Source organism: Galleria mellonella, unplaced genomic scaffold (genome assembly GCF_026898425.1).
Source record: "Galleria mellonella isolate WM207_F2 unplaced genomic scaffold, CSIRO_AGI_GalMel_v1 utg33, whole genome shotgun sequence".
Taxonomy (NCBI): Eukaryota; Metazoa; Arthropoda; class Insecta; order Lepidoptera; family Pyralidae; genus Galleria; species Galleria mellonella.
In genome coordinates this window covers 7,368,888-7,483,485 of record NW_026442079.1, presented here as the reverse complement: position 1 = coordinate 7,483,485, position 114,598 = coordinate 7,368,888, and the positions used below count along the sequence as shown (strand labels likewise).

Sequence of the window (114,598 nt, the reverse complement as noted above, 5' to 3'; positions counted from 1 at the left end):
ACGGCCTATGTTCAGCGGTGGACAGATAATGGCAGGTTGATGATGATAAAAATTGATACAATATTTCTTCAGGTGGATACTTGTTTGTAATCTATAGAAGTGTGTGGAGGGCGGCGAGCTACTTGTACGTCTTTATACAATAAAGTATCTGAGAGCTTCTTCCACACTTTTGTTACAATTAATTTGAACGAGATAATTATATTACACTATCCTATCAAATTCTAGTAACTAATATAACATAATTATGTGAAAGATTGTAAAGATATATTTAGTTCACGCTCAATCAGTTATACAGATTTGGATCCTAGATTTACACATAGAATATTTTTTTATATTTCTATTACAATTCAGACAAGCAAAGCCGCGGAACATATTTAGTTAATTCTATAAAATAAATGATAGGTATAGTACCTGAAAACAAAAACTAATCTCATCTCATTAAGAACAAAAACTTCTTTCGGAGAATTTTCCCATGAATCTATTTTTATATCGAACTAGTTATTTGCTCATTACTTCGTACTCCTGAATGACAGAAGTAGAAAAATCAATAAAATTGATCAATACATACACCAATTTTTAAGTTAGACGTTTAAAAAACCAGTAGTGAGTTCCGTCTCTAATGTGGTGCAGCAGTTTTGCGCGATGTCGGAATAAACATTTTTTTTTATACAACTTAAAATGGCAAACAAGCTGACGGCCCACCTGATGGTAAGTGTAACCGACGCCTATAGACATGAGCAGTACCATGGACATAACAGAGTATACTGTTTCGCCCATGATACACCCCATGCGTTGCTATTCCTGAGGACTCAGGTGTTATTCCTCTGTACCCTGTAAATTCACGCCATACCCCACCTTAAAACCGAAACATAGCCTTGCAAACACAGCTGCTTTACGGTTGAAACACGAAAAGGACAGAGGTAGCCAAGCAAACGGCTTTTGTACAAAGTCTCCCTCTGGTATATAACATACAAACAAATAATCTTTCTAATATTGTTTTGCCATTGGTCTTATTAAAACTCCTCGCTATTTTTGTTTTTAATACATATATCCCATATAAGAACATCGTCTAAGTAAAATTTTATTATATTAGTAAGATTCACTGTGTATTAGAAATGTTAGAGAAGGAAAGAACTTGGATTATTTTCTATTTAAATCAATGGATGCTAATTATGCGGATTAAGTCACGGACCACAGGTACGAGTAGATAGTAGGTAAGTAATACGTAGCTTGTCAAATATCAATGATAGATTACCTGACACGTAGTAATTTTTTTTTAATGTTCTTAGATAATATATCTACGGTACAAGTTAATAAACAAAAACATTTCAAAACATTTAATTACACATTTATAAATTATATGAAATTAAAATAGGTACTTAAAGGTCAATAAGTAATATTCTAGTCTTAAGAAATTAATAATACGTATCACAACATGAAACACATACACAGATATTTGAATTTGTAATATTATAGGCGAAGAGTTAAACATTTTTATTATATATTTTTTATTCATTTTCATCGATAATACCTCCGATAATAATATCAAAAATAACCAAACCAATATCTCTTCATTTGTAAAGTAAATTGTCATAAGAAACTGATTTAATTGGTATAAGTCAATATATATAAATAAAACTCGGATATATTACTTGTACCTAATTAAGGTTTAAATTACTTCGAAATCATTAAAGTTTTAGATCGTTTTAGATTTCAATAATGTAGTCAGACGATAGCCGTATTTATGTTTTGTTTTACTTTGTAAAGCTTTTAGTTGGTATTAAATTACTACAGTATTTGTGTCATGACAAAATAACAATTCATCTTTAAATATCTTACTAAAATCAGTATCTAGATAAGTCCACCCTAGATATGTCAAAGATAAGTTCACCCTTGCTCACAACATTTATAAATACATTATTTTATATGTAATATACAAGTGCAATAAATAATATATATATAAAATCCGGCATTTAGAGGAACAAAGCACAAACCAAGACTACCAAGTCATAGGTACTGGCTTAGGTAGTAAATAAGGTAAATTCGTGGCTATTACAAAGAAACCATTTATTAACTATGGAGCCTAGTTAGTACTAAGATACTTCTTATAGATTCTCTGGATAGAATGGTGAATGGTCATGCTGAATAATCAGTAAATTCATCAGGATGGAATTTAACAAACCATTTTTTTTAAATAATGTTTTTTTGGGTTCTAGAGACGCGAATGGGGAAATACATCGCACTCGGGTGTACGTGTCGTTATTACTTAGAATTGAATTTGCTTGGGTTTCATCATCATCATCATCATTTCAGCCATTATCTTTCCACATCTGGACATAGGCCTCCCCCATAGATTGCCATAAGAAACGGTCTTAAGCCACCGTTGCTTTTGCTTGGGTTTACCGTTGATTTTTTTTGGTACGTATTAATAATATGTGTAATAAAAGTAATAGTAATAGCAGTGATATAAATAATCTGTAGTGTCTTCATCAGTCCTTGGCTAATGTGGTAACTCTTGGCTCGCTGGTACTAGGCGTAGCTAATTGAACGTAGGCTCTAGCGGGCCAAGCCGCAGGTCTGGCGCGCTCCATCAGCCCAAGACATGACGCTGCACTGTGACCGGTGCTACTGAAGGTCCTAGTGCTGGACGTAGATAACGAGTGTACTGATATTAGCTGAAACATAAAACAGTAACCATAAAGATAAAGATAAAAATAGGCCTTTATTCTACGCTTAATATTATACAAAATTTGCTTTGTGATTATAATTAATATTGCATGCATACAACATTTTTTGCCCTAAAAATAAACTATATATTATAATTACATTACATTTTTTAGAATTAATTAATAAAGTCGTAAAATCATATTATTAAAATTATATGTTATATATATATATATATATATATATATATATATATATATATATATATATATATATATATATATATATATATATATATATATATATAATTTCCTTCAAATTAAATCTCGTAGTACAGAGGCAAAGGCCTCCTCCAACTCCTGCCGATAATTTCTGTCCCTTGCTGCTCTACTCCAGTATGGACCTGCTGTTTGTTTTATATCATCCTCCCATCGTCTCTGTGGACGGCCTCGTTTCTTTTAGTTCCCCGTAGATACCAAACTGTGATCCGTGAGCTCCATTTGTCCATGCTGTTGCGCAATATATGGCCTATCCATCGCCATTTCTGCTGGTCTTCACATTATATATACATACATATCTGTCACGCCTGTCTCCCATTAGGGTAGGCAGAAACAATGGAACGCCAAATGCTTCGATATATATATATATATCTTATAAATATATTATTATTATTATCTACAAGAATATATTGGTCCTATAGACATTTTATAAGATAATAATATTCTCCAAAATATAATAGTTTCCAAATTTATATATATTTCGATAATTTATTTAGATAATTTTCCAAATCGGTTTATAACTGACGGAGTTATAAGGTACAAACTTAAAAAAATACATCCAATTTAAGAATCTCCTCTTTTTTAAGTCGGTTAAAAATAAAACGATTGCAATTCAATATCGTATATAACCGATATTTCTCATTCTTATTTTAATTGACTAATTTTATATTCCTAACGATTTGCTCCGTGTTGCTCCCAATCTAATTTTATCAAAATAGAAGTTCGTTGCTTTATGGAACATTTTCTTAATATTAATGTTGAATATCCATTTAAATAAAAGCTAACTCATGTAGTACAATTATGTAAATAGTACATACAATGTCGAAATACAGTTATTAATGAAACTGAACAATTTACTCCAAAAAGTATAGTAAAAATTTAAAAATATTTTCTCTATCTCTCGTTATAAATCGATTACGCAACTGGACTATATAGAAATAACTTACTTGAAAATTTCAAAAAATATTTTAATTAATCAAATTTGGGGATTTCTGTTCTGTTTTATGAATACTATTACTGGGTTTCGGCTTGGTATATCCTTTATCACTAATCATATATTTAGATAATACGTATTTTGTTTCTACGTTCAATGTATTTGCCGCGCAGTTGGCTAATAATATCAAAAAACTCAATTCCATCAGTAAAATGTTTAAAAGTTTTGTTTTTATTTGTTTAACTTTGCTTGGGTAAAAACCAATTTATTTCCACAAAATGAAAGCTTTTAGAGTATATTTCATAGATATGTACTATCGATTTTAACTAGATATGTTCAATCAAATACTGACCAAGATGAATGAGATATTCGTGTTCATATAGCTTTCATTCAAAAGCAAAAGTTTCCCCTTGCCTACTGCTTATTCACGATATTTCTAATTAAAAAAATAACTATCATCGGGAAAACTTCGGATACAAAGGAAAGAAAATCACACAAATAATGGATACTTTAGTTTAAAAAATAAAAACTAATTGAATGATTAACAGACACTTAATACAGCTGAATATATAAATAAGAAATAAATAATAATAAATATCACTGATTACATTATTCAGCACCATCTAGCTCCAAATAAAGCTAAACTTATGCGTACTAGCTCATGAGCACTAGACGAATGATAGACATACTTAAATTCCTAAATAAAAATACATAGAAAATACCCAGACAATACAAGCAGAGATACTCATGAATACATCTTGTCCTATACGAGAATTAAACACGAGACCATCGGTATGTCAAGCAGTATGTTGAACCGCTGTTAGTCCTCCAAGGACTAGTATGTTCAATTGAACTAATTTACTTAAAGATAGGATTTTTCGAAAATTTCCATGGTAACGAAACATTCGGAATTACGTATATTTACTTATTGTATTTTCAATTTTCAATCATTGTTTATGCAAATCATCAGTATCATATCAGCCTTTAACTGTCCACTGTTGAACATTAACCTCCTTCTTTTGGGGTTTTGCTGATAGTTTCCACGCTTGAGAGGTGGAATGGCAACAGCAGTTGGGCCTTGGAGATGTTTTAAGAAGGACGCTGCTGCCCACCTCGTGCCCTTCCATAGTCACCTCTTACAACATTCACGGGAAAGGAAGGGGTGGCCTATTCTATGCCGGAAACAAACGGCAAAGTTTCAAATTTATAAAATTAAATAAGATCTATTACTGAATATAATAATTATTAAAATAAATAATTTCTTATAGATGTTCGAAGAAGTACACATGGAGTTTCTTTAGCATTTATCTAGCAGGTTACGGGGGTAACGGAGTCTATTTGGTATGATTGGATTCCAAGATTGATATGTGCCCTTATCCTTTCAGTAGCTGAGAGTAATAGGAACCATCATACACAATACGTTCCTCTTATCACTTAAATTAACTCAATGTGATTGCTCTTATGATCTATAACAATCCAAATTACTTTGATTTTATTTTTTATTAAATAATATGCAGTTTTATTCTATAAAAATACACTTCAATTGTGATAAAATTTGCCTGAGAGAGACAGTAATAGAAATTGTGAAATTCGGATCATAATTGCGACGTAATCGTATAAGAAAAGAAAACAGATGAAATGAGAATCTTATTTTTTCAAAAGGTTTTTTATGAAATTTAGAACGGCAAACAAGCTAAGACCTACTTGACGGAAAGTATAAACCGTCGCCAGTTACTTAACGCTTACTTAACCGATGTTTCGTAAATAATATGAATATACATATATATTGTTGAAATCCGTGTAGACGATTTTTTATCTAACAGAATTGAACCCATTTAAAATTACATCACGTAAAATAGAGAAACAAAAAGCGTCAATTGCAGAATGCAATTATCTACAGTAAAACAAAAAATAGTGAAAAATATATCAGTTAACATATTATATCTCTGATGTATTAACCACTTTCATGTTAGCTTGTATTATACATACACACTAGTTCCATAGATGTTTCGCTTATCTACTACTCTATTATGCTGAATTTATAACTTTAGATAGTTAGATGACAATGTTATTTAAAAAAAATACGTTAATTTTATATGAGTAACGGCAATTCTATTTTGTCGTTTTCGATAATTATTTCGACTTCATTTAGAAGTATTCTACATGGTGATTACGCTGCTTTACATCGCAACGTCTTGGTTCGCATAGCGGGCTGCATAAGTAAATTCGTAAAATCCCCATTATACATATAAGTAAACATATTTAGACGACATTATATAATAACAAATACTCACATTTACGAGTATCATATATAAAACATCTATTCTTTTACAAAAACACATTTTTAAATGAATAGGTATTTTGTAAAATAACATATTTTTTATTCAAGTAATATTTAAATAGAATATCACAAAAGTCACTCATTTCGTTATGACACTACGTCGCTTAATCATTGCTAATTATAATTAATTACAATTAATATTTTATATAACGTACGCGTAAAAATAATAAATCAATATGTAATTTAATGTGCTTATGTTTGAGAGGGAAATTGTTTCTAGCGAACCAGAACAGATTCAACAAAATTTATTAATTATACTTAATTAAAATACTGAAGGTTTGTGAAATTTACGTCAGGCATTTGATGGAAGAAATTTCATAATCGTGATGAACCTCCTCCTTTTTGAAGAAAGTGACGGATTGATTAACGGACAGCCGAAACTGCTGGATTTACCAAACAACTTCAATTACTACGTAGGTAAGTGTCTATTACGTAGTTCCGTTTTAACCGACTTGAAAAAGGAGGACTATATTTTTACGCGTTAAACATGTATTTAAATATGTATATGCTATATTTTCGCTGATTCTGATTAATTATTAATTCTTTTATGAATGCTCTCATGTTAATCTCATTTTTACTAATATTGACAAATAATAATAAATCAGTCAGACGAATAATCTAAAACCAAGCAATATCTAACACACATAAAAAAAATTGTAATTTTTTTTTAAATTAATGACGAATCGCGTAACATAGTCACAGAATGCAAACGAATTGAGATTTTTTTATTTATTTATTACATAGTTATAACATGCTTACACATAACACAGATACAACAGAAAAAAGGGTATACTACCTATGAATATACTTTAATAATTTCCATATCGATTAAATCGGTCACCAAAATTTACGATAATATCGAGTAAACACACAAAAACACTATCAAATTGATAAACTGCCCTTTTTAATGACCCTTGAATTAGGTATCTTAACCGATGTATTCGAAAGTGTAGTTAATTGTTAGGATATAGGTAATGTAACACTTAACTGCACTTTCGATTATTTGTTAGCTATGCAAGTTTAATAGAAAAACAAAATAAAAACTAAAAAGAAATTGTCTCACCTTAGATCTGTGATGCAATAAAGGTCGACTCTCAGATGATGAAGCGTCCGCTTCTATACTCCTGGATTGGAATCCTTTACCCATTTGAAGGAACACTAACATAGCGACAGCTAATACCATGGCATAGATGAAGAATTCGGTAGCCTATAAATAAATTAAATATCAGGAAAGGGGAGGAGTTGATTGTTTGTAGTAGGGATTAGCGGCCCCATTGTTAGCGATATACACATGACCCTCGCTAGAAACCATCGCGGTTAATTCTTAATGAATTTCTCACAATAGGCCAATTAACCTGATTTTCTCCAGATCTATCCTTCACCGGTAGCCCGGAAGCACAAATCAATAACGCAGATTACGACAGCGGTATAATCTATTAAAAGAAATTTAGAGGTAATTACATATGAAGACAAAGAATCTATGAATAGATACGTTTTCGTTATCGTCCCCGATATTGATAGATATTCTTTTGTTGCTTAAAAAATGTTACATTAGTTAGTTACATTGTGTACACATCCAGTTTTGTGCTTTCAAACAGAGATTCCCGTTGGAATCCATTCAGTACTTTTTATAGGATCTAAACATAAATTTTTTGTGCAATAAAGTTTAAAATGCTTCGGTAGCAGAGCACACTTTGTTTACTAGAGTCAACACCCTCGCACTATAAATAGAGAAAAGATCTCTAATTTGTTACGAAAAATGGTATAACTACTTAGTTGCAATACGGAGTGAAATTGAAATCGTTAGCGATACGTAAAACTAAGAAACTACTCATACTTTGTATAAAACATATAACCATCGTGAATCAAAAATTCAAAAATGGCAAATAATCAAGTAGTAATTATATAGTAGTATAGTGTGTAATAGTCTCTGATATTAGTTCGACAGCTGTACCCGCGATATTACTATGGAGGCTTAGAATTTCACGTCATTTTTCAATCCATGTTTTTTTTATTATATCAGCCGATAACTGTCCGTTACTGAACATAGACCTTCCCCATTTTGACAGCAGTTGCCACGCTTGGCAGACGGGTTGGCAATAGCAGTAAGGTTTTTACTGATAATTTAAGAGGGATGCTGCTGCCCATCCTTCAACCATTAACTTTTGACGTAAATATTCAGTTTCATGACTGACTTTGATTTCACTTCGTATAGATTTCTTAATTGGGAAGTTATTACACTTATTTGCAGTTAGTTATTACACTTACCTGCAGATTGAAATTAAAGTCGTTAGCTATACGTAAAATTAAGACTCATACTATACCCATACTGTGAATCAAACTGTGAACCATATTGTGAATCAAAATTCAAAAACGACAAGACTCGAGGAACCTGTTATATTAAATTTTATAACAAATATAGACCCAATTTCCTTTGTTATCGTTTATTTTCACTAGTAGAGAACTCCCTTAAAGGATGCTAATGATTCTAATTTCAACCTGTATCACTTACTCAATACCTATGGTAACTACTGCATAAGCAAAGGCAAATATTTGGCAAATATTACATTTTTAAATAAAAATAATATATTCTCACCCGTGACTCAAAAACTTTTATCTGCGCTACAAGAATCACAATAAGGTTGCCAAACGCCACGGAAACGTACCACACAGCTATTGTGATAGTTTTCATAGTTTTCGGGGCCTAAAAATTTTATATTACAGTGTATTTATTTCTTTTTTGACTGTTACATGTTGTGTTTATCTGTAAAAAAGACTGTTTATTGCTATAATAAAAAAAATTCTACGTAACCTCATTTTCACAGCAAAGCGTAATCCTGAACTTTCACGGGAATTTAAAAAGCGTCTCCATACAATCACATTATTTTGCTTCCTTGTTAAATAGTAATGGTAAAACTGTCCCATACTACTATAAATTATAAAAGTCTGTTTAAAAACATTTTTAAATACAAGCTTTTATAATGCAATCCGCCATCTTATTTAGCGGCAGCGGCTATTTTAAAATGTGATTATATATTTTAGCGTTAAATACATTTAAAACACTATTATCCATCATCTGCCGTTTCGTGGCAGCGGCCATTTGTGTTAATTTATTTATATTGTAAAATATTACATTATTGACTATTGCATATTGTACCTATTGCCACCAAAACAAAAGTTATTGGTATGTAAAAAATCAACCTAACCTGGTTTTAAATTATGTTAGTTTAACATAAATTCAAATTAAAAGCTTGTAAAATGCACATGACGGCATTTAAATTTTATTGTCGTCTTAGTTTTAAAGTTAAAATTATGTACATTAGAAGCGAAAGTTCAATACGCAAATAACTAAAATTTTGTTTCTGAATAGGCAATGTTATCGTAACAAAATTGATACGAGAGAAATTGATCAAAAAGAATTATTAAAATCAGTAAAGTATTGGCGTAGACATCGTAAAATATACACGTAAAAATGCCGATGAAATGAGAACATCTCTTACTGGAATTCGCTTAATTAAAAACAAAGTGAAATAGAATAAATAGAGACTAACGCGAACACTGCAGAAAAGTCCGGGGAATAAAGCTAGATATCTGCATTCGTATGTAAATATAAAAAATGAGAGCGATTTAATTTTAATTAAGTATCAGTACAAAAATAAGAAAAGTCTTTCTACGATGGTTTGAACATGTACCTAAGACAAACACGACAAAACAAATGGACAATGTTAGAATAAGAGGGTGTAAGTAGCATGATGTGTTAGAGATGTAATTTTGTGTTATTGTAGCACACACGCATTTGTCCTTTCTTTTTTTGTGAATGTTATCACAAAATTATGTATGCCAAATAATTATGTGCTACATAAACAAACAAAAGATATATATAAAATTATTTTATCAAAAACAGATATCCATTGTCGTAATAAAAATACTTTACTTATTCAAATTGTGGCAACGCTAGTACTCATAATAACATCTATCACAGAAAAAAATCCAAATTGTAACAAAAATTTTACCCATGTACCAATTTGAAATGATACCTAATAATTATTATAATAATACCAAGAGAAATATAATAACACCGACATAATTTTAACTACTATACTATATATATATATATATATAACTATCTACTATAGTAGACTTTAAGTTGATGTTATATTGTATGACCAATATACATCTTAATATGCCCTGAAGCTTATAACTAATAATAATAATTTAATTACGGAGTTAATTTCGTACACATAATATTACCTGTATAAACTCGGCAAAATTTATTAATATTAATATACCTAAAGTTTCTGATATTTCACACAAATACAATATAATGCAAATAACATCAATCACTTCAGCTAGGTACTCAGTTCCAAGAATATTATTATATAGTCTGATTCAACACAACATAATGAAAATTTTATCTAATAAATAACTGACCTGAACATAGGACAGTTTGCTGACGTTCAATATAAATACTATAAAATCGATTAATTGATTAATTGTTTCGATTGATTACTTACTTCAGGATTAGAGAGTATTTCTGTGTGTAAAATATTTTAACAAAACTTTTAAATAAATATGTCACCGTTTTTAATTCAATAGGTAAGAAAATTTAGTTTTCTCGGAATGACATATACGTATATAGGTATGTTTTTTTTTAATTTTTTTTTATTACTTATTTACTATATTTATGCAAAATTATCTTGAAAACTCAACTAGGATCTCGCAATACGCCCTTCAGTCGTCAGAGACAGTGATGGTTTGATGCTCCTTTGAATTAAAAACAATCTTTATGGCATGTTTCCCTACAAAGAATAAACAAGGAACCTTTTAATATAATTTTACTTTAGACAAGCCAGTAAATTATATTAAAAACATTCCTTAATCCCTCACATCAATCCTGGCCCAGTATTTTACAAGTAAATACTCTCAGCTTTACTTATATTTTATTGTCTAGAAGGATGTATATCATTCTTGCTTTATTTTTTTTTTTAATTTTACTAACTGTACTGGCTACTTTGTTTTCGTAACCGTAACCATAAAATTTAAATGATTTTCTTTTCCACCCAAATACCGGTTATGCTAATTTTTATAACAATTAGTTCAACTGTTCTATAATAATTTTTAGGAACAAAAATCAGCTTCTGAACCTTTACTATACAAACATGAAAACTTAAACAATCCAAAGCACTAAAATATATAGACTATAACATAAAAAATGAAAACATGAAAATGTCAAAATAATTTTTATACTGGCTAAATGGTAACGGACGCACGTTACATCTATAATATTAATAGTATACTTTCATCATGGTATGTAATACCTACTGTAAGTATTAATTTGTAAGGACGTAAGAAATAAAACTGCACCAGTTAGCAAATATATAATAAGTGGACATCTTACTCATAAACAGCTACGCTTTCTACGTATGTGGTCTGTGGACCACATATGTGCAATGCAGAGTGGTACCAAGCTACTATTATTCATTCTCAGGATCTCAATAACTCAGGAAGATGAAACATATCTCATTTATTAAATATTGATTTTACGATAGTAGTTATTGGTTTCAACGAAATCCGTATTCGCATAATAACAAACACCTACCTATAGCACAAACATATGTGTATTTTTTAATATTTTGTATCAGTCCGTTCAGTTCCGCCATATTCGACAGCTTGATTGAGTTTTAAAAAGTTATCTGCCAGTTTCCAGATTTTATCCATAATATTAAAAAATACAAATACCTTTATACAATATTTGCTTTGAGTAGATATAATTTTCATAAATAATTGTGTATTTTAATAGTAAATTTATGAGCCATTCCATTTATTTGTTTTAAACCTTACGTACTTTATATTTAAAGATGGTATCCTATCATTTGTCAACAGCAGTAATTATGATGATGTTTTATCTATCACCTAGATAGTTAATAATGGAGATTAGCAAACATATTGCTAGCAGTATACCGTTTTTAGGTCGACCTTCGGGTCGCTGATCCCTTTGGCAACCACTGTGTTTCTTGATGAAATCGTCACGATGAGTCTACTGACCCGATTTCATTTATGTATTACTATTTGAAGTAAAAGGCATTTACATAGATATAATTATCATCATCAAGTCAGTCTTAAACTGTCTACTGCTGAACATAGATCTTCCCCTATTGCGGAGCTTTGCCAGTAGTTGCCACGCTTGGCAGGTGGATTGGCAAACGCAGTTCGGCTTTGGTGATGTTTTAAGAGGGACGCTGCTGTCCATCACTCGACCATTAAGTTCCCTTAGTCGCCTCTTAAGACATCCACGGGAAAGGAAGGGGTGGCCCATTATATACCAGGACCACAGGACAATGTAACTATACTAAATTAATAATATTCTGTTAGTAATCGATAGGGTTTATTCTCTTGCTGCTGCCATTAAAAGTATACATATTATTATATTATATAGATAATCTTAGATAATATATAATTTATTTTACCTGTGTAAATGAAAATTCTAAGCCTGACACCGCGAACATAATCTCCGCAATAGACACGAGGAGGTATTGTGGAATTATCCACGCAAGATGAAGTTCATTGGGAGGATTGGGTGCGTGCAACACTGCTGCATCGAGCCTGCCAAGCCTCTCGCGAAGACATAGTACATAAACTCCTCCGGCCCTGAGAAACCCTTCTCCAGAACCAGATAATTCTCCGCCAATGCTTTCAGCGTGCCATTTAAACCTAATAGATATAATTTATAGTGAAATAATGAATAAAGTTCGTATATACTAATAACACACCTTAAACTAAATTGTGACAAGCTCAAAATATTTTTCAGGAAAACAATGAATGGAGGTGAAAATAGGATCGATCCTTATATTGTCAAAGCTCAAATTCAAAACGCCAACGTCATCTAATCTCAAACTAAGTAAGGCTCGTTTATAAATACTAAAAATAATATACGAGTAATAGAAAACTGATATCTATCACTCTATCTTAACTTTAAAATTTTTAACAGTATGCGAAAAAATTACCTATATATACTGTTTTTGTCAACTGTAACGCATATATAAACGCGCATACCGTTTATATTTACTTTATAAAACTCGTAAATAAATAAATATACTAAATGTATACACCTACTTTACGAAGCTCAATCCTACTATCATTAGATTATGAGTGGAACCGAAACTATTAATTATAAAATACTAGTCATTACCCGCGACTTTGTCTGCGTAATTAATATACAAACCAAAAATGATTCACCGGGATAAAAAAGACTATGTCTTTCTGCATTCCAATATCTCATAACATAGGGAAAAGTATTTTGGTAGCAATAAGTGGAGGTTGACCTGACAGGGTATGTCAGGTCGACCTCCACGCGGTTCCCCCTGGAAAATATTGTAGTAAATTCTTGTTGTATTTCTCACGATAACTGGTCTATGTTCATTTTTTTATTTATTTATTTATTTTGTTTTTTGTTGTAAACTTAACTCTTATTTGAAAAAAGCAACAACTGTGTTTCTTGCCCATTCTTCTCACCTGAAATTGCATTCCAAACTGGGCGGTTGATTCATAAAAAAAACTATTGAAAAATGTTTATTATAAACTTTACTTCAATAATTTTTTTTTAACTTCACCTATCATCTCATAGTGGTATGATAGCGCAGTAGAGGATACCATTAAAAATATCTAATAACAGATCTAATATCGAACTATACCAGAATATACTTATTCTGATATATATATACACATACAATATAGATATTAATCAACATGCCAAGCTGTCACCCGCACGGTGAGGTCTAAAAAAATATGAAAAGAAGTCAGTCTCATTTCAAATACAACGTTAATAAAGACTAGAGGTGATTATTTTGTCGTCTCTCAAATAAGAATATATTAAAACACATTTATGAATCTTCAGCGGTTTGACTGAACTGTCGTAGATTTCAATTTCCTGTACCCGTTTCGTTGCCTGCGGCAAATTAAAGGCTTTACGGATTTGCTTTATACATAATTTTATTAATTATGTGGTCGAGATCAAGGCATGTTATTGGTTTATCTGTAAGTTATGCAAACATACGTAAATAATTTCACTTTAGAATGTTAAATGCCACGAATAAGTAAGTATAATTTATTCATAAACGGTCAGCTAATCTCTGAGCTGGCATTATTTGTTAGAGTTAACTAATTTTATAGCTTTGTGTTTTTAGGATCCTCTAACTCAAAAGATAAAAATAGAACGCTCACTCCCATGAGATTATTAATTGATCATCATTACTGTTTATCCGCAATAAAATTCTTTATTTTTCTAAATTAATTATCTAATCTTTTGGATAAAAACTATTGAAATACCCAGTAAGTACAGACATGCAACGATTACATACATTTATTTATCTTGCAGTGACTGTGCAACATAAATGCGACTTTTTGCTTTCAAAAATGTATGCAGCGCCGGTCCTGAGATAGAGAAAGAGAGGCGATTGTTTTAGATGCCAGAAGGCAAGGAGTGCCAAAAAGCCAAATGCGAAAAATAATTTCCAGCGTCAAATAAAAATTTAATGGCGCTTTTTGAAAGGCGCAAGAGTAAAGTTGACAGTTGCAATAAAAGTTAGTTTTAGAAAATTTTCATTTAAGGAATTGTTTATTATTTATTAAACATAAAATCGAAGTATTTATGTGAAGTAAAAGCGTTGACCAAAAAGCACCGAAAGACAATCTCCCTCTATCCTGTTCAAAGAGTAGAAAATTTACCTAGTCATATTTAGATCTTAGTATTTCAATAGTAAAGTACGTAATGAACTAACGTCGTATATAAGCAAATGGCAAAACGTCCTTTTTGTAACTAAAGACATTTAAATAATTCACGTAGGCTCAGCCTCTAAAAAAATTAAAATTTAAAAGCGAAATACCGCTTAGTAATCACAAAATCTCCTAATTCTGCACAAACTTTGAATTGTGCACAAAGTATTCTCGTATTACGTAGGCATTCACTACGGATAAGTTTTTAAATAGTCCTATGAAATGAGAGAAAAAGAATTTCCCGCTCACAAAAATCCGCATAGTCTCCTAGTTATTAACACAATTAAGGACTTACTAGACACGATGCTTTTAGCATCGGCAACAGGCGATCTTATTGCTTTTCAAACTTAGGATTCCGTGTTCGCACACTTTAACACAAAAACACGCCGACATTTAAAACATCGAAATTATGACTAAAACGCACGATTTAGAAATAGTAACCCATTCGTTAAAACTGTAAAATTACTGATCAATGCTAAAAGTATTATATTATTATATTAGAGCTTTAATTTCTTACCCTCCAGGTTGTAAGCACATGTACGCAGATTCACCAACGTGGTCTACTGGTGCATCAGAAACATAATAAATATCGCTGAGCCTTTGGCCCATTTCTATTTCTATCGTCACATTTTTATTAGGTCCAGTATCACCGAGGTATACCACTCTAAAAACAATAAATATTAACTCACATCACTAAAAATCACTTATACCTATCTTTTTTTTTTAGTTTTATATTACTTTTTGGAAGCTAAGTTTTTTAATTCTTTTGTAAAATATTAGGTACATCTAAGGTAAGGTAGGTAAGGTATATATGTATATAATATAAAAGGTAACAAAAGGGGCGTTTATTTAAGTCATCTTTGTATATATATATCAATAATATCAAATTTATCTAGATATTACTATTATTACATGAAAGTGAATTGAATGAAACTCAAGCTGTTAGTGTCAATTTACACACCACGTAATACAATAAATAAAGAAGTAAAATAAATAAGGATTCCTGGAAGAAAACCAATCAACGCAACGTTAGAACAGAAATTCAGACGCGTGAAACACATAGCTCTATTTTCTTTACAAGCTATGGACATAAATCTAGTAATTAAATAGTTATGTGGTTTCTATAAATCTTTTATTTTCAGGTATATACTCATAGTTAACAGTTATTATGGTTAAAAATTTAAAGTAAAGGTTATTTCCTTTTAATTCATTACAATTTTACATTATTAATTATAACTACAAACTATTATTATATTTTTAAACTATATATACTGGATGCTAGAAATGAACAACGCGAAATAAACCACTTTTTTGCCAACAAAAATTACAGTATCTAGAATTAAAAAATACAAACAGATCAAAGTCATGACTGCCTTTTATAACACATTTTTAGAATCCACCCTATTTTAGTCAGATGACCAAATAAATCCTATTTGTAAGTGCAAACCCAGAACTCAGTAGTGAATTCTGCAATGCAATTTTGTGAATATTAAAATTAAAATTTTAACTTCCTACTGTATATAATAAAATATTTAACCTAATGACTACTTTATGATTTATTTACAATAATGATAAATTTTAGTGAAACTAACTGTTTAATTCTTAATTGTGCATACAATAATAGGCTGATACTATTTTAGAGAACGGCTCTTCAGACTCGAACTTCACCTCTCTTAGTTAGATTTGGAAACTGATAATATATTAATGCTACTGTAATAAACTTAAATATTTAGTATATTATTATGAAACTTACTTCAACTTTGGCTTCCCCGTCAGAGACTTAGAAAACGGATTGGGGTCCATAAAGTAAAATGATATCTGATCATTCGAGTCCTGCCCTATGACGATTGTTATAAACTGAAAATAAACTCATACTATTAAACAAAAAACTACACTCTTTATTTGGAATATATTTAGTCAAGTCCTATCAAAATTGTGTATCTCTACTGCAATGTAAGAACACAAGCCAATAGTTATACCTATAACATTGATAAATGGGCCTACGTTAGGAGTAATGAAAAAAGTGATTGAAAATTTACCATCTAACAGGAAGCAATAGCTTCCGTGGTGTAACTGGAAATATACTCAGCCCGAATAACAGAAAAACGGGTCCAATCCTATCGAATCGAGTTATCGGTAAGTAAATTTTTCAACCTATTTAGGATACCCAAAAGTAGGGTTATTACGCATTTAGAATATTTTCAAATAAACATTACTTCGGTATTAATTATCCAATTTATTATTATTCCAAACTAGCGAAAGTATTTGTGAATAATATTATATGCTCAGATCAAAAGTCTCAGGAGCATAATCGGAAACACAGCGGGATGTGATATTATTTTCAAACCATTCTATATATATATATATATATATATATATATATATATATATATATATATATATTTATTAACAAATCAAAGGTAGAATTATGATTACTGCTTAATTATTATTTTATTAAGAATATTAAAAACATAACTGTAACACAGGCAAAGCCATAACTGACTACGGGGATTCAAATACAATAAATCTTATAATTATACCTATAACCCCAAGATACGACCAACTTTCATTCAATTCTGGTGAATTAGAAAAAAAATACCTGATATGTTAATCTATGAATTATGTCCGATACAAACAACTTTGTACAGCCGGTTATGCCCTGTGTATCGAGAGATTCAACGCCTTCCGAAGTCCCCAAAAGATATGACAATTCGGAATGCATTGCTATATAAGTGTCCATTGAATTAAACGAAATTGAGTAGCAAATATATAACGGAGTTCTTCAAAGAGAGCATATTAAAGTTTCTCAAGGATCGGCAACGCGCGCGTGAGATATCTGATGTTACAGTCGTCCATAGGCTATGGTAACCCCGTTTACTATCAGACAGGCTGTATGCTTATTTGCTACCATAGTAATATAAAAAAATATAAATCATTTAAACATAAAGATTCTTTACAAACTATCACATTTATTACATTAGTAACTGCATACCATGCCAGCGACAGTCCTCAGAGTCTCTCGAACTGCATGTCTCTTCATCACTCTGCCAGCACAGTTAATTGGACAGCTAGCTATCACATTTAGAATGCCATGTGGCAAAGGAGTCATCAACGCAGTGCCATGCTCCTCCACAGGAGCTATGCCCTCACCGAGGACTGCTATCTCTACAGGGCAGCCCAAAGTGTTCAACAATACTAACCCGCTCTGATGATGTGCTGGCACTTGTAGAGTTGAACGCTGAAAATGGATATCTTTAAATAGTAACTGATATCTCTAATAAGATAATAGGTTTTAAACTAATATTACAAATATAAAACCGAGATTCTTTATTAGCACTTGGCGTCTAGACAAAGTATAAAATAAATAATAATTCCTACATTACCTAAACGTTTTAGGTATTATATTTATTGTTATTATGTTGCTAACTGTCCACTGCTGAAAGAACGCCTCCTCTTCGGGGTGTTTAGCCAATAGTTGCCCTACTTGTAAAGCGGGTTGTCTACTGCAGTTAGGCTTTGGTGATGTTTAAAGAGAGGCACTGCTGCCCATCTCTGAACCATTACTTAGGTATTTAACACATTAATTGCTGACAACATATGTACGTAATATACATTTTTACGAATATAAATTGATAAGTTTAGAATAAATCTACTGCAAACCATTTAACTATATTTTGTCTTAGGTATATAAATTAATGTTTAAAAGATATAAAGACGATGTATTATCGTAAACAAAGATTTCTGAAAATATCTACAAAATCGTTTGTCCAGAATATCTATCTTAAATGCTGAAATTTGAAACATAAGTTTATTTAAATAAGTAAAGTATTCAGTACAAAAGAATTTTTAAAAATTTCCACTTAAAGGGGAAACGCGCCACCACACGAATGTGAAACAACGGGAAACAACGAGTTACTTATAAAATTTAATCAGTATATAAAAATGGGATCAATGTTTCCTATTTCTTTTTTAGCACTTCTCTAGATAATCATGATTTTGCAAACAATTATAAAAACGTACTTAATTGTAGATTATTGTCTATAACCGGCTTTTTGTTGGTATATTTCTATATTTCTTTTATTTTCCTCATTTATTATCTGACTTCTTATCTTACTAGTAAAATAAAATTGTAACTAGCCGATGTCTGTATATGGGAGATATTTAAGAAAAATTGATGAGTGACTTTAATAACAGCAATAGGAGCCTAAATTATTTTTAGAAATTTTGTCTATTTATCTGTCTGTATGTTTGTTTCGACATAACGCAAAAGCTACTTCACTAAATTAAATGACATTTCACAGATGTACTCCAAATGGTCTAACTTGAAATCTGATGTATGTTTTATATTGATACCTATGTTATTTAGAGATATATTTCATTTATTTTCCTACTTCTGACCACCGCTGTACCACGCGTTCGAAGTAGCGTACAGAAAGCTAGTCGTTAATAAAATTGAGAGCACTTATTTGCACTTATGTACGGGTAGACACATTACTGTATATGCATTATTTCGTTCGCACCAATTTAGGAGACGAATTATTTTACTTAAGTAATTTATGTAGTTAAATTACTTAAGTGGTTCGGGTCCGGGTGTTCTGGGCTATGACCCCCACATATTACCCTGCGTTTCCATACTATATTATATAGTATATACTATATTTATTCTAACTTGAAAGTCGGATATAAAACACCTTAACATAGGCAAAAGATGCGGGTGTTTTTTAATACGAACCCACCTTTTCCATTTAAATCACCTAGATATGTAATATCCATTCCTTCTTACATGATATTTTTTCGTGTCATTTAAATTAATTAGTTTTGTATATTGTTGCTTTAAGTAATAAATAGAGAATACAATGTTAACGTGATATTTTCATTAACTCCTTTAACCCTGTAGATGAAGTTTCATGAGATTTTGTCAACCTTACTGTATTGTTCTTACTTTGTGGTAAAGGCATGACTATCCCACAATTTTATTATTATTTAAAATCACAGTGTATACATAAATTGTTGTTGTAATATTTAACGTATTTTATGAATATCTCAGTATTTATTTCCACGCGTGTGTAAAAATCTACTATACCATAAGACTTTTTTGTGAGTAACAGTATCACCCACTAAAATATTATATCGGTTCTTAGAAGTGGGAGCGTTATGCGTGTTTATACGAATATACATATATAAAGTACATAACGAATATCATAAATAGAAAAGAAATTTCTGTTTACAATTTTTAACCTCCTATCCAAATCGAGAGATGTTCTAATATTAAAATCTAGTCTGCGTAACAGGCACGTATCATTTGTATTAACAATTATATTACGTACAAATTATGTCAAAATATGTAATAGGTGTTATTATGTCATATGACATAATAACACCTAGGGGAGAGTCGGGTAGCCCCGGCCGGCGGGTACCCTCGGTCAGTGCTAGTTACAGGAAAGTTCGCACACATACATGCACAAGTGTCACATCCACACGACCGCAGCACCATTTAGCCGTATATTCATATCAAACGCGCTGCGACTGATGTGCGAACAACACGTGACATTCGTTTGTTTAACAGTACCTATACTTTTGTGTGCGCCGTTTACTTTTTGAGTGCGGTTATTGGTTATACAATGTAAGTACTTCACCATAGTATATTACTAATTCTGTAAGTTAGTCATTATAGTTAACAAATTAGGTAAATACTTGACGTTGTTTTTATTGATATTTCCTATATGAATAAAAACATAGGATCGAGGCGGTCGGGTACAATCGGACACTTTTTTGTCGGGTACCCCCGGACATTTCTTTTATGACGAAATGTTTAGTTTCTTGGATTGCATAGTGAAATTAAGAAACGTGGTAGTTTCACCATGTCTGTTTGTCTATGCATCTCTATGTTACAGTCTTTTTTTATTACAATGTTGAGACAAGTGTATAAAATCTTGTGTCTTTTGCAGATAATGCCAAAATTCAAAGGAAGGATTACGCCTAGAGGAAATTGGGACGAAAATAAAATGAAACAGGCTATAAGATGTGTACTGGAAAAAAAGATATCGGTGAGAGAAGCAGCTGAGAGATATGATGTGCCGAGAAGCACCCTTCAGGATCGGATAAAAGCTGTCGGTAGTGGACAAGAAGCACAGTTCAAGCCAACACTAGGGAGATATGAACATACCTTCTCAGAAAATCAATCACTGCAATTATATAACCATGTCAAAGACCTCGATAATCGCCTGATGCCGCTGACCAAAGTAGAGTTTTTGAAATTGGCATTTCAATTTGCAGAACGTTTAAAAATACCTCATAGGTTCAATAAAGAAAAGAAAATGGCCGGCAAAGATTTTTATTATAGCTTCATAAAGAAATACCCAGATATTGCTCTCAGAAGTCCAGAGTCAACCAGCATTGCAAGAGCCGTTGGGTTTAATAAACCACAAGTCTATCGGTTTTATGATCAGCTCCACCAACTACAAGATAAATACAAATTCCCTGCCTCCAGAATATACAATGCTGATGAAACGGGGGTCTCCACTGTACACAAGAATGAGAAAGTTATTTCTACTAAGGGAAAAAAGCAAGTTGGCAAGTTGACTTCTGGTGAAAGAGGACGAAACATTACATTGATGTTTGCTATGAGCGTGTGCGGCCATTTTATACCTCCACTTTTTATTTTCCCGAGGAAAAGGATGGATAAAAATGGTCGTTTGATGATTGGAGCTCCACCAGATAGCATTGCTATTCCACACGAAAGTGGTTGGATGAATGGTGAGATATTTTTAATGTGGCTCCAGCATTTCAAACAGCACGTACAGCCTTCGAAGGAGAACCCTGTCCTTCTGATTCTCGATGGACATGGAAGCCATAAAGAGTTGGCAGTGATAGAATTTGCTCGAGCTAATCACATCCATATGATTAGCACTCCACCACACACAACACACAAGGTGAAACCTCTGGACAGGGTATTTTTCAAGCCGTTTAAGTCTGCATTTGGTTCAGCAAGCGCAATGTGGATGAGACAAAATCCAGGGGCTAGGATCACTGATTATGACATCGCTGCTTTAGTCAATTCAGCTTTCGTTAAGGCAGCGAGACTAGAAATAGCACAGAATGGGTTCAAATGCACAGGGATTTATCCATTCAATAGGGAAATTTTCAGTGATTTGGATTTTTTGCCATCATTGATGACCAATATTGAACAGGAACCAGCTTTTTCTGAAGAGACAGTCGTGGGATCACAGTTATCAACTAGTTGCAATCAGCAGAAATCCAGATGCTGCAATCAACAGTCATCCTCTAGTGGTACCCAGCAGCCATCCACAAGCTGCACCCAGCAGCCATCCACTAGTTGCACCCAGCAGCCATCCACTAGTTGCACCCAGCAGCCATCCACTAGTAGTAACCAGCAACCATCTACCAGTCTTATATCACACCCATCAGCCAGTGGCAATACGCAGCCATCATTTATGCCCGCATCAACGTCAGAAATTACAGAATCAACTGCACCTGCTACTGTAAATGAATTGCTTAAGCAGTTGTCCCCTCTTCCCGATGCATCCAAGAGGCGTCTTGCAGCGCGTTCACGAAAAACACAAAAAAGTGAGATTCTGACATCTTCGCCCTTCAAAAATGCGTTGGTAGAGAAAAAGGCTGCGACCAACACAACCAAGGCTGCAACCAATAAAACTACAACGAATAAAAGAAAGGCGGCAACTAATAAAATGAAAACAAAGAAGAATATTCAAAGTTTGACTCAGCTAGAAAGAGACCACGATACAGAATGCATCATTTGTGGAGAAACGTTCGAGGAAGATTGGATCCAGTGTCATAGATGCAAAGACTGGGCGCACGAAGCGTGTGTGGATATTGATCCATCGCTGGCTTACTACTATTGTGACGTATGCAAGGCTAAAGAACGATTTGGTCATCAGTAATTCTATGTCCGGGGCTACCCTCCAAAAATTATTTTAACAAATATTGAAGACTGCTTTTGAGACTTGATTTAAGCTAATATAATAAAACTATCAGTTTCTAACTTAATTAATATTATAAGATATATGTTTAGTTTAAGTTAAAGTTTAAAAATAAATGTTTATTTCGGTTGATTTTCAAGATATCATGAGTTTTATTTATGTGGCCGAGGCTACCCGACTCTCCCCTATAAGAAATTAGTTCATTTATTAATTTGAAAGCTTAGTACTACCACACGCAGCAATGGCAACTTTTATTGAATATAAACTCAAACGGTTTATAAGATGACCATCGAAATTTAATATTTGAGTATTGACATTGTAGGGAGTTTGGCTGATTAGTTTGGTCTCAATAAAAACTCGAGAAGTAGTTGATAGGCAAATAATGATCCGGTTCAACACTTGATGATAAAATAGATGGATAACGAGAGTCTTGCGATAGAACAGTAAAAGACAAAAATATGTGTGTGTATGGGAGGAAGGGATTCTATTATCAGTGAAAAGTTTCTGTATTTTTTATCCAATTTTATCCACCTTTAAAGTCATATATTTTAAAGGTGGATAAATTAAATTTTTAAATAAAGAACTATACATGACGTATACAAATCAATAAAGTTTAAAATAAAATCTCCTTATAGTACTATTTTAATATGAACGAACATATTTGAAAAATTAAAATGATAAAAAGTCCTTAGTCCATTATTCAAACTTACACGGACTGTTCTAGATAAAACTACCTAAGTGCAATGTGAATTTGAGGGTAATAAAACCGTTAAGCACAGCCGTAACTATAGGTACAACTACTTCTACATTATAATGTCAACGTTAGTTAATTAAAGTCCTTAATAATTCCACTGCTATTAGAAAGTTACCTCCTTGCAAACTACTTTTATCACAGTGAACTAATGAGTTGTTTAATAATTCCTACCTCTATTCCAATTTGTAGAATTCCAGCGGAAACAAATGCCAATGCAGCCAACATGCCTCCGACGAACATCTTATGTAATGGCGGTAACTCAGGTAGGAGAGGCCATGCACCTCCTGGACACACCGGTAGCATAAGGAGCACCATTGCGGGGTTCATTACTTGGAGCTGATCAGGCATTAATGTGATACCAAATACTTCACTGCGCAGTCTGGACGCTTGGAAGGTCCACCGAGAACCCTTAACAAACGAACCAGATATTAATTAAATCTATTCAAACAACCTCTTACAATGATGTGTAAAGGAAACAATCATATCTACTTTATTTAAAATTAACTTTAATTATTTTTCTTCCTAATATTAATAGTAACTTGTCTCTTTGTTTCCGAAAATGTTTACTAGTGTCTTGTATATACCAGTATTTTCCCTATTTAATTTAATTTAGTTAAATTGAAGATAAGAGTCAATCAGAAACTCGACGGGAAAGAAAGGGGTGGCCTATTCTATACCGGGACCACACGGCAAAAACATATTGTAGTAAGTATATATAACATATTACTTAATAGATATAACAATTATAGAAACTAAAAGGTAGTCAAACACTTTATATATCCAATATATAGGTTATTAGTATTGGATATATATAAAGTTATTTTTATTAGAATAAAAACTAACCTGTTGATCAAACAGTGACCAAAATATTGGAACTGGAAGGTATAAATACAATATCGAGAAGACGACTTTCATGTCAGCTATTAGTTTCTCTCCATACTTATCAGCACCATAATCTAACCAGTGTTCCTTTGGGAGTTCGTTTCTGGAGTCATATCGCAACCGTTTCGTAAATGCATACTGCAAATAACGTATGAGATTTATATACAGTATAAAAAATAATTGGCATTTTTTTTTAATCTTTTCAATTTTTAATTCTTCAACCCGAAAAAGATAATAAAGTTTTTAATCATTCCGTACTTACACAGTGTCCAGCTACCATGTTAGTATGAAAGATCAACTGCGAAGAGAATCCGCAGAGAGAAAAGGCACGGATGAAATCGTATTATTTAAAGCCATCTAATTATTTTCTGATTTTCCAATATTACAAGTACTATTGAAACCTATTTTAGTACTATGATAAATTTATTTGAATATTTTGAGAAACTTATCTCTCTAGTCTAAACATCTCAATCGTTTACTAGGCGTCAAAAATGTACGACAATGCTGTGGGGTCACTAAGCGACATCAATCATGAGCAACTATCTCTTACACCGTTAGTAATTCAACAAATCCTCCCAATAACGTGTTACCATGAGGTGATTGATAATGTCCTACCTACGTGTGTATCGACGACCTATTGAAATGATTGATGCTACTATCCTTTAGTATTATGAAGTACTTCTACGTCATAAATAAAAATATGCTTCCCTAGTATCCAAGCTCGGTCCTCTTCTATTCAACAATATCTAATCCCTTTTACGACCTTTAGTATAAGTTTTACCCCGTGAAAACGAATGTGTCAGCATAGGCGATTATTCGGATTATTTATGTACCGTATATCTGTGTGTATAAATACCTAAATATAATTATATATATAAATTTATAAATTCGGATATATAAATTCGGATATATAAAATATCTTTCAAAAAAACTAGATCAAAAAACTAAGTACTGAAAACTAGGTAAACAAAACAAAAAAAAAATACTAGAAAAACTAAAAACAAACTAAATAATAAATGTTAATGAAAATAAATCATCATCATCACCATTCCAGCCATTATCCATCTACTGCTGGACATAAGGCTCCCCCATAGACTGCCAAAAAGAACGGTCCTGAGCCACCTGCATCCACTGATTCCCTGCAATGCATTTCAGGTCGTCACTCCATCTAGTGCGGGGTCGTCCTACACTGCGTTTACCCGTACGTGATCGCCACTCAAGAACCTTTCTTCCCCATCGGTTGTGGGTTCTTCGAGCTATGTGACCAGCCGATTGCCACTTCAGCTTGCTTATCCTTCGGGCAATGTCGGTTATTTTGGTAAAATAAATACGTCGTTTTTATTCTCTATGATAACGTTAAAATAAAATCTTTTTATTTTAGGTATATACCTATAGTTTACATTACTCGTACATTTATTTCATATATAATATTATTTATGCCTAATCTCTATAAATAAAATACGAGTCAAAATCATTTAATTATAAATTCCTTTACACCGTTAATTACGCTTGCGTTTATTTGTTATTTTAGATGATGATTAAATATTTTAATCATACAAAAAACAAAGAATTTGCAGGTATGACAGCCATCATAAAAGGAAACTCTTTCGCTACGATATCCAGTAACATGAACATAACAAATTTAGCGAATGCGTATACTTCTTACTTTTTTAAGTCGTTTGAAAATCCTTATACAATTTACGCGACGCAGGCCTAAGTATTATACTATTCGTAAAATTTTAATTATATACTCACCCACGCACAAGAAATGAATTTCAGTGTGACATTGTCACGGGGTTTCTTTATCCGATACCATGGTTTTCCGGCAACAAATATCACTAAAATTTAATAATATTGTTTTAGTACCTACGTCACTTCATGTGAGAGTTAAATATTAATAACTCTAAATACTCCCTCTCTCACACAAACATACACAATATACACAAAAGACATATTTAAATATATTATTTCACTGCTTTGCGAATTTTAATATAATTTATAATAAAAATATAGAATTTTAATATAAATTAATATGAAAAATAAGAGACTTTCAATTTGTCAATTTTTTTTGTAATTAACATTTGACGACGTTTGAACCAATTTACATAATTCTTTTGGCAATCCATAGAGTTTACTCTTGTTTTAATTTTGAGATAATTGTCAATTTTCAAATAACTGCTTATTGCCAAATATATCTATTTGTAAATTCGCATTCCAATTCTGCATTCGAAATTGTAATATTTTTTAATGTAATGTTTACAAAATATCGTATGTATTCACGTTTAAAATCACTTTTTTCACAAAGCAAAATGTACTCTATGGATGTTTTAACAACTATGTAGGTATATAATATTTATACCCTGATTCTGTATTTAAATTTAATTCGATGGAAAACACTAACCAATGGAGACAAGTACAAGTACTGCTGGGAAACCAAAACCCAGTGCATAACAGGCATCATCGCCAAAACACATGACACTCCTCCTTAAAGCCGGTGTGATGATCATACCAAGGAAGCCGCCTAAATTCACCATGCAATAGAAAGTAGAAAAAAAGCGCTGAAGCCGCTGGTTCTCTTCGGGCAAGCGAAACTAACAAAAACAGGTAATGAATTAAAAGAAAGAACATCATATCCTTACTGTAAGTATATATTTTTAAAGGTCTTTATTAACACCCTTAAATACAATGATATATGCAAAATTATCTCATTTTTGGAATAACCTTTCAATAAAATAAAAAAATAATAATACATCTGCGCTTTTGCATTTATAATAGGTACCACTATGATTTTAATATAGAATTATATAATAAGGTATAAGGTATAAATGTATGTTAATCATTCGCTGAATAAATTAAACTGTCTATATCCTAGATTATCATTAAAATATTTTTGTATCCTAACTCATATGGCTTAAATCGCGGATTACAGCTAATGTAAAAATAAATGGATATGCTATACCTGGTCGCCTCCAAAGGCAGCCACACAAGGCTTAATTCCACCAGTGCCTGTCGCGATCAGTGCCAGGCCAATCATAGAGGTATACCTGTGGTGAAAATATTAAACTAGAACATTATTTCCAAATTTACTCTAACATATAACAGACATTATGGGAAAAATCAGTAGGATGGTAAAATTTTAATAAGCCTAAGATCTCGCGTAACATCTGTAGAACGAATAATCCCGAAACCTCGGTCACATATTTCACAACACGTTAAGATTCATGGTTAACTTTGAATGAATTCAATAAGATGGGCCAACTGAGTTGGATTAATCTTTTACTGGTGCCCCGTAACTATATACCAATAGCACAAAGGGTGATACCATTCATTTTAATTTTAAAATAAAAACAAACAAGTTTTTCAACTACACAATAAATTGAGACAATTGGAATATAATATTAACCAAAACACACAACATTTCTGTTGTTTGTATTGGTTTTTAATTCAAACATTAACGTTTTGGTTGCTAGTATAACAGAACCTCTCTCTCTTTTAATAAAAACTACCTTAAATGATTTCATGAAGGACTTCACACCTATTAGGTAAACTTTAAAATTCTAGAACTTACGTAGATGGCAACATGAGAGGCGGTATAGCAGAACAGCAGGTCAACACGGTCCCCAATAAATATATCACAGAGAAATATAAAATAACTCTGAAAAAAATTACTTATAAAAAAAACAAAATGGTGGTAATATTGTATTCTATACAATTTATACGATACAAATTACTGGAAATGAAAAATTTGCCAATTACAATAATCAGCTTGAAACACACTGGTCGTCTATTAATAGGCAATTACATCCATTCCATGCTTAGATTATACGTTATACTGAGTCTATGATTCGTCGAGAGAACTTTCTATGATATAATATTAAAATTACAAAATGATGTATAATACATCAATAAAAAAAATGTTCAAAATAGATAATGTAGAACTGTTATGGAAGATAAAAATGACTGGCTTAATATTATCCATATCTATTGTAACATTTGAGTTTAATAAGAGTAAGCCAATTTAAAGTAATTATTACTGAACCGACTTAAATCAATAAAAAAAAAAATATCATGAATATTTTATACTCCTACTAAATAGTAATGCGCTACTTTACTAATACGACTACTAATTATGTGACTGAGCAACACATTCGGATGATTTGAATGATTTCTCGGAATGTCTTTTTTTATTAATGATCAAGAGAGTTGCCAATTTAGTGTATTTAGTAAAAAGTAGTAACTTTTGATATTTTTCAAAGTTTTAGTAATTAATTATGGTATACCTCATAATTTAAATGACAATTATTTCATTTAAGTATAAGGAAATTTAAATTTTAAATGAAATGAGTTGACCGTTGGAATTATAAGATATTACTTTTATTCTGTTCATCAGTTGTTCATTCACCCATTATCACATATACGTAACGTAGTGGATACAGGGTATGTTTTCATTATTAGTGGATTAAATCGAATGACTAATTAGAAAAATAATTTAAATACAAAAATATAGTGTAAATATAGTGATAACTTTTGCCATACATAATCTAGCAGCCCAGGTACGTATGGTTTTTATTTTTGAATAAACTACAACCTATGTTACTCGCTAATAATTTAGCGCAGCTTTTATTTTGACACTTAACAAATAGATATAAAATTAGTTTAAGTAACATCATTAACGTTACAAAATACACTGTGATGCCCATCGTATATACCTCTTATACCTCATTATTCCTAAGGTCTAAAATGTCATGCCTGCATACATCATAAACATAAAAACACAACCATGCAGCCTTAGCTTTTAACGGTGGAAACATATATAAGTCCATACAGGGACTTTTGTACAAATTCTCCTGTACTTAGATATAATATTATTCAAAATATTTACAGATACTTTGTTCCTTTACTTGTAATTATTAATTAATATTAGTAATTAGTTGCAATTGTTAAATAATATAAGAATATATGGAGTTCCATCAAGAAGTCACAACACAAACAATGTACTATATATCACTTAATACGTTCATACTTTATAGATATTTACCTGTATCTTCCTATAAAGTTATCAGCCAATATTGCCCCTACTAGGGGCATGGTGTAGCACATCATAATAAAAATATGATAAACAACAGTTGCTGCATTTTCGTGCAGACACAGAACATTCCTTAAATAAAGCGACAATATTGCTGCAAAATAACGTAAACTAGGATTAAAGTTAACTGTTCACATAAAGACAAACGCGCTACTACCAAGTGCCTTAGAAATAAGGAGGCAACCCACCTAGACAAGTCATAAACGACTCTATCGATAGATATAGTGCACGCATAAGAAAGAACAAGATGCAAAGTTAATATAGATACATCGGTAACTGTTTATCTACAACAATTTTTTTTTTGTTCCAGCATTTTCTATTACATTTCTGTTTTGCCAAAGGTTGACTGGAAGAGAATGCTTTTAGTTTAGTTGCAAGTTGCAGCTTTAAGTGCGCCTTATGTACTAAACATTTTTTTGTAATACGGTCAATAAAGAATAAATAAATAAAAAATAAAATGCTGTTACAGGCGTATTTAGGGGGGGGGGGACAGATCCAGATTTCTTAGTTGCCCACTCCAAAATAAGAAACACAGCTTTCAACTATAAACAGAAATGTCTGATGGTACATATGAGCCTTTTTAAATGACCTCCCATCAATAGAAAAATAATCTTATATATGCCAATTGACGCTGGACTTTTTAATGAATATAAGCAATGGTAATGGGGTTGATTCTAGGACAACATTTCACTAAACTATCAAATTATAACAGTAGGTTAAGAGTTAACGTAAGTACTTTGATAATTTCGCAAAAATACTATTTTATTGGCCATTATAAGCTAAATTTATAATAATTTTGAATCAAATCTATTAGTAATTTAGTTTTTATTGATTTTTAAAATATAGATTTTACTATGATATCAAATTAAAGTTTTAAATTTAAAGAGAGGTTCAAAGAATAGCCTCTCAGAATTGACCCTATTGTCCGCTACGCTAATACATTAGCAAATTATTAGTGTATAATTATTCATGCGAATAAAGTCAAATCAATGAGTCGATTGCGGCGATTTCACCAGTAATTAACGTCGATGGTATCCAGGACGACCGCCTGCAGATTAACCTAACAGGATATATTACTATCATTGGGGCCGCTACTCCTCATCTCTAACAATCCCTTCCTCCCGAAATCCTAGTTAGGCAGTAAAACGACAGCCACACGTGGTACCATACAAACTTAAGTACAATTGCAGCATAAACGAAATTCAAATATACGAAACTGAATAAGAAACTTACTTCGCAGCCCACAAAAAGAAAATCTTTCACAAAATTCAGTTGCAATTATACAAAAAATAGACATTGGATGACTGAAAAACATTATTGAATCGGGATTTAGGTAAATACTTATAAAATTAATAAAAATTAAAGATCTTTGATAAACGTTGAATTGAATACTATTGTTAAGTTCTTATATTTTATGACAGTGATTGATGGAAGTAAGAAGGTAAAATAATAACGTAGGTAAGGCTATAACCTATCCTAGTAAATCCGCATACGTTACACTTAGTCTATGTATTATTATTATTATTCTATTCTATTCTATATTATTATTTTATATATGAATGTGGTATAACGCCTTAACATACTGTTGCACCTTCCAATGGTCATGGGATTCCTGACCTCATTGTAAGCAATGTAACTACTAAAAATAGTTCTCTTATATATATATATATATATATATTTATTTATTTATTTATTATATTTATATATATTTTTAATACTGTATGTTTCAGTGCAATAAAAAATGTCTGTGTTCTCATGTTTGGGCTATGCGGATTTCAGATTGTGAACATAGTATGTTATACTATGATGATGCGCTTTGAGTTGCCGATCAAAATTATATTATTATTATATACAATATTAACGTACAAATGTATTAATTTCATTATTAAGTATTATTTATGCAAAAGTTATGTTGTTCATAAAAGAAAAATTGATAATGATTTGTAAAAGATCTGTTCTATTAAGATTTACTTAGGTATTTATTTGATTGAAAATAAAAAAAAATATATAATGCAATTTTAATTCAGGAAATAATTCCCAAGTTTTAGTAATTACTATACCAACTTTATATTAGTTTATTAATTAAAAACAACCCTAGACTTCTACGTGCTAGCGTTTTTTTAGTAAACGGCTTTTAAAATTAGAAAGAATACACAATAATCAGCAAAGCAAAAATTTAAAATCACTCTTTAATATCAAAAATCTATAAAATTTTACTCATTAGATCAAGTTATATATGAATTCATATATATACAAGATATGTATGTATCAAATCCTTAATTGTTTAGAACCACAGGCATATAGGAAATTTGCAACTTTGCACTTCTTTCCTTCTTCCATTTTCCGTAACAACAAACTTAGAATATAATTATTAATTTTATAATTAATTTTAGTTTCTGAATTGTTCTGTAGAGGCAGCACGAAATATAAAAAAAAATACGCTTGACAGCTAATGTCAAATTATTAAGAGTGACAATCTCAATAGGGCTACCATAAATATAATTATGAAGTTTCGAGTTGAGTTTATTGCAATTCGTACAATAAAACACATTTTATTCCGAAATCGAACTCGAAGACAGGGCATAGTTGTTAAATACTATGAAATATTTTTACAAATAGGTATGTAGGTACTTGCAAATAACCCTATACATAGGTAACCCTATACATATAAGTAGGTTTTGTGTATTTTTTCAATCTCAATCCATTAATCAAAAAACCTAATAATACGTAATGAAAATAATTACTTTTTTATTATTAAATACACTAACATATATTTATGATTTGTGCTTAATAAGAAAACGAAATCTTATTTTTTGTTAAAAAATATGATCATATATTCACTTATCATATTTATATGAGATAAATATGATAAGTGAATATATGATCATATGATTTTTTTTTAAGATAAATGTTCCTTTTTTCTGTATTTTGTATGCAATTATTTATTTATTTTATTTTTTTCCATCTTTATAATCTATTTGTCTCACTAGTATCATCAAATTATATACAAAATTGGCCTTTGGCGCAATAACTTTAATACTTTTTCTAAAACTTTTAATATCGATCTATTTTCGAAAAATATAATATCAGTGAAAGACCAACTGAGTAAGGAATTTTTTTGTTCATAGTCAGTTTGAATAACTATTGTATGGATAAAAAGGCCATATTTTAATCAAATATTCACATTTAATTTTTACTTTGTATTTTATTCATCTTTTTTTTATTTTCATTCCTGTTGTTGGTTCGTATTTTTTTTTTTGTTAACTCCAATGTTTTTGCTTTGTGTACAAAGCCTTCTATTTATATTGTTAATGCTTGTGAAAACCTATTAGTAGCTTGATTTGTGCTCCTAAACTCTGTTTATTTGCTCTCTATTTCCTGAGTTTCCTGTGAATAAATAAATAAAAAAAAAATCGTACTGCACGTAGTATCTATGTTCATTATAAATGAATTTAGAAATTACTGTAAAACTAGGTGTATTCTTTATTTCAAAACATTTTCGGGAAAAATTTTCTAAACAGAATAACCAGATATTGGTAAGAAAAATAATTAAATATATAATGTATTTTAAATGCAAATATATTTTTATAATCCTTTTAAGACTGATTTATTATGGGGTCCGTTAAATATTTCAAAAATACATTTGATAGCCATTTGACTAAATTTAAGCCTCTCAAAACTTCAATTATATCTAATAGCCAATATATAATTTGAGTAAGAGAGAATTATTTTTAATTAAGAATTGATTCTGAAACTCGCATAATGTAAAACCAGGTACATTTGTGAAATGTTTCAGCAAGACAACTGAAATTTGTAAATATGTAAATTTTTAGATTAATTAAAAATAAATAGAAATGGAAAAAAGGGCATAAAAACAAAGTATAAGGCAAAAGGATACATAATATAGAACTATTAGAAACGGAAAAGTTAGAATAGAAATCAGTAAGAGGTCAATAATAAATTGTAGCTAGAGTTGTCAGATTCTACTGTTATTATTTTTATGTTGGTAAATAGAAAATTTCCGAAGAAAAAATAAAATAAGTGTATTAAAACATTAGTGTCACCAGGTGAAAAAAACTCATAAATTAATATAACCACAGCTCCAATTAGAGAATTTAATGATATTTGACAAATCATATTTGTACTCGACACTCCCGAAATTAAATTGTTAACAATATTGCTTTAATTTAATTTAGTTAAGTTTCTTGTAGTCTTAGTCAAATTAAAATTGACAAATTATTTAACAAAAAATATGGGTATTTGCGATTTACTGTTCAATTTTCCTTTAATGATTTCTACTCAGTAACAATTTTGTAAAAAAAGGTCAATATTTATTTATATACTTACTTAAATTTACCTACACAAAAGGCAAAAAATACGTCAGTCATTTCAAGCAGTTACACAAAAATTGTGTATATTTAATTGTCTCATGTTAATTCAGAAGTAATATGAAAAATCTATGTAAAATATCAAAAATATATGCTATTCACTCCTTCTTACGGTATATTTGGAAATACTGAGGATTAAGAACTATAAAGCACCATAGAATATTTCATATTAACTAAAACCAGCCTACATATATATTAATTTTATAAAAGTTTATAATTTTTATACACTTTAAAACAAATGACTGCACATTTCATATAATTGGTTTATATAACTTTAATTTTTATAAATACATAAGGACATATTTTATTATGACCCTCATTTTTTATTGTTCCCGAAAATACTTCTGTCGGAAATAATGGGATCTGAATAAACTTTATGATCTCTTTACGTTAATTATTTCGAAAACTACGGAAAATGGGCTATTTTGTGGTAGATCCTCATCGCAATAAAACCACAGATACTATCCTTAATCTATGACAGAGATATTGGAGTCAATTCTGAAACATTATATCTCGAAACAAATCTTTAAAATTAAAATTTCAATTGAATGTAACAGCTGAATCTCTATTCTAAGAACCGATACGAATTCAATTTCTAATAGGTTTAAGTCAAAATCATTATAAATTACATTATAGTGGTACATAAGACAATATTTCGTGAAACTATAAACATAAAAAATATTAGATTAAAAGATAACTTTAAAGAAATGGCAGCTCGGATTAGATCCCTTTAATCTTGACTTTGACGTTAACATTGACGTAAACCTACTTTTATAAAAGTTGTTGTCCGTGATTGACTTACGAATTTCGCTATTTTACTAAAAATTTATTTTGATTGTATGATCAAAACAAGCACCCCAAAAGAAACCAAAATATCCACTCAAACACTGATTAGGTTCAGTTCAGAGTATGCATTTAACAATCGCTATGTAGTGACGTTTTCAACATTCAATTTATGACGGATACAGAGAATTATGTTGATTGATTAAGTTTCAAATTATAGTGTTAGTTTGAAGCCGTTGTCGTTACTCCCGGTCGTGTGTTCTCTCCGCAAGAAAGAAGCTATTTTTCTGTGATTTTGATTAATGAAATAAAATTCTAAAACCAATAATGTACAACTGGTATTTTGTGGTAACTATTATCATTTCATTGTCTCTAGTGGATTGTGCAGTTATAGCAAAGGAAGACGATGTTGAAGAACAAGGGTTGTACAGTAAGTCAGATAAAGTAGTAATATTGACTCAGCGCAATTTCGAAAGAAAAGTTTACAATCAAAGACATGCTGTAGTGGTACAATTTTATAACAGTTACTGTGGTCATTGTAGAGCATTTTCTCCAAAATTCAAAGCGATGGCTAAAGATTTCGCTGCGTGGAAGCCCATTATTCAATTAGCAGTCATGGACTGTGCAAATGAGGAAAACAATGAAATATGCAGGCAATTTGAAGTAATGGCCTATCCTTCTCTGCGATATATACATGAGCAATATATTAAAGGGAATGGTAATGTGGGTGACAGGATACAGATGGCAGAAACTGCTGAAAAACTTAAAGCACAAGTAATAACAAAAATGCAAAATGAACAATCTAAGGGGCATTTGGCATTTGCACCTAACTTTAGTATTGCATCTTATGCATCCTATGCCTCTGCACTTAATGACATACCAAATGATGTGACATATACATTCCTAGTGTTTGAAAATGAAAATTCTACTGTTGGTTCTGAGATTGCATTAGATCTTAATGATTATCAACATATAAAGGTGAAAAGAATACGTGAAAATAGTGAATTGGGTTATATAGCTGGAGTGTACCATTTCCCTGGACTTGTTGCAGTTAGATCCACATTAGAACCCACAAATATTACCCCTAAAAATCCAAGTCAACAAAATTTACTGAAAGCTATAAATATGTTTTTAAAATCTAAAAACTATGTATTCCCATCTCGGGATATAAATCATAAAGATACAATTTTCATTGAGCATTCTGATGAAAAATCACTTGTTTCAAGCTCTGATATTGTATATTATGCTGACTTAGAAAAAACTTTAAAAACAAGTTTTACAACTGAAATTACAAGACATAAATCTTTAACTGGAGAAGCCTTAAGATCATTATTAGACTACTTAGAAGTTCTTAGAAGCTTTTTCCCTGCCAGAGGAAATCTTAGGGACTATATTATTGATTTACATACAACACTTGGTTCCAAACAAGAGTGGAGTGGTAGTGAAATTTATGAAACAGTAAAAAGACTAGAAATTACCCATGCACCAGTGTACACATCAGAACTAGAATATATAGGATGCAAAGGAAGCCAACCACAATACCGTGGATATACTTGTGGTCTTTGGACTTTATTCCATACCTTAACAGCCAATGCAGCTCAGAGCCCTGGAACAGAAGGTCCTAAAGTCCTGAAAGCTATGCATGGTTATGTTAAACATTTCTTTGGCTGTACCACCTGTTCTGAGCATTTCCAAGCAATGGCAACAAGAAACCGAATATTTGACATAAAAGAAAATGACAAAGCCGTACTTTGGCTCTGGATTGCTCACAATGAAGTGAATTTAAGATTAGCTGGGGATGTTACTGAAGACCCTGAACATCCGAAAATCCAATTTCCAAGTGTGTCAAAATGTCCAGAGTGTAGATCTGCCCGTGGTGCTTGGAATCTACCATCTGTGTACCAATACTTATTAAATATGTACAAGAAAGAAAACATTTGGGATCTTAGAAGAGCAAGATCCATAGCAGCAAGATCGAGCCCATTCTCAAACCTGGATATTGGAATGCTAAGCCTCCTGTACATATTCTGTTTATTTATTCTTATTCTAGTCATAAAATTTTTCCTAACCAAAAGGTTTTACAGAAAGCGTCATTACAAACATGGAAGGGGTAAAGTATAACATTGAATTTCATTATAACAGGACTTGGTTTAAGTAGTAACATCATAATTGTGTGTAAGTAGTTATGGGTGCTCCTTTTTCATGATTTTCCCTGTTTGGTAATAAAAATATAACTTTATCTTCCAGTTTCCAACTTCCATATGTGGAGTCAATTGTTGCATTCCAAATATTTGCACCTGTGAATTAGAAATATGTAGATATTATTAATGATATAATTTAATTTCACACTTTCAAACATGTAATACTGCATGCTTGAGACCACATGATTCACATTATATTATCATAATTTATGGCCTCCATGGCACTATGAGATTGAATTTTATAATTGAGGCCTCATATAATTACCATACCAATCTTAGAAGCTCCTTTAATTTTGTCCACATTTTTAAGTAACAGCATGATTACAGCCAATTATTATTTATAAAATAACAAATCATGAAGTATTAAGATACTAACTATTGCTAAGATCAACAATTGTTACTACATACTGTATATAATTGCTAGTGATAATTGATTCCACAGTTTATAATATGTAACTTGCTACACCACTATTTATCTATTCAAACAAAATATTAACTAGAAACTAATAGAAATTTTGTCACTAATCAATATTTACAACTTTAGTGCCAACAAATATTTATATTTTCTTTATTTCTGTAATTTATATTTATTAATTAAAATTCTATTCATTCTTTTTACATCCTTTCTTTGGGATATAAGTTTAGAATATTTGTTGTTTAGATTTAATTAGATTAAATCATGTTTTTAGTCTATGAGTAATATTAAGTTTATTAAACACATAACAGACAAAAATAGAAATAAATTAGAAGTATCTATCTCCAGACCAAGATCTTAACAAGGCAGGCAAACAGAACCAATCGCTAAATGCCTCTATTCCTAAACACATCTCTTAGAAATCTAACAAATTTATACTTCTAAATATAAATTTATTATATTTCGGACATTATATCCCATTATATAATCTATAAATATTGTAATGCTCAAACTTCACTTTTTTTTAAAGTGCATGTTTTATAAAATTGCAATTTATTTAATAATGTGAGAATTCATTTTAATTATAATTAGGTATGAAGCAAACACTCCAATTGTGTAAGTACTAATAAAGACTGCAAATTATCTAAGATAAATGTATTGTAACAAATGTATGTAGGTAATCCATAAATAGTATTTAAAAAAAGTCTAGAAGCCAAAACATGAACATGCATAAAAATAGTCTATAATCTCTATCAAATTCCATGTCAGTTAAAAGTAAATAAGTGCAAATTTAATATTAAAATTGTTATAAAGTCCTATTAATATAATAAATGCAAAAGTTTGTAAGGATGGATGAATGGATGTTTGTTAATCTTTCACACAAAAATTACTGAACAGATTTGAATGAAATTTTGTACATGGGTATGTTACATAACACATAGGATACTTTACATATTGATTTAGGTAGATGAAGCCGCGATATACAGCTAGTATTAAATAAATTATCTAAGATTTTTTAAGTGTATTTTTATTATTTGATGTGACGCGTATAGACTACGTTGGCGTATATTAAGTACATACAATACAACATTCAGGTGGTCGCAAATCAAATAAATTAATGTGCTATTGTTTAAGATTCCACACAATAAAATGTAGATTTTATTTATAATAACAAATGGGTTATATACATATGAATCAGCATTAAGAAATGCATGCGATTTAACAGGAGAAAAAGGAAATATAGCGAACATGCATTCATGGGAATAATGTTCTGTAATTTCTATATATTTTCTATTAGGAAATGTGTAAGAGGATAACTGTTAAGTAACTAAATTTAATGTATGGTATTAAGGATAGATCAGATAGTTTTTATTAATGATAACCATGAAATGGGTAAATAGATTATGTAAATAGGCGGATACAAACATATTTATGAGTATACCTGTTTGTGTAGGTGTGGGTATTTTCTATGTATATGTATTTATAAAAAGTGTTTGTGTGTTAGTTGTTTAGTCCCGAGGTATAAGCTATATTTGGTTTGAGACTAGATAGCAATGGGTAATTACCCTTTTTTAGTGATATTTATTTATTATTTATATATAGATACGTATTTAGACGTTACCATGTTGACGTAATAATTATATTAAAATGCCTAATGCTTCTATTTTTCTGATAAGCCTAGAATTACAAGAGTAATAAAATCGAATCTAATATTAATAAATATAATTTCCTAAGAATTTACTATAATTGTTGTCTAATAATGGAATTCATTAAAAATAATTATCTACTTAAGTATATAATTAAAAAAATATTTTTCTAGTTGCACATAGTAAAAAAATAGTACTGATTCAATATTTGTTTTTATAATTCAGTTTGAGTTGCAGCTCTGTTTGCAATTTCTTACTATTATGCAACAATGAATCCAATTTAATTTTATTGTGATTGACATGATCATTTTTATCTTATATATTGAATAAGTATATAAAATATACAAGTGCGTCCTCAGAGGCTGTGTTTACTGTTCAGGACAATTTTTTTTTTCTATAAATATCAACAACTCTGTAAAATTTTTTACAAGTACTAAAATGTTGATTTACTTGATGTCTCTCTAGTATCACCGTATATTTCCACTATTATTAAGCGCTACAGACATTGTTTTGTCCATTAAATGAGTTAAATGCATTAAGTAATCTATCAGTACTATATTTTAATTTTTTTTTATTTGATTAAACAGAGATTGATTGACAAAGCTCACTTAATTAAGGTTGAAGCATACAATATTATTTTACTTAGAACTGAAATAATATTTTTTTTTAAGCAAACTGATGACTATAAGTTTCATCCGATCCATATTGAAGAACACATAAAGAATAAACGCGATATTAAAATATACGAATATTAAAATTAAAACAAAATTGATTATGAAGGAATTGACATGATTTTAGCGCTTCATCTAATATGTGCCTTAAACCTAATTTAACTTTACCGCGTAAATACTTTTTATGAAAATAAGTGCAAATTATCTAATCGTTTATAATATCTTATTTAAATAAGTATCTTATCGCGCTCATTGCATAGACAAGTACCTACGTACGTAACATCAACGAAGTTATTGTTACATTTATATACCTACTTATAATAGATCATAGATAATATTAGCGTTTTATGCCTATGTAGGTCTATGTCATTTATAAATATAAAGCGTGATCGTTTTACATGATGACAATCATATTTTGTAAATATTTAATGAAATTATCAAAAGTTAATTTTTCAACTGAATTGTACTGATAATTTAAATTTCAAATGAATAGTTAAGTACTCAAACATCTCCTGATTATATTTATATTGATTGATTGATGATAAAGATGATGATTGTCACATACATACTCATAAATTTAATATTTTTTATTAAGATTTAATTATACCCTGAAAAATATCAATTTAAAATTTAATCATCTAATTTATTTAAATGCTATTTATTCCATTTGATGAATTTGTTGTTTTATAGAAATAATGTCATTCTTACATATCAATGAAAACTGCCTAGATATAAGAATATAATTTTAATATTATACAATATATATAATTTGTTTTGCTTTAGTAACTTACTATATTAACGATAGTTGCCTGTTATTAAGTTTTTTTTTTATCTAATCTTTACAAATTTTATCTTAAAGTGTACTGTTGAGATCTGTTAGTACAAGTGAAAGAACAAACGTTATTCGTTTAAAATTCAAATAGTCATATTTATATTTAATATTAAAAAGTATCTATAAAGCAGTTGTTTCAATCAAATTGATTCCAATTGTTTGTTATATTCGTTAATATATTTTTTCTTTTATGTTCGCACAGTTTTGGCTACAAGTTATTGAATCTGGTTGGAAAGTGAACTCTATGTAGGATAAGGTCAGTCGAGGTTATCTCGATTTTATTTATTACAGTGGTGGTGGGTAGCATAATATAGACTGACTCCTGCCATTTACACATACATTTTAGATACGAAGTAATATTCCTTATATCATTTGTCTCATAACTTTCAAAACACTTTCTTTAGTGCTTACTTACAGTATATAAAAATACACAGGCTATAAGTTGATCTGTCGTTTAGTTCCTACCTTTGTAATATATAAGTAGTAACACCTAGTATCAAATGTAAATTCCATATGCATTTAAAACCAAGATATATATTAAACAAAAATCGAATAATAATAGTAGTATCTAGTGTAAATCAATACAAGTGGTATATAGGATACCGGATAAACCAGCCGTCATTGCGATCAACCATATTTTAGAAAACTCAGTTAACTAACTTATATGTATGAAGCACTCGCTAATCACATTCAAGATGGTCATTTAGCGAATTAAGACAGTAAAAAGTAGATGTGTATAAATTGTAGATACCTAAATGTCCGCAATGGCATACCACTAAAATGATATTAAATATATAACTTATAACACTAACTAGATAACCTTTAACTTTGTTATTGCTATTGCGAAAATCGTCGATATCTCTATATATTTGAATTTATAACCAAAATAGAAAATTAGTTATGTCATAATTACAAAATATAAAAAAGAGAACATATTTCCCATATTTACTTTTTTATGTTGCGGAATCTTTTTCCCAATTTTGATAAATATTTTTGCAAAACGTAGGACTTACTTTCATGTTGGTCACGTATTAATTTATAACGTTGAGTTTTTCGCCGCAAAATCATAATCTTGGTAAATAATTAGTAACGTGAGTAAAGCCGACATAAAAAAATTACAAAATAGATTTCTTGATTTATATTTATAATTTCAAAATATTTTTTTAAGTGATGTACCTTCATAATAATAACTACTTATACCTAATATTATATTTTTAGTAGATATTTACTTATAAAAACCTATAATATTTATTGTATCTAATAATAAATATTTTATTGTAGTTCAATGTCAAGTAACAGATTGTTTAAAACGTCACGGCTTTTTAAAACATAACCCTAATAACCTAAAGTTATTGTTAATACACCTACTAACTCATGTAACAAATGTTTTCGAGTCATTTTTTGTGAAAATAACTCTAAAAAGTACTCCATCTGAGGTCTGTAAGTATAGCTAACTATTTATACATTGAATAAATATTCGATAACAAATTTTACTTTGGTCTATGTGCCTACAAATTTAAAATGCTCACTCAAAAAATTTTAGACCGAGTGGATATAAGAATTTACACGTAAATTTATGTGCGTAATTTTTTTCCGTGAAGTCTTCAATCATTAAATTTATTTCATATCTTTACTATTTTAGTACTTGTTCTAAGAAATTTTGTGATCTAATTGTAACAAAAGCTGCCGCCTAGAAAATATTAACAGATTAGTTCATTTTCATCAGTATTATATGGATTCAATCTCAATATGATTCATTTAAAATTGGGTTTTAATCTCCTCGTTATTAAAAAAAAATCACACTTATCTACTCACTTAGGGTATTTACAAAGGCGCCATCTATATAATTCGTGAATTTTAAGGTGGTTTTGTACATTAGTTTTAGAAAATACTAACACAAAACTAACTTGAGCATCCACATAAATTTAACCTTTAATATTAGTCGTACTTAAATCGATCACATAACCGCACGAACTTTCTTTGAAGTCAGCATTATTACGCTATAGAATTCACAAAACTGAACACTATATTGTGAATATATCTGCATTTTGAGTATCATGTGCAATTATCTATGAGAATCTATCTCAAACACTACCATACAACCATGTTATGTCTCACCACATCATATATTTGCTTATAATACTATATTAATTTTAAAGGTATCTCGTAGACTTGATTTTAGACTGAACTTTAACAAAGGGAAAATTCTGCTAATGGCGTCTATTTTTTATAGTACTTGGTGGCAAACAAGCATACGATGGAAAACGGAGTATGGACACCTGTAGGGTTGTCACATCGCCGGGCTTGTCTCGTATTTAAATGCTCTAAAAAACGATTGTGAAAACTTTAAAAAATGTATTATCACATAATAACATTAAATATTAATTTCCCTTTTTATCAATGGTTCAGTAGTCCACTGTTGGTTCTTGTTAGTCGATAAGTGCCTAAGTAAATCAATTTTTATTATTCTGTCAGCGCTAACTAGATCACTAGTAAAAAGTCCCATTACACTTTTAAATGTCTAAATTCCGGCACACAATATACTCATAGATTATCTCGGTGATCCGATGTAAAGATACAACTACCTATGTCATTTGTCATAAAATTTAATGTAATTAAATGTAATGTTCGCTAAGAAATATAAATCGCGGTCAGTATAGGAAAATTCATGTGCTGACGAACTTATTATGTTTTTAGTACTGAAATTAGATTTCTTGATATTGTACTTCGGTCATACCTGCAGATCATTTGCATGACGTAATCTTTTAATATTTTTCCTCAGTTTTGTGAATTAAAAAAAATAAACTAATAACAAATAAGTATAATATAAGCTATAGTCTCTATAATGTTTAATTCTATTGCAGGTACATGTCGGCTTAGATTTGCAATAAAGAGGTTACAGAACAAGAATATTTTCCACAACCTGATATCACCGTGGGATGAAATTGTAAAAAGGTTAAGAATTGTACATTTATATAGTTGGCATGTTTATTTATCTTAAATTATTATTTAATTACCGTTATTTTTAAACGACTTTTAATTGATTTAAAAATGTGAAATATAAACTTTATCCAAACCCAGTTTCACGTATACTCACCCTGTATATAAAATCATCAATAATGAAATATTGAGACATTCTGATGTCACTCAGTGGAGATGTCAGAACGTTTAATTAGTGAGACAACTTTGTAGCATAAAATGGCTGGGTATATTTTGTATTCATAAAAATGTTGATTTATCTACCAAAAATTCAATTGTAATCAAAGAAATCACTATGTTATATTTTTGATCGTCATGAGTATCCTCACTGCTTTCCATGCCTCTGTGCTATAGATTGGACATATTTGCATGTAGAACTATTCCAAGTCATATTTGTGCAATTGTAATTTTTAAACTCATTTAGTCCTAAGTAAAGTTTATATTTTTGATATATAACTAATATATTAATGTAAATATTGGGTATTATATTTTCTTTTTATTTATTCTTTTTTTTTGGTATACAAAAGTGTCTTCCAAGACGAATAGATATTTGCCTATTATTTTCAGAAACTTATGTTTAAGAATTAATTATTTCAAAATGTAATCATTAAAATTTTATAGCTACAGCTTTAGGTACATAATCTGATAAGTAATAATAGACAAAAAAAAAAAATATTCATACAATTCGGCGAATATAATCAAGATTTCCTTATTGAGAATCGATTTATAAAAATATGTTTCTAATATTCGTAGTTAACTTTGATGCACAATAGTAGATATAAATATTAGACTGTACAAAATGTTAATATATATTCAAAGATTTTTAATATCTTATAAAACCATGACAATACAATAATAACTTGCATAGTTTTATGATGACATTTACCACTAACAATAGCTCATTAGCATTTAAGCAACAAGCATTTTTGATAGGATTTAAGAAATTGCCGAATAATCATAAGATTTTAGTAAAATAAAATACCTACACATAAGTTACAAATAAGTTTAAAAAAACTATCATTCGCGTATTTTTAATGTAATTTAATTCGCAATGTTTGTATTTATTGAACATCTAGTTCCAATGTCGCAATCTCATATATGTGATTTAAATTAAATTTGTGATATCATCTAAATGTTGAGATTACTACTGATCGTATATTGTAATTATTTATCTAATAGGCCACACAGCCAAATTAGTATGTAGGCACAGTTATGTACGCAATTATGTAAACACTGTTACTCCTCAAATTCAAGGATTTTTTTGCAATAATATACAACTGTTTACATATTATTACGCATGACTATGTTGCGTTGAATTTGCAATTTTATAGTTCGCTAAGAAATATGAATTAGATAATAGATAAATACAGTAATAGAAAAGACGTGTATTGATAAGATTGTCATTGAATAACTTTTCCTCTAGAAGATTCAAAGTGCAGGTCACCACGTATAATTTCCTAATTATGAATAATGTGTTATGATTAAACTGTATTAGTATGCAATTAATTTCATATATGTAAGACGTCGCATTTATGTTTATTTAATAAATTACTTTGTTTATAATTTATTAGTTTTAATTTAAATATTAGTGATGCCTGTTCACCAAATAGCAATAAATATCCTTATGGAAGCCGATATACGTAAACGTATTTAGTCACACACGTATAATCGATTAAAATATACAATTCTCTTAAAGAGATTGTAGAAAAGTAACCATAGTATAACAAATGAAGTTCAATATTACACACTTAGCACATTAAATATATGAATTAGAAAACTTTAAAGGCAAGTGTGTATACGACATGGAGAAATACTATTACTTAAACCAAAACTATTGATTAATGACAGTTTCTGCAATCTAATTATTTTTAGCGGGGATATAAGCGTTTAACTACGCTATAAATCGAAATTCATGAATAAATATGATAAAATGTGATAAAAATCAAATAAATCAGTTATAACCAATAAAGCATTTTAATTCCATAGAGGTACTACTGTTTTCCTTTTTCTTATATGTATTTACATAGTTATTTAAAATAATAAACCTACAAACACTGCTACACTACTGTGCGGAAATGTAATTGTTGCTAAATCTAATCATTATTTTACTAGAGTTCTTTGCCCAAAACACGCTTAGTATTCACATACTACACTTTATAACCTAAAACCAAAATGTGAATTCCAAACTGGGTTCGATTGTACTCGTACCTTTTCTTTTTTCATATTTTATTACTTTTTGTTTCATATAGATTAAATCCTTTAAAATAATTATGTTATATGTAATAAGGATCCAAAAATAAAACAACATATTAATCTGCAAGTTTTACTGAATATACATGAATAAAAACCACGTCAATACACTTACATACATGTTGAAAATTGTGATACACACAAAAAGTAAATAAATAATTGTGCCACTCTCAGTGCATCAACTTCTTATCAGATAATGACACTTAAAATATACAGTGGGTAGGCGTTACTGTACCGGCCCGGTTATTTTGACATTTCCGGAAACCGCTGGAGCCTTAAGCAGCTGGTAGTGATACAGACATAACAACTTATATGATGCTGTTCCTATTTAGTTAGATCTTACTATAAATATAATATGTGTAAAACCGAGTAAGAAATTATCATCATGTTCGGCTAGTTGAATATTGATCGAACGGTTTTTATGTATTTTTTTTTCATCCAACTATATATATATATATATAAACATGTCTTAGTTTAGGTCACAAAACCAACCAGGCCAGCACATTGAGAACGGAGCCTAACATACGAACATACATACTCGTAAACGTTACAGATATAAACTAAATTTGTTGGAATAATAGTGACATTGAACGTTTTAAGATCACATACTTATTCATTAATATTTTGATCGATCCAAACAATTAATATTATTTTAGCCTTGTATATAATGCAAAAACCACACTATCATGCTCTTAACTTTAGATAAAATATAACATGTCGAATCGGTTAAGTTGAATACTTAGTATACCTATCTTATTTGGTGAAAACCTTTTACATTACCCAATCAATCATCTAGGCTACTTTTAGACAGTAGGAAACGAAATACCGATTGAAACGTGATCATTTCTAATATCAAAAAGCAACAAGAATTATAGGTTAAAATTAGTAGTGACATAATAGGTATGGTACTTTGTGCTCATTTTGTTTAGGTTACATTAAGAAAACCATGTATGAACGACCGCTCTCGCCAATTTGATTACATTCCACTTAAACCTAATTAGAACTATCAAAACTCTAACCTATTTAAATAATAATTAATGTAAAGTAATCTAGAACTGGGTATAATACTTATGGCACTGAAGCCAACAAATGCTCGAGGTAAATAAACATATTTCTCTAAAAATAATGTTTAAAGTGTCATTCATACAGTTCCGCGTCCGAGCCCCGTCCGCGATCAACAAAGAGAAGTAAAATTATATTATCTTTTTGTGCGTTACTTCGTACGCGTAGATTTCAGAAATATGAAAACTAATTGAATAGACCGCTTCTAAATGGCGTATCAAGAAATATAAACCAGATTTTAGATTACACCTTCAGGCCACAACTTTAAAGACCGCGTCTAAATTAATGCAATAGTTAAGATAAACAAAATTTCCAAAAATTATTGTTTTAACATGTATTAGTCTTTATAAAACCCCTCATACCAAGTTTTGTTCTCTCATATTAATTTTTAAATATTTCCCAGGTATAGATGTCATTTAGTTACAATTTTATTATATTAATAAGATTTTATTATATAAATAAACTTTTCCGCAACCAGAAGTAATTCAACTATTTTCTATAAGTATGTGTTAAGTAAGTATATGTTACTTAATATGAACATTTCAAGTTCATATTAAGTAACATATATATATATAGAACTGTCTGTTATCCGATTACTCAAATGATTGAATCAACATTTTGTCATAACTACATGTACTTGTGCTTTTGTGTATACAATGAACAGAAAAATACTGTAAAACATTTGCAATAATTACAAATTTTCCTATATTCGATAAAGACGTAATGTGCGCTCTCTAAAATATTTGAATACACTGATATAAATTTTTTCGATAAGTTCATATGTGAATGTGGAGAATGGGTGACATCTCACTGACGGAATTCTAAGAACAGATGGCTACCAGAGGGCCCGGGGCTCGTAAATGGGACTATGTGAATTACACTTAAAAGAATAATTTAACATAATATTTAAATAATGATGTTCTTTTTTACTACATTTGTATAATTTCTCATTAAAATAATCACGTCTGCTACGAGATTCATACAGTTTTTAATTGACCATATAATCTCTTCAGCCGTAATTCAAAATAATGTATCCATTTATATCTTTTAAAAATAATTAAGAATGTAATCCATTTTTGTCTTATATCTAATTGAATACCGATTGCCCGATTTAAACTACGACTTATGCGTGGATACACACTGAAGTTATACATTTTAAATAGAACCACAATCACATTATGGTTCCACTAAAATAAACCAAACCATAAAAATAGATTACTATATAATGAACATAATTAACTTGTATATGAATAAATATAACAATAAATTAATATTTAATAAAAAAAAATGACTAGGTGAGGCTGATATAATATAAAATTGCTATTTTGACACGTTGACGTTCACCTTATGAAAAACTACGATCGTAGTATAATTAGCTAACATTCTTTTTTTAGAAAAGGACATCAATAATGTCTACGAACGCACTAAATTACAATTATTATTAGAATTTCTAAACTGCACTTTTTGAACACCAAATATTTTCGTTTACCCTAACGACAGTTAGCTAAATAAAAAAATATAGGTATCATTTTTATTTGTTTGTATAACAGTCATTAAACTTGTAACCATCTACAATGGGAAAAAATTTAGGCGATTGGTCGAAATTGTATTAGTACTCATTAAGTGGTACGCTAGATAACTCTTGTACATTTTACGACGACGCTTGCACTCAGAATTTTCGCTAAGATTTACTTGTTAAAAACCATGTATTACAGTACTTTTGAACTGCGACAAATCTGGACTTTTGTGATATCAACTCCAAATCCACAACAACACTATTCATAGCATAGCATAAAATATCCACTGAATCAATACAACTACGGTTCTATGTATGTTTAAATGAAGACCAGTAGGTTCTGTCAACATTTAAATTTTTTACCAAATTCGTATAATAAGTCTCTAGTTTATTTACTTTAATTGATTTGGCACAATATGTATTTAAAAATTCAGTTGTGAGGCAGTTCAATAGTTATCGCGTTGGATTTTAACAAAGTATGTACCGATCCGTAATTAAATGCATGTCAGCAACACATCAACGTTTCAGATAAGCTCACTAGCCAGTCTAACCGTCTTGAACTCACAACTACAAAACACCGCTTGCTAATAATCTCCGGCAGCTACTCGTCGTTACTAAATAAGTTAAATAACAGTATATAAGCTGTCAAAGGTCTGGCTGTCCAGCTCCTTATTGCGGACTATAACAATTTCATTTTATTTTAAGAAAATATTTATATTGAAAAATATTTTATTTTATAAATATATTACTGTATGTATTTTTCGTCGTTGAGATGCATGACAATCTTACAGATAACTTCGACGTGATAAGTATTACTAAATCATAATATGGAACAATGTTGCTCAGAGCTCATCTGTTACACAAGACACAAGCGATAAGAAAATATTTAAATAGTAAACATTTCTCCATTTTAATCGTTACTTTTTTACTAATAAATTTCTCTTATCGTTTCATAGAATCCTTAGAATTGAATTTTATTCTCAAACATATCAATTGGTAAATAATTAAACATTTGAAGAGATTTTTTTTTCACTTAGATACAAACAATTCAAACGTAAAAATTTAGTACAAAACAGCTTAGCTCCGGGCAACATCCATTTGCTTTGGTTTATTTCAACAAAATAATCTAAAAGTGGCACTCTGAACAAATTTCTTACCTATCTAATGAAAGCATAGCACAAAAGGTAGGCAGGTATATTAAAAAAAACATTAACACATCTGATGGTCTTGTTCTGTTGCGACGAACAACGCTGTCTTGGGTACAATGTGGCATGTAACTTTACATTGCGCGAGCATTCTGAAAAAAAAATTAACATAAAAATGTTGAAAATTAATTTTTCTCCTATTACATAATATACACTTTATTATCCGAGTTTTTTTAAAAATATTTCTCTTTGTTGTTCTAACATAACTACTGTGACAACAGATGTGTTAATAAATCAAAATATGACAAATTTTCATACAATTTTCAATCCTATTATAGAGCGAATTTCCAGAAAAATTCATCAAAGAATCGACTGTGCTTAACTTCAGTAGTCTTAGCTCAGCTTAATGATAATTCTAGTCAATACATTTTAAAAAAATTAGGCTTATTTATATACAATACAATACCAGAAATGGACATTTTTTAAATTATATTATAATAAAACTTTATTTAATTACAATTTTATCATAATATAATTCAAAAAATTAAAAAATGACGAATGAGAATGCGGTGTTACGTGATCACAATCGGTTCACCACATTACAATAACCGTATATTGTTATATATTTACCACGGTTATCAACTACAAATCATTTCTATATTAATACAATATTTTAATAGTGATCAGGATAACATTCTTTCTTTTCTTTTATATTCTATTTTTTCTTTTATATTAACACTGCGATAAATTTTAAGAATATAAAAATCACAAAGCAAAACACGTGATATAAGGTGGGGTAAAAATTTTGCATTTTGCTTTGTTAATTCGCCACATCGTTTTATGTATGACGGTGTTTTAATGTCAATCAATATTAAATTTTACACGCATCGTATTGTTGCTAGTTACTTATTGAAGTTAAAATATTACACTATGTATATATGCATTTTTAACATCCTCATAACCTACTCTTTGGCATTGGTATCTACTTTTATAAAAAGGATTTTAGTATAATTCTCGGTATGATTTAATTTTACTCTTATTCCGTCACCGTAGGCAATAATTTAGTTGTTTTATAAAAATCCTTTATCGTTTGGGGTAATATCACAAATCGTAGCTTGATCTATTTACAAATAACTTTAAATACTATACGATTATGAGTCTATTTTAAATTCTAGCTTGAAACCTAAAGAACCTGTTAGACGAATTAAAGGGTTATAAGATATTCCCATAATAGACAATAGTTTTCCATTTAAATAAATAAATAATTATCTTCACAATACTTATAATTAAAATTTTGAATATTTATTTATTCAAAACTTTATGGTCACATGCATTATGTGAACACTAGTAGATAGTTCGCACAGAGATATTTTTGGTGACTTGGAACAATAAATGTATGTAATGTATTGATATCGCGTTCATTCAAATACGAATACGAGTATTCACTATCTAGCCTTCTGTCAAAGGATTGCTTAATATTGTAATTACCGTCGCGGATGCTGGGAATTGATTCACATTTACTCCAAGATACTTATGAAATTGATTGTGACATCTCACTGTAGGTATTGTGTTCAGTTGTTTGTCACTGTCGCGATAAAAATAGATAACAAACGTCAAGGCCGTTTATAAATCCAGATGCCTAGAGTTTGCTAAGTTCTAAACAATTCTAGAACTTATCTCCTGTGTCGATGTGTTTGTTACTAGTTGGTATACATGAGAAAATTCGTAAAAATATATAGACGTTTGTTAAATTTGCTAATGATATATAATAAAATTTGAACGGAGAAACTGTTTTTGAAATCTGTTAAATGTATACAAATGTAGTTTATATTAGTAAGCAACGTATATTTTGTGCATATATTGAAATAAGAGTATATGGAAACCATATTACTATTGCAAGATTAAACTAAAGAGGTTGAGGTGACTTAATTGATAATATGAAACATTTTAGATTAGGAATAATTAGTCAGATTTAGTAATTAGCGAAACAGTGATAAGCAGATTAATAGGCAATATTTTTAGGCGTTGTATTTAGTATAAGATGTAATAACAGTTACTTAAAATTGCCAAGGAGATGTTCTATATTAAAATCACAAAATTGTGAATATACCAATATTACATGAATTGAATAAAAGCGTTCAAGGAAAATCTCGTTTAGCAAATTCATTGTACTTTGAAGTAAAAAAATTACCTTGAATTTTGTTGATACTGTTTACGGGCATAAAATATCCATAAATAATATTACTACGCCACTCATGCAACTGAAAGTCGCTAATGCAAATGGCAGCTCAGACGCTTTTATATTTAGTAAAAACGTGCGAGTTAAAAACATTTTAGTATCTTAATACAGATGATTGCTGCCATATTTAATGAAACTTTCTTGGAGAAATTCTTACTACAATTATGAATTGCAAAGAAAGAAATAGAAATGTAAATAAAATCTTTCATAAGTCCTTCCTACTTGGTATTGAAATATGAGATTAAAAAAAGATATTTGATTTATGCATAAATACAGTAGACATATTTTTTATTTTTAAGACTAGATGAAAATCTTAATGACTTTATCCTTCGTATGAATATTCATATTCGGAAGAATTTAAAAGCTAAACATGGGGTCAATTCTGAGGCGCCGTTTCCCTAACCTCTTGACCTAATTTTTTAATTTAATAGTTTCGCGAAATTACTGTTTTATGAACCATCATAAATTCAATCTATACTAATATTTTAAAGAGGAAAGATTTGATTGTTTGTTTATAATGGATTAATTCAAAAACTTCTCCACCAATTATGAAAAAAAAAATTTCACCTATAGAAAATTATATTGTCAGGGTAACATCCTTACTAATATTATAAATATGAAAGTGAGTTCGTTTGTTTGTTTATTACCTCATAACGCCTTAACGGCTTAACCAATTACTATAAAATTTGTTGTACACGTACTACATGGGATAGAGAAGGATATAGGCTTTTTATAATGGTCAATGAACATATTCCCATCACGCGGACGAAGGCGCGGGTAAGTTATATATATGAAGATTATATCTACCCGTACGAAACCGGACAGGGTTGCTAGTTCATAATAATTTTCAAAGTTTGTTACAAATTTAGTTACAAATTTTGTCCTCTAAACATGTTACTATGATATAAAATTGAAATATTAAATTAAAAGACATGTTTAAAAAAATTGCTCCTTGGAATTGACCTCATTATTTTCTTTAGTAATTGGATAATGTTCCACATCCTTGACGATTTCAATATGACAGTTAGGGCATTCTGGAACATTCAACACAAGACACGGCATTCGTATGTATGTATTTCTCTTTTCTTAATTTAAATTCTTTACTACTAATAGGTACTATTAAAATGCAAAGCTATTAACCGATACATTTCAATTGAGGAAAAAATAAGAAATAACGAGAAGTGCTGTCTCGTTCCATCCGAATGCTGTTTTCAATAGGTCTAGAAAACAAATTACTCGGTGTCACTGATAATACAAATATAGCACCATTTAGATAAAACAGCAAAAAGTTTTGCTTATCCTATGTTGAATGCTCTAAGAGCTTGTTAATATGTAATATTAATAAGTAAGAGTTCGTATCGAAACTTTATATAGAAGTGTGACAACAGCGATATAATGTCAAGTTTCTAAAACAAAAAAATTCCATTATTCCAGAATAATAATTTATTTTAATGCACTATCATAATAGCTTATAAAAAAATAATCAGAAATATTAAAGTTTTCTCAATTGTTATTGAAAATTGGCATATAATTTCAACGTTGACACACTTTGATATGGATAATGTTACTTACCTTATGAGCATTGAGTAGTTGCCTAGACTTCTGTGTCAGTTATCGTGCCTTTCTCCCGGAGTCACCGCGGGTTGTCGGCGTCGGCAGCGTGGGCGGTTCCGCCACAGCCTGCTACCATCACCCCGTGTAAAGTTAAGGAAGCCAAGCGACAAAAATTGTGTTAAAATGAAAATAACAGAATCGCCTTTTAAGTTTTCTCTTTGTCAGTAACTAGAAAATTAAGTTCTTAAAGCTTAAAACCTCTAAAGCGAAGAATCCGATAATCAAAATCTTACCATTCTAAAATTTATTTTTGTACTTTCAATAGTTAATAAAAAAAACTGCCTTCAATATCAAATTTATATGTACATCAAATTCACAGTAGACTGTATAGTTTTGGTCAATCAGCGATTCTATTACATTCAGTTCCATGTTAGATGCGGACAGACAATGAAACATATGAAAATATACAATTATTTACATCTACACCTCCATTCATGACGGTGAACAATAATTACCTAAACAATATATAATACATAAAAGTGTAACAGGAACATCCATAAAAAACTATTATATATACAATAGTTATCTCTAAGAAAAAGAAAGAAGAAGTGAAGAAGAATCATGTGTGAATAATGTTTGGAAAAAATGTATAAAAATAATTTTAATTTTTACTTAGGAAAATTTATCGTGTTTCAAGAATACTATAGAGGGGTTTAAATATATCCGTTGATACATTCTGTTACAATCTATATACTGTTATTCGTATAACGGTGTCACATAATAAACAGCACAAGATCACAATTCCAAGTTCCATTTGGATTGTATAGTGTTGTACATATATCAAATAAGTTTAACAAGAAAATCTGATACATATATACATATAATTGTTTAATCAAATGTGCAATAATTAAAATAAGTTTCATAAGTCATTTTATATAAATCGTAATACGTGTTCGTAAAATACGGCCAATGAAAAAAAAACTACTATATTAATACTACTTGGCATAATGCTTATTTACTTGGCTGGGTATACATAATGAAGCATATGATTCATGTAATTTCTATATTTTAACCCCCTAGTATATTTTTACGTGAATAGGTATTGTTTGATAAGTGTGTGTTGTGCTTTGTACAGTCACGTACAATAATATATAGACATTTAAGTGCCTTATCACAGTACACATTGATAACTAATAACCATTAATTGACATATATTTAATGCTATATTGCTACAAGGACAAGGTACATAATTGTTTGCACATTAATTATTGCTCTGCACTCTAATAGCCCAATACGTGCTCATCATTGCGTATCGTGCTTACTTTATCCAACATATCATTTTGGTTAACCACATAAGAATTGAAATAGTATAAAAAAATACTTATTAGATTACAAGCAAATTAGGAAAACATAATTTAAAAGAATACTGTTAAAATTATTATTGTTTGGACGATTAAATGTAAGATTCTATTGATTTAAATCAACAAATGCTAGTTCCATTAATATTACACTAATAGTATTTAAACATATATCTACTTATAAAATACTGGTAAGTTATTTTCTGGGTATAACAATCATCTGAGTTGCATCAAGCCGTTTTGTCGTTTCCGGAACATAATAAACAATAAAATAATAATATAAAATGTAGTAAAAAAAACCCCATTGAACATATAAAAAACACAACAACATAAATATTATATGTATTATAATATATCACATAATACAATATATGGATAATGAAACAACTAAAAGAATCAGCGGACGTGACACGATCTTAGCAATTAAAGAATGCTATAGAATTATTAAATCCGGTACTCAGGCACTGATGGAAAGGTTTTGAGACCACTTCCACTTCGATTCCTTTTAAACAAAAAAAAAAAGCAAAGAATTGGTTTTTACGCAATATTCAAATAGGAACACTCGTAAATTTTTGTAATTTGAGAAAAAGCAAAATAAATTACACCTACTTGTAACTACAACATTTCCTAAATTAGGTATTTTATATAATAAAAACTAAAAACAGGAAGTGTCAATTTTCACGTTAAGATTTTCATTGAGCATTCCCTATGAGTAACTTGCCGAATAGTCTCTGTATAGAATAAGCCACCCCTTTGTGTCCCGTGGGTGTCGCAACAAACAAGTAAAGGAACTGAATGGCCGAAGAATGGCTAACTGCGGTTGCCAACTCGCCTACATTTGTGGCAACCACTGGCAAAAGCCCCCTTATGTGAGAGCCTTACATTCAGCAGAGGATAGTTAATGAATGACGCTTATACGTTTAATGCTTATATGTTTAATGTCCTTCCTAAGTCTGCAAGGGAATGTTAGTAATGAGGACTACCAATCCTATCGCTAGCAATGTACCGTGTCAGGTCGACCTCCACGAGGTCCCCCTGGAACCTATTGTGCTGAATTCCAGGTGTATTCATCACGATGGGCTAACTGACCTACTTTTTCATTGACATCTATCATCTTTCCCTAGTATCCCGCCAGCGATAACGCTATGCTATTAGCACAGATAGGATTACTAATTCACTATAATCCTTAAAAAAATCGTGCCTACCGAAATCCCTTCCAAACTTCCTGTCCTATTTTAAACTTCACATAATTAAAATATATTCCCTAATTAACTATTACAATTTTTATTCATTATAGCATATATCCATTATAAGCGTATATATTGCACATTCATCTCAGGCTTGCGTATCTAATGTGATTAATCGGTTAGTTACTATTCATTAATGGGTACCTTATTCAATTAACCTAATTAATAATATTAATACTATTTACAGTTAGTTAATTTTATAATGACGTTTATATTTTTATTTCACGTTAAACACATGCTGTGTTGATAAGTGACAAAAATAGCTATCAAATTTAAATACAATTATATATATGATTTGCTTAGTTTGTCACTAGATGGTACTATGATTCAGCTGTGCTGTGTTCAGGAGTTTTAACCACAATGCCCAACATACACAAAACAATTCATTGTTACAATAAATCTAACTGATAATCGTGACGATCCTACTCTTTAAGTTGAAGACGATATCGTCAAACACGAAGATCTGCCATTCGTTTTCAGTTTAACTATGGATTACTCTTAGATTATATACCGGGTCAAACTTTTCATACAATTGTGTACGACACAAGTGTTACCAAATTATAAATTAGATATTAAAAAAAATAGATGAAGGTCATAACTTAAAATATTATTAGGATTAAATAATCCTTTATAATATTTAACATTATTGATATATTTAAATGTATTATTTATTTATTAAGAATAATATGTAGGTAAAAAATAAATAATGTGGTTAATAGAACTTCATGATTCTTACATATTGCTTTAAAAATAAGTAAAATTTTGAAGTAAAGGTTAAGAATTGGTATTTGTGGACTCATGTATATTTTAAATATGGACGGATAATGTCACTAAAAGTGGCGACCATTTCGAATTTTATTTATTTAACCAATTTCTTTGATTATGAATACCTCAGAATTTTTACAGATTTAAAACATGTATTAGCGTTAGAATTAATTAAAACGGGAGGTATTTTATGCGGGGATTTGAAAATATCTATGTATGGCAATGGAAAATATGAGTGAATTGTAGCTAAGTTGGTTAAATGTAAAAAAAAATGAATTGTATTTTAAGTTCAAATTCTTAATGCTATTTTGTTAATCCTTATCCAAATAAATATTTTTATCACTTTAAATAAAAATGGCAGCCATTTCGATTACATCTGACACCGGACACCTATATTTAAAGTGTACACCAATCTTTGATTTTGAAAACAGTCGGTCAAAGATAATTTAATGCATACATACAATTATAAATATTTACAATTTATTAAAACAATTCGCGCCCTTTTTTTATGTTTCAAGTATCCGAAAAATATCCCTACAATTGAATTTAAATTTCAGGAATGGCGTGCATTATTTCAGTAAAAATTGAATAATTTTTAATTATTATTTGTATTTTGTGCTATTTTTGTACGTAATACAAATATAATATTTATGTAGGTATGTACATAGAGATATTATTGAGTATTATGCAGACCATTTAATATTATTCATATTAAATTAAAGTACACTGTCACAACACAATTTCTTAAATTATTACTAAAACAGCCATCATTCTCGTGTGATTACAAAAAGGAGATTTTAAATTCGACTATATATATTTTACTCAAAGAATTTTATACTTGACCGCTTTGCTTTCAAAATCAAAATCTGAAGATCTGTGTACACTTTAAATATGGATTCGGTGTCAAGATTAATCGGTCAAAATAATTCGGTGTCAGTTTGATTAGTTCTAACATCAATACATGTTTTAAATCTACAAAGATTTTGAGATATTCATTGTCAAAGAAATTGGTTAATTAAAAAGCATTTAAAATGGCCGTTACTTTTAGTGATGGATTATTATCCATTTATATTTATAGTATACATAGATCACAAATGCTGATTATGAACGTTCACTACAAAATTTTATTAATTTTTAAAGCAATATTTAAAGCTATTTTACAAAGCAGGTAAAACTTACTAAATAAATAAATAATTAAATATATAAATAAAGTTAAATATTATAAAGGAATATTTATTCCTAATAATATTTTAAATTATGAATTTCATCTATTTACCTTAATCTAAAGTAATAATTTCTAATTTGGTAACACAATTGTACAGAAAAGTTGACACACTTTTTTGAAACATTTCTATGGAGATTCTCTATTTAATCTAAGCTGTAAGTATATGGAACACTAATAAAAAAAACGAGTCAACTAATTTGACAATTAGTTAACAAAAAGTTGACCCATTTTTGAGACTTGAGGTTCTATCTATATAATCTAAGGGATTACTTCAATAATCATTCCTTATACATGAAGTTACACTTACTTATTAAGTAACAAACTGCTATATATATATATATATATATATATATATATATATATATATATATATATATATATCATTATTATTTGTTACTTGTTTTAAAATAATATTTTACTATGTTTTTTTTTTAATATGACAAATACCTTGTCATTGTATTCTTTCAATGATGATTGTCTCATTGTATCCAAATGCATTAAATTTTATAATATTTATAACTATTATTTATGGAGCACGTAAGTAGATATAAAATATAAATATTGCCATTTATTACAATACCATATAAATAGTTCATTGTCTTAATTATTATTTACGTCTATAAAAAATATTGAATCTCAGCACTCACCTTAGAAATGTCGACTCCCGTAACACCTTTCACCAGTTCTGGGAGACATTGAACGATGCTGAGCACCTCGCCTGTGAGCTTCGCGGCTCCTACCTCACCTCCACCACACGATACCATGGTGACCTTTCGTGCTTGCGACAATGGAGCTGCTACCTCTGCTGCCACCTGATAATATTATGTATATTAAATATAACACATTTGCAATTAATTCTCGACAAAATTTTCTATGATAGAAAACACTGCTAACAAACTAAGCTAATCTAAGTACGGTATGCTCGTCACTTACCACGATAAACTCTAATATATCCAAGCATATAGCAGTTCACCAATAAAATATAGTCATTTCGAGGGTTACGTCCATCACAACAGCGAAAGTTAACTAATGCCTTTAACACTATCCTATTAAAAATTATAATCGTGCGCATATTTTTTTGCCTAATATAAACAAAATGTAAAACGCATCCCATTGCTAGTAATATATCCCGTCAGGTCGACTTCGATTTAGTTCCCCCTACTACCATGGTGATTTATTCTTGAATTCACGATAATGAGCTAATTCACCTGCTTTCATCCTCGTCTATCATCTCTTACTGGTGTCCCGCTAGCGTATCATACCACAAGTAGGGCTACAATTACATTGTCTTCCATTAAAAAAATTAATTTTATGTTACAATTTAATTTTTGCTTTGATTATTGTTATGTTTCAAACTATTTGGAAGACATGATAATTTCGAAAGCATTACTCCGCCTGGACGAATCTGTTGGACCATGGGTGGGAATTATTTAGATTATGATATATATGTAAGCACAGGTGTAATTAATATATAGCGTAATTACTGATTAGTTTTTGTGTTATTATATAGATTAGATATTAAAAACTAAAATAGACAAATATACCTTTGGTAACGTCTCGAGCATCATATCGACCATCGCCGCCGACCCATATTCTTTCCACGCTTCCGCTTTCTTTGACATTTGTTCCGCGTCCGCCACTGCCTTTGCTTTAATCGCGAATGCCTCGGCCTGTTAAATATAATTTTTATTTATAGAAAATCGTTAATTTCATTATTTATACAAAATGAAAATGACGAAGTTAAGCTTACAGTTCCACTGATTACTGTCTAAGTAAGACAGTATTAACTGTCTTCCGTAGACAAGAACAGCAACATAGATATCCCAGAATACACATTAATCACATTTGAACATCATATCTGAGAACTAATAGGAAAGAAAAAAAGAAGTTCCCATGCGGATATCACTATACAAAGTCTCCTGCAAATATTTTATGATGTTTTTAATTTAATTTCCTACTAAATAGTTAACAATTACTGAACTCAATTACAAAATAAATATGTTTAAAAACATTTTAAAATGCAATCTTTGCCTTTTGTAAACCTTAAAAATAAGTATCAAACGAATCTATCGCTTGAATTATGAGAAGTAGATCCAATAGAGGGACAATTAATCTTTTGCCACGATGACATTTGAAACAATTGTAAATAAAATACATTCTTTAAAAATTTATTAAAGACCCAAATACAATATACGCACTCACGTATCACACATGAGTGCGTATGATTGTACAATATTATACTATTACTGGTTTTGCTCCTTACCTCTCCGCGTACTTTGACCGCTTCAGCTTCAGCTTCGGCCTCAAGAACAGTCTTTAGTTTGTGAGCTTCTGCTAACTTCTCCAATTTGAATTTCTCTGCTTCTGCTGGCCTGTGAAATTTATTTTCTTATTAAAAACTTAACAATTTCCCAAAATAATAATAAATTACTGAAATAAAGTGCAGTCATAATACATAGGCACGTAAACTAACATAATAATTAACAAAATTTATTATTCCGAGAGATGATGAAGGGCAATTCAAATAAGCAAACAAGAACATAGCTATGTCATCATCATAGTGTCACATAAGCCACTATTATTCCACCGCTGACCACAGGCGTCCCTCTGTTGGAGGATTTTGCCAGTAGTCATCACACTTGACAGACGGATTGGCTACTGCAATTAGACTTTTGATGATGTTTTTAGTAGGACGCTTCTGTCCATCCCTCGACCAATCCGTTCCCTTAGTCGTCTGTTACAACAACCATAGAAAGGGAAGAAGTGGCCTATACCGGGACTATACGACAATTTTATTTGTATTTAAGTTATAATCAGCGCTTTAGTTGTATTTAAGTCATAAACTTACTAAAACTTGTTAAACAGAAAAACTGAAGTGAGTTCTTAGTGTTTCCATATTTCTATGACATTGTATTGAGGTGATAAAGTTCATATCTTTAACATACCTGCGCACTGTGGCCTCTAACTCTCTCTCCCGTCGTTGCACCTCCCATTTCTGAACGGCGATCTCTTGCGTACGTTCCACTACGGCAATTTGCATTTGTTCCTCTTTGATACGCTGTTTTGTTTTCGCTGCTTGCAATTCATACGCCATTTCAGCTTCGGCCTAGTAAACAAATATTATTATATTATTTTTCTTATGAAGGAAAATGGAATAAACTTATTTGCGCTATTGGTATACGCTCGCGGGACATCAGTGAAGGATGACAGGTGATGATTATCATAACGTGTCCATATATTTTGTTTTCTCAGTTGTGTCTAAATTAATTATTAAATTATTATTATTAAAAAAAATGTTTAAGTATGTTTAATTTTAAATATTTATGAATGGTATTTACCACTTTATAATTCTTTACCAATTTATAATTCTACCACTGAATTCGTTACGCAATTTCAAATGAGAAGAATGTACAAGAAACTCAGCTGTTGCATTATTAAAATAGGTAATAAAAAATTTATTGTAATAATTTGCCTGTAGGGGTATTTAAGGGAGGGACCGATAGGCCGTGCCTACACCGGAATCATCTGATGCCTACCCCAGATAGTAAACGAAGGTTTCAACTGTTCGCTAAGATATATCTCAGAGTACATTATGCACCTTTTATAAGGGGGATCAGCCTGAAAAATAATTTTAAATACTGCTAATCATTTTTCTAAAAACAAGTATAAATAAATAAAGAAGTCACCTTCTTTGTCTGCACTTCAACATCATAAGCAGCCTTCTTTAGTTCAAAATCTCGTTGAGCCTTAGCGATTTCTGTGTCGTTTAGGAACCTTGCAGCCATTCGCTGTTCCTCTGCCATTGCTTCTTTTATTCTGGCTTCTGCATGGGCTTCGGCTTCACCAATACGTGCATCGCGTTTTACTTCCGCTGTGCGCGCCATACCGAGCGCTTTCAAGTAGCCCTGTTCGTAAGAATAGACAATTGTACTTCAAGAGAGTATATTGGAAAATTAGTAATAACAATGTCTGTATTATGTATCAAAATTCAAACATAAATGTTTTAAAATGACCATTTAAAAGTAGTCTAATAACGAAGTAAAATTGTAATCACGCAATAATAATATTATTAATCTATGTATAATTTTTAAAACTGAATAGCAGAAAAATACTAAGAAATTTAGATTTTTTTGTGCACATAATATACATTTAAAATTTAGTATTGTTTTACTTAAGTTTGTTTTATTTTAAGACATTACAAATATATTTGAATTTGATAGCCTTTGATACATAAAAAAACACAAGATGTAAAATGTAAAAAACGACACTGAAAATTGAGAAAATTCAACGTAATCTTACAGTAAGTCAATGTGACTTTTTTGTGTATAATTGGCTAACACAGACATTGTTTTTCATCCTATATGAACACCATTAAACATGCATGCTACAGTATGCATAAACATTAACGTTACAATTACAGAATGACATAAAATTTTAAACATGTTGCATACTGTAACATAACTCAATAAATTATTATATGGTTGTTGCTGCACAATTACCATTTCATTACCTTTATGGATTAGCTTATCAATTTGTTAAAAGCATAATCAGTAATGGTAATGAATAGGTATAATTATTATCATTAATAATACTAAAAAGCTATATAAATACTGTGTTTCTAAATAGCGGATACTTTATTTAAATATCAAGAAGTCTGTTTTTAGACAACTTCGTGTCGGTAATACGATATATTCGTTAAATCTCTATAAATAATGATATTTTTTACAATCTATATTAATTTTGTAAAAATTAGACTCAATTTATTTTGCAATGATAAATTTTAAATGAGTTAATAATATAACAGTATTCTACAGTAAAAAGACGTTTATGTTAATCGTTTATATACTACTGTAGATTTCCTATTCCCCTTTTTATTTTGATGAAAATATAATAGATGAAAATTTTATTATAATAGTAAGAATTGATAGTTATCTATCCATACTTGAATTTACTATAATACGATTTTCAATTAAAATACTTGTCAAGTTGTTTACAAAGGATTCCTAGTGAATATACATTTTAGCACTTTGATATTTTATTTTTATTTTGAAGCTAATGGTCATGAAGAAAATATTTTAATGTAGTTAGCAACAGAGTACAAATATGCTAGCAAAAATAGGTAACATCAGCAGCAACAGCAGTTATATAGCACTTATGAGGCAGTTTAATAAAGCTTATATGTCTTATGATTTATATAATATTATGATTTAATTTTGAGGTAGTTATAAATACTTCAATATATAACTGCGATTTTATTGTATAAATAAGCCTTTGCTTAATTTCTACATATTTATCTCATCAGTTAGTATACCTTTGTGTAATTAATATATTTTTTTTTTAAATAATAAAATTTATGTTGCTAGCACTAGTCAAAGTCAGTCAAGTCAAAGTTTATAATTAATTTTTATATTTCTATTCCTTAGGGCCTGCACAGATCATGAACGTTTTGCCTGTGGGTAAAATTTCTATTTGTATAAGCTGTATATTTGAACTTTTACTAAGAATGGCTAGTAGATAATGTACGCCGAAGATTGTGTCCCTTTGGACTTAAAAGCCAGGCCACTGACAAAACATTTGTCATCTGTGCAGGCTATTATATAAAGTTGTTCAGTTCAATGAATACTACTTGATGTCGAATCGATATAGATATATTTAATGAATGTAACACTGTGCATATAAGTGATAATTATATACATAATAAAAAACCAACACTTTTATATATAAATATATAAATAGGTGTTACACAATCACACCGATTGCCTAGTCCCCAAGCTAGAATAGCCTGCGTTATGAAAAATAAAATAATATAAATCTGAGGGCAAAATTCAGAACAATCAGACCCGAACCACTTTAAATTGACCCGACCGAGAATTGAACCCGGGACCTCATTTGCACCAAACAAAACGCTCACAGAGGCCGTCTGATTGTCCTGTGTACTTATACAAATAAAAACAAAAACAACAATTCAAAGCATTTCACACCCATTTCCCACATACCTTCGCTCCCTGTCGCCATGGTAGAAGAAAAACATATTCTACACTATGTGTGGTGTGTATTAAGTTAATAATAAATTACCATAGTCAATATTAAAGATATCAAATTATCGCTTTTTCTAGAATACATTAATGCGAATCATAGTATCGTGTATAGAAAATTGCACTGCGGATAAATATTAAGTTACGCACACAAGCATAAAATGCGAGAAATAGCCTGTATTAAATATCTAATATTGACTAAAGATATTAATTTCATATTATTTACATTAAACTCACTTATACATTATAATTAAATAATTAGCGAAATTGTTGATGAAGCAATATTTTTGGTAATAATGTTGTTAATAAAAATCTATATTTACCTCTTCGTCTCTAATATCTTTTAGTGTGTAGGAGACAACAGTTATGCCCATGTTAATGAGGTCGCTCGACGCCACCTCGAACACCTACAATTAAACAATATTTTTTTTTAAATAGACAGCACTGACAGCCCAATTAGACATTTTATTGTGGTCTAGCAATCGCCATTAGATTGTTCTTGAATGATAAATGATATTTAGATAGTGATGAAATCATTTAAAAAATATTAATAATAATAAACTCTTTATTACGAACAAAATAAATGTATACAAGTTTTATTTACTATTAATAAATAATGTACATATACAAAAGGCCCTTATCGCAATCTCTTACAGTCAACATTATATAAATAACAAGCATTAAAAATGATTATCATTTGTTTCATGTTTCGGAAAGCACGACAAACCGAAACAGTTTACAAACACAACTGCTTAGTGACAGAAAAACAATTGTGAGTGTTCAGAACCAAGCAGATACTTATATATACAAAATCTCCCTCTGGTAACTTATTTCTATTATTGATTATGGCGCTAGTGATCTCTCAATTCTTTATTTTGTTGCTTTTCTGAGTGTACTAAAATAAAGAAATGTTTTAACCTTTTTGGAAAATATTTTTCGGTCCTTATAAATTTCTTCCACCGTCATCGAACCCATAATAGCACGCTGGTGACCTTCGAGGGTTACTAGGGCTATGTGCTGGATCTCGTGTTCGGATTTGCCGAGGAACTGCTCACACGCGGAGAGCAGCATTTCAGCATTCTGACCTTGTATCTTTACCTGTAATGGTATAACATTTTCATTAAAAAAACTGTTGAACCGTACATAGTAGATATTATTTAATTGTAACTTATGTAATAGGGACTTTGTTTAGATCGTTCATATTTATAGACGTCACGAAAATTAATGTCAACAGTGAACTAGCTAAACATAATAAATGAGATCTGGGCATTACATCAGGTGTGCTGTACACATGTTCAGCATTTTCAGTGAATTATAAAAAATAAAATTGGAGAAAGATTTTGCATGAAACTTAGAATGGCAGACAAGTTGATAATCATGATAAAGAGATAACTGTTGTCTACAGACTTGAAAAGCATCATGGTTAACACAAATATTCGATGTCGCCCATGGTACACTTCATGCGCTGCTACTCCCGAAAACTTTAATGTTTTTTCTCTAAACCATTTTCATTGCCATATCTAAACACCGCCATGCAAGCAAAGCTACATCATAGCAAAAACAGTAGTGGTTGTGATTTTAATCATTAGGCTAATTTTTTAAATATATTTATAATTATTACCTGTGCAATGCCTGTCACTGAAATGGGTACACCTTGACTAGTGTAAACTGTTGGTGATTCCACTTGTAACGTCATGGTGTTGAGGGATATCCGTTGGACGCTCTGGATGGCCGGCCAAACAAATGCCCGGCCGCCAGGCACCAGCAGGGGTTTTGAGTAGCAGCATCCTATTATAACAAAATATTATTTTGTACTATTATCACGTAATAAAGATTAGTGTACAATTGCTAGTGTTGGTGATTTGTTGGTTGGGGGCATGCGATCATTTCAGCGATTATTATCCACAATTAAATCGTTAGTATCCAATCCTCTCTCACACACTCCTCTTACATTATTTAATTCTTATTCTATTCATAATTTGCTATCTAAATAATTAACAATCCTTGCTAAGGGAGGGGGTTGGTGATTAATTCCATACAAAGAAGCATATTTCCATTATTTTTTTCTAATAACATAATTCATTTAAATGTATTTCTATAATAGGTATTACATAATAAAATAATATTTATAGAACACTTATGAAATTTTGATTAATTAAAATTTCAATTATTGAGCCATTAGCCATTGACGATGAATTCCCGTAGTCGTATCTAAAAAAGTTTAATTGCGATGCTACCCATAACACATTACTGGACCATCTGAAATAAAAAAAAAACGAAATGATTTTATAAGTTTTTCGAAGTCACCCAGTTGTACTTTTTTATGTACATTTTTCAGTTTTTGATGTCACTTAATTAAAATAAAAAAAAGAAACTCGACAGCTTTATCTTACCATTTACATATATAAAAAAAGTGTAAAATTTCGAAGAGATTGATTGCAGGTTTCGAGCCAGAGGGTACCGACTAAAACTGAAAAAGCTAAATATGAGAAAAATACATTTAAGTTTTAAAGATTGTTACATCATAAAACTATTTTTTTTATACTAAATCATCAATGCCAGCTTCATAAAAGGAAGGGCTTTCAACTAATCTTTTTCTGCTGTCTACATCGAACTTCTTACTGCTTTCTTTGCTTTCTTTAGCAATTTCTTGTCCCACTCGACTTATTCGAATGCTGTCCGCGTTCATTCATGAGAACTCGTCACTGTTTTGATATTTATCTCTAGTACAAATACAAGCTGCTACATTTGCTACGATGTCAACATTTGAGTAACTATTCATAATTTTTTCCTTATTTTCCGTTCATTATTTTTTTTTTTTTGAGTGAAACCTACAATACATACATCGCTCCAGAAGGGTGTTCTTGCCTCAATTCCTCATTAACAGGCATCGTAGTTTCAAAAACCTTACTTACAAATACAGTACAACATGTTTGCATGACTTCAGGTCTTATTCAGCTGTAGCTTTCTGTCATTTACGTAAAGAGGGATTTTGTCTAATTAGACAAAAAGAACAAAGCAAACTGCTCAAAATTTTCTATTATTTAGCGAGGCGAATACTTATTCTGTTATTCCGACTCCATATCTTCGTTAGATTTACTCTAATCGACTTCAAATTTTTACTCAACAATTTTAATACATCTCTCTATACTTATAATAAATCAGTAGAGAGGTCAATTCTGTACATGAAATATATTTCCAAAATAACTATCAGGGGTGATTAGTACTGATGCCAAAAATGCAATCAGTAAAATTTTTGTCTGTCTGTCTGTATGTTCGTTATAGAAACAAAAACTACTCGACGGATTATAACGAAACTTAGTACAATTATTCTTCATACTTCTGGGCAGGTTTTAGTATTTTCATCAGCACTTTTCAGTAGTACTTTTCATCACGCTACGATCAATAGGAGCAGAGCCGTGAAGGAAAATGTTGGAAAAACGGGAGAAGATACTCCATTTTTAAGCTTCCGTCGCGTGAGCCTTATATAATAGCCACTTTTTAAAATGTAAAAATGTCCATCCGTGCGACGCCGGGACAGACCGTTAGTTATACATTAATTTAAAAAAAAATTAAAAAATATCTCATAACATTAAATTATTATTAAAACAATCTTCTACTCCATCTTATAGATAGATAGATACTCTTTATTGTTTTTTTTCCAATAGATTACATTAGTAAACCTATTATAAATACAAAAAATTACAAGAAAAGATTACACTTAAAAAACAATGCACGGCCTTACGCTAAAAGCGATCTCTTCAAAACAACCTTTGGATGGAGAAGAGTACGAGTATAAATAGTTTAATAAAATAAGTTTTATAATACTTATAATGAAGAAATACTGGACAACAAACGTCAGCCATAGTGTTATATAATTAAACTTGTGCCTAACCCGTATGAGACCTGATTTAAAAATATAGGCAAATAGGATTTAGACATTATTTAGCTTTGAGTAAGTCATTGCAGCGAGCTGCCGCCTGATTCAATGAATGCGATAATAGACATATTAGATAGGCGCATACACACAACTAGAGGTTAATTGGTAGATTGTATGACTCAAGATAAAGAAAATGTACATGTTATAATAAATATCTATAACAAAGTCTTGCAAAAAGAACAGGTTAGTGAGTAATAAATAAGGAAAATCAGAAAATAAATGTATATCGCTATATACTTTGTGCAATAGAGGAAAAAGGTTTATCTAGTTAATGCGTTATAGTGGAATATAACTTGTTTATATGAGCCCAATGGTCCATCTGGTCGATTATCGACGATATTCTGATGCAAAATGTATAGCATTTCCACTTGGCCAAGGTTATCAGATCTGATGTTGAAGTTCAGCTCCACATAAATCGGTTCATTGCATTTGTCCATGACATTAACAATTATCAGAGAATTAATTAAAAATGGCTTTAGAATTCAATATTGATGTGGTTGGCGTTTAATTCAATCTTTGGCATTTCGAAAAACTGCGCTCTATGTGCGTCTAAAAAGAACCATGAACACACATTACTATGAATACATATTTCTCCTGTGAATTCTCTAACAAGATAGGCATAGATAAATTAGTATTAACATGGTTTCTACCAATAGATATATTTGCTACTTATTAAGTGGGCCAGTATTAATATTTACGAATTTCAATTTATTATAATAAGCTTGTTCAATTTATAATAACAAGGCTTGTGCGATCGACCTTTGACCACAAATTCCTAACATAGGTGCGTATTACGACCCAACTACTAGTAATTAATGAGGAGAAACTTAATTCGGCAGTATCTTTTTCGATATCTACACGAACTCTAAACCGTCTTTAAATATTTTATTTTTAAACAATGAATAAGATTCATTCCCCTGTTGGTTCCATAGAAATATTTTTCACGATTGAAGCCACCTTCTTTGGAGAATAAATTTCTGCTTGTAAATCTTTGTTTAAAAATCTGTGAAACCTAAAAAGTGGGTGAAGAAAAAACAATAAATATTTATATAAATAAATATTTTATTGTTTAAGCAGCAGTCTCTGGCAATCGGTTCTTTCTACCCACTCCATAGCATATAATAACCGAGTCTGGCATAGAAATAAATATGATTAATATACGCCAATATTAGATTTAATAAGTAGGACAAAGTAATAATAATTGGTTCACATTGTTTGTATTTAATTGAAGGCATCACAATTATTCATTCTAACTGAAAATATTAGAGTTTAAATTTTTTTATACAACAGGCAAACAAACACACAGCATGATTAATGGTAAACGGGGTTACCGTCGCCAATGGACTCCTGTAACGCAAGAAATGTCACGCGCACGTTACCAACCCTTAAAAAACCTTATTACACCTTTCTTGAAGAACTCCAAGCTGTATGCTCTAGGGAAAATCTTGGCAGCATTCCACAATCTGAGCGTTCACAGGAGAAAGCTCTTTTTGAAACCTCACTGTGCATGACCATTTTGTTTGTAGAGTGTGAGAATGAATTCTCTGCCAATGGGGAGAGGTGTGATGGTAAAATTTGGCTGTAAGCATCATATTGATAAGTTCTTCAGTATTCAGTTCTATAGAAGATACAGAAAGAAGCAAAATCCCGTTTAAAACTAAGGAGCCCAATTAAGGAGCACAAGGAACAAAACAACACTTATTAGCCTAATCCTCGGAACGGTGAGGTCGCTCCGTGAGGCCTGTGATCCCAGGAAGCTTCTGTGCTTCTGGGCGGAGCTACGTTGGCTGTACTAGCCACGACTCATACGCACAATGGCCCAAATGAAAGGCTAAGCGTGGAAAATAGTGTCCTATTTACATTACATTACCACTTATTAGCCTAGGATTGTCGCCAATTCTCTTAGCATTCTCTGAACCAAGTCAAAAGGACAAAACTAGTATACAGAAGCTCCTGTCCACAAGTGAGAACAGTTCTTTATATGGGGGTCATTATATTTGTAGGATAATGTGTCTTCAAAGAAGTTGCATAAAAAATTGTACTGTCTACTGGACCCCAAAACAAACAATATAATTAAAAGTATAGATATTGTACTTTTAGAGAATACTCAATACATACCATGTCTACTGCTGCTATACATATAGGTCTAAAATAAGAAACTTGTAACTTTACCTTATCCAACAATAATTTTAAAAACCATAATAGTTGATACCTAGCGATTTTGTCAAAATGGGCCAAAAAAAATCACTTTAGCTTCACCTTTATCTAAAATTATTCACTGGTACTCCAACAGAACATACCAATAATGTAAGCAAGGTTACCAATCCATGAGCCAATCATTTATAAAAGCACTGATGGCAAAATTTGACACAAACTTGGCAAATGCCAACATATCTGCTCATAGTCAGAAAAAGACATATTACATGATGAATACCAATAGAAAAAGAACTTGAACTTGGCAGTATTAATCCTCATCAATACATATTTAAGTTGCTTTAACATGCCAACTATACCAGCCAAACAAATGTTTCACAGATACACATTAATGACTGTTGGAATAGGCTTGTGTCTAAAATTGAAACTTGTCTTGATCAGGTTTCAATCTGGAGCAAAAACAATCTTGTCAAATTTAACCCCAAGTCATATGGTTAAATTAAACCACCCCTTCTTTTCTCATGGGTGCTGTAAGAGATGACTAAGGGAACTTTATTGTTGAGGGATGGGCAGCAGTGTCCCTCTTAAAACATCACCAAAGTCCAACTATGGTTTCCAATCTGCCTGTCAAGCATGGCAGGGCAGGCCTATGTTCAGCAGTGGAGAGTAAATGACTGTATCATCATCATTATCAAGACACAAGTCTGCACATTCATTTCATTAGTTGTGCCAAAGAAGATACCATTAGTAATACCTCCCCAATTTGAGAGTATTCCCCAACTACTAAGATAGAAGATACTAAGCCAAGTCTATAGTTAATATATCTAGTGGTTAGTTTTGTGGTCATTAGGAGGAAAAAGGTAATATAAATTTTTGATGCTATATTAAATATTGATAGTAAAGTGAGATGTAATTAATAGCTAGCTCATCATTTACAATTAAATAGAGCAGAAATTTAGTCAAACATGGAATACTATTCTCTCCTCTAGACTGAAGCACCATAATACCAGTTTCTTCCATTAGAACACATAAAATTTTTAGTAACTCATATTGATCACCAATGACTTCTTAATCAAATTAATTCATTAGTGTTGTCTAAAGAGGTCTCTTTGGGTCTTCTATCGCATATATCATAGAGAGTGCATAGAAGAATTATTCTGATTAATACAGTACAAACCGCCACAAGTTAAAGTCCCATCCCAGCCATCTGGACAAGTGTCAGTCCACCACTGTTCCTGTAGACACTTTCTTCCACACAGAACCAAAGTATGGAATTAACTCCTAGCAGCAGAATTTTAGAACAGATATGACATTAAAACCTATATGAAAAGAACATATTCCTTCCTAAAAGGCCGGCAAAACATCTGCTATGTTTCTGATATTGCAAGTGCTTATGAGTGGCAGTAATCACTTAAAATCAGGTGAACCACATACTCATTTACCCCTCTATGTTATAAAAATACTTGACTTACATAAATTTTTACATTAAATATCATATAACTATTTAGATATATAGTTTGATATTGTCAATACATATTGAACATAATTATAAAGCAACCTAAAAATACAGTAATATACAGGTAAGTACTCAAATTCCAGAAGTTTATTAAAATAAATAAAATAAGTACATTATTATTATATGTAAGTACATACTCTATAAGGATAAATAACATTCGCGAGGCTGAAGATTCGATAAAAAATAGAAGAATACATTGTATATCACAAATTAAATGAAATATAAATCAGAGCTTAGCACACAGGTAAATGAAAAATTGATAACTTTCAAACCATTAATACAGGTAGTCCAAATAATTCTAAAACGTTGTAAACCTTTGGAAAGCTTGATAACTACAAACATTTTTAAGGGTTACACTTACCAGAAACTACGAGTGCCTCGTTAGGACCACAGGTGACAAAGCCCCAAGTCATTTTTGTGGAATTTAAAGAAAACTAAGTTGTAACTAAATAAAACAATAATTTGAATCAACACCATGAAATATTAGATATTTTAACGTCAAAACAGAAATCAAGTTCTAAGACACTTCAATACAATGGAGGGGCGAACAGAGGTACAGTGTAAAGGGAGCACCGCCACTACCAACAACACTGCTGTAACTTTTTTATTTCTTTTTTATCTATGGTGATGTGTAGCCGCCAATTATAAGAGCATATAATTGTGACAGATAATTGCTGTCAACTTTACTTTTTTATATTTCGTTAATATTGCCTCTACGGAACACTTTAAGAACTAAAATAGCTATTGTAAACATATTTATAATATATTTATATACCATATACTTAGTAAAACTACTAGTATAGTAAGTATTATATTATCTATGGTATAACATACTGCATACTAATAGACTAGCAATACAATTAGGAAGAGGGAATAAGTAACAATGCAAATACAAAAACGAAGCGAAAAAAGAATATGATTACATTTGCTGCGCGAAATGAATCTCATCTTTACGAAGATACGTTTTCTGTTTGAACTGCATAGTTGTAATTTTATTTATAATAAAAATTAATTCTTAATTTACATCACTTAAAAACAATTAGCAAGTAAACGTTTGTGCTGCTTCTATGTAGCAATTTAGGAACTAATATAATAATTTAGTTCTATCTTTTGACACTTGATTGCTAATGGCGCTGTTTGTCATGTAGTAGTGCATCTTATCTAACTACCGATTAGAATACAATCGTACTCAGCAGCATAATACCATTACTCCTAACAATTAACAAAAGTTCACATTCTTCTACGAAGGACGCAGTGTTTGTTAGTGTTATTATGGCTAATCAACTTACAGAAAAGTGTGTATCAAGTCAACAAGTAATGACATAGTAATAATCCATGGAACGACTATATTATTAAAGTCGGCACTTTTCTTATATTGACGTAACTGGAAAATGAATCTATGTCCTAAAAATATAAATACAAATAGAATATATATATATAATGGCTAAAATGATGGTGATGATGATGACTCTATATTTAGTATTGTACAAGTATTTATAATTGAGAAAATGAGAGCTGAAAGCATGTAGACTTTCTACCATGGTTAATGTTGAAGATGTCGAGTTGAAAGGCGACACAGTGAGCACTGTGTGAATACGACGGATTACCAACACTGTCAGTGGCAACAATACAGTTGGCGAAGAGAAACACTCAGAGCTCAGCATTTTACATCCAAAGATTATTGAACGCCATCTTTCTTGTTTATGATGCAAACGCCTACAGCTCACACTCAGCACGCCGAGGCGCGTAGTCAGGCTCGCGCTTTCGTCACAGCAGTTCAATATTAAAAATCCCATATAGTTCCGAAAGTAGTCGAGTTTTCTCGACCAAATTAAACGTAATTTAAATCGGTAGTCATTACTTTAAAACGAAGCAGGTACATTAGATACAAACAAGTAAATCCAACATTTGATATAACATAAATAATATAGCTCTAAAAACGATTCAAGAGGCGGATGCGTTTTATAAATAATTTTATTAATACAACGAGCAACACACTATATGGTTTCTGCGTTTCTTCTACTCTATTCCAAAATCTTTGATAAATTGTCCTTTTATTAGATCTCTGAGAGGGAAAGGGGTCAACCGTCATAACGTTCGTTACTCGTGGGTACAAAATAGTAAAGTAACAGTTTTAGGGTTTTTTAGAGTTCAATACCAAAATGGTACAAAAGAACACTTGCGTTTCGCCTTTCCATTCATTTGGCTTTCTGTCTCAGCACATTATCTAAGCAACTACAAAATGTTATCGATTTGAAATTTTGAATAGAATACCAACTAACTAAATAAAAAAATTAAAAGCTTGCAAATATAACTCTATCACTATCTACTATCACTAATATCAAAATCCTTATCGTTCCTAGGAATATTAAAGTCCAGTCTCGTTTCCTGTTTGTTACTGACATAGTGGGCAATACTGGCTCTTCGATAAAATTATATATAAAAAAATAAGTAAAAAATATTTTATTCTAGTTAAATGGTTTTATTATGTAGTAATTATTTTTTATATATTAAATTATAAATAAGTTTGTAAAATTTTATGAACTGGTTGCATAGAACTTACAAAACCTTATTTTATCTTAAGTGAAGTGGTTCTGCAACCAAATACTGCCTTGCTTTTTTTATTAGAGGTTTTACTTGGAAGCGTGCCCGTTTTGACATTATAATTTAAAATTTTATTGACAATCGATTACATTTCTTTTTTAATTAGGTAGTAGTCATTCAATTTAATAGTGAAATCGGCAGCAGCCTTGCCAGATTGGGTATGTTTTTCACAACTTTGGGCAAAATGTGAAAAACATACCCAATACCTCTTCTGTATGCGAGATTTTAAAGTAATAAAATTCTTAGATTTGTTTTTAGTATTTGTCAAATGTTGCGGGATGAATTGCGAAAAGGTTGATAGTGACCGTATATTTCAACTGATTAACTAATGACTTGCAGTTGACAATTAACATAAGATGAATGTAACTTATATAATATATAATAAGGAATGGTCAAGAGTCAAAGGAAAGATGAACATACTCAGTGGAGTCGAAAAATCTTCAAGCGTGTCTTGTCCATTGTATGGTCACTCATCCCGGTGAATACGTCCGGCGAGAACGGTGGCTGAGAATGGTGGTTGGGGATAGTGTACCCCGGGAAACGACGATAAGTGACGTCTCTTCACAGATGTAACTTATCGACGGCTAATATCTAGCGCTTTTTCTTCGGAGTTTTTATTTTTTTATTTTTGTTTGTTTTATGAATATTAAGTTTCTTTTCCGTCCTATCCTGTTTTCTATTTTGTCGTCTTTGATTTGATTCTCTTCTGTTTCCTGCTCTTTGATTTGTATAGGAGATGGTGTCTGTGAGACGGTACAATTTAATTCTACGTGTTTTGCATGGTGTGGTTATGCCTATGGCAAACCAGGAATGGAGTCGATAGCCCTAGCCTTACCAGGTCGCTAGGAGTAAACCTCTATAAAAAAAAAACACAGGTTTAAGCTTTGGTGCCCAGCGAAGGACTTAGGGTAGAACATACCACCGGATTCCTTCTTCGGTTGGCGTATTCTGTGGAGGTGTAAACATCAACCATGAGAGCACCAACCTATGAGCTCCTGCCGCACCCAAAGCATATTAGGCTTCATTTGACCTGCGGAGCTCTGTCTGGTAATGAATTTTGTTTTTTTTTTCTACTCGTGGGACCATTTATAGTTTCTTTGAAACTTAAATGCTCTGAGGTGCGGCCAGCGTCGATAAATTAAGAGGCAGCAAGACCTGTACAAGATTTCTGTAAAGTTGTGAAGAATAGCTTTGCAATTATTACTAATGTGATTGTTAAATCGAGAAATTTAAAAGGAACCTTTGTGCGAGCTCTGAAGGACACAGATGCAACAACCTCGGAGAAGACTGGAATACTTACTGTATTGTACGCACTAACATCAATACTAAATAAACCATTTAACCATGTGGTTTATGAAATATAATGTTGAAGGTAGCAAATCTAAAGAAATGATAAGGAAAATAAGCTAAAAGGACATAAGCATGTTATTTTTTTGTATTTTGATTTCGTTTTGTGAATTTGAATTTGTAGTCGATTAAAAGTAAAGGAAATCGTATCGATTTGAAAAACAAATTTGACGTTTAGGTAAAAATAAAAAATCACTACTGGCAAACATTTAAATGTCATGACAATTCTTTATGTCAAGTCAGATTTCTTCAGTGTTGCCAGATTAGGTAACTTTAGGTTTTTAGGCTATTTTGAAGGGAATTGGGGAGATCAAAAATTGATAACAGCGACCTGTTGCCATTTAGGTTATCTTAAAAAAATTATAGCCTTTTAGATTATAAAGAAAATGAACAACCAAGTTATGATCACTTGGCAATTTTTTGTATCACAAATTTAACCTTAGCAGCAAATAAAATACTAAATAATTGCGTTTTAATTTATTTATACTTTGTAATTAATATTAAGAGAGCATAATCGGTGCTCTAAAGTATTCATCTAACCATTTAAAAGAAGTCGCTTTCCTAATTCAGCCTTATCCACGAGGACTGTCATTGCATCTCTGAGAGACCTCCGAGATTGAAAATTCCTTTGGTACTCTATGTTGACTTCCATTTATTTCCATCTGAATCGTATGCAGGAGATCTCGGAACTTTTTACTATACAAAGAAACTGTCAAAATCAGTTGTAACGAGATCCCGGCGACTTTTAGGTAGCTAAAAAATGGAAAAGACTCAGGTGAATATAATATTACACTTGATAAAAAAATAAATGTATGTGGGTTCCAATTTTTGGCCAATTTCAGCAGATTTCATCTGGTAACACTGGTTTTGTTTGACAGCTACGCAAGTGCTTAAATTCATCTTTGAATTTTACTATCGACACTCATAATTGGTTATTAATGAATTTTGATCTTATCATTTAATTTTGAAATACGATATAGTATGGAGATTACGCAAATTACGTGAAGTAAGTTAAATCATAACATTTTAATACTTCACATGCACCTTTTCCTGGCCTATTGATTTTTAATCCAAAATTTATGTGCGAGATTTTTAATTTTATTTAATAAATGAAATGTATATTGATATAGATATTTCTTTTTGTAATGTTTTTGAATTATTTGCCTACACTGTTCGCCTGAACAAATTCTTACGTTACAAATCCTTCTCTATGTTACTTCAGTCCGAATAACATATCTATTCTTCCGATATCTAGTTATTAGCTATAATTATAAAAAAGTGCAAACTAATTTAATGTAAATTACAAGCGCTGTGACTCATTCATTGTGGGTTATTTTTTGGATAAAGGGGGAATGGTACAGCCCCTACCTCCCCCCTCTGCCCTCACCCGCTCTATTAGTATACGCTGGCAGGGTATCCAGGTGAAAGATAATAGATGAGGATCAAAACAGGTCAGTTGGCCCATTGGGACTAATATAAGAATAATTAACCATGAACTGCTGCTGGTGAGGATCAATCACATTGGGGTTGCTAGCCCTTGCTGCTAATCTCCTTCCCCTATTGATTGAGGGTTTGGAATGTGTTATATACTTAATTGGTATATGAATTACGATAATCTAGACCACACATTATAATTTCTATTTGTAAGGTTTAATTTTTAAAAATATCTATTAATTCCATTTATTCTTAAAGAAATTAAAAAAACTGTCATAAGAAACAGAATAAACAATTCTTATTTAAGCAACCAGAAACTTGTTACAATTCATAAATTTAATTTTATATACAACTTTAGAAGTAAACAAGCTGACAGTGATCTAATAGAAATTATACATAAATTTTTTATTTATTTGATTCAATTGGTAATTTGATTTAATGTCCTAATCTAAATATTTTCAATTTAGCTGAACACGCACCATGTTTAATATTGAAAATTTTTGGCACTTATTCTAGTACTGGTATGAAATTTTATAATGAACTCTGTTCTTAAAATCACTTGTTTATTTCAGGCCATCTGCTCAATTTAATGGAAAGGTAAGTGCCTTTTTGATTAGTTAAAATGACTGAAAAAAATATTTCATTCCCTATTAATATGTAAATGTAAAAGTGAGTCTGTTTATGTTGTTATTCTTTGAAGTTGCAATGCCTTAACCAATCCTCAATAAATTTGGTAGGTATACATATTTATGATGTACTAGTAATGTGTTATATTTAGGATATTGTTTATTTGAGTAACAAAGCCATTATCCTGTTCATAGGGCAACAGAAATCAAAATGTTAAAACATCCACACACTAGTATTTATTAATATAAAGTTTGAACTTTTGTTTTATTTTTAAAACATCATAGAATTATTATTCTTTCTCCATTATTATGAATGGAAGTATTCATCAATTTGTGGGAATAGAAAAATGATAATTTTCACTGATGTTTATTGTATTATTTGCAATTTAGCTATTGAATAAATATTTACAGTAAATTGGTTATCTTTTACCAACATACTGCTTTATTTATTATGAGACTAGGAGGAAAAAGTCCTATCTTAGTGTATATCTAGGCCCTTATATTATGATGATTCATCAGATTAACAACAATGGACAATTTTGTGTTTATATTATGAAAGACGAATTATTTATTATTATTAAATTATAATAATTAAGAATATTTACAATAATTACTATTAATTATAATTATAAACAATTAGTATAATTTATGATTAAACTTTTTAATTATTAGCTAGTATGAGGGTCAAACTGAATGCGCTTAGAAAATCAAAAACTGATTAAATTAGCAAGTTTTTACTTTTGATTTATGTTTACAAAATACTGTCCATTTACGTCAATACATCGCTGCATCCGATAGAACCACTAAGAAAAGCACTTTGCCCACTCGTCCTTAGGGATCTCTTCGACGGCCTTCTGAAATGTAGCCACAGCTTCCTCGGGGTCCATAAAACGTTTTCCTCAAAGTTTTTCTTTTATTTTTCGGAATAAATAAAAATCGCAAGGTGCGATTTGAGGTAGGGGCTATAAGGCGAATGACCCAGTAGCTCTACGTCTGAGGTCGCCAAATAATTGATCGTTTGCCTGGCGGTGTACGACGAAGCATTGTCGTGGTGAAGGAGGATCCTACTGTGAGGTCATTTCTCACGCACTTTTTCCAAAATACGTGGCAAACAATTGTTACTGTACCACTCTGTAGTAACTGTTTTTCGATCCTCTAAAACAATTGCCGCGGAATAACTTGTCCTTCCAAAGAACGAGGCCACCATCTTTTTTCCCAATCTTCGACCTCTCTTCACTTTAGTTGGCAACTCCTCGGAAGGCAACACCCACTGAGCTTTTATGCATTTCACGGCACCAATCAACACGACGGAGTTTTTGAGCCTCGGTCGAATTATGAGATATCCACCGGGCACAAAGCTTCCTGACCGCCTAATGTTCATGGAGGATTTTGTGCACTTAACTCATACCAATCCCTAAGCTTGTTCGGATCTGCTGATAGGTCACTCCTTTGTCAGTCTCTATCATACGCCACACAACACTGATGTTATCTTCATTCGTTGTCGTAAAAGGCCGTCCCTCACGCACATCATCGGTGAGATTAGTGCGACCACGTTTAAACTCATTAAACCAGCTGTAAACAGTGGCACGAGAACGGGCTTCATCGTGAAAGGCTAATCGTAGTCTATCATAACTTTTTTGTTGACTTAGATGACATCGAAAGTCATAAAAAATCATCGCATGAAAACTTTCTCGTGTTAAAATTATGATAACGTTACATAGACTATTTTCAATTTGCCGCCAAACCGTAAAACAAATGACAAACAAATAAATTATGTACTCACTATTATTCGTAAAGAGTTCCATTTTCAAAATTTTTACAATTTTATATTGCTTTCAAGTAGCCAATTCTAAAAATTTTCAATGTAGCCCTCGTAGTTAGTCAGTAGTTTTAAAAAATAATGTCATTTATTCATACTTATTTGGTGTCACATAAGTAAAATTAGTACCATAAATAATATATTACTAGGGTAGTATTTGTGCAAAATATCATCCTAAGGTCATGATTAACCATGCTTTCATATGTTAGTTATTACTTTATTTTATTATTTTGAATGATTTACAGATTATTAGACAGTTACTTATAAACTGTTTTAATAGAATTAAGTAAAAAAAATATATTATCAAATTAATAATTGACCTGACTATAAGGTAGTCGGCTGATGTCTAATAATACATATCAAAAATCCTTTAATTGATGGAATGTTTCGATTTATTACTAATATTTAGAGTATTTCTTAATAATTTCAACAAAACGTGTGTTTCTTCTTCAATAAGTTTTATTGAAAGAGGCTATAGACAAATCTTAAAAATTAAAAAGATTTCGTTTCCAACACTATTTTTTAAAATTATCTCTAAAAGTATGTGCTTCAAGTAATAACTATGTTTGTTATTAAATAGGAATTGTGGCTTGGAATTTGTATTACAATGATATGTTACATTGTTATTATTGGTGATTGGTCAGTTAGCGTGTTATATGTGAAGTGATAAGTGACGTTATATATTAAGATATTGTTATTGCATTAGTATAAAATAAATACCATGTAGTTTTAATTTGTACCTATTAAATAACACAATACATAAGAAAGTCGTTTACCGCCGTCTGTACGCTTAGATTTTTTAAACCACGCAACGAATTTTAATACGGTTTTCATCAATAGATGGAGTGATTCAAAAGAAAGGTTTATACGTATAGTTTAATAGTGTCTTGTATCAATTTGTTGAAATACGACAGTAATTGTTCAAGATCGCAACATATCGACTGAGAGCGTTTGTCGAAAATGCTAAAATATAACAAAATAATGTATGATGGAATTGTTCCTGTTTACTAGGACTACAAAAAAGTCAGTGATTACATTCTACATTGTTTGTAATTATAATAATTTTATTATTATTTTAATCTTCTGGAGAAAATAATAAAAAGTATCTATCTATCTACATATCTATCTATAGATAGTTTTCTATAACCATTTCAAAGCAAAGTTGTTTAGACGGATACAATAGTTACACTACACATACATTGTTTCTGCATTGCACCTGTGCGAAGCTAGGGTGTCGCAAGTACATTTTAATGTCACATGATCGTTAATACAGTCTTTTTGTTAATACTATATTATTACAGTTCCAAGATTCCGAGACTCTAAGATCTGTATTTTCCTCATAGAAACAAAACAGTAGCTAAAGTACTTGTATATTTTCAGTCTCAGAAAATCATCACAAAATGAATTCTGAAGGAATTAATGCAGAGTTCAGTTTTAAACCAGCATATAGTATAGAGCATTCTAATCTCTGTAACATTTAATAGTTTTAGGGTTAAAATGAAAATATTAACAATGCATATACCAGTACACCACAGCGTTGTTTTCAACTATTGTTTCAAAACACGCGCTTTGATAATCTTCTCGCTCTGAATTGAGAGTTGATGACTAACTTAGTTATGTATTTGATTGTGTAAAGCCGATTTAAGTTCCCTAGTCTAGCAAGCAGTTTACCTTTCATGGAAGAGAAGAATGTTTTCATCATAAATAATTGTCATTAATTTCGGAAGATTTTTTTACTATAGATGTGTCATGAAATATTACGCTACCAATCGATATCTACGTAAATAAGAATTTAGTTAAAGATAACTATTTTATATTTTCAACAGAATTTTAAAATAACTTCTATTTGTGTACAAGAAATGCGGTATCTTCTCCAATTCTCATCCGATATTGGTGATTTTTAATGCAAATAATAATAAATATTGTAAGATTGACTTAATTTCCTTTTTTTGGAACAAGCTGTTAAATTATATATGTAATGTATCAGTTGTAACAATGTAACATATAGGTGCAACGTACCGTAATACTTAGATTGAAACACTAGTAGAAGATATTACAAATAGAGTAGTAATTTATTGTCTGCATTTCTTATTACTTTTAGACGCCGTCTTAAAAATTTATATGTCATGTAATATTTTTAGACTCGTGGAAATAGGATGAAGTCGTTGGCACCAATTCTAAACTAGGCAAAACGTGCAACAATATTACACTCATAAAACAGTGTGTAATGTTTGGTGAAAATGTATGTGAAACTACGTTTCGATGCAATTTCCCATTGTATAAATGAAACTTTAATTTTGGAAAATTGTAACACAGTCATCAATCGAGTAGACTAATTACAAACTTTATAATAACTTCCGTTGAGACCAGATTACAGACATATGTATAAGATTATTACCACCGTAACATAATGAATTCGCTAGAAAAACCGGTGAATATAATTCTTCTCCTCGCTCTTTATAATTTGTCAAATTAGCTTTTTCTGAGGTCATCATTTTATTAAACAATCGTTGTAAAATGTCATTTAGGGGTAAGTTCATATAATTTTAAATAGAAAATAATCTAAATAGAATTTTTCTCCTTCTGGCGCTTCATTTGTCATTCATTAGGTTATTGTTTGAATTTTTCTGGGTTGACTCTAATTTTTCTTAAACAATCATAGCCGAATACAATACAAATTGATTTATAAACATGACGTATTTACGTCATGTTTATAAATCATCGTTATGAACATTGTAAATACTACGAGTAATATGGATATGATACTTAGATATGTAAAATTCAAAATATTTCAACTATGTAACTATTCTTGTAATATGCTATGTAGGATATTATATTAGTGGTAGATGTTACTATTGTTAATGCTAAATTAATATTTAAAAAGTTGTCTAATTCAATTATTAGGTAGGGCTCAAGTGGGATATTTTAAAGGGCATGTCTACAGATATAGAATGTCTACATTTAATAATAACTTTTCAAATAACATGATAATTCTGATAAAGTTACTCAGGTCTTACAACTTGATACACAAATAACTACATCAATAATTGCTTGCTTATCTTATCAAGTATCTTTCACTAATTTTTTACACACTTAATAAATTTTTGAGAAGTGTAACAACAAATTTCAATCAGGAAAATAATATGAAAAGGAAATATTGGTCGATTTGATAATTTGATACGCTTTAAAGAATAATCTTAGACGAAATGAACGTAAATTAAACAGGCATACATAACTACGACATAGGTGACGTGTTTAAATGAATAGTTGTAGCAAGCCAATTAAAAGTTCTCATTGAGTAGTTTCTATGAATGTATTGATAAATGTGCAGGATTCCAAACTGGTCTGTTTGAATTAGAGCATTTGATGTTTTGGTGTTTGTCTACCCCAATGCGTCTTTTTTGGAAAATGGAGTAATTGATAACCGCACCTACGTTATTGGTTTGTGTTAGCGGGGCACGAATACAAAATGGTAAACATCTTCTAAAAGGTTAAGGGTTCGAGATAAAAATAATTAAAGAATTCTTTAGTATTACTTTTGACGGGAAACTCAATAGATGGCCTTAGCGGTTGTATCTATAACCAAAGATGTTGCAGTGTATTCTGTGACGTCCTTACTATTCATGTTTATAAGATGGTTTACCACTTTCCATAAGGTTCTGTCATTAGTTTGTTTCTTATCTCGTAACAAGTTGCTTAATAGAAACTATATAATATGTAAGTCTGCACTTATGTGTGGTCTGCATCTACATGTGGGTATAATATTTGTAAATTTAAAAACGAATAATTTTTTTTAGGTGATCCCGAGATTATTTGGATTAATTAAGTTGTTCATTAATATTGAGCGTCGAGGCTTACTTTATGCTAGCATTTATATCGAAATCCAACGTGGCTCGGGGCGGAAACTTGGATTAATTAGGTTTGTTAAAGATATTGACCATCACTTTTATTACTTGTGGTGCCAGGGTAACAATATACTGTGTATCACCACTCTTCGTCCCTGGGATATCATGAGAGACAAGCATACAATACAGCAATACAAGTGAAGAAAATCTCATAATAAACCTATACCAAGCCGCCAGGCCTATTTAGTAGATTTTTTTTGTAGTTATATTCTTTATCTAATGAGTGTATCGAATATTAAATTAATGTACAAATTCTTACACATCATCACTATTTCAGCCTTAATTGAATACTAGATGCCTGATTCTTTTCTATGTGGATATAATAATTGTAATATGATTGATTATGCAATATTTAAGACTTTTAAATTTAAATCACAAAAGGCATCAGTATTGACTAAAATATGCAAATATTATGATGACAGACGAACGATTTCCACAGTAATAGTACAGAGTACCCAGAAAATAAGATACTAGGAAATATGCTGGGATAAGAATACTACTACAACCAAGCGATACTTGTGTACGTAGGGCTCTACTTGTTCCTTATGTATATGTTGCGTTAGAATAATCTAGTTTACGTAGACTCGCGTAGTGCCACAAATCGTGAGTTGTACGGCGTACGCCTGTTTAAGTAAAATTTTCAAATGTACTGTTCAGTGTGCAAGAACAATAATAAAAATACATATATCTTTCTTTAATTATTCTAAAGACTAGGTAATTATATGATATTATTTGATTATAATATTATAATTAATTATATATAAAAAAATACATTACGTCGTGTAAAACATATGATAATTTTACTATTTGGATGTTCTTAACTACCTACGCTTTTATGTATACAATTGAATGAATGAAAATTCTTTATTATTCCCTTTAAAGAATAACACAGATTATAAAGATTAAAAATATCTACACAAACAAAATGAGTAATTAATTACATAAAAAGCAAGATAAAGAAGCAATAGTTGGCAGCCTTATCGCTAAATAGTGATCTTTTCCAGGCAATCTTAGGATGGAGAAGAATAATTAAAATTGTGTCTGGTCAAGGCGTAACAGAAAAATAATAAGATTAAAAAAGAGCTAAATACTTATAATATACCAGTGGCGCAACAATATACTCTGTTATGTCCATGGTACTGCACATGTTTATAACCAACGGTTATCATTTTCCATCAGGTGAGCCGTGAGCTTGTTTGCCATTCTAAGTTACAAAAAAAGAAAACTTACATAAATAGACGTAAATAAACAATACATACAAATGAATGAATATATGTATATATACTAATAACAGTTGCCGTGTGGTCCCGGCATAGAATAGGCTACCCCTTCCTTTCCGTGGGTGTCGTAAGAGGTGTTAAGAGAGGGTGAGGAACGGGCAGTAGCGTTCTTTTGAAAACATTTCTAAAGCCTAACTGCGGTTGCCAATGCGCTTGCCAAGCATGGCAACTACTGGTAAAACCTCTAAAGGGGAAGGCTTATGTTCAGCAGTGAAACGTTAAATGCTGATATGATGATGATGGTGATACTAATAACTCTCTTGTGAAACCCTTACATATTTGTTGGCACATTAAAAGAGCTTTCCTTCTGGGTATTCTCTCTATTCTGTGGTAATAGTCGTTTTTTCCCCTTCTGGTACGGTACTCTATAAACGTAAATCATTATAACAATCTACATATAAGTCTTCTCTAATGCGATTATGTAGGTAAATTGTTAATGAAAATTATGGAGGTTAGCTGCAATTAATGTTGCGGCAGGAAATGTTGGTCATGGGGTTACGGAGTGAAATTACATTGTTAGAAGTATTGTTTATTATATTTTAGTGACATTATAGACAATCAATGTTTGCCTGACATATGTAACATGTTAAATATGGAGTTTTCTTTCGAGTTTTAATTTTGCACTGGTGTATTAGCGTAGAGTAGGTGTAGTAGTGCTATTTCTATTAGTCGGTTCTTGTCCCATCTTAGCGATGAATAGAATTAGTGGTGACTCCTCTGAGTGAGAGACTCGTGACCAGCTGTGGGACTTTAAAAATTAATTAATTAATTCGACCCACTGAAACTGCGCAGAGATGTTGTATCTCTGTGCATCTTCTACCGAATTTATCATGGGGAGTGTTCTGAGGAATTGTTTGGATTGATACCTGCTGCTGATTTTCACCATCGTACAACCCGCCATAAATTAAAGTTTCATCCCAATTATCTGGATGAGTGGCGGTCTTCCGTGCATTTTTCAAGGTACTTTCTTCCACGCACAACCACTCTTTGGAATCAACTTCCAACAGCAGTATTTCCGAACCGATACGATAACATTACCTTCAAGAAAAGAGTATATTCCTTTTTAAAGGGCCGGCCATAGATATTGAACATTTATAGAATTCGAAATTGCATAGAATTGATATAAGCCATCATAATTTGCTACTACGGCTTTATGTCAATCATCTGTCAATTCCATAGATTTGGAATTTTCTACTAGCGGAATCGGCAATAAAAATGTATTCGTCTAGGGGGGTTGATTGTTTGTGAAGTGATTCAGGTTGGGGGACGATAAACTTTCGACTGGTTGTCGTCGTAAAATATTATATATTCGCCAACTTTACAGTATTTATTTATAAATATTAGGAATAGTTAATTGTTGTTTTATACTATAATCTAAAGTAATACATATTTCTGACGTTCATCATTCTGTTTTTAAAGACCTTAACCCGTCATCAATTCTACTTTGTTCCAATGTGACTTTGTCTCGCGATTTCTATAATGCGAATTCCAAATATGTTTTCTTGCAAGATGATAAATTTTCCCAACAAGCTCTTAATAATTATCAAGCGCGAATCGATGTGAGTGGTCGTGGAGGGGGACTCGAAGACGTGAGGGGGCCGCATTGCCGGTGCGGGTGGCGAGCGGTGAGGGGACGCAGCACCGCGCAAGTCGCCGCCCGTATCGACCGCCCCGGATGTGCATTGCAATGCTGCCAGAGAGATCAGGCGACCCACCTACTCGCGAAACACCACATTGCTCGGATCGAATCGGATATATAGCAGAGTTGTAAACGTGGTCGCTAGCCATGCCGTGCCGATCACACGGTCTCCTGTTTGTTTGTTTACATCACTTTATTCTATAGTAAAATCTTAAATACTTAGGATATTGAGATTTAAATTAGTACAGACAAAAAATGTTAATGATTCACTACCAAAACAACGGCAGGACAAGAAGAAGAATAGAAGATACAGATCTTCTATCTAGTTCATTAGTCAACATAATTAAGTCTAGTTTTATTAATAATAGTTTTCTTTAATATTTGTTATATATTGGTACTATTTTGGAAATAGTACTAATAACATATAAGTTAATTAAATAAATTATTAATTAAAATATACAAATATATATTAAAATTTACAGATATATAATTTAGTCGGTATATTAATTTTACGCACTTTTATGCTATGCAAGTGCAATACAGACGGACTTCTCTTGTTGTCGTCTATGCGATTTGTTTGTTTTTTTTTTTAAAGTACTGTTCCCAATGTAACTTTATATATAATTCACCTAACCATGTTATTAAAATAGCAACTGCAACGGATTATCTTATTACTAATACAATGGTTAAAATTATGCACGGGGTACTCCTCGCCGGAACTGTAGGAGGGGTATCTATTTCCGACAGTGGTCGGTCAATGACATCGGCCCGGAACCGTAGTTGAGCGATTAGGCGGGGTGCAGTCTTTACAATTAGCGCTAATTTTCTTGATAACCAAAAATCGCATATATTTTATACCAGAGGGAGACTGTACAAAAGTCGTTTGCTTGGATATTTCTGTTTCATTTGTGTTTCTGGCGTGAAGCAGTTGTTTGCATGTTTCGGTTTGAAGGGGATATCAGTGATATTACAGGCTACAGAGGCCGTACCGTAGTCTTCGGGAATGACAAGGCATGAGGGGTATCATGGGCAATACAATATATTCTGGGATGACCAAGGTATTGTTCACATCTATAGGCAATATCGCAAAAAAGTATTTGGAAATTTTAAAGCTTTGCGAACTTCAGATATCTATGAAGTACTTAGATTGTAGAATTTTTAGCACTTGATGGTATCCATGTCTATTATTAGATGTATATTAATATGACTTTTAAAAATATTATAATTTTTCATAGAAATAGGTATTTCAAATATATCAAATGAAGATTTCTTGTTCAATATTATCAAAACTAAGTTGAAAATGTATATGTTTAGGTGATTGGGGTATACGTAAATACTTCACACAAAATCGACTTCAATTGCGGCAAAACCAGTTATATTAATTTAAAAACTAAACCACTGAATCGATTATGATTACATTTCTACGAGACATTTTAGAAAAAAAATAAAAGATTTTCAAATCGGTTTACAATTGACGGAGTTATAAGGTAACAAACATAAAAAAATACAACCGAATTGAGAACCTTCTCTTTGCAATCTGAAATCTGAAAAAACGATAAACGTGTTACTTTATTATTGTTCTAATAGTATACCTACCTACATACCATTAGGTGAGAGGTATTTACTGCAGGTAGTTATTGAGACGCCTTAAACGGTCTCTGAATAATAATATTCCATTCTTTGCTTGTCAAAGAATTCTTGTAAGTAATGGTATTGTTTTCACTTTATGCGCGTTCTTAACTAATTTTATGGCATGAATTTTTATTAATTAATTTAATGCATTTGAAAAGAAAATATGTTAATTAACCGGATTGTACAAACCTCTACCATCTAGAGTTCCATTATGTACTTTAAAAAGTACAGAAACATACTAATTGTAATAAAAATTTGGCGCGTGAAAAAGTTGACCATTCTTTCAAGAAAAGGGCGCCCAACACAAAGATTCTCGGAAAGGTAGATCGATGTACTCAAAGCCCAGTACTTCGTTCTCAGTTCTCACATAAAGCGAGCGAAATTAACAAAGGATAATGTAATTAGTACCTATTGATTGCTTTGTTCGATTCTGTTTTATGGTATTATATTCTTACTTTGTTCGATTTTGTTTTATGCTATTATACTCTTACTTTATTAAGGTTTCACCTTTTTACACCAATCTGTCGCAAAAGAGAGCTGTTATAAGATTTCTGCTGGTGCGTATCCAGTTGGCTCCGTATCTCATTAATGGGTATTAGATTTCAAAGCGATTTAAGTAATCAGGGGGAATGTTTAGTATTTACGATCGTACTTTTATTTTTTATTTTTTCTAATTCATATTTAATAATCTTTTATTGCAACTAATACTTTTTTATCGATACCTAAGTAGGGTAGTGTTTGATATCAGCCATATTACTTAATATAGTGATTAAATTATAATTTTTAATAGATATGATTTATTTATATATATATTTATTTAGCAGATTTAATAACAAAAGTATTCAGTATGTATACAAATATTGCATAGAAAAAATATGAACTTTCTGCTTTTTCTTTGTACATATTTGTCACATTTTATTTTAAATCTGGATTTTCTTCAGGAAAACTGATTCAGTTGATCATCAAAAATAAAACTCCAGTATACAAATATTAATTCTATAAAAACATTGCAGTACCGTTCAATATTCATACAATTATTCTCGTGATTAGTGATTTAATATTAACCATGAAATAATACGTTTTAAGGCGCGTACCGTTTACTGAAATCAGAAAACGATTCATGGACGAATGGGATACAACTTCTATCCACGACGTGGCAGTATGCCGTTGTTTAGTAGTCGAGAAGCGCGCTCGGCAGGCGGCGCGGGCGCGTTTCTTTTTTGTCCCCCGCAGATTCCATTGCCCCATGTCCAACCAGTAAGTCCGGCAGTTTGCCGAGCGTTGACCGCGCGGCTTGCCACGAAGCGCAAAGCTGTTGGACAACTACAGAGGACGCTTTCAATAGCTCCCGTAAACTTTATGCTATATCCAATACCCATGTTTTTGTTATCTTTTTTACAATCACTTAAATAATGGGCATTCTAAAGAAAAGGTGACGACATCATCAATGTCCGTTCCTAAATGTGGTTATTATAACTAAAATAATGCTGTTATTAAATGTCGAAAGTGACGCCCCCACAGTTTGTCGTCATCACTCAAAATAAACACATTACTATTTTTGTATCCGAAGCTACTTTTGGTTTGTTTACGAGTTTTAGATCAGTTGATGCCTGACGTGATTACCTTTTTTCTGTGGTTACTGCGTACTTCTTTAAAATGGTTAGAAGTATCAGTAGTACAGCATTTAAGTGGATGTTGAAGAACCATAGTAGGCGGTAATAAAACTCAAGTACACCCATATGGAGGTGAACGACCGTTTACTTTATAGAAGGCTTGGCGAAGTTTCGTTTCATTACTTATTGTCTTAATGTCATTAAGTACCGGTTACCACAATCCTGAGTGAGTGTCCTTTGGTTCTTGTAATGTGTAATCAAGATTTTATAACACGAATTTAGCGAATTAATCAACAGCTTGTGTGATCTCTGCCGACAAATTTGTTTGGCAAAATAGGCATGTAGTATTTCAAGTTTCCTATAAGTTTATAACATTGTTTTTATTTTATTTACTTCCTATATCCTACAATATAGGTGCATAGAGTAGTTAGTAGCGTTAAATATAATATTTAAAATTGAATAAACTAAACTAAAATGCTAATTAAATATGCAATTAATTCTAACAACTAAACTAAATCTTTTTGAACAAAATATAGTCTTTGGTCTGTTGTACTTATTATAACTTGTTACTATTGAAATACATTTAGTCGTTGAAAGAAAAGCAACAAGAAGGAGAAAAAATTCTAAACTTAGTATATACAGATATATATATATATATATATATATATATATATATATATATATATATATATATATATATATACTCATTTTTTTTAATCCACGTTTGACAATATTACATATATTCCAGAAAATCAAAGTATTAATCTTTTATGTATTAACACAATATCTAATTGCACTTAATTGGCTATATTTTGAATAAAATATTAAAAACCATTCATTCATATAGGATCGTTACAGACGCGTTCCTCGAAAAGCAATTTCAATAGAAAGAGGGCAAGAAACTCGAGTGTAGCTATTTTCAATAAAATTAAATTGAAATTTTACATCTAGCATATTCAATTTTTTAAACTGTAGGTAAAACGAGCGCTATACTATGCTAGATGGAAAATTATTATACTACACCACAAATGAGTGGGACTATTTGATAGGAACTTGTTTAACAGCCGAAATTTTCAATAATTATACAAAGTTATAAGAGAATGCCATCGAGTTTCTTTAGCAATTCACCACTAATATGAGAAATGGACAGTAATTATAGATGTTTTATTAAATACTACATGTAACATATGTATTTCGTAATTAGGTTTAATATGGTGTTTTATTTGTTAATTTTTTATACCTGCTTCAATAAGTTATTAAATAGTTTTAATGTAAAATATCGATGTTTTTATCTGGCTTTACTTCGATTGTGTCAAGAACAACTATGGCCAAAACCTATTTAATTTTTTCAAAAGTACACAGAACTACGAGATAGGGCTTTGTTACTGAATGTTAATTGAAGCCTTTGGCAGCCTCCTTGTTGATTTAGGGTACAATAAAATTAAAAAGGCTGCGAGGCATTCTTTTAAATTATTTCTAAATTAATGCAGTTGCATTTTTTACATTTTTTTTATTACAGGATCGGACATTGTTGACATAATTAAAAATATATTACAATTGAATTAAGTTGATTTTTAGTATTAGTGCAGTTACAAAAAACTGCTTACAAAAACGAAAAAATGACGAGTATTTACTAGCATATTTTATTTTTTGCGTAGGCAGAGTCGCTAAATTGAGATTTTGACTATTAAAAAAGGATTTCACATACCTACAAGTATGATCTACTTTTTAATAACTACTCTCTAATCTTAAATAACTTATTTTATAGCCTATTTGTAGTTGAATTTGGTGTAAAGCGTTATATTTTTTTTAAAACTTTATGTAACCACACAACACTCAATGAGTGAATAACTGAAGATAGAAATTATAAATTGTTAATTCTTGGTTTGTGAAGTTTGAATTGGGATGAAGTATGAAATTTACTTATTGTTATAGTAGGTAATTATGTTAAGTATCCTCATTTTAAATATATAATATAATATTTGAGATACGGTTGAAGGACGAGTGTTGTCCGGGTGGTGTTTAGTATAGATTTTCCGAATTGACTAATTACATATTTTCACAAATAAATGATGAATTATGTTTAGGAGATAAAAAATTTCGTCATATAATCCCAATTATAGGAAGTGGCCCTTTGTCGCAGATTATTAATTTTATAAGTGGCAATAGTGATCCAATTTCAAAAAATATATTTGCGATTAAAGGAATAGTATATATATTGCGTAATAAAATAGCGGAATACTGCGTCGTAAAATATGGGATTCATTTTAGAGTTCTGTCAAGTACGTTTTTCAAATGTATTAACTAATTTCAGTGCAGATTTTTTTTGTTAAAAATTTTCTAATACGAGTATTTAGATTGAAATGGCTCCTCTTAGATATGCCTCTACCAACCAACATGTTTCCATATTCGTTATCAAATCGACCTTCAGTATGGATATAGTCAAGGTAACGAATTCCTAAAATAATAATGACATCCTGTAATTTTATTTTTACTGCCTCCTATAACTCTATATTTGACTTGAATACGATATTGAACTTTGAATTGTTTCGTTGATTTTTTATGTGAATTTGCAATGATTGGGTAGACTGCAGTAATAGATGAGTAATTTGTCAATAATAGTTTATATGAGCTTCCTTAAATGACGGGTCAGTGTTGATGTGCAATAATAGAGCTATCAGTGTAGTTACACAGATAACATGATGATGGACGAGGAAAGAGATGAAAAGAACAGTCGCAGGAATGAGATAGTGTGAGTGGACGTGCTAGTTGCGCGCGCGCCGTTCATTGATGCGCAGGCGCCGCGGAGGTTTGCGGAGGGGCGGGGGAGAGGAATGCGGCCGCGGCGAGCAATGACCGCGCCAGGGTCGCTTCCTTTACGAGAAGCGCGGGCCGTCGTACTACAGCCGACTTCCCCCCCGCTCTTGCCCCTGGCCCGTACTACATTGGCCCTCTCGGCTGCGACGCGCGCTTTTCGACCCGCAGTCCGTTACAAAAATTAAGTGCGCCGCATTCCGCGACCGTTTTGTTGTCTCTGTCCCACTTAAGTGTCTTAACACTATCTCTCCTTTTCATTTCTTTCTCGGGTGAGTAGCGTGTTGTTTGGCGTCTAAAGTTGGGCGCAGGGCGCGAAACTTGCGCCTGAACGACCGCTTTCTGCCTCGTTATTAAGTTGGTTATGGTTACGTGTATGTCAACATAGGTTATTTGTATTACTTATTCAGAACAAGGTATCTACAACTAGTCTAGTTATTCGCTAAAACAATTTTTGATAAATAGTTTGGAACCAACTTTTTGGGTAGAAATATCCGAGTAGATGTCACCTAAGATCCAACATTTCAGAGTTTGTACCTATTGACAATCCAGGTTACATAACCGGTATTAAAATCTTGAGACTGAGAGTCTTTTTTAAGAGGCTTCCTTTCTGTGGTCTACTACATAAATAATTGGTCATGATGATAATAGCCATTATCTATCAATGCTATGCTCGCCATCACTAGGGAATAAGCCACATCTGAGAATTTACATTTTGGAAAAGTTTCTTTATGCCTTATGGAATCTCATTCCACAACCAAGTGTGGATTTTCCTTAGGGATTACAGCGAGAGTTCTTTTAAAGGCAGTTAATAAAATTTCTTCGTGTAATTGTTTACTATTACCTACATGATTTCTACGCTTGTTTCTTAGCCTTACTATATCATATTCATCCATTAATAAATCTATACTTTTTTTTTCAACCATCTTGGTATTCGAATTGTGGAACTGTGAAAGATGATTTTCTACTTTACATTTTTTATTATAATAATGTGGCTCTATTATTATAGTTGTATTAAATACAGTCACATTGATTTGTAATTAATATACGTAACCATTTTAATGGAACTGTATAAAAAATATTAAAGTACATTTGTTCTATACTGTGATTGCTTCTTGTAATCATTTTTTATCGGCTAGGTAAATTTGTTTTTAGGTTACCTAAATTGGCCATATTAGTACAAAAATGCTGCTTCAATTGATCATTCTTATCCACATATCTTTTCTTCGAATACCATCATATTTTTTTATACTTGTCTGATATTTGCAAATAAAATTTCAGATTTATTTGCCGAAGTGTTTCAGTATCTTGACATAAACAATGTCATACAGATTTTAGGAAACTTTGTTGTACCGTTAATCGTGTTCCTCATGTGATGTCACGTTTGAAACTAAAAATTTACGCTGTTTGTTGTAGGTATCTCTTCATTTTCAGGAGCACTCCCCTTGATAATAAGTTAAGTCTAGGGATACTTAGCGTTGATATGTCCAGCGACGTACAGTTTTGCGGTTATCTGGAAGAAAAAGCTATGATGGCCTTCAAAAAGTTAGGAGTGCTCAATAAGAGTGGTCACTTATCATTAGATAAGCCGCATACTTGTTTGCCCCTTGTGTTATAAAAAAATATATATTGTGCCTTATGGTAGAGATTCTACGGTATTTCCGATCACGGTATCTCTTCAAATTATAGCACAACGATACAGTTTCTATACTGTTTACAGAAGTAAGAGGTTAGATGGTGGCGGCCGTCTTGGAGAGCTATATAAAGCTGATAAATTATTTTGACCCCAATTAGACGTTACTCAAATCCAACTCATATATAGGCAGGAATTTAGCTGTTCATATAATTTATTATATAGGAAATTCACAATTTTACTTACGTCATTATATTATTGGTAAAGTATCAGCTCCTTCCATTGGACCGCATTCGAAGTCGGTGCCTTGCTATCTGACTCGACCCACTGAAACTGCGTAGAGATGTTGCATCTTTGTGCATCTTTTACCGAATTTATCATGGGTAATGCTCTGATGAGTTCTTCGGATTGATACCTGCTGCTGATTTTCACCACCGCACAACCCGCCACAGACTAAAGTTCAATCCCAACCATCTGGTTAAGTGGCGGTTTTTTTAAAGTACATTCATTCAAGCATAATCACTCTTTAGATTCAACTTCTAGCAAGAGTTTTTGAACCGATATGACATCGTAACCTTCAAGAAAAAAGCATATCTCTTTTTAAAAGGCCGGCAGCACATCTGCAATGCTTCTTGTGTTGTGGGTGATCTTAGGCAACGGTAATCATTTATCATCAGGTAAGCTGCATGCTCGTTTGAAAAAAAATTCAATTATTATAATTAGTTAGACTCTAATATGTAATACTCACTACGGCTTTTGCGGGTATTTTTTTTTAATGGGCGATAATGGAATAATAACCCCATCTGCGCTATCGGTATATGCTAGAAGGGCATCAGCGAGGCAGCATGACAAGTGAGGATGAAGGCAGGTTAGTTGGCTCATCGAGAAATTTGCCACAAGACCTAGATAGTCTCCAGACTGAACCCATATTGTACATGTGGTAAAGAATTGCGTGGAGGTCGACCTGATAGCGTATATTGCTAGCAATGGATCCCAATACTTACATTCATTTCCTCGGCCACTGCGGGGTAGGTAGATAGATCTATATTTATTACATACAAATCTATATGACCTATATTTAGTTATAAAGGAACTTGATGTGTAAATAGATTTAAATATATAGATATAAATTGGAAGAAAACGTGATAAAACCGAATTTGATTGGTGAATCTAGGAATGGCTTACGCGACCTTCGCTTTCAATATTCCACAGTCGTCTGTCTGGATACTATGAAGTTGAATAAGTGTCATATAATAACTCTAAATGTTATGCCTCAAATTAGGATACCTTTATTATAAGTACAAGATAACAAACAAATGTACACAAATGCATATTATATTTAATATTTTGCCTTATAAACTTTTTATATCCATATTTATTAAATTTACTAAATATCAATATTTATCTTAAATACAGACATTTATATTATCTCTGCTATGGTAATAAAAAAGAATAGAATAGACCTAGTGAAAAGAAGTTGAAGTGATTAAATTAGAATACGCTATAGGTACGATCAATCACCGTACATTTCGACGTATCAGTCATATTTCGTGGTAAACCTACAATAGTTGACTTTATTATAAAAATTTTAATTCAACATTTTCCATGTATGTCAAGCAAGTCGACTGCGCGTGCTCACAACAATATCAACATCAAGTTGTATTAAATACAAATATTTTAAATCACAAAGAAAGATATCCTCAAAGCAAAGGTGCAAGAACAAACCTTTATATCTTTGTGGTCCTTGGAAATCGGCCAGTGAAGTGTTTTTGTATATGTCGTGGGCAATAGCCGATCGGTTTAATTGGCCTATAATCGGGTCTCACCAATCAAATTGAGAAACCGCGTATATTGAGCTGAGATTGCTGGTATACTGAAAAACTCCAGTATTCGATTAATAAGAAGCTATCAAGTACTTATCAAAAATCAAGTATTATCAATTACTTATTAAGAATTATTAAGTAATTATCAAGTTTCAAGAAGATATAAAGAATTATCTAGTATTTATTAAGTATCAAGAAGATATCAAGAATTATCAAATATCAAGTTCTATGAAGTAATAAAAAGATATCAGGCATTTATCAAGAATCATCAAGTATCAAGTACCGTGAAACTATCGAAAAACTTTATATCAATTTCAAGACTACATTGATCGTAAAATAAATATATTAAACAATTATTGTCATGATTTTCTTAACAATCACATATGCAATTATGGATTTATCAAAACAAGTTCCATTGTACAATATTACCAAGGGAAAATACAAAAATGTCCTAAGTAAGATTAATCATGTGACCCAAAAAGAAAAAGCCTCAACTCCACTTCTTAAGCCAGCAACTCCAATTGGCGTACTATCAAGATCAGGTACCTAACAGCTTTCTCTCTCTCAGGATACTCTCAATTTTTATCAAGAGTTACGAATAGCAAGACCGAGGAAATGTTCAAAAAGCAAACAAGCAACTTAAGAGCATTTTTACGGACTGTCTCTAGTATTGAAGCGAGTGCAAACTGAATACAGACGTGTAATATATAATTAATTTTATAATATAATTAATACATTAATTAATAAAAATTATGAAACAAAATAATAGAAAAGTCAAGATAGGATTTTCTAGAAATTATATAATTGGCAGACCCTGGATTTTACAAGAGCCGCCCAGTCCGAGCTCTACTCCCAGACATATATATATAAAAACTTAAACAGAATTATATTCAAGAATTAAGTATATTGAAACAAAAGCATTTACAAGTAAAAGTGAAATCTTTGAAGCGATATAATAATATATTCGCTGTCTACAAGAAGTATTTAGCCGAATATTACTATCGGGGTAATTAACACTAACATAGCGACAGTATAAATACGCATATACATCTGCATATACTCGTACATATATCTAGAATGAATAAATGGAGTCTTTTTATTGTTCCTTTCAAAGAATGATACACATTACAAAGATTAATAATATGTACACAGTACCAGAATATTAAGTATCAAGTTTACCCAACAAGAAGAATTCTCAAAAGAAATAGAATAATTAAATAAAATCAACAGTGCAGTTATTCATTAAAATCTTGAAGTGATGAAAATGAAAAAAAGGGTTTTAATTCAGAATTAAATTTTGAATTAAAACCCTTATCTGGATCAAGATGGCGTTATCACAGATGGACATATCGGAGTAGCTACATTAGAAACGAAGGACGGCTATTTGAAACGTCCTATAGTAAAATTATCAATACTACCGGTCAGTCAAAACTCAGAAAACAATCGAGATTTTTAAGCTCATAATCCATCGTCGTCGCCAGAACCTCAATAGAATAGGCGTAGCCGAAACAAGATAAAAAAATTCACCTTCTCGTCCATAGTAGCAGAATGGTTATGCTTTTTAAATATGTATATTCACTGCATCTGAAGGCTTTCTTCAAATCTTTGGACCCAAATTAAGAATTTTATTTCGATAAAATCACAGATATGCAGATAATTTGAGATAAAAGAAATATTATCGTATATTATGATTTGGACATTACCATTAATACATACAAAATATCTCTCAAAGCTTGCATTTCATACTAGCGAATTGCAAGCTTTAAAAAAATATTTTAACTGTTTACAAAAGATATGCGATAAAATTAAAGAAAAAATAAAATTGACATCATACTAGGGCAGTTACGTCACCGTTACTCCGAGTTACAATATTATAATACAATTTTATTTAGTCAACATTCCCGCACGCGCGCTCACGGTGCGGGCTTATCAATGGTATCGGCTTTCTAGCCAACTCGCTGTTCGACGTATTAGACGAGAGATTCGCAGAACAAAATCAGAACGATTCTACACTCATACGCAGGAATCAACAACATTTAGTATTATTTTGATGATATCAAATATCATTATAGAAGCTGAAACCAATTTACTAAAAATATACAATGGAATATCTAATCTCCTCCTTTTTTAAAATTGGTTAAAAAGAAGTGAAGTAGCTATGGATAAACAAAGCAAAATAATAAATAAACAGATATGATGTGAAATATTTCACAAGTTAATTATTTTATTAACATTGTTTTAACAACTAATAACATGATATATAATTTGCAAACAATTGAAGACAGATATTTATCATGGAAATTTTCTATTTTCGTCTTATAATTCCTTAACAACTCCAAAGTGAACTGAGCATTATATTAAGTAAAATTTCGAAGGAGATGACTTTACCCATAGATAACATACATGCTAGCTTGCAAAGCTTTTCATTTACTGAAGGTAAAAACCAGGATGTATGAAGATTACCTATACCCTTATTTTAAGATCAAGGTTCCATTCATTAGCAGAGATACCTTCGAACTATTCCGCCTTATTACCACACCAATTGTGATGAATCATAACAAGATGAGAAGTACACTTCCTATATTGGAATACGTAGCAATTAATCTAGCAAAAGATGCCTACCTACATATAAATGAAAGTGGAGAACACAACCACTTACCCGTATACAGTTATCAAGACGAAACTAGCTATCTATATCCTTTACAGAACCCATATATATATCACTTATCTCATGGTGACAGTTTGTGTGACGAAGACGTATTAAACCAATGCAAAAATGTTGTTGATCACTGTACCAATAAATGAATTGAATTAAAGAATATAAATAAATACTTATATTTTTGTTGTGGAAGGTGTACATTACGAGGAATGTGCGCGAATCAGGTATCCACACCACGCTTGGCGCACGCTGGCTTCGTCAGCGGTTTACACGGATGCATTAGCATGTTTGAATTATTTACAGTTTACGCTCATAATGAAGATTAGAGCATCATCAAACTAGGTTAGATAGCAACAGCAGCAGATCAATCCTATAAACAATCTTATTAATGTATCAATTTCGACTTTACCACTGGTTGACGATACAAACAGAAGTCGTCATCAGCAAATTATAGATATAGACAAGAAATTAAACAAATTGTAGGAGTCGTGGTACTGGTGAGTGATATATCTTATCATGGTGTACATCATTATGCTCTAATATACTTCATTATCAGTACAACGATTATAACTGGAGCGGTACTGGTGTGGAAGAGTGTGTAACGAGCAAGATCGGTCAGCAGTGGCGAGGGCGGCGGAGCCAAACCGTTGGGCTCTCCTCTATTCGTAACAGTATATGTAAAAACATAGACTTGTGTGATACGCAAGTGTAGTGTTCGAATGTAAAACCTAATGTGTGTAAAGTGAATAGACGTAAATCGTATATATTTCATGAGCAGTGTTTTTGATAAATAATAATTAAGTGTAGATTTAGTATTATTTTATTCCTTTTGTATTTCATTTTTAATATTATATTGTTTTATTATAATTATCATGTTTGTAATCATTATCTTGCATTTCTGATGCCCGGAGCAAGTACGGTCAATCACCGCACATTTTGACGCATTAGCTATATAACGTGGCATTCGTAGCTGACTAATATTTTTAATTAATCATTGACCGCAATTGTCAAGCAAGTCGAATGCGCATGTTCAAAACAATGTTAAAATCAAGTTTCATTAAATATTAATATATTTTAATATTTTAAATCACCAACAAGGAGTTGTTAACATTTATCAAGAAAAGGCATAGGAACAAACTCTATATAGGATGCTTAATTGTAATCTATGAAAGATAATACTACTTATAGTAATTTACAATTTATAGCATACAGTATCGCTGATACTGTAGCTTTCTATAGGTGAAATAATTTTTAAAATCGGTTAAGTATTTTTATCCATTCGAAACAAAATATTTATAAAATTACACCCTCTTTATTTACGTTTGTTAACTCTTTAATTCTCTTAATCCAGAATCACTATAAGTATTTGAGGGAGTGAAAACGAAATCATTAATCTCGAAATGTTTTTAAACACGAAAGGTGTTTATGAAGTATTTAAATTTAAGAAAGTTTTACAGAAATTTTTAACTTAAATATTTTTAAAATTTATTTAGCTTAACATTCTAGAAATTCAGCTTGTAAGCTTGGAATTATTGATAAATATGTCAAGTAACGTGTCTTTAGGTAGAAGAAATATTTCTTTTTAATTCTGCCCATGTTACTCGCTGATAGTGTAGCATTCTATAGGTAAAATAATTTTTAAATTCGGTTTAACACAATATAAATACAATACAAATACAAAGAAAATAATTGTAACGGATAAAAATAATATGTGATAAAAAAAATGACGATATGATGATTCCAAGTTCACAAGTTGTATCATATTCTTAAGTCTTTCCTCCTTTTGTGTGTTGTGTCTATATAATGAAGTATTTTATGGAATTGTTCAACTTAATATCCATGGGTGCCTTCTACCTTCACACTGCTTTCCTTCTACAGGGAGCTCAACTGAGTTTTCAGAGATCCTTCATCCTACGTTCGTTTAGGTTATGGAATAAGCTCCCTATTACAGCATATTATCCAGAACGGGGTAAAGAGGAAATGCCTTAGGTATTGAAAGCGCCATTAGGCTATAATAACCGCTCACCATCGGGGGAAACAGATGGTTATTAATAGGGTCTACTAATTCCATTACTAACAGTCTACATGTACCTACCAAATCGATGATGGGTTTATCCAGCTTTATATACCAATAGCGCAGTCGGGGTTACTATGTCATTTTTATCTCTAAGTTAGGGCCAGTAACGCCCACGTGATATACCTGGTAATGCAAATGTTCATAGATTACAGTGACTGTTTACCATCTGATGGGCTGTATGCTTGTTTCCCACTTTCGTGGTATAAAAACAAAAACTATTTAATATCTGGTGGACTGTACACTTATGTGCTATATCAGTGGTATAAAAAACACTAATACGAAAAATAAAAAAGAAAGTGAAGAAAGAAGAAAAGGTTTCAATTCATTGTCATTATATTGTTCGTAAGGGTTCTTTCATTTTGGTCCCATATATATTTTATCATTATTTACTTTTTGTATATTATTTATTATTTGTAAAATAGGTAAATTTAAACGTATATTATTTAAATCCGATGGTCACTGTTTCAAAGTTATGAGGATACACTGACAATTGTTACAAAAATAAATTGTGACTAATGGGAAATGAAACATTATTCTTATCTCAAATCGGTTATCTTACGTTATCTGAGAGTAGTTCCGATTTTGCCCAAGTCTATTTTGAATTACATTGACGATTACATTACTGAAAACGAGTTTATATTTTATTTTAAGACCATTGTACTGTAGCATTTATATTTTACATATTTTCTGCAATAAGTAAATATCATCTTCGTTGTATTTAATGATCTTGTTTCAATTCTATCTTATTGTTTGATTTTGCAATTAAAATAAAGCATTATTGAAAACATCTCTGGCCGACCAGACTGCTAGGCGTAAACTTATCGTAGGAAATTAGGAACCGCACGTGCTACTCGGCAAAAAGTTAATATCTTTACGTCAGTACATTTATCATGTTAATTTGACAAAAGAATCCTCTCTGTCGCCCAAAGAACATCTGAGCGTGATATAAAACCAGATGCTAATAGATTGAAATCTTTTCATTGTCCATTTGTATATATTTTTTTCTTTCTTTTTCTATTAATAGTACTAATTTTAATATAGTGCGGCCTTTTTCTTTTTTCTGAATGACGTCTATTAAAAGATTGTCTGGAATAGATTGGCTAGCGATAAGATCGCCTTTTGTATCATTTACTGTAGTCCTATTTTATCTTGTAAATTATTTATTGTAATCCTATTTTTTTTTTTTGCATTTTGTAGAACAAAGTTTATTTCACAAGATTAAAATAATAAGGATTTTTTTAGTAAACTAATAAATAATTGTAAAATTTTGAAATGGGTAAAAGCTAGTAAACTATAAATTAAACTATGCATATTAGTTAACATTACACCCTTCACGTATAATTCGTATTATACATACTTGTTGTATAAACGAATTGAATCTGATTATGTTTCGTGTAAAACAGAGAAAGGTTTTAAAGGAATAATTACGCCTTTGTCGGCGTTTAATGGAAATTATATTTTATTGCGTTAATATTATTTCAACAAAAATATTAAGATATCTAGTATAAATACTTTATGACGTTGTATTCACTTTTATCAAAACATTCATTACAAATATGTTCTTGGATATCTTCGTATGTATTTTAATTCTAATATTGACATACATTAAATACACAGGTCGTGAAGCTTATCATTAGCTAAATATTAAAAGATTTGGATGTAATAAGGGTCTTTGCGTGGAAACTTAATTTGAATTTTAACAACATCTACGTAGGCACGTAGAAAACATGTAGTAAAGTTTAAATATTAATCCATTTGGTGCGTTCGTTCCACCAATAGTTACCACTGACTTGGAAGGAAATTACTACTTTACGGAGATGAATAAACCTATTATTCGTGGTTCGTGTTTGTTCGATTCGGATAGAATAAATAAACGAGACAAGATACACAACGTGAGATGTTGTTATATATAAAAATAGAATATTCTATTCGTCCAAACAATAGTGTTTTTGTTTTGGCTTTATTATTAGGAGAATCAAAGTGTTCTACGACGATTTTGTCACTAGAGAACTTTGTATCGAGACGTTATATGAAAGTGTTAAAAAATTTACTATAAAAGTAAATTTACTATTTAAAAAATTTAATATATATATATATATATATATATATATATATATAATAAAAATACATGTATTAATTTATATATGTAACTATAATAAATTTAAATAAGTTAAAAGTGGATATACTGCACTGGCTTAATAAATACTATGTTAATCACAATAACAAGATTTGTAGTACGTATTCAATAATTTGAAGTTGTCACAATAAGCTTCGATAAATCTGGTTGATTTATTAAGACTTATTTTTTATCATTTACTTTTATTTTATAATTTACTTACCTACTTATGCTATAGGCTCCTTCCTTTACATTTGCAAAGATAGCTTTCAGCGATAGGACTGCCCATTGTGCTTATGTTACATTATTTTATAATTAATGCCATTGCTTACACATTATTGAGAGTTAACAATAAAGAGTTACATACCCATCAAAATTGTTTAGGGATTAAGTATATTTTTAACTAATAAAATGAATCAATTAATATTTACCAAATCTAGTCTTCCAGACTGCTTCTTAATTCCTATGTTTAAGGATCAACCTATCCCTATATTTCTTACAAATTAATAAAAATTGCAATTTTTATAAATCGTGGGAAAGTAATCTAAATTAGTGACGTCAGTTAAATGGCAAAAAAAGGGAAAAACAAGGATTTTATGAATTTATAATTTAAGAAATTCTTTATTCAAATTGTGAAATTTACTAATAATAATTAATAACGACCCGAAAAAGTTAAAATAATAATCATCAATTGTGGCGATACTCTAAAATGTACTTGATTCCTAGACACTATTGATATGTGTATTTATTGTTGTCTATGACTTGTAATTGATTTCAAGATGATTATTATTATTCCGTTGCTAGTCCAAATATTCAGTTTAAAACATATCTAATCTTATTTATTATTGTTATTATCTGAAACTTTGATTAATCAAAGTTTCTGATAAAGTATGTTGGGCAATGTACCTACTATCTAATCATAATTAGCAATATACAAGTAATTCATTATGTATCATCATTATTATCACATTCATATTATCTTTATTTATAGTAAATAGATAGATGGATATATTTATTTAACAATTCTGCAATGGTGAGTCAAGTTTTTTCATAATTCTATGGTGGCAAACCTTATTACACTTTTTTCGAAGAACCCTAGGGAAACCCAATTATTTCCTCTCTGAGGTTTCGGATTCAAGTCCTATATTTATTAATATAGGAAATATTCTTTTTACACTCTTAAATTAAATTTTGTTATGGCTTTCAGGAATGCGTATACGTATATTTAAAATTTATGCCATTTGTATTTGTTTGGGTGCTTAACTATTTGCGTTGTTGTATTTAAAGAAAAAGTTGTCATTCCATTTTCATCTGTTAAAAACACTCCATAGATGCTAATGATCCATATAAGGTCTAAGGTGTTATACCCTCATACTTGATAATTTCATTGCGATATTCCATCTTTTAAACCGATATAGTCATAGGATATACACAGGATAGTGAATAACAAAACGCATACCATACTTGCCATGTTTAACCGGTCGTCGACCGTCAATAAACAGACAGTAATTGTCAGTATCTACTGCGATACAGATTTCTAAAGTTACGTTACGAAATTTTGTCCTTACCAATGAAAGTAGGCCGGAGATCAGAATCAATAAACTACTAAAGGCAGTAGTGGCAACTGCACGCCTTCTACTACAGTGAGTGTATCAACAGCTTATGATATTTGTATTACCAATTTAAAATAATACTTGTTTTGTAGTAGTATGTATAAAGTTAAAAAAATTATACTCGAATGGGGATTAGCAGATCACTCAAGTTTATGGTATAGCCATTAATCGTTGCGGATACAAAGGTATTCCCCCTACATTTAAAGAACATTTTATATCAATGAAAGTATGGAATTGACATATGATTGACACAAGCTGTTATAGCTAATTTAACTTAAAACACAATATTATGAAAGAGTTGAAAATTGACAAAATATAAATTATTAAAAATTGCATGAATCATGAATTCAATACTTGTATCATTTTTAGTTATTATTAATAATATAAGTAAAATAAATTTGGGATTGTAGTGTCTGTTTATTAATTGAAAGATGACATTATTTTTATATAATTAAATAACTAAAAAGAATTATAAAAAATAATTTGGAATTGGCAAAGATATCGTATAAGGAATAAAACAATAATAAACAATTAAATGCAAATTGAAAACGTTATGCTTTTAAATATACAAACCAATATCAAAGTTAATATATGTAAAGTTTAGCTTATGGAATATGGATTGTCAGGAGACTTCTACGCATTGATATTATATTACCGAAGACCGGCAAGAGGCCAAATTACTCAACTTCCAAATTCAATTGATACCCTACATCATTGATATCTACCACAGTTTGAGTTTTGCCAAAAAGTGCGGCATTTTAAAGCCCAATTTGTAGTTTATTTTGTACTTTAATTTTTCATAGACATACGTAATCAATTGTATTAAAAAATTTTCAGCAGTATTATCTTTTTACGTTGTTTCTATGAAAGGTAAATTTTCATTCAAATGTTAGTTTAATATTTTTAGAAGTCTGCTATTTTTTTTTTATAAATAACCTTTTTGTTAAAATTTGTTACTTACACATTTTACAGAAATTTGAATAAGCAACCCTGATATACGGAGAGATATACAGACAGACGTAAGCTCTTTTTATTTATGTAAATAACTTTATTTACCAAAAGAATCTATGATACAAAAGGCGGACTTAATGCTAGTATCATTCTCTACCCAGTCAACCTTTGGGATGAAGAGTGAATCAAGAACGTGGTACTTCATTACATTAAGTCGAAATTAAGACGAAATAATAAAGTACCCAGTATGTTTTACTATTTAGTAACGGAATTGTAAAAAATACACTAAGGGTTTAATTTCATCAAAATAACTCTGTTACTAAAAAGAGAAATTATATTGGTAAAGACCCTGTTATATGTTATTTAAGATTCTGAAAATATAAAACAAGATTCCGCTCAGATATTATATTCGAATGTTTCATTTTATAGTGAATACTGCAAAGAAAAATACTGCATTCTGCGATAAACGGAAAAAATATATATTCGGTATTTATTACTAAAATTATATATGACTATAAATATCTTACTTATTTTCGTATAAAAGATGTTATAAGAAGAGATTACTTGAATGAAACTTTTAAAACATCGGCTTAAAAGAAAGAAAATACGGAAACCGTTGACCATCTGACAGGGCGTATGTTTATTTGTCGCATTTTTGATCTTATAAAAATATTTGTTTTGTATTGTATTTGTGTTGTAAATGTTTACATTATTCTAGTTGCGGATTTAAAGGAAAGGTCGTTTTTTCTTTCTTTACATTTGTTTATATGTAATGAAAATTGTAAATGTATTTGTTTAATTGGATCTCCTATTGTAGCCGTAATTCAGTGCATTCAATGTATTTTTACGTTCTTCTTATTACAATCCAATGCTAGATTTGATCATTCTAAATCGAGTATTATATTAATATAATATGGTAATTAAGAACTCAGTATTAGGAATAAATTAATATTTGTGAAATGTCGCTTGTACAAAAGAACAAAGTTTTACCGTGGGTGGGTATATGGTTTTCCTTATATTTTATAACAATATAAACATTCCTTTTAGCATGTAATTAATTCTATTATTAGAAATATAATAAAGAAAGTGGTCTCTACTAGGGTTTGTAATTGTCTCCAAAGGTTCACTGCCATCCATTCCGTTGTGATCGGAACGCGACGCGGCTAACCGGACGCAGCCGGCGGCGGCGTCCTGCATACTCGAACCACTATGTAGATGGAACAGCATTACTAGGTGTAGCTATGGTTATGTATGTTGTTTGTGTCCAAGCGCACAGTGCAACGCGCGGCCCTGACGCGCCCGCGACCGATGCGCACCGATGTAAACACCAAGGAAGGTCAACCGCCTTGCATTCAACGCATCCTACTACTCTGAAGCTTTTTGAAGTCGTCGGATAACTACACTTATGTATGCTTTCAAAATAATAAAAGTTCTATCATATCATATAAATGTCTTAACTTACCGTATCATTATTACTAATATTAGGCATTAATGCAAGATTATTACTTCTGTGCCTTAATAGCTTAAACAATCGTCTTGTTTATCCTATATATATAAGAATTCCGAGCTTTCGTATGTTATGTACGCTTGTGTATTAGGTATGTATTATATTTCTTTATGTAACATTCTGTAATATAAAGAATATATATTCTAGTATTATTTCGATCTATTACATACTGTATCACAGAACCACTTTTCCTAAGCAGGATGTTTTAAAACTACGAGTAGATATCTATATATGTGTAAATAAATATGATTATTGATTAATGCTGAAATGGCTGAATCTAATAAAATTAGTATAAAACAACTTAGATTTAATATTGACTAAAATTTATTCTTTTGGGTGTACTGACGGAGTAAGAATAGGAAGTTTCCAATACATGGGATATTCATGAATGTTGTAAGATTTTTGGATTGATCAATTTTTAATATTTCATATAATAAATATAGTTTATTTTCATGGTTACTATTACGTAATTTTGCTTTTCGTTATACCCATCAAAACTAATCCCATGTAAATTTCAGTTAAGTGCACAAAATACTTCACTGAATTGTTAATAGACAAAATAATACAATTGTTATTAAAAAAAAAAAAACAAAAAAATATCAGATTAATTTATTGTTTTTGTAAAGACATATGTTCTTTAATTAAAACAAAAAAAAAAAAAAAACAAAAAAATATCAGCTTAATTTATTGTTTTTGTAAAGACATATGTTCGTTAATTTTGTTATCAATAGGTAACAGGTGTTAGTACATTTGCATTAATGTTATTAATAAAGATTAAATAACAACAGTAATATTATTTTATACAAATTATGTTGTTAAAATACAAATTATTCTTGTTCTTTGATCACGGTCACTCTGTATTTTCATATTTGCCTCAGGAATTCATAATAATTGTAAGGTTTCACCTAATTGTTTCTTGCGGCTAGAATTGGGACAGGTATACAAACTCGATTATATTTAAATTTACTGAACTGGTTTTGAAATGTATTTTTCATATTTGTAAACATGTATTAGAATTTATTATCTATAAAATATTAATTTGTTTAGAATTCTTTGTTGTTAAAAAGATTTTTTTTTCAAAGAAATTCTTCAAAATATTCCATTGTTAAATTATACAAATTGATATGAATATAGGTGACACATTTTTACTTGTTGTTGCTGTTAAATTTCGTTCTTTCTACACTCGTACAATACTTAAGTATGAATGAAGTATTGATATTATGAAACAATTTTGTTTATCTGGGTTATCAAATTATACAGCTGTAGAATTAATATAAAGGCTTAAAGGGGTGTAGTAATTCAAAATCCATTGGTAGTATTTGATAGTTAACAGGTTTTCACAAGAAATATAAGCAAAAAAATGCTAATAATATAAATAGGAAAAAATTTAAAGGTTTATTCTAAATTCATTTTACTATTATCTTAATTTTAGTGGGCAAAGCCACGGGTTATGTCTGATATGAAAGTAATTCTTAATTTTCATATTACCGAACGATTTTCAGAGTGGTTCTTTATGCACAATACAAGTGAAGCCGCAAAACTATATTCTACCCAATACACTTAGTCTCTTATTCATTTCCACGAAAACCATGCTCAATAACTATTTCAATAAAAAATTTTTTATTGTCTGAGATAATAATGCTCGACGTAATGTAAACAACCTGGAGAATGATATCGCTGACTGTCCCATCTGGGATTCCTGTTGTGAGTGTATTTTATTTACAAAATAATATAATTTATATTATGTGTAATTTGAATATGATCCTCTGAAACGTATCGAATCGTGTATATTAATACACGATTCAGTATATCATGTAACATAATAATATTTTGTTCGATTTTAATACAGATGTACAGTCAGCATTAAAAGGTGAAGTACACGATTAATTTTCAATATTTCTGTACTTTTCCGCGAGTATATACCACAAACTACTGATCAAAGTATTCTACAAAACTATTAATTATGACTGAACTACAAAAGTTTTTGGATTCATTTATGTCTTAAATTTCTAAACATCATTTATGATAAAACTAATGCTCAAAAATAAAGATAAAAAATCTCTTTGAATATATCGTACTTCCAGAATTTTATAAAACTACTAATAAATTATGTTATTATATAATAACACTATTAATAAATTATGATTAATATTATATATTTTCTTTGTTTAGTGTATAAGTTTATACTCAGTCAGTCAGTTGTTGGTTATTAATCAGTTGAAATATACGTCACTAATAACCTCGTCATAATCAGTTAATTCTACAACAGTAGTGACTCCAATGTGATTGGAAACGGATCAATGACGAGTAGAGAACAGAAGAGATTTCAAACCAACAATTTGCATATTCCCATCGGCTTTCACAAACGGGTCTCGAAGGTTAGGAAATTCAAGAGGCACCTCGATCTTTGGTTATTTAATAAGGCAATGCAAACTTCTACAACTAATTAATGACTTCTTCTGCTTGCATCCGTGAGAGGAACAGGCATGAAAATTCTCCAAAGAAGTCATTTGTTTGATGCACAGATGTGGCGTCAATAATTATCACTGAAGGATGGGTCTGCACCGACTTACTGCATCTATGGTTTATATAATTTGAAACCATAATTGTTCCGCAAAACAAGGTGATGACTACAAAATTAACGCCGTTATATTAAAACTACCCAATGAGGTTAAATACCAAGTTAGTAAAATACTAAATCAACCTCCAACAAAATAAGTATCTCAAGTTAAAGAAAGGCTGATGAATGGTTATGGAGAGAGTGAATAGCGGCGTTTTTATAAATTGCTCTCTAACATGAAATTGGGAGATCATCTCAACTATTGAAGATGATAAGAGAAGAGGCGAGAAAATTATATATACGTTCATTGTGGTTCAGACAGCTTCTTCAGTCAGTGATCGCATTCATATTAATATAAGTGCAGCCAGATATCTAACTAACAGCTCCATTGCTAGCAATATACCCTATCAGATCAACCTCCACGTGGTTGCCGCTGGAATCCATCGTAGTTAATTCTTGTGGAATTCATCACGTTGGGCTAACTGACCTGCTGTCATCCTCATCTATTTACTAATGCCCCGTCAGCATATACATACCTATAGCGCAGGCAGGGTTACCTATCTATTCTCACCCATAAAAAAAACATTGGGTTTACGACGTTCTTTTACTTAGACATTCAACGTTACCGACGTCAAGATGACAATTTTAGGAGCTGTATTTCGAGAGCTCAAATCGCTTGCAATTTTAATCAAAACAAATGTTGCGTCAATTTGTTCCACCGATTCCGTAGTATCGGAACCGTAAAGCATCTTTTGGAAAAATATGAGAAAATTGTGAGTCCTACGTCAATGAGGTTCCCTGTTAAACATGTACTTTGTGTTACACTATACACATATATTTTCACGTTTAGTGTGTACATTATATTTTCACAAAAAAAAAAATCAGAATTCGCTTAAGTTTGCTCACCTCTTCATGACAAATGCAAAACAGCCAAAAAAGAATTCGATGATACGATAGAGATGGTATTTGCAGGCACTAGTAGTCGATTGGCCAGTCCACTGCATAAGGTGAAGAAAAAAAATAATGAATAGAGTCTGTATCCCGTACCTTGCGATAATTATTGCGCATTAAATAATAGCACTGTATAGACAGATATTCATTACCAAAACTATAGGATTTTTTTTATATATCGCAAAGAGAAAAACTATATTTAGCTAAATTCATATCAGGAAGGCGATACCTTTGGCGAAATTTGTGGAAATCGCAATAATAACACCGTTTCATCTTTTTGGATTTACAGCAATGCTATTTGGTTTACGTTACGTAGATCACACATTTTAGACATTTATGAATTTAATATTTAGAGTTTTGGACTTTGTTTTTATAGTATCTTTGTTAATGGCATTTTAAATACGAGTAAAAACCAAAAAGAACATCTTGAAAATCCATAACTGCTACAACAATTTAGAAAAAAATCTACAATTACCATAACTTGACTTTGGTAAAAAAACAACAAGAAAATCAATCGGAAGAAATTATATTTGCTAGAACATGAATACGGATATAAACAGGTGGTGTGAATCACACTTACAATGTCAACAATTGAAAGTGCATAGACACACAACTTCACTGCTTGGAAAATATTTGCTAGCGAAGCGTTTTGTACATGTAAATATTGTTATGGTAGGACCATTACTTACGTCATAATATATGCGCTTTTTAATTGCTCTATTCCACTGCTGCTTGGAAGCTTTTACAGTACTGATATCACTGTAGAGATTGTTGTTAAAGTGGTTTATGAAGTATGGAGATGTCGTATTGGATATGCCACTACTGATCAAGGACGACAATTTGAGTCTGAAGTCATCAGAGGACTCGCAAAATTAATGAGAATAGAAAAAAAAAAAATATGCCAAACTTTACCATCCTCAATGGAATGCCAAGGTTGAAAGATTACAAATAACTATGTAAACAACATTGATTGCTAGGGATAACATAACAAATCAGACAAAAGAGTTACCACCAGTTCTTTTCAGACTACGTTTTAGTTACCGACAAGATACTGGATGCTGTAGTTGAAGAACTCGTTTATGTATGATTATTCTGATTTTGTACAATAGATGATAATATTAGTAGAGTAACAGTCATTCCTTAAAAAGAGAGTTCAATTTGAAACTCTCATCTCGGATTGAAATGAGAAAAATTATGTCCTAGCTTAACATCTAGAAGGACCATATCTGGTTGGCAAACGTAACGAGAAAGTTTATATACAATCAGACATGTTAATAAGGGAGTAAACGTGTCAATAGATTGACCGAAACCAGCATTTGTGTTCATCGACGAAGAAATTATATATGAGGCGGAACTACAATGCCACTCGTCAGCGTACGATAGCCGACCTCAAAAAGTCATACTGTCAGGCGGCGTATCTCGTTCTACTGTGCGTTTTCAAGTGTAAATAGAATTCGAAAATTTTGTGTATTTTTCATTATTAGTTAATGTGTGTGTGTGTGTGTTAATGTTTATGTGTTTTTTTTTAAAGAGGATGTATATATGAAGTATCCAATATTTATGTTAGTACGTACAGTGAAGTAAGATTATTAAAATATTTGTTAATTGTTAATTTAGCACTGCACGTACTGGAACAACGTATTGCCCGATCATTTTTTTATATTTTCTTTGTTAGTATTTAAGTTCATATTTATCTTTTATTATAATAATTTTCAGTTGTTATTCAGTTGAAATATACGCCACTACCAATCTCGTCGGATCAATTCATTTTGCAGCAATGATTTAGCCTTAAAATTTTAAATCATCAATATTTTATTTTTCTTTATTTTTGAAATACAATAATCAGGCACGATAAGATATAAAGAATATATTATTAGTAATTTCTTTCACTGCAATATTAATATTTTTAATAATTCTTGGTAAATAAATAATTAAAATAAATTTGATGTGATGATTAAAAGTTTATTTTAAATTTGTATGTAAAGGGGTGTTTTTTTATACTCGATTAATACAAAATACATGTGTTAGAACAATACAATAAGGTTCAGTTACTACGCTAATAAACTAGGTATATAAGTTTAATAGAATTAATTACATTTGTGACCCACTGTCACCTGCCATTTTAATATAAAAATTAAAAACCATATAAAATATGTGAGCTGTCTCATTGAATTATGAGAACCTATCGTCCAAAAATATTCATAATATTTAAATAAAAATAGCATTTTTAGAAAATATTACGTGTTACGTTGACTGACGGTTGTGTGAGCCAACCAATTGTCACCTAACATATCTATGTCACGTGGACAAATACTAATAATAATAATATTCATTCTTAGCAAATTAAGTCATATTTTTTAAAATCATATGATTTTAAATAAGATGATTATCTAGTTTACTGTATTATCAATTCTGTAAAATCTATTCAAATTCATAAAAAATCTTGCTAAATGTCATCTAAAATAGCATAGAAATAGGTATATTTATCCAAAGGTAATAACTTCTATTGTTGAATATTTATTTTTATTGTTCAGCAAATTTTGTACTATGTTATCCAGTGACATATGTATAATAACGTTTTAGGGAATTATGGTATAATGGCGTTTAGCATTTTATGTTGTAGTAGTGTTTAATGTTTTTGTAGTTTTAATATGGAAACTTTATTTTGTACTTCATTTATTTTTTTTTTAAGTATTGGTGATTAGTAATTTTATAATTTAATATCTGATTCTTGATATTTGTTACTGACTGTACTAGAATTTTCTATCAATTAAGTAAAGTTTAATGAGAGGCCATTATTTTGGGATCGATTCAAAATGGGAAACAGAAGGTGCATAATAAAATGTTATTTATCGCTAATGATATTATCGGCTTGCGAAAAACATTCATAAACAATTATAATAAAACATGGTCGCAAAACGAGCGCCTTATAAATAAACGATTGCCGTATTTATATTCAAGGAGGGCTTGGTCGGTTACTTTATTCCTAAATGATGCATCAGCAGCCTCCCTTAGTAGTACGGCCTCTCCTTTTGTTTTCAAACTCGGTACAATTTATTAAAACATGCGCTATATTGTTTTTGCCAACAAAATCTTACACATATTTACAGTCACTCGCCAATGTACCTACTTATTTGTGTACAATGCAGAATTATTATATTTTATTTGGTTTGTGCTATTTCTATTCAATCATTGATTTTGAATGCTGTACTAAATAAAACTTGGTAACTCGGGAATTTTGATAATTATTTATTTATTTATTATAATTATGAGATATGTAGAGTTGTTTTTATTTCACAGCGCATACTACCTGAATGGCCTATGGTGTTGCAGTGGTTCCGCGACTGTACTTGTACGGCTTGTGATATATCAACATGAAATTCTTCCATTCTCGTGCTAAGAATTCTGATAAAGTAACCTTTATACTTTAACAGATAATCAAAGATACCAGAGAGAGATTTTTGTATAGACTTCTACATGGATAGCTTTATCCGTGTTTTTACCACCAAGCTGCTGTGTTAGTGTAACCGTGGTGCGGTGTGGAGAATGAAATGTTATATTGAAATTACTTGGTACAGATACCCAGATTTGGGATGGTAACGCCTTCCTTCAATTGCAGTTTATATAAAACAGTAAAAAAAAAATGTTACCAAATACTATTTGTAAGGTTATAAGAAAAGTTTTGCATGAAAACTGTTTCGATTCAATTACTTTAAGAATTAACTCACTGTAGATCAACAACACAAACCAGAACACCCATTCTTGAAGCAATTAAGAAAAGATCGTTTCCTAAATTATCTCAACTCAACAGGCGACCCTGTATTGAATGTTAACCTCGATCAATATGTACCTAACATGCATTGAAAATTTGTAACACTACTGAAATTTTCTAAGTTTCTTCTTGCGGTTTTTAGAGGGTTCCTTTGCAGCACCCATAGATTGGGCGTCTAAGGTTTTTTGAATATCAATTTATACATTTATTAGCTTAATGCTGAAAGTAGAAATTATTAGTGTTGTGACTTTTTATATTCTATTTTTAAAATGAATGTACCTATTAGTGCAGACAGAATACATACACAAGTACACTATGTATTGAAACCACGGACACAATATAAATACTCCTGGTTTTTTCATAAAACTGTAACTGATGAGTTTAATTTTTCAGATGCAAGTATTTTAATTATGTTTCACTGCCTTCACTCCGGCGGCATTCATTTGAAATATTATATAAATGGTCACTAAGTGATCAAGTTGTACTTACTGGCTTGTATCAACGAGTCCGTTATTTTGCGAGCCTTTCGAAAGCCATGACAAAGTACCTATACAGACAATTTTTTTCCAGCAACTTGTTGGCCGAATGGCCTCAGGCTCAAATGCAGTCATACTTCGTGCGTTGAAGAGT

The 114,598-nt window shown here is 30.8% G+C and overlaps 5 protein-coding genes and 1 long non-coding RNA gene across 10 annotated transcripts; 3 read left to right on the top strand and 3 right to left on the bottom strand.

Annotated features, from left to right (window-relative positions):
• Window positions 1-1,537: 1,537 nt before the first annotated feature.
• Window positions 1,538-31,100, bottom strand: LOC113518165 (solute carrier family 15 member 1-like). Its single transcript, XM_031911331.2, has 15 exons — window positions 30,906-31,100; window positions 29,625-29,766; window positions 28,155-28,241; window positions 27,546-27,630; window positions 26,988-27,177; window positions 26,342-26,424; window positions 24,548-24,724; window positions 23,876-24,112; window positions 17,982-18,227; window positions 16,743-16,846; window positions 15,507-15,653; window positions 12,685-12,928; window positions 8,814-8,921; window positions 7,281-7,424; window positions 1,538-2,675 (listed from the first exon to the last, which is right to left on the bottom strand). The coding sequence occupies exons 1-15, from the start codon at window positions 30,985-30,987 to the stop codon at window positions 2,490-2,492; spliced, it is 2,262 nt and encodes a 753-aa protein (XP_031767191.2). The 5' UTR covers window positions 30,988-31,100; the 3' UTR covers window positions 1,538-2,489.
• On the top strand, window positions 20,393-23,091 carry LOC128201064 (uncharacterized). Its single transcript, XM_052896655.1, has 2 exons — window positions 20,393-20,612; window positions 20,938-23,091. The coding sequence occupies exon 2, from the start codon at window positions 20,941-20,943 to the stop codon at window positions 22,909-22,911; it is 1,971 nt and encodes a 656-aa protein (XP_052752615.1). The 5' UTR covers window positions 20,393-20,612; window positions 20,938-20,940; the 3' UTR covers window positions 22,912-23,091.
• A 3,708-nt stretch (window positions 31,101-34,808) lies between the features above and the next one.
• On the top strand, window positions 34,809-45,150 carry LOC113521597 (sulfhydryl oxidase 1-like). Of its 2 annotated transcripts, none has more exons than XM_052896536.1 (2): window positions 34,809-36,953; window positions 43,473-45,150. In XM_052896536.1, exons 1-2 carry the CDS (start codon window positions 35,171-35,173, stop codon window positions 43,607-43,609), a joined length of 1,920 nt encoding a protein of 639 aa, XP_052752496.1. In that variant the 5' UTR covers window positions 34,809-35,170; the 3' UTR covers window positions 43,610-45,150. The 2 variants fall into 2 exon arrangements, with proteins under 2 accessions (XP_052752496.1, XP_026762977.1); XM_026907176.3 differs by having other exon boundaries at window positions 34,811-36,861.
• Window positions 45,151-45,896: 746 nt separating this feature from the next.
• Window positions 45,897-72,217, bottom strand: LOC113516523 (flotillin-1). 3 transcript variants are annotated; one of them, XR_008253054.1, is made up of 11 exons: window positions 71,955-72,215; window positions 65,605-65,771; window positions 64,902-65,081; window positions 64,307-64,390; window positions 61,635-61,853; window positions 60,894-61,054; window positions 60,212-60,320; window positions 59,493-59,618; window positions 58,596-58,760; window positions 53,372-55,213; window positions 45,897-49,712 (listed from the first exon to the last, which is right to left on the bottom strand). XR_008253054.1 is itself a non-coding variant. In XM_026900943.3 (11 exons), exons 1-10 carry the CDS (start codon window positions 72,004-72,006, stop codon window positions 53,411-53,413), a joined length of 1,332 nt encoding a protein of 443 aa, XP_026756744.1. In that variant the 5' UTR covers window positions 72,007-72,217; the 3' UTR covers window positions 45,897-49,712; window positions 53,372-53,410. The 3 variants fall into 3 exon arrangements, 2 of the variants coding, with proteins under 2 accessions (XP_026756744.1, XP_026756756.1); XM_026900943.3 differs by having other exon boundaries at window positions 53,372-53,479; window positions 71,955-72,217; XM_026900955.3 differs by lacking the exon at window positions 53,372-55,213 and having other exon boundaries at window positions 71,955-72,213.
• Window positions 64,412-107,239, top strand: LOC128201070 (uncharacterized). 2 transcript variants are annotated; one of them, XM_052896684.1, is made up of 3 exons: window positions 64,412-64,755; window positions 77,551-77,575; window positions 106,300-107,239. In XM_052896684.1, exons 1-3 carry the CDS (start codon window positions 64,670-64,672, stop codon window positions 106,573-106,575), a joined length of 387 nt encoding a protein of 128 aa, XP_052752644.1. In that variant the 5' UTR covers window positions 64,412-64,669; the 3' UTR covers window positions 106,576-107,239. The 2 variants fall into 2 exon arrangements, 1 of the variants encoding a protein (XP_052752644.1); XR_008253055.1 differs by lacking the exon at window positions 64,412-64,755 and adding an exon at window positions 76,109-76,550.
• On the bottom strand, window positions 91,021-95,800 carry LOC128201072 (uncharacterized). The gene is made up of 3 exons (XR_008253057.1): window positions 95,665-95,800; window positions 94,186-94,514; window positions 91,021-93,819 (listed from the first exon to the last, which is right to left on the bottom strand). It is a non-coding gene; the product is annotated as an uncharacterized LOC128201072 (long non-coding RNA).
• Window positions 107,240-114,598: the final 7,359 nt, after the last annotated feature.

Excerpts from the sequence above, each read along its gene's own strand:
- LOC113518165 (XM_031911331.2), bottom strand. The coding sequence starts at position 30,987 with ATGTTTTTCAGTCATCCAATGTCTATTTTTTGTATAATTGCAACTGAA. Across the intron at positions 16,847-17,981 it reads TGAGGACTGTCGCTGGCATG|TTTATAACAATCGTCATAGG; the intron begins GTATGCAGTTAC and ends GTTTATTTTCAG. Across the intron at positions 2,676-7,280 it reads TATTGCATCACAGATCTAAG|CTAATATCAGTACACTCGTT; the intron begins GTGAGACAATTT and ends TTTATGTTTCAG.
- LOC113521597 (XM_052896536.1), top strand. The coding sequence starts at position 35,171 with ATGTACAACTGGTATTTTGTGGTAACTATTATCATTTCATTGTCTCTA. Across the intron at positions 36,954-43,472 it reads TCATTACAAACATGGAAGGG|GTACATGTCGGCTTAGATTT; the intron begins GTAAAGTATAAC and ends ATTCTATTGCAG.
- LOC128201064 (XM_052896655.1), top strand. The coding sequence starts at position 20,941 with ATGCCAAAATTCAAAGGAAGGATTACGCCTAGAGGAAATTGGGACGAA.
- LOC113516523 (XM_026900943.3), bottom strand. The coding sequence starts at position 72,006 with ATGACTTGGGGCTTTGTCACCTGTGGTCCTAACGAGGCACTCGTAGTT. Across the intron at positions 65,082-65,604 it reads CAGTGACAGGCATTGCACAG|GTAAAGATACAAGGTCAGAA; the intron begins GTAATAATTATA and ends ATACCATTACAG. Across the intron at positions 58,761-59,492 it reads TGCTCGAGACGTTACCAAAG|GTGGCAGCAGAGGTAGCAGC; the intron begins GTATATTTGTCT and ends TAATATTATCAG.
- LOC128201070 (XM_052896684.1), top strand. The coding sequence starts at position 64,670 with ATGATTATCATTTGTTTCATGTTTCGGAAAGCACGACAAACCGAAACA. Across the intron at positions 64,756-77,550 it reads TTAGTGACAGAAAAACAATT|GCCATCTGCTCAATTTAATG; the intron begins GTGAGTGTTCAG and ends TGTTTATTTCAG. Across the intron at positions 77,576-106,299 it reads CTGCTCAATTTAATGGAAAG|GTTCACTGCCATCCATTCCG; the intron begins GTAAGTGCCTTT and ends TTGTCTCCAAAG.